At 34.0% G+C, this 144,179-nt stretch overlaps 7 protein-coding genes across 7 annotated transcripts in view; 4 read left to right on the top strand and 3 right to left on the bottom strand.

The window, feature by feature from the left end:
* LOC147066425 (uncharacterized) overlaps positions 1 to 4,009 on the top strand; it is an 11,214-nt gene extending 7,205 nt beyond the window's left edge. Inside the window, exons 8-10 of the mRNA XM_085955307.1 lie at positions 136 to 269; positions 2,391 to 2,546; positions 3,540 to 4,009. Of these exons, the coding sequence (XP_085811433.1) occupies positions 136 to 269; positions 2,391 to 2,546; positions 3,540 to 3,709 (460 nt within the window). The 3' untranslated portion in view covers positions 3,710 to 4,009. The remainder of the gene's footprint in view (positions 1 to 135; positions 270 to 2,390; positions 2,547 to 3,539) is intronic.
* A 36,357-nt stretch (positions 4,010 to 40,366) lies between these two features.
* On the top strand, positions 40,367 to 89,750 carry LOC147066424 (uncharacterized). Its single transcript, XM_085955217.1, has 9 exons — positions 40,367 to 40,880; positions 73,669 to 73,812; positions 76,110 to 76,329; positions 78,341 to 78,610; positions 79,747 to 80,893; positions 81,909 to 82,133; positions 83,223 to 83,524; positions 85,921 to 87,141; positions 87,533 to 89,750. The coding sequence occupies exons 2-9, from the start codon at positions 73,707 to 73,709 to the stop codon at positions 87,933 to 87,935; spliced, it is 3,894 nt and encodes a 1,297-aa protein (XP_085811343.1). The 5' UTR covers positions 40,367 to 40,880; positions 73,669 to 73,706; the 3' UTR covers positions 87,936 to 89,750.
* A 4,873-nt stretch (positions 89,751 to 94,623) lies between these two features.
* LOC147066423 (integral membrane protein 2B) lies at positions 94,624 to 108,123 on the bottom strand. Its single transcript, XM_085955224.1, has 5 exons — positions 107,924 to 108,123; positions 101,641 to 101,853; positions 98,912 to 99,155; positions 96,726 to 96,977; positions 94,624 to 95,528 (listed from the first exon to the last, which is right to left on the bottom strand). The coding sequence occupies exons 1-5, from the start codon at positions 108,002 to 108,004 to the stop codon at positions 95,389 to 95,391; spliced, it is 930 nt and encodes a 309-aa protein (XP_085811350.1). The 5' UTR covers positions 108,005 to 108,123; the 3' UTR covers positions 94,624 to 95,388.
* A 3,594-nt stretch (positions 108,124 to 111,717) lies between these two features.
* On the bottom strand, positions 111,718 to 113,094 carry LOC147066422 (uncharacterized). The gene has a single exon (XM_085956197.1). The coding sequence runs from the start codon at positions 113,092 to 113,094 to the stop codon at positions 111,718 to 111,720; it is 1,377 nt and encodes a 458-aa protein (XP_085812323.1).
* Positions 113,095 to 121,892: 8,798 nt separating this feature from the next.
* Positions 121,893 to 124,874, top strand: LOC147066421 (H/ACA ribonucleoprotein complex subunit 2-like). The gene is made up of 2 exons (XM_085955804.1): positions 121,893 to 122,192; positions 124,557 to 124,874. Exons 1-2 carry the CDS (start codon positions 121,957 to 121,959, stop codon positions 124,786 to 124,788), a joined length of 468 nt encoding a protein of 155 aa, XP_085811930.1. The 5' UTR covers positions 121,893 to 121,956; the 3' UTR covers positions 124,789 to 124,874.
* A 1,593-nt stretch (positions 124,875 to 126,467) lies between these two features.
* LOC147066420 (uncharacterized protein CFAP97D2) lies at positions 126,468 to 129,634 on the bottom strand. Its single transcript, XM_085955805.1, has 2 exons — positions 128,794 to 129,634; positions 126,468 to 126,884 (listed from the first exon to the last, which is right to left on the bottom strand). Exons 1-2 carry the CDS (start codon positions 128,857 to 128,859, stop codon positions 126,657 to 126,659), a joined length of 294 nt encoding a protein of 97 aa, XP_085811931.1. The 5' UTR covers positions 128,860 to 129,634; the 3' UTR covers positions 126,468 to 126,656.
* A 487-nt stretch (positions 129,635 to 130,121) lies between these two features.
* Noc2 (Nucleolar complex protein 2) lies at positions 130,122 to 137,731 on the top strand. Its single transcript, XM_085955803.1, has 6 exons — positions 130,122 to 130,453; positions 133,005 to 133,246; positions 133,740 to 133,923; positions 134,541 to 135,370; positions 135,723 to 135,938; positions 137,082 to 137,731. Exons 1-6 carry the CDS (start codon positions 130,231 to 130,233, stop codon positions 137,601 to 137,603), a joined length of 2,217 nt encoding a protein of 738 aa, XP_085811929.1. The 5' UTR covers positions 130,122 to 130,230; the 3' UTR covers positions 137,604 to 137,731.
* The last annotated feature ends 6,448 nt before the right edge of the window (positions 137,732 to 144,179 follow it).

The raw sequence follows: 144,179 nt of genomic DNA, 5'->3' as shown, positions 1-144,179 counted from the left end.
ATGAATGGGAAGAATGGTTTCAGTATTACCCGTTTGTGAGTCAAATTAAGTAATTAGTCAGAATGAATCATTAAATTTAATTGACACAAAGTTTCTGACTCATTTCGCACAGTTATACTTTTATCTTTTTTGTAGGGGACTACACGTCACGCTCGGATCTCAAGAACGTGGAATGGGAGGATTTATTTTCAATGGACTACCTACTGACCGTCCTTCAAATACACCCACTTCCTTTATCCCGCTCATCATAACAGAACACTACACATGTGGTTAGTACACCAGTGTCTTTAAATTTGGTATAGGTAAATTACCATGTCTGCTCGTAAACAACGTGGGACAACTCAAAGATTGAATTTTATCATAACAGTCTTTTCTATGAGGAATGATTGTCAACCATTCTCCCAGCCCATTGGTTCCTTGCTCTGGACCAAACGGAAAAAACAACATATTAATTTTACTAAATATTGAATTGGACCCGGCAACTGCTTCAGAATTCAATGCTCTATGAATACTATTTAGTTATTTATTTATCACCATGCCATCCATGACATTCTTCTTCTAAGAGACATCTAGCAAAGTTTGTGATGACGACTATTATACTAAATATTTATTATTTCAGAGATTTTCTGTTGGTACATAATTAAGGTAAGGCTATTGGTTCGTTGGGTCACACCCATGATGCCACACACCTTAAGCGATGGCCTATAACATCGTGGGTCCCAGGTTCGAATCCTGGGTCTGGTAGATACACATATCGTCTGTAATTTTCTACAAACACGTATCTCAAAAAACACAACTTCTCAGGAGAGGCAAATAACAACTTTATTCTCTCAGTTTTTAATTTGAAAAAAATTTTCTTCTATGAAATATCCTTTTAGTATAGTTACACATATTTTCATGAAAAAATGTTATGTTTCTTCAATTTATCGCACTATACTTTCGACCGATCAGTCAGTGCTTACAAACACGTAATTCAAGATACGAGTTTATAATATTTATAAAAGTCTTTTATTGTGATACGAGTTTTTGTTATTGCTTAAATCTATTATGTTGTAAAAAATGTTTTGAGATACGTGTTAGTGGAATATGTGCGTATTCAAATTCTGAATTCATTACATCAAACAACTCAAAACTGACAAAAATTGAGATACGTGAGAAAATTAGCGACAATATTGTTTTTCAGTTTATGTTTGAGTCAGGGTATGGACCTAATAGATTGAGCAAGTGGCTGACATATATTTCTCGTAAAAAAAAGTCTCTTAATACAAACCACCACACTATAATATTTAGCACTGCAAATAGAATATTATATTTTTTGTAAACATTAATAAATTATTAATTAAAAAGGCTTATGTTGAAATAAAATAACCTAATATTTATAAAAAATATTAAAAAAACTACGCTTAAAGTTGGTCGAAAAATATAAAAAATGGCGACTGATGAACATAACCAACTTTGCAATCATCCTCTAATTTAATATTATTTTGTTAATAGACGCAAAGAATATACACACAATGGAAAAGTAGGTACTTAGTGAACCACAATCAGGGTTAATATTTAAAAAAATATATATATGGAGACAACCGACTATGTTATAAATATAATATATCGTCGGTGTTTTGTAAAAAGGGCGAATCAACCATTTTGGCGAAATCGAGATTTTAATGAAAAAATAATATGTACCTACCTATCTACCTCACTAGCTTTGTTGTGTAAAAACGGCGAATTTGTATCTCCACAGGAAAGCACTTAAAAACGATAATCGTAAGGACGAATATCCACTTATTACATATTGTGAATAAAAAGCGAATGTGACATATTAGGCCTTTTAAAATATTATATTATAAAGCCTATTATAAGGACAGTATTCTTTCTAAGCTTTATTATAAACTTGTTAGACATTTATAATCATCCACAGGTAGTTAACAAATAAATGTCAAAAGTTAAAAATCCTCCTCCTGTAAAATAGCATTTTGGTTAATTCGCCCTTTTTACAAAACACCGTCGATATACTAAATAGCCTCAGATGTTCTCACGGCTGTATCGTTTTTCCAACACCGTTTGCAAATAATAATAATAATAATAATAATAAATACAATAACTATGTTATCAGTCATCATAATACGAGTTGACTCAAAACTGATAGTAGCTACTGCACTTCTCAGATCTAACATCACACATCAGCTTGAGTCAGCCGTCCCATCACTATCAAAATACAATGCTGTGTAACTTTGGAATTCAAACAAGGAATTGGTTTAATCAATATATTATTACAAAATCTGAAAAATCTAACTCATCAAGTAAAGCCTTATCTCTTACAGTTCTTATTTTGATATATTACCTATGACATTAATTATGATCATCAGTACCGGTATTTTGTATTTTTACAGGTCAACGAGTGGTCTTGAGCTGTGGTGAAATCGTTGGAGCCGCTCAAGTGATTGGAGCTCTTTTAGCAGATGGTCATCCAGCGCCGAAAAGCCTTGCAACTGTCATTGAATATCCCCGTCTTCGCATTTTAAGTGTGGAAAATATAGGCTATGAAAGTAAGTTTGTTAAAATGAACTTTTTAACTTGGGGATTGATTATGATGATGTTGAAATGAAAATGGAGAGCAAAACAATAAGTTTTATATCACATGTGCTCGCCAGACACTCATTTTTGTTTTTTTTATTTAGTATATTAGTTTATTTATTTAGTGTATTATTTAGTATCAATCCAGCAAGCTCTTGTTGCCCATTAGGTATTTTAACACATCAGTAATATTTAATAAAAATCACCAAATTTTGATCACAAATTTAAAATTATTAAACTTTTCAATCACCTGATATTTTCACTCAAATTTTAAACATTTATTGTCACTAATCTACCAATTACAAGAATTACTTTAATAGAATAAAATAAAAACATGAAAGATTTCAAAACACAAGCCCATTCATCAATGTAATGAGAGTTTTAGTATGATTTAAGACCATTTCAGGATATAATTTACGACCATACTAAAAATATATTGCATTAAATGTTTGCCAAATTTTGGCATTCATATAAACACCGAATATATACATTACTTAAGTACTTACCTATATAAAATAATTAAAATATTCTTGTTACATCGCACCCTCGCAACTAAACTGCCACAATCCAAAAAACGTCAAACAGAGAAAATCAGCTTTGAAGTTTTTTGTTTTTTAAATATGTTTAGATATTGAATGAAGTTTTGACTTGAATTTGATGACTTAGAGATATGAAATTTTCGGTACATATACTATTAAGGATAGACAATGAAACATAGTAATTAATTCAAAACATGTAAATTTGGACTTGTTAATATGTACTATTATAAAATTTTACGAAATATGTTTTCTTCGACCATGTCCGACCTATGGGTTCATATGGGCCTTCACAGTGTGGAGTGGAAGAACAGATTTTGTTTTAACGAGAAATGGATGTCAGACACTTGCACAACCTATTAGGTCCATACTCTGACTCATACACAATATAATATGTAAAATAACCATTTTGTTATTTTCCTCGTGTAGAAAGCCATCAGACCCGGTTCCCTGACACTGTGCTAAAGACTCTTCAAAGTCTAGGATCATTGAGGGCTGCTCCAGAACCGTACCCCACTTGCAATGCAGTTCAGCAATTCGGTGACGCTCTTACTTCACATTCTGACAGCAGAGGCGGAGGTCTCGCATCCAGATTCTAAGACTGTCAAAACCAGTCACTGTCTGATAATTTGAAAACTACTTTCTAACATTTTCAAAGCTATACATACATACAATAAATTAAAAGAATATATCTTATTTATTGCACGCAAAATCAAAAAGAAGATTATTTTAAGTAACAATAATTCCTGTGTTGGTAATTACTGGCTTAACAAGGTAACTAGCTTAAATCAACATGATGTCTCATTTGTTCTGATGAGATGAATGCAGGGATATAAAATCCTATTTAGAAACGTAGAAAATCTCAGTATTTTGGGACCACTTTTAGTGTCAAATACATCAAAAAAATTAAACAAAATATGTTTCTTTTGAAAGATAGATATATTTCTCGAATTTTTATTTAGCTTTCAAATGTTCTGTGGATTTTAATAGGCTTGTGAATGAAATATCGAAATCTTGCATCGAAATATCGAACAAATAACAGCGGTACATAATTGTTTGTTTTATTTATATCTACAGTATTATAATAACATATTTTATATATTATTATCTACGAAACTATTTAAGTTTTTTTGACTTTCATAGATATTAAATAGCTGATACATCAATTGTTGCAATTTGCCGAGATTATTAACCATGACGTTTGATGCAAATATTCCTTCACATGCATTTTATCAGATGCTTCAATGATGGTGCACCTAGCTATAAGGCAGGACGCAAACTGTATGTGAAATTTTTTCATTCATTTGATTGTAAATATAATTAAAAACGTGACTAAAAAACTACTATGCTAACTCTCAATAAAGAAAGCATTTTAATAAATATTTCGTCCAGCATTAAAATAATATTAAGAAACTGCAATTCGTAATGAACAAAAAATATTATTTAGCACACTATGTATAATTATTATAATAATGTATAGATCTGCATTGGTGGATTATTACGGATCATTTCCTAACTAGTGGATAGCCTTAACCATCAACAATATAATGGAAAAATATGTATATTTTAGCCAGCTGCTGCCTTAATACAGTTTTTATGGTATAATACAATTATTGCTTTGTGAAACTGGAAGCATTGGTAGTATTATTTATTATGTTCTATATAGAAAAACATACGCAAGTCAGTTTAAATCGACATTTTAAAATGAGAGTACATATTACTAATCATTGTTGTGAATATTACTTTATTTATTGGATGAATGAACCTGATTATAGAAGAAAAGAAGAATAGCATACATATCTATAATCATCACTGTAGAGGGCAAATGCCGTAACCCTCACTTTTCACCAAATTGACATTCTGATGGCAATGAACTTATTGCATACTCTTGCACGAACTGGCCAAGTATCAAAAATCCCAAAAAATGATTTCATATCAAAATAATTCAAAACTATTATTTAAGCCATTTGTAAATTGACAAAAAATATTCCAGCCAAATGCTGTAACCCTCTATAAACGTAAGCTACAGGGTACATACAGAGTTAGCCACTCAATTTGTAATAAAATAATAAATAAATATTACATAAAGTAATAAGTAAATCCAATGCCCACAGTTTTTTTCACTTCCTGAATAATTTGATATTTGATGGTTACGCTACTCGGCCTGTACAGTGACGATATTTAAAGTGTATGAATGTACTTAATGAATCTCACAAATTTATCCAAAAATCTCATTCCTTTTATTTATTTAAATAATTGCTTTTAATTTATTCTTAACTATTTAGTATTTTACTTATGACTACAATAATTTATGCTGTGTTACCTACTAAAATAATTATAAGAGTAATTTATTGATTAATTCTATAAATAAAATATTTTTATATACAAACACTTTATATTTTATACATTTTAACATTAAATAATTTTGACAATTTTTATAATAAATTATATTTATTTTCATATTGATCTGTTTGATGTTATTACTCATTATTCAAAAGATTTGAGTTTCCTTTGTATACATTTTTATTTTATGAAGGTGACTCCCTACCCCTTCTTCTTCTTCTTCGACCATGTCCGATCCTAATAGGATCATATTATGGGCCTCCACAGAGTAGAGGTTTGTATTAACAGATTTTGTTTTTACGAGAAATGGATGTCAGCCACTTGCTCAACCTATTAGGTCCACACCCTGACCCACACACATATTGAAAAACAATATGTGTACTTGCCAGACCCAGGATTCGAACCTGGGACCCACGGCATGATAGTCCAACGCTTATGCCGCGCGGCCACCGTGGGCATAGATACTCCCTACCCCACTATCAATATATTATAATACCCCATTCATATTATTGTGTTTAAACTAATTAGAAATAATTTCAATTTTGCTACTGCACATCCTGCCTAGCAGAGCGGAGGTGCACCTCTGTGAGATATATTTCTATACACAATGTCAACACATCATTTTTTTACCTCCCAATCAGCAGATAAGTATCTACATACATAAAAATAACAATTTTGGCATTTTTCGTAAACGCAGGTATTTATTTATTTCTATAGATCCATCAGTATAAGCTGTCCGTTGAGCGGGACGCCACATGCTAACATTTGACATATCGTTTACAAACCTACAAACTTATCTGTAGAATGGCCAAAAATGGGACTATGAACTACCATAGGACGACATTTTGAAAATTTCATTTGAATGTCAGATTTTGTCCACCTACGAGTCTTGATTGGGTAGTTTTCGACAGTAGCTCCCCCTCCCCATTCTTTAGATAAGTTTGTAGGTCTGTAATACTTTTTATACTCTAATGATCTTAGTTCTAAATTCGAACACCTGACGATTTATTGTGGTACGAGTATAAAGCATTGCATTGTATATTATAAATGTAATGAGTGTTGGTCTATCCATATTGCAATTTCAAAGACAATAAACCTATTTAGTTTAGCATTTACTACAATTGCATTCCACATAAGTTTAATTGTCACAGTCAATTAAAGTCTAAAAAAAATAGAACTCTTTCCATGATGTTCATTTTCTTGGGACCACATGCACTGCCAAGAGGGCAGAAAATATGTAATAACAATGAGGTGTATCCTGAATGACATCAAGACTCAGTGGATTGCATCATTGATTATGAAAATAACTCAATTCAAATAAATTGTTATACCAAGGAGTTTCTGCACCCTTACACGTAAACACGTGACTTACCTGCACCTTAGCGATACAAATCTTCATTGGCTGCAAACCGCTCATTACCAATAGCATGACACCTCATTGGCTAGATACCACAATACCTATTGGTTGGCATATTGACCAATAAATGATTACCTTACAAAATGTCAAAAACTATGTAAACTAAAAACCTATCCCAATGTGCCACAAAATTTAATTCTAAATGCCATAAAATAAAATCGTCCAACAACACCTCCATGACAACGATTCGAAAATATGTATTTATAGTGGAACAATTTACCCATGAATGTATATTAGTTTAACACGATGATCAATCACAGAAACTGGCCACGCTGACGTTTCGAGTGCAGTGCTGTTGTCGACCGATACGAATCATACTTTTTATTATGTCAATACTTAGTATGCCATTGGAGTTTCGCAGACAGTCAAGTATGCCGCTTTAGTTGAAAGATTTAAAAATAATGACCTATCTATGATAAATCAATGATTGATACTATTCATGAAATGCCAGCTAAATACACTTTTTCTAGAATATATATTAAATTTCCATTGCAAACTATCAATCATTTTCATAATATAATAGTGGGATGCAAGTTGGTCTTACAAATTATTATAGTAATAGGGATCTATCCAAAATTCTCATTTTGTCTCTATAACTTTATCATTTATCTATTCAAAGCATAAACAAATACTATTTATTCATAATCCATATCCAAATAATAATATTGAGCTAATTATCAAGGTTTGCTGTTGCATGTATTGTTGTTGCTTGTTATATATAAACTATTAATACCCTTACGGTAAAATAAGTGATTCTCACACGTTATAGTAACCGTCGAAATTTTCTACTGTGGACTTAGTTATAAATTTAACGGTTTAACGTTAAATCCTCAATGCAATGGATTAACATGAAAACGATACAATAGCACTACAATTCGATGTGGGTCTTGACCAGCTCAAACAAAGATCTCTATTGCAACAAGTTCCTGTCACTGCCTTAGCCACAACATCGCCCTAGTATTGGTTTTGTGAAGCTACATTATTGGCAAAATTGACTTTTTAATGCAGTTCATTTTCTTCTTGATCGTAAACTCATGGCTGAGGATCATGCCCACTTTTAAATTCTGTCATCCTTTGAGCGACCAAGACTTTCCATCCTTCTCGATCTTCCGCTTCTCGCAGGGCAGAATGAATGGTGCCCCCAGTCAGCTCTTTTACTTGGTCGCTCCAGCGCGCAGATGCTCTTCCTCTGCTTCGCCTTCCCTAGAGGCCACCCAAAACCACCAGTCTCTCCAGGTTGTCCGGTCCGCGCCATACAATATGTCCAAAACACTGCAGAATTCATCTCAGACATATTCTTGAGAGCCGTTCCTTTATCTGCAATTTCTGGGTGATTGACTGGTTCGTCCTGTGCTCTGTCCAAGAAATACGAAGCATTCGGCGCCAACAACACAACTCAAAGGCATCAATTGCCTTTCTTTCCCATGCCTTCAGGGTCCATGACCCGACTCCGTATTAAAATATATAGAACAATAATGTTTGCACAGGCATAATTTTTGTAGCAATCGAAATTCCCCGATCCTTCCATATAGCGGTAAGACGTGTCATCGCATTTTTTGCAATCTGTGTGCGCCTTCTTATTTCACATCTGCCCTTTCCACTGATGGTCGATCCCAGATATACAAACTCTATATAAACGCATCGAAATCGTTAAAAAATATATTTTTCATTAGGAACAGAGATATTTTTTCAAAAATGACCAAGAAACCATGGTGCAAAACAATCATTCGTTATTGGTTTCTCCAATGTGTGGACCAAGTGGCGCCAAGGGTTGTTATGCGGATACCACCCCCTCTACTATGTGAATGGTCAACGGATCGCTTATCCTTTTCTAATATTAGCGTTGTCTAGCTTTTCTGACTATGTCCTCATTACACATTTGAATACGTTATAATTAGGACCCGGATTTGTATGCAACAAAAAACATGGTTATATGCATGCACGTATGCACTTAAATTCAATAAAATATGCACTAAAACCGAAGAAATATGCAGTTAAAATTGAAATTTTTGTGGGAAAAAATTGTAAATACCCACTTTACCCAATATTACTGACAAAAAATCGAATAACTAGTTAATAATTTTTCAACATAATACGATATCAGAACAAAAAACACAAACAAAGAATATAAAGTTAATCAATTATAATTTTCAAAATAGTTTTTTCACAAGTACCTACAAATAATTGAATAATAAATGCAATGTAAACCAAACATAACTTAAAAAAACAAAAACGACACACTTAACTATTCCTAAATACTATTTTCTGTTTTTTGCCAGAAAAAAATTACATTATTTTTTTCAATATTATGCTCTGGCATTAAATTTTTCCGCATAGGTATCTGTCAGTATTTTGTTTATATGCGGAAAACTACCTCTCAAGTCCACTTGGGCAAACTTTAAATAATGGTGCCCGAGTTGACTTCACTTTTTCCACTGATAAATCCACAGCTCGGAGATGGCATTAAAAATGCAAGTGCATCCAAACTATCTTCCTTCCTAACTTAGTTATATTTCGATAAAATAATTTAAAAAAACTGAAATTATACATTCAAAAGCTCTAAAATATGCATTTATTTATGAAATATGCTCTAACGTCTCAAATATGCATTTATATGCACAATAAAATTTTATTTTTAGATTCTGTGTCTTTCAAAATAGATTTCTGTGCATCTTTCATAGCTGTGCATACACCCTAACAAAACATGCACTAGCACAGGGGGCGGCAAACTTTTTGGATGGAGGGCCAAATTCAAGAATTCGAAATGAGCGGCGGGCCGCAAGTAAAATACCATTTTTAGATATACACTATTTTGAGAATAAAGAATTTTGTTGAGGTTCATGATCGAAAATGTTTGTTCACATATAGATATAGGTAGATCCAAAAATAACGAACTTTTTTTTGCATAATCTTTAAGTTGGTCGAATTTGTCTGAATTAAGGGCATTGTAAAATTTGGAGATTTCTTCACGACGATGCAATTCTCTTAAATCAGTGTCACACTGCAGACAGTGGCGGCCGGTGGTTTCCAAAATTGCTTTCATTGGGGGTGCACTAAAAATTTTCTTACCTTATTTAAAAAGCATATCAATTCACCGTTGTTTCTGTTTAGCGAACACCTCAATCACTTCTCATTAAAAGTCTTGAACTGTTTGTAAAAGTTTTTTCTCAATGCTTAACCTAGGTAGACATGTTAAGTCAGTCCTGATTCATGGTAAGTATTTCTGAAAGACGATTTAATTCTTTTAATGGTTGAAAAACACTTTTCAATTTCCACAGATGTCATCGGACCATCCTTGTTTTATTCTGACTCTTTTTATTATTATTGATAAAGTCTACGTTTACCGACATCATTTTAAAACACATACACTTCACTGATTGAACTATAATTATAAGTATTAAGTATTATAAATCTTTTATTCAAAATTTATCATTTTAAAACACATACACTCATACACTTCACTGATTGAACTATAATTATAAGTATTAAGTATTATAAATCTTTTATTCAAAATTTATCATTTTAAAACACACACACTTCCCTGATTAAACAATAAGTATATATATTGTTATGAATTTATTTTTATGAACAAAACTATCGAAATAACGTGACAAAACACCTAAAAAAGCCGACTATACCGACGACCGCAGAAATCATACTGAATTGTATGTAAGAAATAATATTTGAAGAAACTATTAAAAAAACAAAATGGGTAACTATCGATTGTGTTGAATAGTTAGGTACGTATTTTTCGACTCTCGACAAATCGTCAGTTTTTTCGTCTACAAAAAGCAATAAAACTCCAGCAAAATGCCTGCATTGTTAAAAATATGACATCATGCTAATAATTCACTTCCTTTGAGAAAGAACATGATAACTAAAATTTTAATTTTTTATAAATTATTTGCAAATATAGAACGATTAAAGGATCGATCCAAAATATTTATGTTTGTAATCAATTTTTATTCAATATCAGCCTATTTTCAATGAATTTATATGAGATTTAAATAAAAAAAATCTATTTTTTTATCAATCCTGCTAAATCTCAGTTACTACATTTTTCAGCGTAACTTTTGAGCTGCGTCCCAAGTGGTCATAAAATTTTGTGTATTAATGAGTTATTTATCGTTTTCACGTGTCGGCTTGAACTGTTATTACCCAATGTAATATGAACGGCAAACTAATTCCATATTTGTGCGTTCACGTCGAGCGCACAAATTCGGTGACTGTTTACTGAGTATATGCTTTTGGTATAAATTTACATGGATTAAATTGCGATAAACGAGTGATGACTTATGAATAGCATTGTTGCACATTGAGTGATGTTTAGGAAAAAGCAGTGCAGCGCACATGCATGGTGTTAGAGGAGCCGCCGCTGACTGCAGATCAATAATCTCAAATTGTAGCTCTGTCGGTACACTATCAATATCTATTGAAAATGAATCGCTAAACTTGTCTCAATGTTTCGGAAGTCACCAAATCTTTGTGAAAAATCGTCATTCAGAGCTTTAAGGCCATGCATTAGTTGAGGCACAGTCTAAAAAGATCGTTGCTACGCGATGCGCGGATTGCGGGTCGCGGGTGCAAATGACGCCTGTCAAACGAAATATTATTTGTCATATAAATTCAACATACGTCCATTTTATGTTTTGTTTATTGTTCCATTAGTAACAATAATAATATATTCATTGAAATTTTTTCTTTTTAAAGTAAATGGGTAACGTTTTTAGTCATCTTTACACGATTTTAGAATTAATTGACCCGTCGCCATCACGCAGCAAAGTGACGTGTTTCTGGCTCGACATTCTCTCACTGAATGGCAGCGAGTCCAAAATTTAGTCGCGCCTACAGTTGAAAATTATTTGGCGTTTCACTGATGCGTCACCTTAATAATTTTACCATACTCTTCAAATTTATATTCTGGTATATTCAGCAACTTCAAAGTTGGAAAGTAGTCCATGTTGTTATTCGATATTTGTCGAAGGAATAACTTGTGTTTTAATTGAAATCCATTCAAACTTTTTACCATATCATGGGCATATATTTTTTTTCCTTGCAACGCGGAGTTAAAAGTATTTAAATGTGTCACGATGTTCAACGTAGAAAATAGTGCTTACATAGTGTAAGATGAGACGCAAGGAAGACGTCCTGAGATAATACATTTAGGAAACAACAAATTCTTCAAATTTTAATCTATTGTCAATATTTTTTAAAGAATTATAAAAAAGGTATTCGTAATCAGAAGTACAATTAATGATCGGGGGCCGCAAAAAAATACCCGGCGGGCCACATGCGGCCAGCGGGCCGCAGTTTGCCCTCCCCTGCACTAGCATATAAATCCGGGCCCTAGTTATAATTTTGATATTAACTTTGTGAGAATTCTAAGTGATCGCGGCTAAAGTGCAGTATCTGCTGTTAAATAAATACAAAATCTTCTAAATTAGTAATATCGCTGGATTACTCTTTTAATATTATATTCTAATATAATTTATCTCTCACTATATTGTCAAGCAAATAAATATGAAAGATTTTCAAGCATTGAAATATAAGGTAATGAACTTTGTTTTTCGTTACCTGAACATTATCGCTTTGGACAAACCAATACCTACTAGGACGATGATAAGGATAGGTACTGTGTTTCTTTTAACGGGTTCAATTATGTCAGCTTATGTCTTCTGCTGGTAATGAAGTAGGTAAGGTATGTGCAATATGAATTATTTTGGGCTTTACAATGAGTATCCAAGCCTCACTAGTATAGTCAGGCCATGATATGAAACTGTAAACTCCGATGGTAGTGCTAGTTATTGCTCATACTTCAAATACAATAATATGATAAACTGTTTATAGAAATTGATGATTGTTGCATATTAAAATAAATGGTAATAATTTCAATGAAATGTGCAATCGAATATCTTCATTTAATTCGAACAGGTTGCCGTATTGCATTTGAATATAATCGATAATTAGAATTACCATCGGAATTCAGTGCAACGACCTCAATATAATCGGCCTCGGTGAGTACCCTACAACAGTTTGAGAACTTATCGTTCTCTTAGCAACGCAATCTAAAACTATGGATTAATTTACAATATTTATCTATTTATTATCCAAAGCAAAATTGAGCCATTCAGATAATTTCGAATTGGTATTTACACATTACTTTGTGTATCTCGTCTGACAGGTAGGTACATACTTTTATACCAGATAAATAGTTTCTTTATAAGTTTTTGTCAATAATATTATACCCCCTTTTTTAATAATTATTTATAAATATATTTTTTGAAAATTACGAGATGACTAGATAAAAAATTGGAAGCACAACAAGTGAAGGGCAGAATCACAGTTGTTACTCTCATAGTTCGCCATGTATTTTTTTTTAATAATCACAATCATTATCTTCATAGATTTTTTTCGACCCTGTACCTACTATTTTTTAATGCAAAATACCCAAATGAAAAGCGAAATATAAGAATCTTCGCATCAGCTACTGAATCGATGTGGTGAGGGTAGACGCAAAAGAGCTTCTGGGAGTGCAATACTGAAGAAGTGAAGACTGAATTGGAGAGACAGAGAAAGCAGTTATTTGCTGTGTTGATTGAGGTACTTTACAATAGTTCTAATATAGTTGGTACATTCAGTGATGTCCCGTGGGGGTAGGCAGATTCAGCGTTGTTTGGGGGCGGCAGTTACCCAAAGGGCGGCAAATCGAAGAGAATCATTAGGTATATATAGATAACTGCCTAAACTTAGTAATAACGGAAATATCTTTCCATTAAAAAATTCAGCTCACTGGTTGGAAACAAAATATATTAATTAGGCACCTACTATAAAAGTTTTAACAGGACTTTATTTTTTGTCGAGTTCGCGATGTCTACTTTACTCCCGTTGTCCTTGGACGTCACGTTCTTGGTGAACAGCAATGGCACGTACATACCTAATTTAAAATGTATCCAAATATGTTTGCCAATCACCAAGTTGTCAGGTGTATTTTTAAATGTACTTACCTAAGTATCTGAAACCGTAGACTCGCAATATTGTCTATTGGAACAGAGATAGCATTTAAATTACATGAGTACTTAGATTTAGTAGTATACTTATATCTTATTAGTATTGTATATATACATCACATTTCTTAGATATTTGAGTCATGAAAGGATGATTACTGTATAAAAAAATGTGGCGACATTTTGGCATTTCCTAGGGACGGCATTTTGTCTAGGAACGTCACTGGATACATTCTTAGAAAAAGATCATAATTGCATGTAGGTACTTACGTTAATCGTTACCTGTTTTGTTTACGCTTTTTTCTTATTAGCTATTTTTTAAGATGTACTGTTACACCCCCGAATGGTACCCACATGGGGATGTCTCTGTGTATCTGGAGAGGCCCGAGTCGGTATCAAACCAACAAATAGCAAGGGTTGATTGCGAAAATAATTAAATAATGTTAAATATCTGACCGGCAACATTGTCTGAATGCCGTTATAAAAAAATACGAACGGCAACACCGCATTTGTACCGCTCATAAGCGGCCGTTGTTTTAGCGCGAGAGAAGCATTTTTGACAGCAACGCAGTAAGCAGTGTTAACCTCGCTGTCCGCCAAAATTAAATTGAAAAGAATTTGTATAAAAATGTAACCATTAGATAATATTAAACGTAAATACATCTCGCCGTTTCCAACACAATTCCGGTGTGTTATTTGTCCACCTCCAAGTCCTGAATCCAGACGAAAAACCACAAAGAATTAAAGTGACAGCGTGTTTTCACTTTCTAAAATGGAGGGAGATGACAGTACCTACATATTAGTTCGCTATTGATCAGAAAATATAGTAGATCCAAAATCTCTAGATAGACAGAAGGTAAAAAACTGATATTAGAAAAGTGTAATAATTATTCAGATACCTCTGTCCTCCTTTAATACGGAGCTAGTCAGTTGAGTATTGAGTATTGAGTCCACTCCGATGATTCGGTGTTAATCAACTCAACATTTAATTTGTAACCGTTTTTAGGTTGACATGCGTTGACATCAACACGATTATTAAGTAGGCATTAATAAAATAATAATTTCAGCATTTGCCCTCAAATACAAACAACTTCTCCGTTGAAATGCGACCATTTTCCTTGAAGCGTTATTAATTCGCAGCATAAAAAGTTAAACATTTTTTGTGCAAAACAATCGAGAATAATATTTTTTTTAAACTACAATATGGGCACCTTTACCTCGCTCATTTTTTATTTATATAGGTGCTTTCTATATTCGGCTATTTTTACTAATATTTTATAACTCAGAATACGTACAAAAGAGTTGTACCTACTGCTACTAGGGGTCTTTAGTGACAAAGTACATAAGATGCAATTTGACACATTTTTCTGATAATACATTGTTATATTACATTTTTTAAATTTGTAATATGGGTGTGGTGTGGTCACAAGAGCCAAATCTCGATGCATAATTAAAAAAGAGCATGTTAGGTATATACATTTTCATGTTACCATTTTCATTTCCATGTTTAAGTACCTAATATCGTTTGAGACCACGACGAAGAGCCATAGAGGCCTTCGTTAATACTACTACATATGACGAGGAAAAAGGTCGTGTGACCTTGGTTCCCCATATTACTTCTATATAATTGAATTGAATCATAACATATCTCTTGAGAATGGCCTCTGTAACGAGCCCGAAACGTAGAGAAAAGAAGGACGAAGTAGATAAGTAGATAGAAGATAGTAAGATATTTTATAAATTAAAAATATAGGTACATAAACAACGAATTATTAAGGGGGGACATGCTCAGCGTAGGTCAAAATGGAACTTTTGTTCTATTTTTTACAACTGGGGGATGACAAAAGAAATGGCGTATTTCATAAAAACACTACCTTATTCTTAGGTCAATAATTATTATAAAGCAATCATTATTCGTAGGATGTTTATCACACTTGAATGGTCAAATACATAGCTTATAATAAGTATCTTTAGAATTATCTTCAAATGTGTTAATCTTGCCCATTTATTGAATAATAAAATGCCTACTTCTTGTTAAATTTGGGATCACAGAGATTATCAATATAATTTTTTATCGTAAATATTTTACTAAAATTATCTCGTCATAAATTATACTTACGGTTTTATAAATGCGTTTAAAAATTAATAAATGTAAAAAATCTTAACACCACTGCACAGGTATGTACTGAAATATTACTATATTCTAAAACATTAGAGCGAGAGGTTTAAAAGAATACTATTTTATGTAATAAAAATACTTTATGCAGTCATAAATTGTTTAAAATAAATATAAAGGATAATAAGGCTTCAAAATTATATAAATAGATTATCTACAACGTTTAAGGTATGTCCAGGATCATGCTTTGAAAATAGAAAAAAGCTCCATTTTGACCCAGGCTGAGCACGTCCACCCTTAAGTCTTTTAAAATTATTTGAATAATAATATTAAGTAAGAATAATAATTATAGGAAACAAGTTTAACGAATTCACATTTTATAACGTTTTTTTAATAATAATAATAAATTTATCTTTGACTTTAGATATTTTTAGATACGTATGGATGAATTAAAACACTTTAAATAGTAAGTTATCAATTAATTTTCTCAAATTGATAACTTTCACGTAATAAACATCTTCTGGAGGCGGCCAAGACCCTCGTAGGATTGTTAAACTTTTGAAATTGTATCGAATGTATTGAAAAAGGCCTTCCAAAAGGTCATTCTTACCCCCCACATGAATGTACAAAATTCATGGGTACGATTGCGAAACTAGATACAAATGCCATGCATGAGTTCATAATAATATCTTCAAATACCTATCTGCATACTAGCTCTTTTTATTGGTACCTATCCATAATACGAATCTCAATGCCGAGTGAACGTGATTGAGGAATAAATACCTACTTGATTGATCAAATGGCAAGAAACCTGATGGCCCGTTGTAAAAGCAAATGGCCTGTCACCTGGTTTATAAAATATTATATCCTCTGCTTAGTTTTCAATTGAAAAGGTCAGATACAGGGGTCATGTCGTATAATAACATAACTTATAGTTCATATCAGTGACATTCAGAGATAAAATGCCGCCCCTAAGCAGCGCCAAAATGCCGCCCCATTTTTTATACAGAATTTTTTATCATCTTTCATGACTCCAATATCTAAAAAATGTGTTGTATGGATACATTACTAAAAAAATATATACCACTAAATCTAATTTAAATGCCATACTTCAATTTACAATATTGTGTGTCCACGGTTTCAGATACATTTAAATATTATACACCTGACATCTTTCAAAACTCGCGAATGACTGGCAAAAATATTTGGATAAATTATATTGGTCACTAGGCTATAATTCAAATATTATTCGCAAATATGCACCTGTCATTGCTAGTCATCGAGGATGTGACGTCCAAGGACAACGGAAGTAAGCTAGACATCGCGAACCCGACAAAAAAAATCAGGCCTGTTAAGCCTTTTATGTTAATTAATAGGTACATTTTGTTTGACCAGTGAGGTCAATCTTTTAATGGAAAGATATTTCCGTTATTACTAAGTTTAGTTACCTATTTCTACACCTAATGATTCTCCTCGATTTGCCGCCCTTCAAGTAACCGCCACCCCCAAGCGACGCTCAATCTGCCTATCCCCACGGGACGTCACTGGTTCATATTACTTCGATGTCACATTAATATTATGTAGACTATTATTTTCTGATGTAACGCTCGTACCTACCTAATAAATTTAATGATAAATCAATTACTTGCTTCAGGAAAATCAAAACAGTAATACCTATATTGGATTTAATTTATTTATGAACATTGTTATCACAAATACTATGATAAATAAGGTACCAGTGGCGAAGACTCGAAGGAAAATTATTAATATAGTTTAATATATACGAGCATTTAAAATAATAATGTAACAAAGACGAAAGTCATGTTCAACTGCTTTGCGGGCCAAAAAGAGATCCTCATCAATGGCACTCAGCTCGAACGGGTAAAAAACTACATATATCTGGGACAACAAGTGTCTATAGATGAATCGGGTCTAGGACGATTTGGCACCGGACAACTGGACGCCACGGAATTCGAAAATAAATAGACTTTAGGTACTTATGGGTACTTTAAAAAAAAAATTCAATATTATTATTTATACTTCAATGATTATATTATGATTTAATAGTTGGTAAGAATATAAATATGCAAACGTAAACAATGATTTAATCGTGCATATGCAAATGCAAATTCCAACGAAAAAAGAGTTTTTTATGTTATATAAAGCCTTAGACATGGTAATTCTCAATCGGCGATAAAGAATACATTATGTTAAGAGTAAAATGAATTAAAACTACTAAGTAGTAGATAGAAACTGATTAAAATACCTCGTCTACACGTGTCTACGACAGTGCGGCGTCCAATTGTCCGGAGGCCAGTCGTCCCATTCCCGATGAATCTATAGCACTGCACTCAGAAATCAAGGAATCCCCGGGCGCTATACAAATATTTTCTGTCAAAGGAGTCCAACAAGGTGAAACTACCTCACCTAAACTATTTACAGCTACCCTTGAAGACTTATTCAGGCAACTTGACTAGAATGACAAAGGGATCCCCATAAATGGAGAATACCTGAGTCATCTGCGCTTTGCCGATGACATAGTAATTTTTTCGCAAGACTACAACGATGAGATAATAGAACGCACCAAGCAGCCTGTCATTACACTGAGAGTGAAGAGGCGACGTTAGACCTGGCTCGGCCACTTGCTGCGGATACCAGAAGAAAACCTCAACCTGGCTTGCCTGTTCTTAAGCATCCTGGAAGGCCTCTAGATACTATCTATAGAGTGTATACGGCGGAGCTACAGGATGCTGGTTTGAATTATAACGATGCAATAAGACAGGGATTCTTGAAGGCGCCTCGTGGTGTCCATATGCTCTAACTAAAGGGCGGATATGGCCGAAGAAGAAGAAGAAGTTGATTCTATTGTACATACTCGTAATACCAATAAAATATATTACTGCAAATTAATCAAATATTCTTGTATGTGCATAACAGAAATACCATATATTTAAGTAACTCGATCTGGGCATTAGTTTTTTCATATATTGTTGTTTTTCGGAATTTTGTCAACATAATGATTTCGTGTAATAAAAATACTTCTGCTAATTCTTACTATGGCACAGGTTCATTGTCTTGCCCCCACAGTATTGTCGACCGTAAATATTATATTGTGTGCCAGAGATCACCAATACGTAAAACTATAATGTTTTCTATTGTCTCATCGTCAACCGGAATGATTCCACTGCTAGATGAAGGCCTTTCAAAACTCTTTCCATTCATATATAAGTTTTTTTTCTTTATATTATAAGTAGATGTTGACCTGATAGATTTAAATACCTACCATTAATGAGTATTTCTTTTGGGTAAGTAAAACGATGTAAGTATCATTATTCTATACTTTTTCTTCGGGAAAAAATCATACACGTATCCCACATATTTTCCACTTCATTTGGAATTTATTAGAAATAGCTACCTAAACTTAGTAATAACGAAAATACCTTTCCATTGAATAATTAAGCTCACTGGTTGGAAACAAAATGTATTAATTAACATAAAAGATTTATTAGGGCTGTATTTTTTTGTCGGGTTCGTGATGTCTAGTTTACTTCCGTTGCTTTTCGACGTACTTCGTGACCAGAAACGACAGTGCAGATTTGCGAATAATTACAGTTTGACTTATTAACCAGTGCACATGGAAGTTGCGTTGGCCGTCGAAACTAAAGATATACCCCCCCTCTTATAGAGCATCCAATCTACCGCTCCTGGTCCACGATTTTAGTCTGTATCGAAGAATCGCGCCGTCAAAAATGACAATATGTAAGAAGCCACTGTATCCCCACTTTTAAAAAAATATTTATAAATAAATTTTTGTTAGTAATGTATCCATACAATACATTTCTAAGATATTTTTTATTTTATTTATTAAGGAAAACAAACAGTTACATATTGATTACAGAAATTTTAAAATATAATAATAAAAAGTTATTGCAACCAGCAAAGTTTCCATATATCGTCGGTCTATCTTGTAAACCTCGTAAATCCCGTTTTGGTCAAAAATGAGATTTTGAGCGAATACGTTAGAATGGTTGAATATCTACGAATGTGTTAAACTCTTATATCCATATCTCGTTTAATAATTTCAAAAATCAATCCACAAAAACCTCGTAAATCGCGTCCATACAACAATAAAATTTGCAAACCTCGTAAATACCGTAATCCCGCCATTTCGTATGGAGAACTGTCACAGTGTCTTGAGTATTACATTACCTTCGTCTTGTTTCGTTATACAACTATACTTTGGGTATCATATTACGAGAGGAATTAATTTATATTGATACAATATAGATTAAATATTAAGGTAAGCGTTTTATTTATAATGATTTCCCATAATATACACACAATGTTACATTTACAATACAACGTTTTTTTCAGGTTAGAATTTCATGACATGCATATTTAATGATGTTTGGTTATTTTCAATGGTTTTTAGTTTATTAGCACATCCAATTAGAAAAGTAAACAAATCAAATTACATTCAAGTACCCACTTACTACGTGAATGCAAAATTTACAAAGTTTAATCTGTTTTCAGATGTCATGGGCTCAAAAAATTATGGGCATGCTACAAATAAAAAATAACACAATTGAAACAACTGCTGCTAAGGAAGGAAATAATATAGAAATAATCCCAATGGAATATTATGAGACCATACATATTATTCCATTCTCATCGCCATATGAGGTCATTTCTAGCGATGACAATGTTTTAATGAATGATTCACAACACAAAGCTTCTTACAATATAAGTGTGAGACCCCAACTAGCAAAATTATCAGGAAACAATATAATCGAGACTATTGACAGATCTTCAAACTATGAAAATCTCGTGAAAAAGCCATTATTTAGTTCCTTATTCCAATACTGATGATTCGTTACAGGAAATCAGTACGGACACTTAAAGGAAAAGGAGGAAAAAAAATGAATGCAAGGCAGATAAGTCCGAGTGGAAAAGTGAAAAAAAGAAGGCAAATATAGAAAGAGGTGAGCAATATTTCGGAAGGAAAAAAACAGAACATGCATGGGAGCATGTTCTGTTAAGCATCAAAAAAGTTTTTGCCATCTCTATCGGAAACAGACAGAAGAGAACTAATCCTATATAGCGATGGTTGTACATATCAAAATTGAAATTCGACGATGGAAAATTCACTATTGAATATTGCAATGATGAATGATATTAGGATATTAGAAAAAGGACACACCCAAATGCCAGTTGATTCGATGCATTCTACTATTGAAAGGTACCTGAAAAAAAACAGGATATAAATGTTCCTGCGGAATAAATGCCGTAATGCTCGAAAGAAACCAGAGCCATATTATAGTGAATATCTGTATCACAACGATTTCAACAAATTTGACTTTAAATTTATCAAAAGTGTTCGTCCTGGAAAAAAAGTTGGTAATCCGGTTGTCACTGATATAAGGGCATCATTATATGAACCAAATGGCACTATACAGTATAAATTAAGATTTTCAGATGTTTGGAGTGTATTGCCTCCAATGACATTAATATGGACGAAGCATCTGGGAATAAAAATGACACTCACTTTTTTGTCGGGTGTGCCGAATGGCATAATCTGTTCTAACGCCATTACAATAAAGGTGATATTGCTATAAATTCCTGATGCTTTTTGTCGGGTCTGCCGAATGGTTTGGTTCAAACGGGTTCGCTCAAATGAACATTGACACTAGAAACACTGTTCTAACGCCATTACAATAAAGGTGATATTGCTATCAATTCCCGATGCGTGATATCGCATAATGGAAATTGCGTGACGTCTACCTATACATGTGCGAATGTCGCTGTGCGTGAATTTACTTGCTAGCTACTGTATTGAGTGCGTTGTCCATTAATAATGTCATTGATTGCCTCACAAAAAGGACAAGGACGTCACACCTAAAAAGTTTGCTGACCTTTCACCTCTACATGCCAGTCGTCTTAAAATCAAACCAAGGAAACATCATGATCTGCAAGAACTGAAGACTGTTTTGTCGAAAAATTTTCACGATTACTACGATAATCTACCACATTAAAAAAAAAATAACATGTTCATTTATTATTTTTTTTAAATATACCTATATAAGTAAAATTGTTAATAAGTTTAAACATTACATTTGATATTTTTGTAAACTATACAATGTGTCTTAATTTGCAATTGTCTTAAACAGTACTCGTTTTTATGACTGAAAACCTTCTAAATCCATCAAAAGGCAAAATACACTAAGTATGAAAACCTCATAAATCCAAAAAAGGCTATTTTTAATAAGTATAATGAAAATTTATTAAAAATAATTACTGAATACAGTTGCTGATTTAAAAAGTAACCAAATGGATTTTTGAAATTTCGAAATTCCATTTAAAACCAAAATTAGACAGTTTTTATTGTCTCCTGAACAATTAGTTGATTTGGATTTACGAGGTTTACAAGATAGACCGACGATATACATTATAATATAGTTAAGCCTAACAAGATAGAGAGTACAAATAACATAAATATAAAGAAATTACATAATAAGATTACATGAGAAAAATGAATGTGAAAAATGAATAATTGAATGATATACAAAAGAAAAAAAGAAAAATACAAAAGCAACATAACATCTATTTAAACAAAATTTTGGAGATATGAAACAGTCATGTTGGAGTCATGAATGGATGATAAAAATACTGTATATAAAATGGGGCGGCATTTTGTCTAGGGACGTTAATGGGTGGTGCTAGTGTCACGATGTGACTATAATTGTCATTATATTGGCAGCATGGCCCCCACAAGGGGGGGGGGGGGTGACAGGGCTCTAGCCTAGGGACCCGGGCTCAGGAAGGGCCCGGCGTGACGAGTTGACCGATAAGTGAGATAAACACAGACTACAAATTTGCTCTAATAGTAAAAAAAACTCGCCAATGATTATTAACAATTGAAATATTTGATTGTACGATTCAATTTTTAACTGTCTGCCGATACTCGACAACTCCATAATTCAAATGGATGTACATATTAAAAATACAAAAAATCGCTAAAAATACACCTTAATTTTACTGCGTACACCATGGAAAACGCTACTGTAGCGCGTCACACTGTCTTTACCCTTAGCTATGGGTAGGGGGGCCCGCTTCAGGATGTAGGGGCCATGATTAGCAGCTACTCGTACCCTCTCGCCCCTGTTCTAAAGTCAGCTAGATAGTTGTCGATATCTAGCTGACTTTAATAAAAATACACATCACCATCATCGGTTATAACTCACATCTTGTGAGAGCAACTTCATACAGGTCCGGATTTAAACATTGGGTGACCTTAATGGTTGAAGCTGTAAAAAGAATGAGGCTCGTACACTTTCGCCAAATATTGATACATAATATAAAAAATGCTCCATTTAAGGTACCTACTTAATCATAAAAAGATGACGAGATTTATTTAATAACACGAGAGAGAGCATAATCTTTGACTTGTAGGTACTTACTTCTATTTTTTTCGATTTAAACTAAGTATAATATTAAGTCTATCTAAGGCCTCTCGAAAACCGGTCGCTATCGACAATCTCATACAAGACTTTTGCGATCATTTGTTTATAGAGGACACCCGCTTGCATTTTCTCAATATTAAAGTGGACACGAATGCGAATTTCCAATATACACCCTTATCGGAATGTAAGTAGAGTTATATTTTATGTGATAATATTTAATCAAACACGTTGATAGAATAGAAAAAACAATGATATAAAGACACTAAATTGCGTTTAAAAGCGCTTCAGAGAGTATTGTAAAAACATTAGTTAACTTCGTCGCAATTAGATAGGACACGTATAGCTTAGTGGTCAGAGTACATGGGCGCGAATCCCTGGGGGTGCGGGCAGCTGATCGTCGTATTTTTTTTCAAAATGGTTATATATTATTCTCTCAGTGTTTTCAAAGTATGTATGTATTTTTAATGAAAAAAATGTTACAAGCTTAAATCTTGTGAATTATTCGTTGAATAAAAAGATGATTTATTATATCTAATCACTTCAACTCAACCCTGAAGTACCTACACTCGTGTCTAATAAAAATAACGATTAATCTGAAAAAGGGCTCTATTGTCGTTTTAATGATGCATTCAAAAAAGGGTTTTTTGATTTGTGAATTAAGAAAGAAAAATTCTACATCGAACGGCAATATTAATACAAAACCTTGAAACTTTAATTAATTATTTCCGTATAGAGTAGGGTAATACTGTGTCCATTGGTAAGTCAATGGCTGCAAATGCAATGAGAAAAATAAATGTCGATGTGTGAATTTTCATACTGAAATATTAGTTATAAAAATACGTTTATTAATTTATATCTATATTATCTCTAACTAGTATTCTTTCTCTGTGAATAACAGCTTTATGAAAAATATTCTTTGAAATATAATAATGTGTGTTTATAGTCCGTTGAAAACGAGATGCTGACTGTTTGAAAACTTCTGATCTAAAAACATATCCACCCACAAATTTTAAATAACTACGATGTTGACGTTTTTCGTATATCTACGTTGTTCTCAAGATTGTTCAAAGAAACGTTGATTTTTGTATCGTATACCAACGTATAAAACTTTAATTTAAATCACACAGGATAATATCATTTTACTTATTCTATATAATTTGGCAGTGAAATCGTGTAGCAGACATATCAATTACCTATTATGTATTATTTGAATTCATACATGTATTTTCAAGAATAATTAATTGTAGATGAATAGTCGATGTATGTATAATCACAGCAAGTACTACTTTGTATTTTAATTTAAAGTTCCTCTGTTTGCGAATCACACTAAAGCGGTAGAAGCCGTCTTTACTGGAACTTTAGAAGTTTCTTGTCATATATTATCATATTATCTTTGAGGTAGAACAGATCATGGCACGAAGTAGGCCCCCAGGAAAAGATGTTTGGTGGACCTCCCTACCTATTGCTAAAGTTAAGACCAGTGTTCTCCAAATGGTATTCCGTGGAACCCCAGATTTCCGCCAGGTTAAACTAAGGTTATTTCTAGCGATTTTATGTATTTTTAAATAAATTCAGTTGAATTATTGAGTTACCAGCAGTCGTCATTAATTATTATGAAACACTGATCGCGACCCCATTTTGTGGTTTCTAAGTAACATGCGACCCTTCGGCATATTGGATAAATAACTTTTTTTATTACCCAGGAAACACACTAAAAATAATTATAAAATCAATTTTATGCGACCTTTTTTTAATATTTGACCAAATTTATGCTGTGTATATCTTATTAAATTGCTCGACCCGCCGTGCCGACACCCCAGGCTAGAGCCTTGTCAGCCCCCCCTCTTGTGGGGGTCATGGGGCAGATGCATGATGTAGGATGCTATCATGACCTGATACACAACGCAGCATCTCACCTGAGCTACGCATCTGTCAGATCTGCATCAGCAGCTTACTTGCCAAAAAGTTAAATTTTAATACAATAGTTGGGAGTTAATACAACGTTTGAATCAAAAGGACACTATACAATAAAAAAAGTGGCAAAAATTTGGCGTTCAACAGACAGGTGGTGAGAGTCCAACCCTCATACCTGTAGGTCTATATTGGTTAGGTTGATCTAATACAATATGTCTCATACATCAGGATTTACGATGGGAGACGACAGTAGACCTTAGTTGCTTTTGGAAACCAAAGTAATGTCCTTTTGCTACTACGCCTTTCCATGTTATTTGTTCACAGGTGACATTTTTGTTATTTATTTTACCAGGTAAGCAAGGTTCAAAAATCTATCGACACACTCAAAGAAGTAACCATTGATTCGAAAATCTGGATGATTCTGTGATTGGTTCAACAAAATTCTTAATCGGAACCTACTCCTCGTGTCAAGCCCATCAGGTACCATTAGCGAGGGGTGCAAGACTAGTCAATGCACTCCCCAAATACGTAGACATTTTCGGTGACGTGCTATGTATTTTGCATTCGAAATTTTATTTTTATGTAAAAAATTGTATGTTTTTTGTTTTCAAAGTTTTATTTTTTTTTGTATAAAATTGTACCTTTTTTATAATTATTATTATTTTATATACTTATTCTCTTCTTTTCTCTTGTGAGAGTAATATTTGTTATAATGTAAATCTCATGTTGTGCACGTCTTGAATTTAGATTTGTTATGTTCACAATGTTTTATTTTCTTAAATATAAATAAAATAAACATCTAACTCGTTTTTGTCTCATTGATCTTCAGGCGCATGTTTTTACAGATGCTTTAGTAGAAAAATTAGATCCATAGATACTGCACCTATACAATTTTTCTTTTTTCTTTTCTGGACTCCAACTATTCTTAACCATAATTACTAATTATACCATCTTGGTCCTTGTTAATAATATATACTTTGTATTTATTATTCTGTTTCACCCACGATGGCCGAGTGGCTTAAATGCCGGTCTATGGAGTCGAGGGTCCCAGGTTCGAATCCTGGGTCTGGCAAGTACACATATTGTTTTTCAATTTGTATATGAGTCAGAGTATGGACCTAATAGGTTGAGCAAGTGGCTGACATCCATTTCTCGTAAAAACAAAAATCTGTCAATACAAACCTCCACTCCGTGGAGGCCCATATGATCCTATTAAGATCGGACATGGTCGAAAGAATTTATTATTCTGTATTTTAGTATAAGTATTTATGTAATTCAAATCACAAAAATTAATTCAACAAATAAAAATCCTGAAGAAATTACTTGCACCTTTATTAAAATAATCAAATGCCTTTGTTATAATGCCATTATTTAAATTTAACGTTTGGATCTGAATAAAAAAAAATAAAAATCATTTGAACCAAGGACTACAACTTTGTATCCAAATACCTATATACTTAGCAATAAAATAAAAAATATACCTCGCCTATCAAAAACTACTTAATAATAATAATATATAATATTAGCATAATAATACTCACTAGAAATTCCATAGTTACTTACACATTTTTAAATTATTGTTTTTTAATATATGCGCGTATTTTTTAAACCAGAACAATAAAATATTGGAATTTTTATATCATTAACTACTATTAAAAATAAATAGGTCTATTCTAGATCTGATTGGATACTATTGATACCTATACATATTCATCATGAATAACACCTTTCGTTTTAATATTGTGTTTATTATAATAGAGGCATATTAATATCTAATTTCATGATCAAATATTCAACACACCCAGTCTGAGGTATTTATAATTTTCTAAAAGCAGTTTATCAACTGACTAAATATTACTATGCATAGCTTTCGAAATGTGTGTTCATATTATCTTCCTTCTATATTTTTTTTATTTCAGTTAAATTTATCACAATGATATTACCATTATCTGTATCTTCTTCTTCTTCGGCCATATCCGCCCCTTAGTTGGAACATATGGACACCACGCGGCGCCTCCAAGAATCCCTGTCGTACGCCAATCTTCTTGCATCGTTCCAGCTCAAACCAGCATCCTGTAACCCCTCCGTATACACTATATTATATATAGTATTTAGCGGCCTTCCAAGACGCCAGAATAAGTCAGGTTGAGGTTCTCTTCTAGCATCCGCAGCACGTGGCCGATCCAGGTCCAACGTCGCCTCTTCACTCTCAGTGTAATGAGAGGCTGCTTGGTGCGTTCTCTTATCCCCTCGTTGCTCCTAAAGTCATACCCCCGCACGCCCAGTATCCATCGCAAATATCTGTTTCGAATCTCAGTATACGATTGCTCTGATCCTTCGTACAGTACCATGATTCGCTACCGTAAAGCAGCACCACCAGAATGCAAGCGTCGAATAGGCGATATTTGGTTTTGACCGAGTACAATCGCGGTCAAGTCCCAGACACTCCGCATGGAGTTGAATGTTTCTTCAGTTATTCCCATTCGGATAGCGAGCTGTCTCTGCAAAATGCCATCTCCCGTGATGTGTACCCCCAGGTATTTGAAACTGTCGACGCTCTCGATGTTTTTCCCGACGCTAATCAGAGGGAAATCTGAATCAGGACAGGTACTATTACACAAAACGTTGGTTTCTTCGCGTTGATTTTCAAACCAACGCGAGATAAAGTTGTCACCTGTATAACATAATTATATTATTCACTTTTAGCATTTTTTCATTTAATTTCGATTGTGTGAAAGATGTCACAACCTTACAAGCCGGCATTACAAATTCAATGATAAAAGAAACATCTCTCATTTCGTCATTTATGACGACGATGAACTGACGATATGCCAATATGCCAATAACAGTGTATCATGAGCGTAGTAATTCAATTTAAAATATTTAAACCATAACTTGTTTAAATTAACTATTTTTTATTCAACGAATAAATCACGAGATTTAAGAATGTAACATTCCAATTATTGAACATACTTACATAATTTTGTTACGTTATTAAGTTATATCTACAAATTAAGTTACAAACAAAAAATCTTGGAGTGATCCATGATGTCGGTTAGTAATTAAAGTAATACCCAATTTGATTTAAAATACAAAAGTCGATTGCCAATAGTACCTTGCTCAATTTGGAAAGCACTTCAGTGAGTATTAAAAAGCCAATAGTTAAAAAAAAATGTCCTAATTAAGTATGACTCTTTTAACATAGTGAACTATGTGCGTGGGCGCGATACCCGAGAGATGCAGGCTCGATTCCTACGGGTGCCTTACTTTTTTCAATATGATTTTTTTCTATTGGTTTTTGAAAAAATCAAATGCATGATTTTTTTTCGAAATAAGATATTTATATGATATGAACATATATGACAGAAAAAATACCATTAATATTCTAATCAATCAAAATCATTTTAAAATCATCTGCGTGAAGTTTTCTTGCGAATTTAAGTACCTATTTGTGTTTTCTTGGTTCCATCGCATAAATGATATAAAATTTAATACCAGTAGGTATGTAGGTATGTGGGTGAATGTAAACATATAAAATAAACTTGTTATGTTATCAAGTCCTTCCCACGCAGAACTTTTGAGTAAATGTGTAACATACGGTAGACGTGTTAGTGTAACTAACGACATCTACTGACGACATTACGAAACATGCAATTAAATAAAATACAATGAAGAATAATTTGTTACAACATCATTGTTTGATGATCTACTTTTTATCACCAAGTGGAATATTACTAATTATTCCTGATAATATTAGTTTTCCGATTAATATATAAATGTAGCATTGATATAATTTATAAACTACTAGGTAGGTACTTCTTCACCATAATATGACGCTACAGTATTGTAAGAGCATAGGTAAAGCACAAGGTCCCGCCACTTTCCTCGGTCAATCGTGACATCGCACGCCTTCCACCATGTTTAGGCATAAAGCCCACAAAAAAAGCGTTCGATGCGCTCACTACTGAGTAGGCCCCCTCCCACCCGCGCATTACCCTTCACCTATGTAATAAGGGGCTCAAGGAGCACAAAATAATTATTATTATTAGCGTCTCTCATAACAAAGCAATAAAAATATTATTAAATTTCTCGGGGCTAGTAATTAATATCGGACACGCAATAACTAAATAAAGAGTTCGCTGTTCTAAAATAATGGCTTCTCGCTCGTCTATCGACGACGCTTCGAGGAGCGTGATTTTGCTTGCCGTGTTCAATGAATGGACTACGTTGTATTTTCGTTAATTCGTCCGGCTGAAAAGCCACACAACGGTGACTCATGGGGCAGGCGGGCACAAAGCGTCGTCAAATCTAGTGTGCGCTGGCGTATTTGATTACGTTGTATTTTCGATGATTTACACGCCACTTGTGAAATTTTGCGCGAGAGCCCCACTCGCTCCGTTAAGAGGGTTTTACGCCTTAGACTTTAACAACGGCGAGTGCAAGATGTCGCACTTTCTGGCGGCATACGGAACATAACTCCAATCCATATGAAGCACCTCTTCGTGATTACATTCGTCAACAAGAACTGACATGTCAGGTCATAAACTCGGGTGTTTGTAATGCGGTCGAACCAGTGTACCCATAAGATACAGCGGAGATAACGATTCTTAAAGATCAAACGTCGAGACCTTGTAATTTATAAAACTCTCCCAAAAAACATAGTCGTCACTATACTGAAACTCAAATTTAAAACTTTTTATTGTGTAGATGCCACAAAAAAATATGTTTCTTTTAATACATTACTTTATGTATTTCTAAATTATGGTTAATTTTAAAATATCTTCGGTGCTCATCGCAAGAACCAGTAATCTTCGAGATCGCGGACCAATCAACACTCAATACAAACCACGGTCGCTATTTTATTTATAATGGTAGATTTTCTAAAACAAAAGGACCTAAAAATAGTTCATGAGAATAGCTGACTTTAGAATAGATTGACTCTTGCAAAACAAATTAAATGTTTTTTTTTTCAAATAAAATCTAGCACACAAATGGTGGAGGTATGTTTTTTATACGCATGTTATTACTTGGCTTAGTGCTGCATTATTGCGTGGAATTTGTACATATTTTGACACCGCAGGGCATAGCAATCATATTTCAAAAAATACATTGATTGACACTGGGTACTAGTTTACAAGGAAAAAATGACAGCTGGTATACAATTTACCTACGCGTGTAATGAAAACAAAATGTCGTCGTTTCAAATAGTCTCATTTTTTATCTAAATACGTGCGTAGTTATATTAGTTATACAAAAGGTCATAACAAAATTATGAAACTTACAGAAATAGATCCATTGAAGTACACACGGCTAATACTGTCCAAGGCAAATATGTTATATTATAGTAGTGATAATCAAGCTTTTAGGGAAACCTTTTAATCATTTTATAAAATTTCGGGGAACCCTTACCTGGGAATGGGACAACTGGACGCCAGGACAATTGGACGCCGCACTGTCGTAGACACGTATACAGAACGTAGACGAGGAATTTTAATCAGTTTCCATTTACTACTTAGTAGTTTTAATTCATTTTACTCTTAACATCATTTTTTTATTGCGGATTGAGAATTACTATACCTAAGGCTTTATATAAAATTAAAAAAAAACTCTTTTTTCGTTAGAAGTTAAACATATTCACGATTAAAACATTATTTACGTGTGCATATTTAAATTCTCGCCAACTATTAAATCAAAATATAATAATTTAAATATAAACAATATTATTAAATATTTTTTTTAAGTAGGTACCTATAAGTACCTAACATCTATTTAATTTCGAACTGCATGGCGTCCAGTTGTCCCGGCGCCAAATCGTCCTAGACCCCCCCTTACCGAGCTGAGACATACATAATATTAGGATCGAGAAGGGTAAATTTCAATATAAACCCTATCTAAATTTGTATGTAAATTACTATCCAAAAACGTTTTAGTGTATTTTCTACGTTACTAATTAAATGGCAATATGCAAAAAAAAATCTTAAAAATTGTATGTATAATAATATACAACCATCTTTTGTCATATCCGCCGAATCTACTCTAAAAACTGTGTTATTCGCATACCTTTAATGGACAGGCCAGTAAAGCACACTTAACAATAAAAAATAGTGCAACGTAAGCATGCATATTTATAGCACACAGAAACAAAAGGAACAGTGCATAGTAGGTAACGACTGTTATTATTGACAACTCAATTCTTCAATAATATTTGTACCTTCGTTCATTAAGTAAAACGCATGATAGGCACCATGGCCCCCACATCCTGAAGTGGACCCTCTACCTATCGCTAAGGTTAAAGGCAGTGCGACGATCTACAGTTGCATAATATTCCAAATAGTGTTAGAGGTAAAATTAATGGTGTTTTTAACGATTTTCTGCATTTTTAATATACCCAACCTTATGTTGTTATGCACAATAATTATGGACTTGTTGAATATTGTTAAATAATTAAAAATTGGATCGCACAACCATATACTATTAAATGTTATTATGCTTGAAGTAAAACAGCGCCGCAGGTGACATTTTTTTACTATTAGTGCAATTTTGTGATGTGATTTGTGATCACTTGGTTGGTCGATCTGCCACGCCGGGCCCCCAAGCTAGAGCCCTGTCAGCCCCTCTTGTGGGAGCCATGGTAGGTAATCAACGTACTTACGTCTTATAACTTTGCACTTTTTTTTCACTTGTTACTACACTGATACCCATCTTTGCCTAATTACCTTGCATACGAGTAAATCTAGATTAAATGATATTCACTTGTATTAGTTTGTGTAGTAATAAGAAAATACATAGATACTTAATATATTTAAACAAAAAAACATATGTTTAGAATATATTACCACATTTTCATCCTAGAGCCGGAGTGCAAAGTTATGAAGCGGCAACTCTATTTCAAAGAAGTCCTTCGTTATTTAAAATTATATCATAACAAATCTTTTTTCTACTCTATTAGCAAAATTATAAATTATTAGAATTCTCATAGAATCCAGGACATAATAATATGTCTGTATGTGGCACTTTTACGTGACTGGGACACGTATTCCAGATGCCGCCAAAAAGTGCGGCACTTCGTACCCTTGTGGCACAGCCTCAAGGGTTCCGTCGCCGTGGCCGGCCCTCCCTCACCCTGCAGCGATGCTACAAAAGCGACCTACGTGCTGCAGGTCTGACATGGCGGGAGGCGCAGGAGTTGGCGATAGACCGAGGGAAGTGGTGCCAACTTGTGGTTGCCCTATGCCCCAATGTTGGGACGTGACAGGGTGGACGAAGAAGAATGTAAAATACTTCCACGAGATAATATTTTCGGGAATCTATATTTTGTACAGATGGACTGATGGATGGAATTCCTATATGAAAACGAAGCTGAGAAAATATGACTAACCTAACATTTCCCAATTTTTACTCATTTTTAGCAAACGTGGAAATATTAAAATATAAAAATATATCGATAGCTCCTGGAAAATATTTAAAAAAAAACATTGCGTAATTGGTACAAGCATAAAACAAACAAACTTTTTTTACGATGAACCTTTGTTATTTAGAATAAGTAATTGGATAAACATTCCAAAGATCAGTAACTATGTATTATGTACATTATAACCACATGCAAAAACGTCTTCATCTTGTCTGTAGCCGACATTATTCAATGTGGAAACGTACAGTATATTATTTTTAAGGTTTCGATGATACAAAACAATCAACGTTACACAATAAAAATCGTTTTGGTATCGCCATCGAGTGTTATCAATTATCATATAAAAATTTCACCATACAAATTGTGCCTCTCTGTTTATACTCCAAAGTCAAAGTTTTATTATTGGCTTCAACTAGGGATTGCAATACCGGTATTTCAAAACCGGTATCCCAGTATTTTTCGATACCGAAATATTCGGTATTGAAAGTGGAAACAAAATCTATTAATTAACATAAAAGGCTTAACAGGACTGTATTTTTTATCGGGTTACGCGATGTTTGGTTTACTTCCGCGTTAGTGACCAACAATGATACATGCTGTAAAATATTAATATTTTAAAGAGATTTTTACATATTATATTGTATTTAATTGGTAGATACTTGGTAGAACTCCCTAGGTTCAACGCATAGATAACAGACGTATATATATATATGTTCAACGTCAAATGCCACATTTTGTACGTTAATAATTTGAATAGATAATTATAATATTAGTGTTTCCCAAACTTAGAACATGCTAGTTAGTACCCATAAGTACCCGTTTCAGACGGGACACCGGAGTCGCGTTCGATATAATATAGGAGGCTTTTGTATTCGAATAAATGGGCCTTTGTATTATGTTTATGAACGCTCCAGAGCTAATGAATCAACGCATAATTTTGTGTTATAAATTAGAACATAAAACTGGCTGTGGTAATAAAAACAAGTGCATCGGCGGCTTGAGAATGTACCGGCCGACGGAAAAGTTTACCGGACACGTGTAGACTCATTATTTCTGGGGCGTTCATAAACATAATACAAAGGCCCCTTTATTCGAATACAAAGGCCTCCTATATTATATCGAGCGCGACACCGGTGTCCCGTCTGAAACGGGCCTAACCCCGCTTTCAGACGGGATACCGGTGTCGCGCTCGTATATAATAAGGAGGCCTTTGTATTCGAATAAAGGGGACATTGTATTATGTTTATGAACGCCCAGAGCTAATGAGTCAACGCATAATTTCGCGATATAAATTAGAACATAAAACTGGCTGCGATCATAAAAACAGGTGTACCGCCGGCTTGAGAATGTAGCGGCCGACAGAAAAGTGTACCATACACGCTTTGACTCATTAGCTCGGGGCGTTCATAAACATAATACAAATACCCTTTTGTTCGAATACAAAGACCTCCTTATTATATACGAGCGCGACACCGGTCTCCCGTCTGAAACGGGCCTAAGAGTCCTACATCTTAACGGCGTAACCCAGTTTTTTCAATTTCATTTTTTAATCTACCAATTATCATGTCAATAAAATCTATACACAATGTTTTATATCATATTATATGATATAAAAGATTGTGTATAGATTTTATAAATGAGGTGGGGTACGCGTAGATCATTAAAAATTATAATGAATACAGTTACGTTGTATGTATTCGCATATATATAGTATATATTATAGAATGCGTTGGCTGATTGCTAATATAATTTTAATTATCTATTTATTAACCCGAAAGTAATAATATGATCATAAAATATCTCTACCTATTCCAATAAGTAGATATTTTATTATTCACCGAAGATATTGCGTGTTTTTAGTTGCGCAACGAGTGTTGACACAAATATGCATGTATTCACTTGCAATGATTGTTATTACTCGTCAAAATATAGAACAGGTAAACTATGTCGTCGCTAGACAGACATAAGTGCATTTAAATAGCGCATTGTGTTACCAGACAAGAATTTGACACCCCACTTGAATTTGAGAGGCAATGTCACTCAATGAAAACGTCAGGTAAATTATGCCAATCCACAATATAATTCTATTTTCCTACCGGAAATGGATGAGAATTATATACATTTTTCACGATATTTGACACTTGCGAATTGCAACTGCTTTGATCTGAAGACATCTTCATTTTTTTTGGAATTCATAAAAATATTTTTATTTCTGATATTATAGAAGTATTATTTCATATTTTTAACAACGCCAAATTTTATTTGGCTCGTTATTAATTAACAACTTACTTAATTGTATGTCTTTACCAAAATGTAACAAGAATTTATACAAGATACTTACTTACACAATTTTGTCTTGCGTTAAAAATTAACCATAAAACATAAATAATTTCTGTTAAAAATTCATTGCTAGAACGAAACTTATTGAAGTTATACTTCTTTTGGCGCGTTTGGGAAATCAGATCAGAGTGTATTTTTGGCGTGTCGACGCACTCGATTGGATTCGAACCACCGATTGTTCGGTTATCAGCCGAACGCACTACATTTACGCCACAGTATGATACTGCAATCGTGACGATTACACAGTATAATATTATAGTTTAGAAATAGTGCCGTTGCCTAGGCAGCGAATTTATTATTGTCGGCCATTAGCAATTCCTTACGTAAACAAACGATTAAACGTCAGACGGCGTTCTAATAAGCGGTCCTTTTTCTTGAGTGTGTAATTTAACAAGATAATTACGAGCTCGTCAAAGAATCTAGTTTATCACAATTTTTGTTTTTGTTTGGTTACGCCAAAGAAGTATAACTTCTAACGCGCGTACATAAGTACACACACCGATTTTTTTTTCTTAATAATAACTAATTAAGTAATGCTTCTGATCGATGAATTGAGAGTTCTGATAGAGATAGGTAAATATTTTATAAATAAATCTTCCAAAGAAACTATATTTCTGAGTTTTATATTTTTATATGGTCTGAAATGGAAAAATGTCTCTCCTGTAAAATTTGCGCAATTCAAGATAAGTGTTCTTGCAGTATTGGCGACGTTTTGTGTATTTGCCTGTTTGGGATGAATAAAAAAATAGATCAGTAGGTAGGTACCTAATAATTTTTCAGACAACTTGAAACTAAAAATAGATGGAGACGGCATTCGAAGTCTGCTTAAGGGCTGCACTTTACCTAGGGACGTCACTGCTTCTATTCAATACCAGTATCTATTAATCCTAGTACACTAATAATATCTTAATATTATCTACTACAATATGATAACAACTATGTACATGGGTACTTACAATGTAAATGTTGGTTCCATACATTGTCTACTTCTTGTTAATTAAACTTTTATATTGAATTTAATCTGTCTTCAGATTATGATTAATTCAATTTTAATTATATTAAAATTCATAAACACAAAAATAATTAAGCGGTCAGTACCCTAACTACAAATAATTATAACACCGTAACGAGACCTTAGTAATAAAATAACATTGTGCGACTAAATGAATACCTACCTAATTAAAGCGTGGAAACTAAACTATTTTGCTTACAATGTGTAAGTACAGAGAGTTACAAATTTAATAGCTATGTATTTAATTAGTAAAGGTGTCTATTAAGGGGGAGAGGCACGCCATGCCTCTCCTCCTTAAATGCAGTGACGTCCCTAGACAAAATGCCGACCCATTTTTATAGTATTTTTTATCATCCTTTCATGACTCCAATATCTAAGAAATGTGTTGTATGGACACATTACTAACAAAATATATATGACTAAATAATATAATTTAAATGCCATCTCTACTTCAATATACAATATTGCGAGTCCACGGTTTCAGATACCTACATTTAAGTATTTTTAATAACTTATTAACCTTATTTATTATTAACCTGACAACTTTCAAAACTCGCGAATGACTGGCAAAAATATTAATTGGATACATTAATAAGGTAAGTATATTGTACCTACCTATAATTCGAAAACCTGCACGTGTCATTGCTGGTCATCAAGGACTCGACATCCAGGGACAACGGAAGTAAGCTAGACATCGTGAACCCGACAAAAAATTACAGTCATCTTAAACTTTTTATGTTAATTAATACATTTTGTTTCCAACCAATGAGCTTAATTTTTAATGGAAAGATGAATTTCCGTTATTACTAAGTTTAGGTACATATTTCTATATATATCTAATGACACTCCTCGATTTGCCGCCCTTCAAGCGACGCTCAATCTGCCTACCCCTACGGGAAGTCACTGATTAAATGTACATACATCTTTCTATTGCAGTGATTCCCAACTAAGGTTCTACGGAAACTGGGATTCCACGAGCACTGACAATCCTAACACAAACCAGGATTTACATTTTCCCGACAACAAACAAACATTGTACAAAAACTGTTTAACAATAAATTTGTATCCAGTAACACCACCGACTCACAAAAATATGGCAAATAGACGAAGAAACATAAACAAGGCGAATGGCAGAAGAAAATGCCAGATTTTATCACATTTAAAAAAATAATAAGCAGCTTATAAATATGTCATAGAACTAAAAAATAATGTAGATATGGAATTTTGACATTACGTAAATTTAAACATGTAACATTAATTATTTTATTGGTAAGAAGAAAGGAACAGAACAAAAGAACAGCGTGCTAATTTTATGCAAATATGTTATACGTCAGATGCTAATTTTGCGAGCTAAAAATACGTTACAGCCAAATATATGAATGGAGAATGACAATGGGTTATTGCGGGAGATCATTGCCAGTTGTTAAACTGGACAGAAGATCACAAGATCACAGCCTATCTAAAGTTGGCCATACCTGTGACGCTATTCTACATTATTGATTTTTTATTTTGTTTATTATTACCACGTTTTTCTTAGCTTGTATTCTTGTTTGTCCGGTGGTTGTTTATCCACTACAAATCTTGCAATCGATTTTAACTAACTTCCCGAATAGCTAGACATTTGAAACTTTTAGAATATATCAGAACACGATGCCAGTGCATTCTTTTAATACTTTTAGCCATCTTTCAGTAGAATTGAATTCATTTTCAGTTAATTCTGTTTTCTATGAAAAGTTATTTCGGAAGAAATCCGTAATCCAATCCACTATTAATCGTTGCTAAGGGGGTGGTCCTAGCAACTAAACTATTAATATATAGGTACGTACGTTACTATGGAAATCAAAATGACATTTCAGCATTCTATATTTGTTTGTTTGTTGCAAAATAGCAAAAAAATGATTTGTTGATTGCATTTGATTGCCTTATTTGTCCTAAATTATTAATACTTACATAGAATTGTCAAATTTATATGATTCAACAGAAAATTTAAAAACGTGGTAAGTATATAAAAAGTTCTTTTATCTTGTAATTATTTTAATTTAATTTGCAGGTCGTTTTATTTAGACATGTGATTTCACGGAAGAAAATTAAGAAAAACCTCCAAAACCTTATCATAAATCATCTATCCCCAGGCGCACTGTATTCAGGCCGTGGCACAAAACTGAGAATTTTGATCGTAGTGCTAATTCTTTCTTATACGTGGAGTGCAATATTACCAAATGTGTGTAGAAAATGATTATTGGGAAAAAATGTAAAGCGCCAATTAATATGAATTGCAAACAGGTTACCGCATTACATTATTAACTCAATAACTCGCCATTTAGTGCTGCGACCTGATTATAGACGGCCTTGTGTTTATCCAAAAAGACTTTGTGGGGCATTAGGTATACTAAATTAATTAATTATACTAGACATCGTACATTGGTGAATTAATTATAACTAATTATTGAAATGCTGTATTGTTAAATTATATTATGATGTGCGGAGCCATGCTTCGATCACCTTGTTGCGATGGCACCAAGCCTCGGCCAGTCCAGATTCGACACTGCACTCTGCAGCTATTTATTACCGTACCGATCAGTGTTGCCATATTTTTGTCACCGAATATTATTATAGTACGCAGACATAAAAAATATAGTAGGTATTATACGGAAAAAAATATAGTTTCGTTGAATAACCGATACTTTTCTATTCTATTCTATCTCTATTCTCTCCGATTCTAATTTTTACCGGCAAAGTCAGGTAATTTCGTTTAGAGTGAGGGTCGAGGGCACTGTTTCATCTATTTTTCCAAATTTTCAAAATTATGGTATTTTCAGACTTTTATATCGTACATAGTACGCGGGACAAAATTATAGTACAAATAATACTATAATTATAGTACGGTCGGCAACACTGGTACCGACGATATACAACAGCGACGCAGGCGCGCACGCAGAAAAATCGTACGGGGGGTGTCAATTTCTTTTAAATATTCATAATACAATTATTAATACTGCACACCCTGCATAGCATGCGATGGATGCAACTCGTTACGAAGATCGAAAAGTTCACCGTCTAAGCTTTCTATAGTCAGGGCGCGGATCGAAATTTGAGTTCCGATGGTAGTGCTGGTCATGATTAACTTTGAATACAATGCAGTAAGATATTTGCAGCAAATAAAGATTTTCAATTGCATATTTACTTCATAGGTAGGATTTAAAAAATTCAATATAAAACAATCATTATTTTCTACGTACAGTTTACCATAATATTGAATTCGATGTAGGTACATATTATAAGCAATAACTTGCATTACGATCGAAATTCACATTTTCGTGCTGCGGTCTGACTAAATAGATAACCAACTGATGCAACTGACTTCCACTCGTCGCATCCACTATGGCCCTCGTACTCTCCCGGGTACATTGCATATGACCAGACACTCCGCATTTTAATTATAACAATGAATAACTTTACTGATCTGCAGCTATGCTTTTAAATGGTCACCTACAAGCCACTGCGACCTGTCGTCTGTCCAAGATATTATTGTGTGCACAAGCACAAGTTCACGCCACTTCCCTCGGCCCATCGCCAACTCTAATGCCTCCCCCCATCATAATACAATGGGATTATTATATAATATTATAGAATATTACATAATGGGTAAACATAATATGATAAATCCCACGATGGCCGCGCGGTTTATGCGTCGGCCTATAGCGTCGTGGGTCCCAGGTTCGAATCCTGGGACTGGCAAGTACACATTGTTTTTCGATTTGTGTATGAGTCAGAGTATGCACCTAATAGGTTGAGCAAGTGGCTGACATCCATTTCTCATAAAAACAAAATCTGTTAATACAAACCTGTGGAGGCACATATTATGATCTTATTAGGAACGGACATGGTCGGAAAAAAGAGATTTTGTGACGATGGGGGCAATCAAACAATGCTGATGACATCTTATCATCAGGACCACCTGTATCTGTTTGTATCGTCCGCACCGCGCTATTCCGTCTTTTGGGCATGCCGCAATATGTAAATATTAAAAGAAAATATTTCCATTCAGTAGGTAATATTATTCCACTCCTTAATAATTCATGATCTTTTTCGTTCCTGTAGGGAGGTGCGCACCTGAGAAACCCCCGTTTTATGCGCGCCCGTGGCGATGCATCGGCTTGCATGTTTATCGCTAATTATTTCGCTACGAATGCATCAACACTGCAATGTTATTATAACAAGTTGTGCGTTCAAATGTGTGCCAAACGCAAGACATCTGGCCAGTCGGTATTCGGTAAAAAGCTGGGAACGTTATAATACGCTACCGGCCACATCCAGTCCCGTCCACTTTGATTGTGACGTGATGTAATATTATTATTAGCTCCACGAACTAAACAGTATACTTGTCAACCAGTTATCTGTTTTCCCCCACGGTGTCAAGTGGTGTTGTTTTCCACTGTGGCGGGCATAGTTTGCTTATTTGAAAATATTATATTCTGCGTCAATGGATCAAATAGATTCTCTCTCGGATAAAAAACACTAACTAACTGATTATTCGTGCATTATTATTGTTTGTGTTTTGTTTCTGTGTGTACATGTGATAAGATGGATTATAAATCATTTCAGTGTTGACTTAAAAATAGTTCACTAACCGTGTTGATTCATTTCGTCTGGTTTGTGACGTAGTCCTAATTGACGTTTCTATTTCTAAATGAATGTGTTTACTGTTTATTAAAATTATCTGTCAGATGATCTGAATTTTGTTTTTTTTTATGTAAGTACCTATATATATACACGATTCTTTTTATATTCTTTAAAATACTAACAAATGTATTATTTTAAATTGCCGTTTTATTATCGCATAACAACATAAAACGTTATTTTTCGTTTTTATACATAATTTTGAAAACACTATTATATATTAGTATAATATATAATAGAAAATTTATCATAACCAATAGAAAAAATCTTTTTTTGAACAAAAGTAAGACACCCAGCAGGAATCGACGTGTATCTCTTGGGTTTCGCGCCCATGCACATAGACCACTTGCTATAGGCGCCATACTTAATTGCGACAAATGTTATTACATAATTTGGAAAGCGCTTCAGAGAGTATTAAGAGCCATTAGTTAAAAAGTGTTTTCAAAATTATGTACGTTCAATAATTAGAATGTTACATTCTTAAATCTTGTGAATTAAGTTGAATAAAAAAAATAGTTAATAAAACGTTTTACTTTGTTACCATTCTTATCAATTCAAATAAATATATTCGTTAAAATATACATAAATTTAACTAAAAGTGAAGCCCTTGGTCATATTTTCATGAGTACGTTTAATTTATTTCATATTTATATAAATATGCGAACAGCAGACGAAGATGAATTTACTATAAACCTAGAACCACGCCAAAGGTGACTGCCACCTGGGTGCCAGTCAAAAATTGGGACCCACCCCAACCCCAACCAAAAACCTTTGTTGTGGAAATATGAAAGAGATTAAATAAATAAATTTTCATCAAAATATAGATATTATATAAAAAATTATTGCTTATTAAAACAATTAAATATTTATATAATGTGTAGCGATTTTAAATAACCGAATCGAGCACAATTTACAAAAAAAATGAGATAAAAGATAATTACGCGATAGGCGACTGGTGGAAAATGAAAAAAAGAGTGCCATCAAGGAATTTTTACACACTAAAGGCGCCATGAAACGAAATAGTTTGAAAACCGCTGATAGCTATATTATTTTTATTACATGGTATTGCACCAGCTGTAAAACGGAGCTCAGTATCGTCCAATAAACACAGCGACTATCGATACCTACATCGTCATGTAACATGTTTATATTTTTCTCTCGTGTTGACGAAATGCGTTTTGCGGCCGATCTGTTTCAGGAGTTTCAACCGTGCACAAACTAAATGTGTAAATGTAGAAAAATTGTTATATCATCAGAATTTAACGGTACATAATAAATGTGCTATGATATTTATATATAAACTACTAATTTATATATAAACTTCTGCGTGATAGTGTTGAGGAGGAAGAAGGGTTATAAGTTATAACGTCAGTAGCCTGATGATGAGTACCTCCGCTATACGGAAGTACATTGGAACATGTATATGTCTGAGAGCGATTGAAGACACATATCCACATTCCAATGTACTTCGATGTAGCGGAGGTACTCTGCATTTACCCACTAACCAAATATTTTTTTCAAAATTGATTTTTTTAAAACTTATCTTCTTCTTCTTCATTATACCTTCTTTTATTTATATGGTTCCTATACCATTCATCCGATTGCGATGAAACCTTCGTCAGCTGTTATGGTAACACCCGCAAAGGTTTCTGAATTAGTACAACCATCTTCTTCTTCTGCTTCTTCATTCTATCTTCTTTTATTCGTATGGTTCCTATACCATTCGTCCGATTGCAATGAAACTTTCGTCAGTTGTTGTGCCCACACTTGCGAAGGTTTCTGAATTAGTACAACAATTTTCTTCTTCTTCTTCTTCTATTCTATCTTCTTCTATTCGATTGCGATGAAATTTTGATCAAGTATTGTGTTCAGGCCCGCAAAGGTTTCTAAATTGATACAGCCATCTTCTTCTTCTTCTTCATTCTATCTTCATTTATTCATATAGTTCCTATACCATTCATCCGATTGCAATGAAACTTTCGTCAGCTGTTATGCCCACACCCGCGAAGGTTTCTGAATTAGTACAACAATATTCTTCTTCTTCTTCTATTCTATCTTCTTCTATTCGATTGCGATGAAATTTTGATCAAGTATTGTGCTCACGCTCGCAAAGGTTTCTAAATTGATACAACCGTCGTCTTCATTCTATCTTCATTTATTCATATAGTTCCTATACCATTCATCCGATTGCAATGAAACTTTCGTCAGCTGTTATGCCCACACCCGCGAATGTTTCTGAATTAGTACAACAATTTTCTTCATCTTCTTCTTCTATTCTATCTTCTTCTATTCGATTGCGATGAAATTTTGATCAAGTATTTTGCTCACGCCCGCAAAGGTTTCTAAATTGATACAACCGTCTTCTTCTCCTTCTTCATTCTCTCTTCATTTATTCATATAGTTCCTATACCATTCATCCGATTGCAATGAAACTTTCGTCAGCTGTTATGCCCACACCCGCGAAGGTTTCTGAATTAGTACAACAATATTATTCTTCTATTCTATATTCTTCTATTCGTATGCGTTCCTATTCCATTCATCCGATTCCAATAAAACTTTCGTCAGTAATTGTGCCAACACCCGCAAAGGTTACTGAATTAGTACAACCATCTTCTTCTTCTATTATATCTTCTTCTATTCGTATGCGTTCTTATATCATTCATCAGATTGCGATGAAATTTTGACCAGTTGTAGTGCGCACGCCCGCTAAGGTTTCTGAATTAGTACAATTATTCTGCAGGCACCAAACTAGAAGACTCCAACCTTTGCACTGGATTACCCAGTTCCTCACCGGCCATGGCAACTTCGCCGCCAGACTCCACGAGTTTGGCTTGATAGTAGATGGGCCGAGTTGTACCTGCGGGCATGACCACCAAGAAGTTGAACACATCCTCTGGGATTGCCCGCTTATGGAACTCGAACGAGCGGAGCTGTTTGCCAGGGTCCGTCCTCACACGGGCCCAATTGGTCATGGAGATCTGATAGCAACCGAGGCCAATTTTGCGGCATTCGAGAAATTTGCAGCGTCGTGTGGGGAGCGGGATAGTCCCGACTCATCTGTAGACTCATCCATTTCAATTCGTGATACCCAATATGCGGGTACACAAAGCGCTTAACGTCAGCGGACAGCAGAGCCAGTCCAAAAAACAAAAAAAAATCTTTCTTAACTTTCTTCTTTAAGCACTACGGTGCATGAGTGTAGCATCAGTCCCGTGCGGCTCCGTTTCGGAACGGAATGAGCACTTAAAATCACTTCTTTTAGACACGTTTCAATCGTTATGGAAAGCGGCCGTGCATGTCCACGGCTGTAGATATATGACGGGTGGTGGTGGGAACTTTAACATATCTTCTTCTTCTTCTGTTTGTATGCATTCATATACCATTCATCCGATTGCAATAAAACTTCGGTGAGTTGTCGTGCGCACGCCCGCGAAGATTTCTGACTTAGAAAATCATCTTCTTCTATTCGTATGCGTTCCTATACCATTCATCCGATTGCGATGAACCTTTTGTCAGTTGTTGTTCGCACACCTGCGAACAACAACTGACGTTAGTATTATATAAAATACAAAGTTTGTTGTTTGTTTGTTCCGTCCAATTTTGAATTTTTTACTACATATTAATACTATTAATAACGTTTGCATATTTTGGATTCGATTTTAATTTAGTGTTCTTTTGTTTGACCTTCACTCCTGTTAGAATTACTTTATCATATTGCCATATTGTATTACACAGATATTTTAATATTAAAAAGATTATTTTATTATTATTTTTTAAATATCTAAGATAAATTTATCCACGAAGCGACCCACGATCCTGTGCGAAGCCGGGTATTTCAGCTTGTTAGTAATAAAATAAAATATAAAAATATTTGTCGGAAGTTGGATTCGAACCCACGCCAACAGAACTTCAATTCAATTTGTATACAATTACTGCAGCCTTAGGCATAAAGTCCATTGACGCAGCGAGTGCGGCGCTCGCGCAAAATTTCTACAAGTGGCGCGTAAATCAACGAAAATACAACGTAATCAAATACGCCAGCGCCCACTGGATTTGACGACGCATTTTACGCGCGCGCCGCATGAATCATCGTTTTTTCGCGAATCACCGCTTCTCGGCGATACGAATGAAAGAAAATACAATGGAGTCCATTCATTGAACACAGCGAGTAAAAACAAGCTGCGTGAGGCATCGTCGATCGACGGGCGGAAAGCAATTATTTAATAACAGAGAAGTCATTGTTTTATTTTATTGCGTGTTCAGTTTATCGCTGGTTGAATAATGTCATCGTAAATTTTAATTACAAGCCCCGAAATAATATAATATTTTTATTGCTTTGTTATGAGAGGCGCTGTAATAATATTTATTTTGTGCTGCTTGGGCCGCTTATAACATAGGTGAAGGGTAATGCGCGGGAAGAGACGTGTGATTATGGTTATGAATAAACACTGCATACGCGGACTTCGCGCGCCCGACGCGTCCTGTGGGCATCATCGCTTAGACCCCTTGGCCACCACGCTCTTCGCGATGTTGTGAAAAATTGTAATAAAATGAGTGATCATAGTAACATTTTTCGTTACACTCAAATTTGGTGCACAGATTTTTTTTTAATGTCACGGTGAGCGGTAAAACATACACAATATGTTTAAAAAAAACTAATATTACATTTAAACAGTTAATTTACTATGTACATACATTGCAATCAATTCATCATTACGGTTTAAATTAACTACGTAAGTCGTAAATTGACGTAAATCCTCGATAAGAAAAGGATCGTAGTAACCGCGTAAGTACATAATATTGTTTGCGTCAATTTTACTACAACGACGTCATACTATTATTTCCCACTGTTATTGCAATGTGTGCGTTACTGCCAACCACATAATATTATTGAAAAGTTGATTGTTATCTTTACTGAACCCTTTTGAACCCAATTATTATTTATAAAATAGATTCTAAACTAAACAAAGACACATGTTATGCTAATATCATTATCAAATATTTTTAGAATAAGTATTATACACCGGAAAATTATTGTTCTTATAATAGGTACTAGATTGTTATCTATTCAGTTTAGACTTTAGTAGCAGTGGTCACCAAACCGTAGCATTCTTAGCTCGCCTGCCACGGTGGTTTGCAGACACCATTCTTCTTGCCAGATCAAGCATATTTTATGGCGTTATTAAACCCAGCGTTTTTTGATACCACAAGTAAATTTCTCATATAAAAGATAGAATATTGCACCAGATTTGCTTGAAAATCAACGATTTCGATTCTGCCACCTCGCTTATTTTCTAACTGTGTCTGCCAAACTGTGTGCCGCAAGAAGTCCAAGGGTGTGCCACGAAGGAAGAGCCCTCAAAACTGTTCTTTTTAAATAATGACAATTCATTTAAATTTTCTTCAATTTTAAATAAATTCAACATCTCTACATATTATTCAAATAAATATTTGTCACGTTCGTACTTAGTGGTCCACGCAGGGATGCAGTGACGCTGTATATACGCAGCGTAGTGAGTCAAATGTACCTGTAGGTGTAGGTCATCAATCCATTCGCATGATTCAACGGACAACGGACACACCTGACACTAACACCGGAGGAAATTTTAATAGATCTAAAAAACGTCCATGTGCACAAAGCATTATTTTCTGAGCTAGAGTTGTCAGAATTTTGGATATCGCTTTGAAGTCAGTATCCTCGATTGGCTACAACAGCAATTTAATCTCTGTTGCCGTTTGGATCGTCGTATCTCTGCGAATTTGGTTTTTAAATGCTCGTGGAAATGAAATTTTAAAAAAAAAACAAGATCGGTTACAGATGATAGATGAGGAGTTACGTGTTTGTTTATCTAGTTTAGAGCCGCGTCTTGACAAAATTCTTGGATCAATTGCATCCTTCTCACTAATAAAATTATTACCACCTATGTACATTATTTTTATTATTACTTATATCGCTACCTTTCACCATCCTTATTTTGGCTAACATTGTTCAGATTATTAACAAGCAAAAGTCACCAAACCATAATTAAAGCTACCTTGCCTCCTTCAAAACCTTCCAGATGTTTTAATTAGCATCAAAAAGTAAAAGTACTTTAAAGAAATTATTAAGAAGACATGATAAAATAATGTAATGTAAATAAAACCTTAAAAACATTAAAATCTGATTTTTCCTTCATTTCCAAACTTTCAAATTGCGATATCTCAAAACTATGTTTTTATGGTTGGTGACTTTTGCCTGAACGGTGACGATATTATGTTGATTAAATATATTTTTTTAAATGTTACCAACACTATGATATCCTATGCATTTTTATGTAGTGTGCCGTGAAGTAAAAAAGTTTGGCAGTAACCGTATCTGGCATATTTTTTGAATGATAGTTGACATTGTTGTTTTCGGAAACGTTTTCGGTGACGGACTGATAAACACTTTTTTTAGCCAAGCACAGTTTGTTTGTTTCAGCTCCATTTATCAACATTAATATTGAAAAAGTATCCAGCTGTAAAAGAGAATGACTCTTCACCTGAAACAAAATCATAGTTGTGTAATATATTTCCATCTGAATATGTATGTCCCCCAGTGCTTCACACGACATACTATGTTGTATACCAGAATGTTATACGTTCAATCTTACTTAATCTGGCGTTATAGACCAGACGTGGGCAAATTCGGCTTCCAATATCTCTTGATACACATATAAGCATTTTCTTTCCCTATTATACTTAGTTTTCCTTTCTAAATGTGACTAAGTATGGTGTGGCTCTTTATATATATGAAAATCCACAATGTGGTTCTCATCGACGTAATGTATAAAAACCCCTGCTATAGACCATTCAGCTCCATCGTTGATTACACAATCATCATCCAGGGATCTCTATCCCAAACTCTTTTTCTCCGGTCAGTCACACTCAACCTCTCCATCACTGTTGTCGTTGTCCGCCCATCTCCTCCGGGGGTGGCCCAGGCGCCGAGTGCCTACTGAACTATCTTCATAAACCTCATGGAGAGCCCTCAAGACACCATAATATCCATCAGACTTGAATTGTTCGAAGAGCTGGGTCACCTATGGTTTTCTTCAATCACTCCAAGTATTCGTCGGGGAATTTTATGTTCGAATGCGTGGATAGTCTTTTTTTGAGACACAATATTGATTTCACGGTCACATTGTTGGTATATCTGGAATTTTGCTTTCTTTGTCAGTAGCTTACACATATTATATTATATATATTAATTTCAATGTGTGTACGTACGAGTATAATAGAGACCTGAGATATTTTGTGTTGTGATATTAATATTTTGATGACATTGAAATAATTATTTTAACATTTCTCATTCTTCATTAAAAAACGTTTTTATATTATATTGTGTGGGCAGTCGGTACCCGGGCCGCAACCATCCCAGGTGCGGCCCTGAAGCCAAGCCTTGCCGTTCTATTATTTTTTGTTGCTTGATTAACATTATTTATCTTACTCACCAAAACAATAATACATAAATAGATTTTTAAATATCAAAATAACTGTATCTTGCATACAATATTATGTGAAGAGGAAAATAATTCCGACAGCAGTAAAAGTCTAACAAAAGAACACCAAATTAGAATCGAAACAAAACATACAAACTTTATCTTAATCTGAGAAATTTAAATAACAACCAAATATGCCAGGGTTAGCGAACCTTTTTACGTACGCGTGTTAAAATTTCCCAAATATTATATTTCAACTGTCTGACGTGCCGAGCCGTTATGGGAAAAATATATTTTTTAAAAATTCTATTTAAAAAATTATGATGTACTAGATACCACTCACAGAATACAGCACACATAAAGCTTTATCATTTTTTTCAAATACGCCATACATTTCGGTCCACCAATTTTAAAACTGTTTGCCAGAATTACTACTGCTAACTTCACCAAGTTTTTGTTTCTTATTTGGTGCAGTCATTTTTTATCGGTAGAAATGAAATTGTTTATTAATATTTTAACTTAAACAGTGCTGACGACACGGCTGCCCTGTCGGCATTAGATGGCCATTAGATATAATTAGCATGTTATTTAAATGTGGTAATCAAATATGGTCCGCAGTGAATGAGTTCAGTTTGTTATTTACGCACAAATTGATAACAGAATTACTCTGATCAGTTGAGGCATTCTCTCATTACAGTTGTCTCGAGTATTGTAAATCGATCAAAATTAGAAGTTCGCGTTGTGGCATTTCCCGCCGCCTGATGAGGTCAGTGCACAGTGCACAGTGACACATAAAGTCTAAAGACCGATGCAATTATATATTTACATTAAACGCAGTGCTTATTTTTGAAGAGTATTTGCCTGCTATATTTTATACAATACGTGCTGTCATGTGTATTTTTTTCTCTTCAAAGCGTGCCATGCAAAATCATCTCGCGTGCCGTAGGTTCGCCACCGCTGATATACAATATACACTGACTATTAATATCAATTGAAAAAAAATGAATGGTATGTGGTCGGCCACAATCGACGAACAATATGAGCAACTACCAATGTACACACATAGGAAGTGTTTACATTGTTTACAAGGTAACTGCCTTATTTAGAAATGCTTGTTGACAATATTTTTAATTTGCCATTTTCACTAGATACCTACCCACATTGTTTTGTTAAAATGTTATTCAAGTATGTACATACTTACACATAATTCGTTTATTTCCGATTTCTTATACTTTATAATATATCGCCTTTGATTCATTAATCGCGGAATCGAATCTCGGGGCAGAATCAAATACCTACACAGGGCTCGAAATGGACCAGAGTCTACCGGAGCGCCGTTCCGGTTTGTCAAATCGGAAAAATTATCGCTTCGTCTCGTAGAAAAAATAATTGTACAGTTTGAGCTAGATAGGCCATGTAACAAAAAATCTATCACAATTATTATTCTTATAAAACGCACATCAAATTTTGTTAATATTTTCAGAAAATTAACGAGTGTTCCGGTTTGTAAAATTGTCCATTTCGAGCGCTGTAACCTACGTATGTTTTTCTTTACCACAAATTTTCGTTCTCCATAATTCAGACATCATGGTTCTTTTTCAATATCTGCATATCAATAGATTATCGCACAGTAGGTACTCGATAGGTGTATTATAATTATTATATTGTATTTACTTTTTTTGCAGCACCCAAAACTCATATTATAATTGTTAGTACGTATGTGTAGCAGAAAACCCGGCGAAATAATTTACCACAACATTATGTTATAATAAATAAACTAAAACGGTTGGTCAACGAACGTACATTTTGTAACATTTTTTTATTGTAATTAAACCTTAGAATTATTTTTTTTGTTTTAATTTTCTTACTGTTTTAAACGCGTAATAATTAATTAAAAAACTGTTAAAGTTTTACTTCGTCAAAAATAAACTACTACACTCCCAGTTAACATCATATTAATTCTTAATTATTTCCTGTCTCGAGATATTAACTTGTACAATCACTACAATATCTTAAATGATTTTGTTATACGTATTCGTGGGGATACATGACATGCAAGTCATAATAATAATATAAATATAATAATAATATCAAAATATATACAAATAATCGCACCCGCAGTGGAGTTGCAATCAGAATATTCAACCCTTAATCCGTTAATCCTTAACTACAGTTATATCTGAAAACTGGCCTAATTAGGATAATAACAGCGTATCTACACTAGTATTCATTTAAATTTAAATAATAATCAAAATGTGTAGTACCTACTACTCCACTTCATTTAATAACGACCAGCAGCCCTATGTTGTAACTTGTGACATGAAGTCACCCGACGACATGACGTAATTGTGACGTATGCTCAATACACGCATCGAGACGAGCCGCCCAATGCACACGGCTAACCATAGATATTATTATGCTGAAACACCTATTTGTGTATGGGGTATATGTCAATAGTCTTCGAGAAATTAACGCTACTCTAATACTGGCGTTATTCATTGTCCCCATACACAAATAAGTGTTTCAGCATAATAATAGCTATAGTGAGCCGTGTGCATTGGGCGGCTCGCCTCGATGCGTGTATTGAGCATACGTCACAATTACGTCATGTCGTCGGGTGACTTCATGTCACAAGTTACAACATAGGGCTGCAGGATCGGTTTAGCCTACTTCAATAAAACATTCTCAACTGATACAACTATACACTTTGTCAGCTATTTATAATAATAATCTTAGTATAAATACGGAACCATGGGTCGCAGGCTTAAATCCGCGTCTGGTCATGTTGTTTTTCCAATGTGTATTGATCCAGAACACACAATAAGTTGAGCGAATAAAATAACTTCTACTCTGTGGAGGCCTCAATGCTCTGCTTAGGAGCAAACATGGTAATCGACTAACATTAAAATATATTTCATATACCAATGAGGTTTTTTGTTGACGGGTGACGTATGGTATTTTTATGGTATATTATCTTACTTCTTTACCTAATCATCAATGGAGAAAAACACGGGACTATGCCATTTCCCTCAGTTTAATATTTATCAATAAATATATTAATTAATTTTACAATTGGAAGATATTTTTTCTCAAGTAGTAAGATACTAGTGCGTCAGATAATTTGCGGAAAATGGAAGAAAACTAGACACTGCCTCGATTCGAGAAATAGGTAATTGATAATAGGCATTTCGCCTAATAATTTATTTCGATACTAATTTACACATTCGACAAATCACATTTTATATATTAATTATATAAGATTATGGAATACTATATAATATTTACTTATTAAAAGGGTTTCAATGATGCACATTCTCTCGCCGCATCTATTTAAAAACGCGCCAATTTTAAATTAAATTAAATTAGGTCTGGTTTGAGCAATCAGTCACAAAAACCATAATACATCGATTCACACGTGCTATCAATATATTATTACGTAGGTACAGAAACGCTAACGTGATTCAAAAACACTTGACAGACTCCAGTTTCCTTACAACTGGTTTAATAAATTATGTATACTTACATTATTACTACATAAGCATAAATTAATTATTATTTATAATAGCATTGCGATCTCAGTAAGTAAAGGTCACGCTAGATACTGATCATTGATCAACAAGTATTAAAATGACTGATTAGTGATTAACATTATTATTACTCAATTATTAGAAATGCATAGTATTTTATATAAATTATAGTAGTATCTAATATACAATATTATGATTATATAGGTATATACACAACACCGTGGTTCTAAGAATCGCCAAAACTCACAACCGTGTATGCATTTTCTATGGAAAATTATGAAAATCAAATGTCTAGACTAGTCTAGAGTCTAGACATTACGGAATATAAAATATTGCAATTACTTATTCGATTTTATTATCGCATTTTCATCGGTTTTTGAAACGAAATATATGTTGTGCTTTGAGGACAAAGAAATGAAGTCACTACTAATATTTTGAAGAAAATTAAAGCTCTGGTTTTATTTAATCTCCATGAAAAACATACCAAAGAAAATGTGATTGATATTGCAATCCCATATTATTCTTATTGTGACGCGCTTTAGGCCAGAGCCGAATTAACTCGTCAAAGCATGTATGTAGCGTCAGGCCATGGACGAGTTAACTCGTACGTTATTGTGAACGTCATAACTTTTGAATAAACTCTTTGTGTATATTTCTAAATAATATGTATCATTGTAGTGTGAAAATATTCACGATAAACTCGATAAACATGTTGATTTGGTAAGTTTTCTCAAATATTTATCATTCTGTTCCTATTTCTTATTTTTTAAGGAATTTATTTTATTCCAAAATTTAAAACGTGTCCACCTAGTAAAAATTTACTGCCAGTGAAAAGGAAGCTCAGTCGCGGCCGCGGTCGTGGAGCCGCAGAAAGATGTAGTCTCTATGCTAAATGCTGCCGTAATTGCATATCGAATTATTTCAATATTTTCGATTTTACATCTTTCCTACATCGAAAACATATCTATCCTAATTATTTGAAGCATCTAATCGTCAATAAACATAAAGGAATTGCGGTAATTGTTAATTGTATACATATTTATTATTTTTACACATCGTGCACTATGATTTATGGTATTAGGTATTTATTTTTTTGATTAAATGTCACTTGATTTTCTATGATCACTTCGAACCCAGTGAAGATGCATCTACTCTGTAATTAATCCCAATGGGTAATAAATAATTCATAGTCACTATTGATGTAAAATTGTCCGTTATGAAAAAGATAGCTATTATAAAATTATTATAACCCGTTGGCCTTGACTCACAAATACAATCTGTCTATGTGTCCTATTGATAAACAATACATATTGTTGGTTTTCGTACTGTTGTGTATTGCGTATTACTTTTGTAATAAAGGGTTATCAAATAATATGAGATATATATTTTAGAGATATATCTCAATAAATTGATAGTGTCACAAGCTGTATGGCATGTAGCACCATCTTGTTGGAAATACATATCGTCCACATAAAAAATCATCTAATTCATGCCAGAAAAAAAACAGTACTCATGTTTCTGTAGCGTTCTCCATTGACAGTAACTGCATTGCCATTTTCGTTTTCAAAAAAATACGGTCCAATTATACCTCCAGATAATAAACCACACCTAACTGCTATTTTTTGTGAATGTAAAGTTATTTCAAGAATAACATATGGGTTTGAATTACTCCAAAATGCGACAATTGTGCATATTTACGCAGCCATTATTAACCGAAAATGAGCCTTATCGCTGAAGATGATTTCTTCATGAAATAAAAGATATGTTTCAAATTGCTCTAAAGCCCAATCAACAAAATTTCAATTTAAGTTCTTGTGTTTGACTGTATTTTATACGCCTTCAAATGCAAATTTTAATGCAGAATATTCCATGTATGTAGTGCCACAAGAAAGTCCAAGTTCTTCAAAACGACGTACAATTGATTGTTTTCATCCGCAACATCGATATTTTCAGCAGTACGTTTACGGGTTGGATTTCCAACATCACAGTCATTACAATTTGACTCGACTTTTCCAATAAAATTGCAAACAGTAAGCTCTGTAGGTCGATTATTTTGACCATAAATTTCACGTAATGCCCAAAACGTAGCTCGAATAGATTCATTATCGTTGTAAATAATTTTAACAACTTGTATACGCTGTACGACTGTGTATCTTTTCATGATTATTAAATTTGCCAAATAATACTGAATACAGATGTCAATTTTGGTGGGAACCAGAAAAAATGGCTACCATAACGTTTTAAAAATCTATAGTACAAATTTGATAACCGTTCAGATTTTTGTTTTATCGTTGACTGTTTTAAATCCACTATGATTTTGGCTAGCTTTTGGAACCCAGCAGCTCTGGCATGCGATAGATTTCTCCTTCGAAAAGCCCGTGGAATCATTGAATCAAATGTGAAAGCATCATGACTTGGCATTCGAATCATTACATTCACTCTTCGACGAGAAATCGTCATCATGTTTAAGGTATAGTTAGTACTCAGTACCCCACTTTGTCGCACCTCTTACAATAAAATTGTGACCTTATTTTACCATCGATGACCATTCGACTGCCTACCGGATATTCACTAACATCCGATATAAATATAAGTCGAGTACGACGCTAAGAAAATTTTAAATTAAGATATAATATATGTCATATTTAAAAAAAACTCTGTTGATTTTTTAACATTTTAGGTACGCGCTAGTGAGGACCGCACTGATGCAATGTTTCAGTTCCATCGTCTCAAAAAGGCCAATTTAGATTTTTTAAATTTGCAGCGTCTTACTGGAGACGTGGTTTTATATGTCCGTATTATTTTACCTTTGTTTTTTTTTTTGGTATATACTAAATATTTATTAATTAGATTTTTTTTATTTTTGTTAACTCACCGTGCTCCTCTTTCCCATGGGCACTTTTCATTAAAAACTCTCTGTAAACTCAGTCAAAACACACTTGAGTACGTGGCGACCTCAGTCTTGTGTATCTGCTCCTGAGACATTACCATATTGCGTAAAAAAACTGCTCATATGATTCACACCAAACGTAGGGCCTCGTGATACGCTCGATTAAGACCGAGTGTAGTGCGGGGCGATTTGGTTTAGAAGGGTATATGTTTGTGTTATCTCAAAAAGTAAATCACGACATCAACGTGTTTTACTTTTCCATTTGGAAACCGTCCACGGGGAATTTGTTAGTGAAAGTTTCAAATCGATAACGCCATTAACTAAAAGTTAATTTGTAACAGCATTGTATGGAGGCCCCATGTTTGGAGTATCGGATTGCCCGTAATACTATTTTCCTCTCGATAATTCGTCAAATGATTATTTTCCGACTGCCTTTCTACAAGGCATGCTTACTTTTCACTCTCTTGAATCTCATTGGTCTCTTCTACACTTAAAGCACGTTTGCCTGTTGTCGCGAGGGATAGTTTCCAATCCTGGTGTCCTAATTAATTTGAATTTACATGCGCCTGTCAATTATTTACGTGGTCACAGCCATGATTTATTCTGGATCGGAACCGTTTCCTCGTGTCAAGCCTATCAGGCACCATTAGCGAGGGGTGCAAGACTAGTCAATACGCTCCCCAAAGACGTAGATATTTTCGGTAACGTGTTATGTATTTTGTATTCAAAATTTTATGTTTCTGAAGAAAATTGTATGTTTTTTGTTTTAATTTTTTTTTATTTTTCTGGATAAAATTGTACTTAAGTATGTTTTCATTTTTATCTTTTATTATTATTATTTTATATATTCTCTTCTTCTCTCTTGTCAGGGTAATATTAAATTTGTTATAATGTAAATCTCATGTTGTGTACGTGTTGAATTTAGATTTTTTATGTCAACAATGTTTTGTTTTCTTAAATAAATATGTCACCACATTAAAACATTTCAAGTGTCGGTGAAAATTTAGTGTGACAGAAAAATTAGAGAAAAACCGTTGCTGATATATCCATTAAATTTATGTAGAATTGTAGATAGACTCAAATAAGTCTTACTTACAATATTATAATGATTGATTACTTATTAATCGATAATGTTAATTTTTATTTTGTTTGTTTACATACGGTTATCTAATACCTGTAGTTTAAATTCGTGATATTTTTTTACTATAATTTCGAGCTAGGTACTGTCAAATTGAAGGCCATCATCCTACATATTATTATTGATTGCAACATTCTCTAATCTACATAATAAAATAAATATTTAATATTATCTTCTAAAAAATTGATTCATTCAAAGAACATGCCAACATCTCAGCTCCCCGATTTTGTACAGTAGGTACCTACCAACACTGTATTTTTTATATTTCGCTGTCTGCAAATATGCGTAAACAATAATATTTACACTTTGCAGCGAACGCATTCAAATTAACTATTAAATCTGGCAAAAGAAACTTGTTTTTTTTTATGTTTGGCGATCGTAAAAAAACAAGCTCATGTTTATTGAGTTTCGGATTTAAATTATAATAATAAAAAGTCCATAATATCATTTTGTTGATTTCGATCTTTATAAATTGTATAATAATATTTAAATTCGGATGCTCCTAAAGAGTTTTTATTTTCTAAATCTTCCACGGCGCTACATCCCGGGGTGGGATTTGGCCTCCTCTACAACCGCTCTCCACTCACTCCAGTCTCTCGCCACACTTCTCCAGTTACCGAGTCTTCCTATATGAAGCCAGTCCACTTCTACAGCGTCAGCCCATCTCCTTCTTGGACGGCCTCTGCGTCTCTTCCGTTGGGGTAGCCACTTCGTCATGATCCTTGGCGCTCTAACTTCAGGCATTCTCTCCACATGTCCCGCCCATCGTAGTCTTTAAGACTTACAGTATCTTATGATTGTTTGCTGTTCAATCAGCTCTTCCAACTCGTGGTTTATTTTTATTCTGTAGTTCCCATTTTCCAACGTGGCGTGGGTCCAAAGATTTTTCGGAGTATTTTGCGCTCGAAGACAGCTAATTTGTTTTCCTCGTTTTGAGTTAAGTTAAGTCTCACAGCCATAAGTGTTATTACAGCCGTAAGTTTTATTTTCTAAATACCTTTATGGATACCTCGAATATCGCAATCGAGGTTTCTTTAAAGACATTCGCAGGTAAACTACTCCACAGCATCAATATAGGTACTAACTCAAAAATATGTGCTGGCTGTAATACCTTATTGGTTTCAGTTGTTTATATTCTCCCAAGGTGCAGCACCAACCTGCCTCTGGTAATGCCAATAATTGGGAGGGCGATAACTATGTTCAACCAAATTGCTTCGGGTGTTGATATATTCCACTTGCGTGAGGGTGAGTTTAGGTGGGCGCTGTTTTATGGCCTCCTTAGCAAACTCGGTGTACTTATTTGAACTTTTATAGAAGTATAATTGTATTGTCACTACTTTTGTATGTTTATATTATGTTCTCTTTTTATACTTTCATTTTTATCGCTTTTATTACTTTTTTCTTCTTCTTTATAATAATGTTTCATGTCATATTGTGAAGGTCTTAAACTTATAATTTGTAATGTCCACAGTATGCTAAAAATAAATAAATTGAAAGTGAAAAATTGTATTTCGATTATTTAAAACGCTTGTATTTCGTTCTGACAACTGTTCTCGATTTATGTACACGCTCATTCAATATTAGTATATTTGAAGGTTGCAACGCACAATATTACACGTCTATAATGTGTTCATTCTCGTAGGACACTCACACTCACACATTCAAAATCCTACGTCAAAATGTAGTGTATTGAGGTATAGCCTTTCGGAATTCTATTTATTAATCTGTTCTGTGTATGGCACACATACATAAAAAAAACTTATCAACAATATATAAATGTACCTATAACGATTATTTTTATTGATTGAAGAAATTAACAGAAAAAATAAGTATAGGTAATTAGCTACATATTGTAGATTATACACATATCGTTATGCACTATATTATATAGGTAATGTAGGCACAATCAAATATCAAATAATATTTAAAATTTAACAATAAATACTTATTCATTTTCTCCCTAGTGATGGGTTTGGGTACGTGAAGGCTTCTAGCGCTTTAGACTTTGAGGACCCCCACGAAAAAAATGCTTATGCGATGAACCGGCGCCAAGTATTAAAAATATACGAATTAAATACTTACTTGGTAATATGCTTAAGTTCATACCTTTCGGGATGACGCATGATGTGGCCGAAATATGCCAATTTTCTAGTTTTGACTTATTTGATTATTTCTTTGCACTTTTCATCATCTCGATATTCGTAACGCATTTCTTTCAACATATATGTATTATATTTTTCATGTAAGTCATATTTTTGTCAACGAGAATTAGCAACACTGGTGGAAATTTACAGAATTACAAGACAGATGCAAATACATAGTACAAAGAATTTAAAACAACCGAAAGTTTCTTCTATTAGTTAAAAGGTATGTTTTCAATAGATTTTCTTATCCAGACTAGTAAACGTATTTACAATGAATTCTATTGTATGCATGATGGTTTTACGAACTTGTCATTAATATAACTATAACCACCTTGAAGTGCATCGGTTAACTACCGATAATAATAACTTGTTATTGAGGTTATTCATATATGCATACAAACGATGTTAAGCGATAGCAATAATGTAGCCACATATTTATAAATACATATCATAAGTAGTACATAGATATACTTAATATATTTAGATTTATATTATAGATGTGATATTAATTGTACGGAGTATTCTTGAGTATGGGTCCATTATCTGGAGCCCTTATGAGGTTTCCTATAAGCTTGTTTTAGAGTGTGTTCAGAAGAAATTTCTTCTACATCTTTATTTTAATGTATATAAATATTTTCCTTTTGACAGTTTCTCAAACGAGTATTTTCCGACTAACTTTCTTCAAAGCGTGCTCGCCTTTCATTATCTTGAAGCTTGTAGGTCACTTCTGCTCCTAAATCATTTTTCCCTGCTCTCACGTGCTATTATTTCCAATCCTGATATTCTGGAAAATTTGAATTTTTATACACCCAGCATGTAATTATGCTTGGTCGCAGCCATGTCTTATTTTGGGTGAAAGCTGTTTCCTTATGTCAGGCTCACCAGGCACCAATAGCGAGAGCTGTGCAGCTGGTCAATGCACTCCCTAGAGATGTAGACATTTTTATCGATGCATTATGTATTTTGTTTTTAAAATTCTATTTTATTATTTAATTTGTATTTTTGTTAAATTATTGTTGTTTTTTTTATTTTAATTCTTTTGCTATAAAATTATTTTTTGCTTTATTTTTTTTCTCTACGAAGTTGATTTACCTGTACTTTTTATCCTAAATGACATGTTGTGAACGTCTTGAATTAACTATTTGTTATGTCCTCAATGTGTCTTTTTTAAATAAATAAATATCGTAGAATCAAAAACCGTTGCAAAACTAGAGTTTCCACTTTCATATCTTCTTACTCTTAATATATTTTTAGGAAAACCTTAATCAGCCCCATGCCAAGCGGGGGTGATGGCGATGCACAGCATTCAGGTGGGAGGATTTAGGGGCGGAAAAACAAAAACATACAAATATTATTATTTATTTATTCAATACTGAATTCAATTTTATTTAAGAATGTTAGATTCTTAATAAAATTATAGAAAATAAATGGCAATAGTAAATGGACTGTCGCATCAAGTTATAGTACAAACTTTATCATAAGCTTATTCCATGTAAAAATATGTAAGTATTTAATGTTATTAAAGAACAATTGAATTTTGTAGATGTGGGGAGCGACCAGACAGTTTAAAAAATACCTATCTAGTCATAATGTGTCAATCTTTTATAATAATCTACGCTATTGTTATTCAATACAAGATAAGGTAGTTACTTTGCTAACTTTAGGTACAAGGACCTAAAATGCTGAGATTCGTGTTATTAACTCTCACGTTAACGTTATTATGATGCATTGATTTCGCTGAATTAATAATTATTGTGTTTATTGGCTGTTGGCTTATCTTAAAGGAAAAGTCTTTGTCAGACCGCAGAATATTGACAACCCAGACAACCTGAAACAACGTATTTGGGAGAAAATTGCTGCAACTCCTGAACGAACGTTACAGTAATCTTACAGCGCATAATATGAATTTTGGAAAGCACATTGTAAACGTGTGTGCAGAGCGAAGGAAGACGTTATATGTGATATAATTTTCTACAAATAAAAACAGCATTCAAATTACCGTATAATGGTAATAATTTAATTTTCTTTTTTTATGATTTTACCGAGGCTTTGACTGCGGCTCGCTGTCATATCACCTCTGCTCATCTAGAGGAGAATCCACCGATCAGGTCCTCACTCAAATTCTGTTAAAGAACTTCACAATTTTGCCAAGCTCTTTCGTGTTACCCACCGCTAGGGCACCTTTCAATTCGTCGACATTCTCAAAGGTATCTGCGATTCGTAGCTGTACTATGTGTCGTTCATATTTAGGGCATTGTACTGCTTTATGTACAATTTCCTCAAAAACATCACATTCATCACAATGTTGCGAATCGCTTCTTCCCATGAGGATATAATATATTTTCCCATTGTGTGTCCTCTTCTTAGCCTCAGTATCAGCTTAAGCTCGTTTCTCTTCAAATGAGACTCTACAAACCAGGGTACCAAACGTGGGGATGGTAGAATTTTATTTTCTTTTGTTAATTACTGTTTACATTGTTTACAAGATCGTCAGATCTCTCTGACTAACTCTCGTATTTTAAATCGATTGATTTTATTTCATTTTATAATAGTAATAAATGCCTCCCTTCATTTCTTCCACAATTTTCAATAATTTTCCTATCTTGACGGAGCACATGTGGGCTTTAAGTTTTCCATAATCCAAAAAAACTGCAGTCCATTATTTGTCCCTAGTATACCATGTCCGGCCCAATTCCGCGTATTCAATCAATCCTTTTCAGTACATCGGCAACTCTTTCTGAATTTTTAATTTGCTCATTGGTGATGGATTGAAATCTCTCCAGTTATTTAGGAAACTAGTAATTAGTGTAGTATAGTAGTTTCAGAAACATACTACCCCACTGTTATTAATGGCAGTATGCATTAATTTCATTAAGAAGCTTGTAATACGACTATAAATCTATAAACTTTTCTTATGGTCTCTTAAAAACCATTCACGATTTATATTGCGTTCGTTATGTATTTGTTTTATATCTATCTAGATATCATAGACAGTGTGTTGTCGACACCTCTGCTCATGATATAAATTATAAATGTTCGAAAAGTTAAGTTTATTATTTTCTGAAATATTGGCAGACATAACTGCAAATCTCAATTTCGTGCTATACCTACGTGTATATTTTAAATATATAAGTGACTTGTTTATTCTGTGTTAGTTTATTAATATTATGTTGTGTAGTACCTAATTAAAAATTATTTGATTTCGTGTTAATTATAATGTTATTATGTGAAAAAATTCAGATGTTTATTTTTAATACATTCATTAAACTTTACATATTATTTTATTTTTCTTGAAACGTATACCAGAGCCAGGGCAAATATTATTTAATACTGTTAAAACAACGAATATATGGACATTATTTCTTAACTTAATAAACTTAAATACTTGCTTTAAAATAAATATTATCTTACATAATATAAATGAATAGTAAAAAAGTTAATTACAATATCCGGTTTAATAGACTGAGCATGCCTCATGGTGAAATGTGTATTGAAAGATTTTTACGAAAAATAGATGCTATACCTCAGCTGAGGCATGGTCTAAAAAGATCGTGACTCTGCGATGCGCGGATTGTGCAAATGACGCGAGCCAAACGAAATATAATTTGTCATAAAAATTCAACATGCGTTTTTTTTTAATGTTATGTTTATTATTATATTCGTAATAATAATAGTATATTCATTGTCATGTTTTCTTTTTCAAGTAAAGGAAACTTCCTTAAAGGAAAAGTTCACCTTTCGTGCGGAAGGTTTTTATACATCCTTACACGATTTAAGAATATATTCCTCCGACGCCATCCCAAAACAAATTGACGTGCTCACAGGTCGACTATCGCTCTCAGACTGGCAACTTAGAATCAAACTGTTGAATATTATTTGCCGTTTCACTTATGTACGCTCTTAAGCATTTTCTCAACTCACTGGATCAAGTACACAACAAAAAAACAACATGTATTTATTTTACCAATGACCCAAGGCGTAATATTTACACAAAGACAGCCGCTGTACGTATTAACGTAGGTGGAAATTATAGTGCAAATACTATAAAGTATATAGTTAAATATTTTTACGATTTTACGGGTACCACGTACCACGGTTTGGGAAACTCTGCTTGTGAATCGCGAAAAAACGGCTTCGCTTCACTGAATTCTACCATGATTTTTTTTTTGAATTATAGTAATTAACGATTCGACAAATAAATTATATTATTGATCGTTGATTAGATATTTGATTAATATTGTAAGTCGGATCAGTGCATAAGGCATATTATCACTATTTACACCGCGTTATCAAATTATTAGATACATAATAATATGTATCGCTTATTAAAATAATGTGTATCACAACTTTCACACATCACAATATTTCAATCAACTAACGTCCGATCTGACATTTTCGAATGTTATTTGTTCATAAATTTGAACTTCACATATAAATGCGAGGATTGTTTTTTTTAATATAGTAATTTATTAATTTAGGCAAATGTGAGGAATTTCATTATTAAACAAGTTTGTTGTTACAGCTTGAGATGTGAAATATCAATGTAAAGTCTGAGAACAATAATAACACATTGTAAATAATTCTGTATTTATTTACATAAAAATATCTACGTATTACATAATATTTTCACCTTGCAATAGTAGGTAGACACTTACCTGCATATATGTACCTACCTAATACTTACCACAGACATGAATCCAGTAGCACATTCGTATACATTTCATCATATATATTTTTAAATCAACATAAACAGATAAAATATTTTCTTACAGCATTAAATAAAAAATAGCGATGTATTATATTATTATAATATTACCTCCGATGCATATAAAACCATTCGTGGGCAACTGGTATCCCGCGGATCAGATCTGGCCGATGGCCTGTTTTCATTACTGAACTTGACTCGACTGTGTCAGTCGCAATGAAAAAATGATAAAACAACAAGATACACTTGTAAAATGCGAGATGTTCTGTAGTAGAATCATATAAATTGTGGGAAAATTTTATCTCATTATTTAAGAACATTTTTTGGTACAGTTCGGTTATGAGGAATACAGCGGAAAACACATTTTGAAAATATCCGATATAGTGGATTATTTGTTAGTTTGGGTTAGGTTAGGTTAGGTTAGGTTTGATAAGGTTAACCTAACAAATAATCCAGTATATCGGCTATTTTCAAAATTTGTTTGCCGCTGTATTCCTCATAACCGAAATGTACTCATTTTTTATGTATCTCGTTGGCATCATTGGGAGATGTAGTAGGTACCTACAGAACAATATTGTTCGAGGTAAATAAAAACGGTCAAGTATTTCACTGTTTTGCAAGGCTGTATCAATGAATAAAATTGTTAAAGGATCATCATTCCGATAATAAGTCAAGGAGATTAGATCCTACGTAGTTTTGTTATAATTAACAAAACGTCCAGTAAATTGTTTTACTTAGGTATTATAAAAATAATGAAGATTATAAAATAATGATGAAGTCTTTTTAAGGCGGAGAATACGTTTGAAACAAAAACCTTCAATTGAATACACCCGATCCTCTTACGGCTTTTTTTGCACGGTTTCGAAATAACACGGTTTAAAAAAGTACCGATTATTTTTTATTTACACTGATTTTTTTGCTTTAACACGGATGAAAAAACTAAAAAGAATAAAAATACGTATGTATGTACCTTAGATTATAGATACATCTAGACGCCACCCGTTCGTTGCATTGCTAAGTGCCTTGCGTTTGGTTTGTGGGCGAGCGAATGCATTCGTCTACAAATGTTCGAGACCATAGACCATTTCGCTAGTGCTCGCACAAGACGCTCAAAATTATAATATAATTTTCTATTTTTTACGTTATATAGTATTTTTCAGCGGTCAAAATGCAACCATTAGGTAAAGATATGCATAATTTAAGTTATTTTAAAGAAACACTAGGTCACTGATATTAAAATATATAATAAAATACAAATAAATTATCACGAACATGTATCAACTTACCTATGAAACGTAATACCATCTTCTTGCTTATCAGTACGGCTACCACATATTAAGACAACACACAGAACCATCTTTTCTACTTAATTAACTAAAAATATTTACCATTGACTTTATGTTTAACACAAAAAATATCAATTTTAGCAACTCGAGCTCGCAAGTTATCGACGCTATGTGAAGCGTTTCGCCCCGATTTGATGGCGATACTTTTGGAAACTAGCTCACAGATATGTAGACCTTTTATCTTACTCTAGCGCGTGTCGCAAAGATTGTAAGGGTGCCGAATACTTTCTCACTCGCACTCATGCATCGTTTTTGTTCAGGCCTTGGTATGTACATATTTATCAAAATATTGCGTTGTGATGGTTCGCACGCCACTGATACTGGATGTTGTTACTGGATGCCGCCCAGACATACATGGCGCCACTAGTCAATCACTTCGGGATCGATACGAGAGACGCGCCGCGTGCTTCGGCGTCAGCGTCATTAAATATTTCCAGCGATGAGAGTGATTTTTCGCCATCGAAAAACAGCAGTAAATGGGCACGTTTACTGTCAAGTAGCGACACTGAATGAATATATTTTGCTTTGTTAAATTTAATTTAAATCGAAAACTGTGTATTTTGTGCATAAATTATAAAAAAAATCGATTTATTATTGAGTTCAAGAATTTTAGAAGAAGTTGATTTTAAGTAATGCAACCTATCTACCACTTTTGTATGAGCACCTTATCTTTTTTTACACGGTTTTGTTTTGCACGGTAGTCTTTGGAAAGTATTCCCCGTGCAAAAAGAGGATCGGGTGTACGTATACTAATAACTTTTGTTTCCTTACCTTTAATTTTTGAAATGAAAGATATCAATAAAACAAAACAAATTAAAGTTTTCAAATCCATTAATAATTGTAGTTGCATTACGGCCACTCTAAACTATTCACAGTGTCATACAACTACGACGTATGAACAAATTTATAGATGTATCAGAAGCCACCTTATGACACGCATTAACCGTGGTATTAACTAGGGATTGCAATACCGAATGAAAATATCAATACCGGTTTTTCGGTATTTCTTAACGAATACCGGTATTCGTTAAAACGTAAGTACCTACTTATCAGTAAATAGCTGTTACAATCTGTTTAAAACCATTATTTTATAGAAAAAACCTACCTACCTACAGTATTATTAAGGTGACTTTTAAAACTATGACGTATTAATCACAATATTGTAGAATTGGTGATATTTACAAATAATTTGAATATATTGATAATTTCAACTAAATTCCTCAAAAAGCGTGTAGATGAGCGCGCTGTTGAAAAAGCTTATTCATTTCAACACTTGTACAATCATCAATACTGCTATTATAGAATAATTGAACATTATTGTCAAGGATGTTTTTTTATTTCAAAATAATATCAGTATGTATGTTAATTTATCGAGACAATTTTATAAATGGGAATATTTAATGAATTGCGTTTTATTGTTATTTCACTTATGTTGAATTCAGTCAATATTTTGCATTTTATCAGCACATAACTTATACATTCAACTGAATAGGAAATACAGTACAAACTAATGAAGAAATAGCATTAAATTCATCGTTAAAAACATAAACGAGTGTGATTTCTTAATACCGAAAATTTCGGTATTTTGGATTTTTAAAACCGGTATTTCGGTATTGATAAATACCGGTATTGCAATCCCTAGTATTAACCATGATATCAATGACCAAAACATTAATTTGTAAGTTGTCCTACAGTAAAAATGCTAGAAGACTATTAAAATATTTAACATTTAATAAAATGGCGTTTTAATAAGTTGTCTTTCTGGGGGGGGCACAGCTTATTACCTAACGGCTCCTTCAAGCGTAAGCCCGGCCCTACATATACTGCTGGTGAACGTTTAAAGGTTTTCTCCTTTTAAGAAATCTGGTACTGTACAAATATCTTGAAGGTCAATGCGAGCGTTTTTTTGTTCCACAATCTACAACACCAGCTACAACATTGACCCAAAAACCTATAAATTGGTTAATACTAGAGCTTGTGACCGAGAATTTTCGTGTAATCAAGAAATGTGAATCTTCAATCTCGAGAAATCATCAATGAGAATTTCGTGAATTTGAGAAATTACCACTGAGAAAATATGAATATAATAAATAAGAAGGGAATTTTTATACTTACGGAAAAGAAAACCACGGACTAGAATATATTTAGTAAAAAAGCTATAAATAAAGACTCGACTTTGAATCGAAACGCAATTTTCTAAATTAGTCGGTGGAATTTTAAAAAAATTCAGCCGGGTGTGTTAAAAAAAATAAAGATTTTTCTCGACAAATCAATAAACTGATCTCACGTTCTCGCGAAATAAAATATTCTTGAATTTGAGAATCCTCGAATCTCGAGAAACAATAAAGTCGAGAAAGAAATCGCAAGTTCTAGTTGGTAAATTTTAGAAAATCCATCACTGCCGTGTTTTCTGTCAAATAATTTTTCCGATATTGGAGGACGAATGAATACCCTCAGACATAAATATAAACAAAAGAACATCAACAGCTGCTAATAGCTGATATTATCATCGACAATGCGTTTTGTATGCACAATACTGTTGCAGTATTCCTTAACATTTGTACAAATAGTTACCGTGTATTTAAAAGCGGTCAAATTTACGGCTTTTATTTGCTTTGTCGGTATTTTCACGATAACAAGACGTACGCCATCATCAATATATAATATTATATACGTTATTGACAATAATTAATAGCTACCAATAGCTAAAATATATTTAAATTAAAAAAATCAGCTCACTTGTATGTGTATTAATTATTATCATAAAAGATTTAACAGGCCTACATTTATTTTACATTCTGCATACAATGTAAAAAAATCCCACTTTTGGGGGATAATATTTATAAATTTAATTTTGTACGTTTAGTGGTAAGTATTTTGTTACCATACAACACATTTCTTAGATATTGGAACGGATGAAAAAAAATAATGTATAAAAACTGGAGAGGCATTTTGGCACTAGGGGCGGTATTTTGTCTAGGGACGTCGCTGCTTTTCACAACATAATATATTTACTAAACTTATTACTTACCCCGTTTACACGTGCATGGATTTACTGTTGACAGTAAGTATTATCGCGGCCATAACAAAAAAATGTATTGGTAAACTTGTATTATCCTGCAGTTGGGAAGATTGCATGCATGAATCAAAAAAGCTTGGAAGCTTCTGAATTGTCATGCGACAGTAGGCTTTTTTCGATCTGAGCCTGCGCAGTAGAACGATAGTGGCGAACCTGCCGGCAAATAAACGAACTACGAACGAATTTGTAGGTTGACCGATTTTCACTACCTACCTGTCAAATAGTACAAAATAGTACCATAAAATGACAACATCGCGTCTCGCTCACTCTTAAAGAATGAGATTGGAGAGACAGTCAGCACTTTTACGTGTAAACAGTTATTACCACGATAGTTTAAAATACTCACTATTGCTGCCAGTGAATCCATGTACGTGTACAGGCGCTATGTTATCTGTCTGCGCGGTGTGGTTCGTTTTTTTCGGCAGGTTCACCAGGCGTAGATATCGAACTAAAAATCGCATGAAAATTCAGAAGCTTCCGAACTTTTTTGAGTCATGAATGAAATCTTGCAACTTGCAGGATAATACATGTTTACACGTGCATTTTCTTGTTATGGCCGCAATAATACGTACTGTCAGCAGTAAATCTATGCACGCGTAAACGGGGTATATCACTGCCAGGGCCTGATATGTTCCTATTTTTATCATTTGATTATATCTGCGGATAATGAAAAAAATCATAATAATTCTTATCCCACGCCCGATCTTTATGGACTACTTCAAGAATACAAAGACCGGTAAACGGTTACTCAGAGTAATGAAAATTAAATACAATTGGCTAAAAGCGTAATCTATAGTTACTTACAAATAGGGATTCCAATCCCGGGATCCCGAACTATTTTCGATACCTATGAATCCCAGGATTGGTAAACATAATCCCGAAACTTTCAGGATTGAGTTTTTTTATCAATTTTTATGGAAAATAAAACAAAAACGAAAATATAACAGAAAAATACTTTTAATAACACACAAATACATTAGAAATAAACTGAGTTTGAATCAAGTTTGATTTATTACCCTTTGTTCGTTCGTTCGTTGACCTAAACTAACCTAACGTAATTTTTATTTTTCATTTATTTTTATTTTCATCCATCATACATTATTATGATAGATATTATATAATATTGACATATCAATAATAAAATATCCTAAACGTGTTGCCAATTCATTTTATTTTTCACATAAATTAATAAAAATGAGAAAGATTGGAAAAAACAATGCTTTGCACTTTTAACAAAGTGATTCTATCATGTTTTTAATGCATTTGTCATTTTTTTATTTTAATTGAACTTGTATTTGTTATCTTTTCATGAATAAATAAAACTGTTTTACTTTCACATTATTATTTATACATATAACAATAATTTACTCCATTAAACCTATGTATTTTGGAGATTGAACGTACACAATATTAACAATAAATGTCTTAAATAGTATAAATTATAATAAATTTATTTTTGACCGATTTTATCAACGTTATTTGTATATATAGAAATTGTATATTAACTATTGAAAAAAAATGCCAATCCCGGGATCGTCAAATCGTAATCCCGAAATCCCGGGATCAAGATTTTGGCTCGGGATTGGATTCACTACTTAAAAAGATACGAAATCGATAATAATACTATTATATTTATAACTAATAGTATGTACCTATCAAATATACCATAAATAGAATATATTAGGTATATCTATTATACAGGATATACATTTTTCTAACAGGAAAATAACTGATATATTAAATAAAACCTTATCGAAAAATCCTCTTTACATTTCTGACATGTTTATGATGTGAGATGAGATAATACTGATTAACGTCTGAGTGGAATATTCTAGCACATATTTTTAATTAAAACATTGGTACATTGTAGTATGTATTCCACGGAGGGCCCAACAAAATATAACAATGCCCTACTCACTTATCTCTTCTTCATCATCTTCCTCGTAATGATGGTCGAGGACACTCTATTACACTGCAATTAGGGAATCCAATCCCGAGCCAAAATTCTGATCCCAGGATTTCGGCATTTTTTTCCATTGTTAATATAAAAATTTTATATTTACAAATAACATTGATAAAATCGGTCAAAAATAAATCTAGTATAATTTATACTATTTAAGACATGTATTGTTAATATTGTATATCTACGTTCAAGCTTGAAAATACACAAGTTTAATGGAGTAAATAATATTGTAATATAAATAATAATGTGAATTTAATATGAGATTGCTGTTTCTGATAGTAAAGACTTAAGAATGGATTAGCGAGATTTTAAATAGTAAAGCAAATAATCATGGTGTACTTAAGGCTTTTCCGCTTCATATATCTAATTTCTTCTTTCGACCATGTCCGATCCTAATAGGATCATATGGCCCCCCACAGAGTGGAGGTTTGTATTAACAGATTTTATTTTTACGAGAAATGGATGTCAGCCACTTGCTCAACCTATTAGGTCCATACTCTGACTCATACACAAATTGAAAAACAATATATTGTGTACTTGCCAGACCCAGGATTCGAACCTGGGACCCTCGACACTATAGACCGGCGCTTAAGCCTAATAATATGAAACTGTCGTAAAACGTATGAGATCATAGTGGAATTACTTTGTTAAAAGTGCGAAGCATTGTTTTTTTCCAATCTTTCTCACTTTTATTAATTTATGTGAAAAAATAAAATGAATCGGCAACTTACACATGGGTATAAATCAAACTTCATTCAAACTCAGTTTATTTCTAATGTAGTTAGTTGTTATTAAAAGTATTTTTTTCTGTTATATTTTCGTTTTTATTTTGTTTTCCATAAAAATTGATAAAAAAAATCAACCCCGAAAGTTTCGGGATTATGTTTACCAATCCCGGCATTCATAGGTATCAAAAATAGGTCGAGATCCCGGGATCTCGGGATTGGAAACCCTAACTGCAATGCAATACGTACTGTAAATCAACTTTCTCAATTTTAGTAGGTATCTCTGTTGCCACCCATTGGAGGCAAGATAGATTTTGCAAGATAACTTAAAAAGACACACTTATTATGTACTAAAAATGATATAACTCATATATTATTCATTTAATTCAAATAAATCCTTCAAACATTGGTGGGTATTGAATATTCTTCTTATATATCTAATTATATTATTTGTTTCTATTTTAAGTTAACTTTGTATATCAGTGAAATCATTAAAGAATGTGTTTTTTTTATACAAAATGACAAAGGTAAAAAGTCCATGATACCTATAACTAAATAATAAAAGAAATATAATACTAAAACTAGAGCTACTCGTACCTAAATATAATAATGTTTAAATTTAGAATATGGAGGGCAATTTTATACTTTTTATTCTCTCAAGCATTTCATACCTACCGAACTGATTTTATAAATCATTTTTTTTTCAAAAATATATCGGAATCTACATAAATAATAAATACATTTATTATTAAGTAATTTCAAGTTTAAAAAAATCAAATTATGATAAAAGCTGCTTGATTTACACCATGCCCTGCATCTTGTAACAGCGGCGTCATTGGTTAAGGCGAATATCACCATTTTTTCGGTGATTAATTTTTCCTCTTCACTCCATCTTATTTCCACACGTCTTCTGCCTCATTTCTCTCCCACACTTCTCAGAGTTATGACATTCAAGGCTTTCTGGTCATCGACGAATAGTACGCCAAAATAATCAATAACGTCCTTCGGAGGTAGGCAGGCCGTGCTCTGATTTGGGGCGGAAAATACAGGGATAAAGAATAATACGACATTTGAGAGTAGGTTTCATGGAAAGGAGATTTCTTTCAGGTCCGCCTCGAGGGATTTAGCCGCCCGCCTGTGTGAAATCCAAAAAGCCACCCCTCTCCAGCCCCAGTCAAGAAAACACGTGATCATATTTTTCAAAAAGAAGAATGTCCCCTGATAAAAATAGTAACTTTAAATATGTCGGCAAATAGGTACGCCTGCGCGTTGCAAATAAAATAAATATATTTGTTAATATGGGGTGGCGCAAATATACTGACCTAAGGCCTTTTTAGTTTGCATGTGTAAGGAATGATAAGACCATTTTACTTTCAGTTAATTATTAATATAATAGGTTTCGTGAATTTCTTTATGTAGTGGTTTTATGGAAGTCTTTCTTCGTCTGGAAGAATATCTGTGAACAGCGGCGATCAGTAATTTTATTTTAATACCTACCTTTTTTTACCATGTCCGATCCTAATAGGATCATATGGGCCTCCACAGAGTGGAGGTTTGTATTAACAGATTTTATTTTTACGAGAAATGGATGTCAGCAACTTGCTCAGCCTATTAGGTCCATACTCTGACTCACACACAAATTGAAAAACAATATGTGTAGTTGCCAGACCCAGGATTCGAACCTGGGGCCCTCGAGACTATAGACTGGCACTTAAGCCACGCGGTCATCGTGGGTGTATACCTACCTACAATACCTACCTACTTAACAAAAAATGGAAAGAAAGAATTTTGGCCGCCCCGTAATTTCGGACGCTCTCGTGCAATGCACATTTCACACTTACACGTGGGCGGGCATACATTCGTTAAACTTTAGTAAATGCACGTTCTGACGTTTGAGGTTTTTATTACATTTTCCGTTTAAGCCAATAATAGGTAATCACATACAATTTGGACTGAAAATTTAAGGGGCGGCACCTTGTCTAGGGACATCACTGCAAATAACTGACCAATCTGTCATATTATGGAGACAGAATATTGTATTAAATGTTTAATTCAGTTACCGATCATCTTTCGTTATTTGGTTAACGTCTCGTGCTTTATCCCAATTATAAAACTATAAAATTCTTTATCGATAAGTATAAAACTATCGTCTATTTTATATCATTTATATCAGAGCGAAATAAAATACCTACCTAATAAAACGCTAGTTTGTGATAAAGCTAAGAAAAGTTTCCACGAAAACCTTTTAACAACAAGTCAGTCCTGCCAAAGAATGCGATGATTATTTTCATGTTGCTGCTCGGAATTATTATTTCATTTTGAAAATAACACATTATTACATTGAGAAGTGGGCCGTTTCTACTTTTAGGTTAAGTACTTGCTGGGGTCAGATTTACTTATTTCGGTACTCGCATCAATAACAGTAGTTTATGAAATATCATTGCGTATTTTGATTGATGTGAAAACTGAAAACCCAAAAATAAAACAGATCATCACGGTCACGGATCTGCCCACTCCGGACTAGGGAATCCAATCCCGAGTCAAAATTTTGATCGCGGGATTTCGGCATTACAATCAGACGATCCCGGATTGGCATTTTTTCGATAGTTAGATTTAAGTTTTTATTATACAAATAGCATTGATAAAGTCTATCAAAAATGTCTAGTATAATTTATATTATTTAAGACATTATTGTTAATATTGTTTTCGTTCAGTCTTGGAAAAACATAGGTTTAATGGAATAAATAATATTATAACAGTTTTATTTATTTACAGGGGGTCCTCGTTATCCGAGAGTAATTAGTACCGAAAAATACATCGTAAAACAAATTCGCTTAAAACGAGGACCAAAATTATCGTGCTATAGATGCTTCTACCTACCCTAGTGGAAAAATACGAATTTTGCAATTTGAGATTTTTTTTGATAATTTACAATTTCAAATGTATTAATTAATAATTATGTATCTGAAAACATTAAAAAGAAAAAGAAAAAAGTTTAAGTCAAAGATCAGTTTACCATTGTAAAAAAAATCAGAATTTGTTACATATTTATCTCCCCAGTTACTTTATTATTACATTATATTTTATGGTCATATTTATTATTAAAATGTAGTTTATAAAGTTTACAATTTTTCCTCGTAAAGATTTTTGACTATATCAAAGTTTTAATATATTTTATATTTATTTTAAAAAACATCGATTTTTGTAAAAATATAAATGTATATAACTTGAAATCCTTTTTAATATCCTTAAATTCGTAACTATGGGGACTCGTATAACGAATACTCGGATAACGAGAGCACCTGTATTTAAGAAAAGATAACAAATACAAATGCAACTTCAATTAAATTTAAAAAAATAAGATATTGTGTTGAGAATATAATATGCAATACGCATAATAAAATTCACAAACATTACGAGATTCTAACAATTGATATTCATTCGTGGATGAGTTTGTATTAATTTCAATGAGAAAATTAAAACATACATTCAGCGCAGAAACAAGTGCGTGCCTGCACGTCAGTGGCATCTAACTGGATTTATAAACGGATTTATTATTTTTCTGTAAAAATTGCGTATGGCAGTAAAAAATTATGCATGTGCAGGTATATACACGTCACTAACATAATGATTTTGTAAAAATATCAATTGATTGTGATTGATAAAAAAATCCATCCCGAAAATTTCGGGATTATATTTACTAATCCCGGGATTCATATGTATCGAAAATTGTCCGGGATCCCGGGATTGGATTCCCTACTCCGGACCCACTGTCTCCCCACCACTATTGTCTTCTATGACCACATTTAGAATTATTGAATATGCACAATTTTATGTTTTTCCTACAGTATCTAATAAAGCTATGAATGTATTGATTATTTCAGATAACATGATTGAAAAGTGATTTACGACTTACGTGCCAATGGCAAACATCGCAGCATACAACTTGCTGGCAGCAATTTTCTGCGTCACGTTCATGGGATCTGTTGGACAAATTAATAGCCAAACTTGCCTCACACATCGCCCAGGTAACTTCAATTCAAAATTAATAAGTACGTGTTAATCCTTTATATGTTCCTACCTACCTAACTACCAGTTAGCTGAATGAGTGTAATATGAAGAATGTATCTACTTACGAACTTCGCAAACATCGCAAAATTCAAATTTTTACTCTGATTGCAAAAAGATATTTAATAATTCTTATGTCACTGTAAAATGTCTTATATTATATGCCTACCTAAGAAAGTATCAATAGACAATGAATTAAATATGACATGTTTAATAATACGCCTACGATGGCCGAGAGGAGTTAAGGGAGATCCTTATACCAGCAGAGACACCTAGCGGAAAAATACGAAGCTTGCAATTTGAGACATTTTTTTTATAATTTAACTGTATTAATTAATAAATATATATCTGAAAACATTACAAATCGAGCTTAAATACTGGGACCATACCTAAATAAGATTTCATATAAATAAAAATGATTTCAAGTTATACACATTTATATTTTTATAAAAATCGATGTTTTTTAAAATAAATATAAAAAAATATTAAAAATATGAATAATGTATACTATGAATTGGTCAAAAATCTGCACGAGAAAAAATAGAAAACTTAATAAACTAAAATTTAATAATAAATATGATCATAAAATATAATATAATAATAACATAACTGGGGAGATAAATATGTAACAAATTCTGTTTTTTTTACAATTATTGTTTATCTTTGACTTAAAAAAAAATATTTTTCTTTTTAAGCTGTTTTCAGATACATATTTATTAATAATTAATACAGTTGAAATTGAAAATTACCAAAAAAATGTCTCAAATTGCAAGCTTCGTATTTTTCCACTAGGTGCCTCTGCTGGTATAAGGATCCCCCTTAAGCGGAAAAATACGAAGCTTGCAATTTGAGATTTTTTTTTGATAATTTACAATTTCAACTGTATTAATTAACAAATATGTATCTGAAAACATGGAAAAGATTTTTTATTTTTTTTTTTAATTTGAAGATAAACTTACAATTGTAAAAAAATGTATTAAAATTTGAATTCGTTGCAGGGTCACATCTTATTATTTACATTATATTTTATGGTCATATTTATTATTAAAATTTAGTTTATTAATTTTTCAATTTTTCGCCGTTTAGATTTTTGACTAATTCATCGTTTTAATATTTTTTATATTTGTTTTAAAAAACATCGATTTTTATAAAAATATAAATGTGTATAACTTGAAATCCTTTTTATTTATATCAAATCGAGCTTCAATATTGGGACCATACCTAAAACAAAATTAACATTATTTATTAGGGAATTAACATTCATTTGATAAATTCCATTTTACAAAATGACAATATAATAATTTTATATATTTTATACTATTATCGAATATTGAACAGGTCAGAGTCAGTAAAAATGTTATAAATACAACACGAAATGTGCCAGGTGTCCCGTGTCTCATTCAACAGTTTCAAATTTCTGTAATAGATTTGAATTAATACATTACGTATTGAATTGGACATATTAACTCAGCAGAATTAATAAACACTAAACATTTTTTAAAAGAAAAATTCTCCACCGTATCATGGGCCAATCAGCAATGTCAACATTTGGTGGAGAAGATACAATACTGAGCTCTACTGCCAGTCGATAGATTTCAGTGCAGTTTCATCGATTAACACTGGAAGACTGCGCTGGCTAAGTCACATGTACCGTATGAATGACAATGAACCGGCAAAGGGAATAATGTCAAGCAATCCAAGAAGGAGAAATTTACTGGCACAGTGGAACTACAAATGACTATACTTGGAGTACCCAAACTGGAAAGCGTCCACTATGAATGATAGAGATAGTTGTTATAGGGACCCAGGACCTATTTCAGGTTGTAGCACTCCTAATCTTGACAGCACTCGAAATGGAAAATGTTACGAACCGGAGCGCTAAATAATTTTGCGAATGGTTATCTAATTTTATGTATATTTTAGAAAAATAAGTTTGAAATAAATTCATTATATATTATGTCCTATTTAGCTCAGATGATCAAAATTATTTGTCCACAAGACGGAGCGATAATTTTGGGGATTTAATGAACCGGAACGGTGTTCTGGTGCGCTCTGCTCCATTTCGAGCCCTGAATCTTGATGATGATGATTGTTGACAATAAGCACATAAAATTTTAAACAAAAATATATATTTGTTATTCATCGGCCTACTAGAACCTGTTGTGCCATCCCGCCTTGTCAATTTATCCATGTTTATTACCGTCCATATTTCAATGTATGCTGACGTAATAATAATGTTTTGGTCACTTTATTTCAGAACCCACGCATCGTTATCTTCATTTCATCGGACAGACCTTGAATTTCACCCTACAAACATCAAACCGAATTAGCCAACAGCTAACGACAGAAATACTTAAAATCTTCTTGACAGAGATTGTAGGATATCAAAATGTGCGGCTGGTCAAATATTCCAGCGACATGAATATGACCAAGGTTTTTAAGAACTTCTTCGGTTCGGATCAACAAATGTCTACAAAGTAAGTATTACCTAGTTACCTACAATATTTTATGAACCTAACTTTAATAAGATCTTTGTGAATAAAAATAATAATTAATATAATATAATGTCTTTTACTTGATAGTTTTTCAGTAAATGCTCAAAAATTACATTGGAAAGTTTTAACTTTTAAAAAACCGAAAGCTCATTAGCAATGCTCTCCCATTTCACAAATCATTTCTCTAAAGCCGCGTTGACACGGTCCAAGTACGATCCAAGTACACTTAGACCGAGTGCCATCCAAGCGCACTCGTATGAGACATCTTCATACTAATTATTCCTATCCAAACTAACTTGGATGAGTAGGACGCGGTTCGAGTAGCTTGGATAGGAATAATTAGTATAAAGCTATCGCTATCTATCTAGCTAGCTATCGCGTGGATGTTTAAATGGGTAGGTGGGTAGATAGGAATAGTGAATTTTTAGTAGCTAGGTAATATTTGTTTGTAAAAATAGACGTATCGTATTTATTAAATATAGGTTAGATATATTATATAGTTAGATATATATATATTAAATATAGGTTAGTTAAATATATATATTTAGATTACTTTCAAATTTTACTGTTAAAACTTAATATGCGTATTAGTCCTTGCCTCATTTTTGTGACGTGCAGCACTTTTGTGATAGTAATTATGCTCGCACGTGGACCAGATAGGGTTGCCTATGCCTGATTTGAACAGTGACGTCCCTAGACAAAATGCCGCCCCTGGGCAACACCAAAATAACACCCCATTTTTTTATACAGTATTTTTTATCATCCGTGCACGTGTCGTTTCTGTTCACCATGGACGTCGAAGGGCAACGGAAGTAAACTAGACATCGCGAACCCGACAAAAAAATTACAGTCCTGTTGAAGCTTTTATGTTCATTAATACATTTTGTTTCCAACCAGTGAGCTGAATTTTTTATGGAAAGATATTTTCGTTATTAGGTACTAAGTTTATGTAGCTATTTATATATAAGCCAAATAATTCTCCTTGATTTGCCGCCCTTCGAATAACTGCCGCCCCCAAGCGATGCTCAATCTGCCTACCCCTACGGGACGTCACTGGATCTGAACTCTTTGTTTAGGACCACAGAACAGATTAATAGGATAGAAATGCGAAAGCCGGTCACCATAGACCAAAACTTTGAAGGCAATATTGGTTTATGACTTAATGACAGGCCTTTAAATGCAAGAAATGCAAACCTCCTTGAATGTCCTGAGATATTACCAGTATTACAAAACTTTAATGCATATTATGTATGATACAGATGTAAATATTGAAAATAACATATTCTTTAAGACGTGTTTAAGTTTATCCCATACTTCTCAAAACTCAAGAATCGTGCCTTCTTACAACCACACCCATAAGGTAACCCACTTCCCATATGTTTGTGTTCCCTTTTTAGGGCCTACTAGTTACAATCATTACTACAGTAAATTATAATCAATTAATTTTTAAAACATCTTTGGGGATGAATGAGGTGGTGTAGATATAGTCGTTGTTGCTTAGATGCTGTGAGGAGAGAGATTATTTATCAATACAAGAATAAATAAATACAATGGTAAAGATGACAGTGATATTATAATCGCGGGTACGGATGTGATGAGATTGACGATATTATTGAATTGACTGGCGGTGAACAAAGATATTAATATAACGAAGTGACTGGACTCATGTGGAATGACGGTTGACTGTGTCGAGTGACCGGCCTCGGTGTGAGTAGTGCTCCGAGTGATGGACTCGAGAAGAGTGAGGAATTTATGGATTGTCCTTGCTATTTTTACGAATTCACTTCATACATTACAAGAGACATTGTCGCAATTAACAAATTATAATAAACCCTATCGATCTAGATTGTGATAGAGGAAATGCTGGCAATCGTTTCCGCTACGTTGTTTTGTTTTGACAACAAAACATACATATTAATGTGTATCACCTTTGTAATGCTGAGTGGTATGATTGCTACACATATGATGATAACCTTTTTGTCTGTCTTTTCAGGATTCCTAACATAATGGTGAATTTAGATGTGCTGGTGCCTCCAGACGTTGAATTTTATATATACTTAAAAGTACATTCAGTCATTGAGTTGGGTAGTATCGCCCCTCCAGGAAGATTCGGATGGTTTATTCCTGAAGCACTGTCTAAAAGGTTCCCCAATGCTGACCAATGGAAATACTTCAAAGACCCAACGAATTCAAAGTTCTTTGATGCCAATATAGAGGGGGAAATATTGATTAAAAACAATTCTATCAATCCAATAACTAACAGGTATATTATATAAATAATTAGTAAGAATTTTGCAAATATGTTTTTTTTGTTAGCTAATTCAAAACAATTGAATTGTTATCATAATTTCAACACATTTCTATGAATTCACAATAATTATGTACTCAATGTCGTTTACTGTTTGATAGCATTTTTAAGCATTTACAAAACAATGACCAATCTTTTTTATGGCACTACAACCCTCGACGGGTCTTGGCCTCATTTAAAAACTTCCTCCATCCAGGACGATCCAGTGTCGACACTCTCCAGTCGCTTTGACCGAGCATTTATACCAGGAATATAGAGTCTAAGTTCAGATTCAATATCCTGGGTTGTGTCTTGTAGGTTTCGTAATAATGATATTTACGCGGTGTGGTCATTAGCCCTACGCCCAACCCTTTGATATCGGAGGGCTTTTTATCTTTACTTATAATATAAAAGAGGTTGGACGGTATAATATACATGTAACAAGTAAATAAATGGTGATTATTACAGTACTCTCTCAGTAATCCGCCACCCCAAAAACCAGACAAGTGTCCAATTAGTGAAAGCGGCGGATTATAGTGCATACATACAAAATATGGTAAAAATCAAAACAGGTATTTCGTAAAAATATTTTTTTTGAGAAATTTGTACTAGCAAATTGCGGTTTATTTATAATCAAAATCAAGTATATACTAAATTATACATATTTATAAACTTAAGTTTATTAACTAAATATTAAACAGTAAATCACTTGACACAACCAGTTGTTCAGTGAGGCAGACATTCTTGAATGGCTTAGGATTCCTGGCTTTCTCTATGACCAAAAGCTTAATTTTGTGTGTCCCAGTTGCATTGGAGAACGGCATAATTGTGATACAGTCCTAGGGCACTTTCCTCCCTGGTACATTACTTTCTTCGCGATGAACGTACTTTTTATGAAGGAGACGTTTCCAAAATAATCCCATCTCATCTGGGTTATATATTCACTTGTACGCGGCGGACTACTGAATTTGACAATCGAATACCGGCAAATTATAGAGGTTGATTTTGTGCTTTCAACTAGTAAAAATTACGGCGGATTATAGTAGTTGTCGAATAATCGAACGGCAGATTACTGAGAGTGTACTGTACCTACATAAATATTATAATTTCAGGTTCTTTTGTGATGATGACTTCTGCAAAGAGGGGTTTTATATACCCCAACAATGCAGAGGGTTAAATAACAATCAATCGTGCGCTTTGATGCTCACTTCATATCCTGATAGTACAAGTTTCATAATAGATCATATAAATGAATTAAAACTGTACATAAAAGTAGTTTGGTTGGGAGAGAACTTAAGAGATGTCGTTGAAAAATTAACAAATATTTACAAACTGAGAGACAAAAGTAAATCATTATTATTTATGGAGTGGTCACCGGGTTTTTATACCGTCACTAAAGAGAGGCCAACTCCAATTTCAGTTCCCAATTGTGAATATTTTAAATCTTCGTTAGGCTGTAAATATGAAATGACCAGAAGTGTCAAAGTGGTCTGGTCGGATCTTCAAAGCATCGCACGACCTGCATTGGAAGTTATCCACAAAATGAAATTTGACCGTAATGAATATGAAAACCTTTTGAATTCATACCAACAACATAATAAAAGTGTAACAATTCATGAAACGGCTTGCTCTTGGATGAAGAATAATGAAAAATTATGGTCGAGGTGGATGCCTACGGACCTCATAAAAAAAGAATTATACATTGGAGGAATATTCCCATTATCGGGAGCATCTTATAATGCAATCGGTATTGTTAAAGCGGCAACCATGGCGCAAGACGCAGTTAACTCCAACACAGCTATTCTTAATGATTTTACGTTGAGATTACTCGTGAACGACGGGAAATGTAAAGCTGACATAGTGATGAAATCCTTCATTGATTACATATTCCAAAACGAGTATCAATCTTTGATTGGTGTTTTGGGTCCAGCCTGCTCTGAAACTGTCGAACCTCTCGCAGGGGTATCAAAGCATTATTCAACAGTAGTTATTTCATACAGTGCCGAGGGTTCTAGCTTCTCAGACCGTTCCAAATACCCATACTTCTTCCGGACAATCGGAGAAAACAATCAGTACAAGCAAGTGTATCTGAATTTCTTTAAACAACTCGGTTGGAAGCGAGTGGCTGCATTGACTGAAGACGGGCAGAAATACACTGAATATATATCCAGTATGGGAGATCTACTTCAATCCAACGATATTGCTTTTGTAGCAAATATGAAATTTCCAAGAGATCGCGATGAAATGTCGATGGCAAGGGTAGGTATGTCAAATCCAATAATATAAGTTAAATATCGACAATCGTTACTAAGGCCTGATACAGACACAATCTATTGTGGCTGAGTGTACCTACAAGTGGTTGACACAGGTTACCACTGCAGCCCATGTATTCATCGCTCGCGTTACAGTGAGTGTTGTAGATGCATTAGGTATGTGAATAAGTCATGCGTCATGGTAAAAATCTAACAAATAATATTTTCATATTTTATGTCCAATCTCACACAAATGGTCTATCGTAGTGCCTCTCAAACTTTTTCATACCACGGCCCTCAAAATGTGAAAAAAATAATCCCCGGCCTGCCTCCGCCGAAATATATTTATTTTAGTTACCAAAAGCTTTATTTTTCTTGGAATTAATTATTACAATATATTCATTAATAAATATTTCTAATTCTATCGAATCATTTCACGGCTCCCCGCAGATGCCCTACGGTTCCCCAGGGTACGTGACCCATGAGTTTGGAAAGCACTGATTCTATAGTTTCTAGAACGCACTAAAACGATACGAAAAAATGTTCAAAAACCAAAAGATTTACAGAAACTGATTATTTAAAGTGATGTTCTTACTTAAATAAATAAAGTTTGATTTATCCAATTACATTTTTTATATAATTATTGCAAAAAGGTTCTAATTTGAATATAAAATATGACAATAAAAAAATCTAATATTAAAACTAACCAATTACAGTTGACATACAACCCATTCACCGCTGACGGCACAGCTGTTGTGCCCTCATTAGGGGGCCAGTAGATACAATTAGCATGTTATTTAAATGTGGTAATTAAATAGTAATTAAATGCTTCGCGGCGAAGCGGTTAATGAACCCAAAAATTTATTTAATTAATTTAATAAAATAAGACCCTACACATTCCTTTACTAACTGTTTATAAAAAATCTCCAATACAATTCAAATCGTTATAAGTAAGGGGATAAATATTTTGGAATACTGCACTTAAATCATTCATAATTGTAACAATCCATTTGATATTTCAGTATCTCCAAGATCTGAAAAATATCCAGGCACGCATCATCATAGCCGACATTTACGATGAGGTAGCTCGAATAGTTATGTGTCAAGCTTACAAACAAGACATGACTAACGAACATGGCTACGTCTGGTTTCTTCCACCTTGGCTGTCAACAGGATGGTTCAACACGACACATTTCAACAAATATTTCAATGAGAGTGTCGATTGCACTATCGATATGATGATGTCTGTAAGTTCAACTTCATTCAATAATCGCATTTGGTCCTACCATAGTATGGACACCATGAGGCACATCTAAAAATACATATCACTCTGATGCTAGTGATAATAATTTGAATTTTATTACAAAATATGAACAGGCACATACACAAGAAGGGGGTTTTCAGGTCCGGATCCTTCCCAAAAATTCAAAAATATTAATTATTAAAGTATGTATATTATTAGTCATCCATTGGTATCCAAGAGGTACAAAACGTCCGCAAGGTAGACCCAGAGGCTGCTGGATCGGTGAAATGATAAAGTTCTGCGGAAGTATGTGGCAACGTAACGCACAGGACCGAGAGAAGTGGAACCGGCTTGGAGAGAGAATGATGATGATTATTATAAAATATTACTTTTTCTTCACCAGAACCTCATGACTGAGGATCGTGACTCAGATATTTTGTCTGTCATACAGAATTCTTAACGGGTCGGCCTCACTCCTCTCGGCATTCTACGCCAGTGGAAGACTCGTTGCACTCATAAATCAGTGCAACTATCTGGGGTTTCTAATGTTTACTTTAATATTCTGATCCGGCATATTTAAAAGACAAGACAGCGTGGGCGACACAAACGAACACTAGCAATCTTAATAATTTATTATTACCGTTAAGCCACGCGCATTCGATAACCACTTGTGGATGCAACAGCTCGCAATAACTCATAGATGAACACCCTTAATTATACCTGTAGGTCAAGTGTTTGCCAAGGAAGGAGTGTCTAGGTATGAGGTATGTCCCTGGAAAAGTTCCATATTCTCCACTTAATAGTACCTATAGGGGTGTAAATGTGGAAATCAGTGGCACCTGCTAGATTTTGTTACCCCGCCCCCCAAACTGCCAAAAATCAATTAAAAATTATGGACATTTTTTCAAAATAGATCCATCCCAAAACTATTTTTCTGTATGCACGCCTGCAAATGAATATTCTATGTGAAATGACCTAATTTAATCATTAGTTTTAGCGGTCAATTTTTCAACTCCATTTTCATTTATTTAGAGATGTTGCGGAGAAGGTTTTTTCAACGTTTTTATATACATGACTATCTGATTTTTTTTAGGCAATCAATGGCCACTTCTCGTTGAACTATGCGTACTTTGCGTCAAGCGACACGATAATGCAGGAGAACATTACAGTCGGTGAATGGAAAAGGAATTATTCACAGGAGATGGCCGAATGGTTTCGGTCTAGCAAGACCAAGAGAGTGTTCAATCCATATACAGCTCTGAACAATAATGACTTCACATCAGATTATGCGGGGTACGCTTATGACGCTGTCTGGACATACGCTTTAGCCGTCGATAAGATGTTGAAAATGTATCCTGAATCAATTTCCAATATCCATTCACGAGAACATACAGAGTAAGAGCCTTTCCATATCTTCTTCTTCTTTAATACAACCTGCTGAAACTAAATAGATATAATATATTAAGTGCTGAGGATTGTAGTAATACAAGTTCACTGGTAACCAAGCTGCAGAGGCGAGAGGTGGAGGTAGACTGTTAAGATCCGACATATAGTGCACACTAAACTTTATCAGTCATACTTATTTGTTTTCATTGAACTACGAATACAAATAATTGCAGATGGTACTGGTTAGTTTTTCAAATTCAATTAAACATTATTAAACCCTGTCTAAACAAACCATAATAGCTTAGGTATGCTATGGGTGATTCAACGAAAATAGTGCACACTAATCTTTGTCAGTCATACGTATTTGTTTTCATTGAACTAAGACAACAAATTGTAAATACTATTGAATGGTTTTGTGCCATATGTAAAATAACGGAAAAAATTACCTAAAGGTCTCTCTATTATGTTGGAACCTAATCCTATGATGTTTTTACCACTGACAGCCAATGAAAATATCTTCCATAATATGTAAAAGTATTACTTTCACAATTAATAAATAATGAGGTCATCCTAATGGCCAATAACCAAAATCTAAATAACCGAAAGGTACCCCATTATTTGAAGGAACCACCACAATATATAATATTATGCATGCATAATCTCCTTTGTTCATGCATGCATGCATAATCAATTTTGGAAAACGCATCAATTTGAATACCATTTTGTTGATTTTTAAACTATTTCAATTCATTTTTTAGAGTCCCGAATCTACTTCCATTTGAATTCGACACAATCTGATAAAACTCGACACAATCACAGATAAAATCATTTTTAAATCGCGATTTACATCCGTCACCATTTCACGTCTTGCTGTCCATCTACCGCAAATTAATTATAATGTCGCTTAATACTTTCTATATAATCGATATTTCACAAATTACAAACTAATAGACTAATGATTGTCATTTGTTTTCTTTCGCGAACCGCCTATAACAAGTTCATTTGACGTGCCAGAATTCAAATTTAGAATTTGTGGAGGTAGGGTGGATCCACCATAGAGAGTACATACTAAACTTTGTCAGTTATACGTTTACATTGAATAAGTCTACAATTTACAGATGGTGTTGGTTAGTTTTTAAAATTCAATTAAACCCTGGGAAACCAAACCATAATACACATCTGTCTATAAAATATTTAAAATTATGCCATTAAATCAAACATCATTTGCGATATTTAATAGATAGAATAATATTTTTAACTACTATTGTTTGGTTTAGGCAGGGTTTAATGAATTATAAAAAACTAACCAACAACGTTAGTTCAATGAAAACAAATAAGTATGAATGAAAAAGTGCAATATATTAACATATTAGGTATATTCTATTAAAATGTCAGTGGAAGCAATCGGCGATTGCCAGCTGTTCTGCTAGGCCTATCAGTCTGAAGTGGTGTCAGACGATATTCTGGAGACCAGACTCCAGAATAGACTACGCATATGACCCCAAATTTATATTGGCAGTGACGACTTGCAAATCGTAAAACTGACAAATCAGCGAAATGTCAAACAGTCTTGAGGTGAATGAAAATCCATCCCGAAGGAAAAATGCATACTTCACAATTATATTAATATCCAGCACTGCCAAGCCGTCTGCAAGACCTAGCGAGACAGACTGGCGACCGCCAGCTGGCTTTGCTAGTTTAATGATTATTGTTCAATGCGTATTTTCATTTGTTTTATTCACCTGCTATCTGCTATTACCTTCAAAAAATTTTTTTTAAATTACCATTGTACACGCATACAAACTTATCTGAAGAATAGGATGGGGGAGCCACTGTTGAAAACTACCCAATCAAGACTCGTAAATGGACAAAATCTGACATTCGAGTTCCATTTTTGGCAATTCTACAGATAAATTTGTAGGTTTGTACAGAAGACCCGGATTTTTTGAAAATGTAAAATTATAAGTATACAAGATTAAAAATTATTGGAACTCATTTTAGCATAATTAGAAGAAAATTTATTAAGTATAAATTATAATAAATTTAACTTTTTTTGTGTTTGTAAAGTAAATCATCATTTTCACTCGTAAGTGGAGCATATTAGCCTACACAGAGAATTATATTAATAGACTTTTTACAAGGAATCGTTGCTATCCATTCGCCTGACCCATTGAGTCCTTGCTCTGGATCAAACGCATATCAATAGAAATCATATAATTTTTACAAGACGCGGGATCAAACCCATCCCCTTGACATCAGAGACGGACATTCTACCGTTTATGCCACCGTGGGATGTACCACAATATACTATTTTATGACTATTTTCATCTTCAGGCCTGGTTCACGGTATTCATTAAATTCCGCAAAAGACTTGACATAATTCTCAATTTATTATTTTGTTTTAGGCACCTAGTGAAGTTAATAGGAGAAACTGATTTTACCGGAGTGTCGGGACAAATAAAATTCTACGGAGGACCGTCCCGATTCTCTGTAATAAATATATTCCAATGGTTCAACAACACAGGGAATTTAATTGGGGTGTTTTCTCCGAATATATCTACCGAGAGGCCTGAAGTTATTGGTGGGACACTGGATTTGAACATTTCAGCAATAATATGGTTGACACCCGGCAATATAAAGCCTGATGATGGATCTATCCCACCTGATGAATGCCTGATTGGACCACTGGCCGATTTTTTAAATCTGTCATGTAAAAATGCATTTGTAACATTAAATGTATTCGGATTTGGTGTCGTTGGTATATTATTGATTGTTTCAATTACAATGTTGAAACGAAGATATGAACGAAAGATTAAATTAAACGAAGAATATATGAAATCAATCGGTGCAATGAACATGACTAATCTTGACAAATGGGAAACATCGAGAGAGTGCGTCGTTTTAAACAGAAAACTAGGCGAAGGAGCGTTCGGTACCGTCTATGGCGGTGAAGCTTTGTTCGTCGAAGGCAAGGGCTGGATGGCTGTGGCAGTTAAAACCCTCAAAGTCGGTTCCACTACTGCTGAAAAATTAGATTTTTTATCAGAAGCCGAATCTATGAAGCGTTTTGAACACAAAAATATCGTGAAACTCTTGGGTGTTTGTACAAAAAACGAACCAGTTTATACGATAATAGAATTCATGCTGTACGGTGACTTAAAAACCTATTTACTGGCAAGACGACATCTAGTAAACGACAAGTATATAGATGAGACTGATGAAATATCCAGTAAAAAACTTACCAGCATGGCCCTGGATGTAGCTCGAGCGTTGAGCTATTTAGCTGAGCTGAAATACGTTCACAGGGATGTCGCCTGCCGTAATTGTCTGGTCAATTCCCAGAGAGTCGTCAAACTGGGTGATTTTGGTATGACTCGGCTGATTTTTGAGAACGATTACTACCGATTCAGTAGAAAAGGCATGCTGCCGATAAGATGGATGGCTCCCGAAAGTTTAGGCCTAGGAATATTCACACCGGCGTCGGACGTTTGGTCTTTTGGCGTTTTACTTTATGAAATTATAACATTCGGCAGTTTTCCATTCCAAGGATTGAGTAATAATGAAGTACTCGAACGGGTTAAAATGGGCCACACACTGAACATACCGCCTGGCATCAAACCGCAACTGTGAGTACACATAATTTCTTTACTCCAATTTTTTAATGAATTCCAGACGCATACAGCTGTTCTTTTTATAGATGTCATGTCATGTTATGTCTTAGCAAAGAAAAACATTGTCAGTTCAAAAATAGTAACGTTCTCGAAAATGTGAAAGAACATATTGACATAATATGCTCCAAACTAATTGTACATATTACACCTTTATTTTTTTTTTTGTCAAACCCTTCAAAAATGTGAAATTGATATTTCACAGTAGATATTATATAAGGGTGTTTCTACCTTTGACATGTAAGAGACAACTCATATATAAAATAACTCAAGTTATTTCCTTACGAAAATTATAAAGAATTATGGATATATTTTTGTCAAACTTAACCTTCACTATCTTTGCCAACAGGGAAGGTCTCATTAAGTCTTGTTGGAATAAGGAGTATAAAACTCGGCCTCACGCATCGGAAATTGCAGAATTTTTAGCTACGAGCACCAGACTTCTGTCGCCACACCTCGATGTTCCGCTTTCATCGATACAAATAGAATATTCTGGAGATCTGGACATTCTGCTGCCGGGAATAAAGACCAAACATGCAATAAGCCGTATTCCAAATGGGATACAGCAAAACGTTGAGTGCGACGAAACGAAACCGCCCCAGCTGAATACTTTGCACTTCGACAACCCCAACTATCTATCGGCCGAAATCAATTCTAATGAATGTTCAAATATTGTTACACGTAAACATTCAAATAACATCGATTCTGAAAACATTACAGATGAAGAGATGACACCGTTCGTAAATTTCTAAGTCATTCCAAAATAATTGTTGTTATCTGATGTTTTATAACACGTCATTGTATTTATGTATTTGAAATTTTTGACAACATAGAATTGCCTCGCCATTGAAACTTCAGGGTATACATGCTGTATAAAGGTCTAGGAAAATGGGAATGAATGGACTTTGAGATATCAATTCATTAAACATTTTAAACCATCCAGTAGTGTGTTTAGGGACGTGGAGGCCAGATGAACTTTGAGACCCAATATGATAAAAAATAAAATAAAAACCATAAATCATATTCTTTAACTAAAAATAAGTGTTATTGTTACTAATATTATTATTTTTTTATGTACCTATAAATTCGTATCTGAGTAGTTATGTTATGGACTGTTTCGAGCCAATCTTTTGATGAATCGATTGTGTCATCTGTGTCAAAGAAAATTGTCACTGAAGCCGTCACAAAATACATAATTATGGCAAATACATAACGCAAAATGTCGCAGTTTTCAATTCAATTCAAGTCAATTGAAAACTCTAATAGAAAGTTTCAGTGAATATATTTTTAAGTAAATATCAAGTTAAATGTATAACGTTGTGTTGACAAAACAATAATATGAGAAAATGCTACAACAGATTAGACAGACAGCTGCAATATTTTGAAACAAAATATGTATAGCTTTATTCTCAATTTTAGAACGACAGATGTGATCATATAATATTGACCGCAGGACAAAAAGACAAGGCATCATAATGACATAGTTATACATATTTCTTAAAAAAATCGCTTAACTCTCAAACATAACTCAAATTCTTCATTTTTGACCTTTACACAGCAGGTATGCCCTTAATTCAACTGTTTTTAAAACAAGCGGCATATGAAGACAATTCTATTTTCAAATAATTTATTAATGCCAGGGAACAAAGACTGAAAAAAAGTTGATACATTTATGAAGTGACACATTGTGTCTCAGCAACCTGCCATAAAGTGTAAAATAAATAATTTTAATGTGTCACTAGATAGCGTTACACAATATGACTGATACAAAATAAGTCATACTAATTAATTGAATATATTCTATAATGCCGGATATAGAGTCCAATAATCAAATATCGTGGGGCTACTACCCAAAAGTTGGTAAGTCGATAATTTAGGTAATTACGTGTCTATATACAAAATATGTATGCTAGAAAAAAATTCACGATCATCCAATATATAAAACATGCACATAACTCTCAAAGAAATTATGCCTTATTTTAGAGGACGTCATGTCAAACTTCAAATTACAATTACTCCAAAACATGATATCGAGACTTATCAACTTTTGGCAGTAACCCCACGATATAATATTTGAAGTGCCTAGTTTCTATACTCCCTTATACAGTTTTCGTATAATTTTGAGTTAGGTATGTATTTATGGTTATATGATATACATTTACCGACAAAATCAAAGCAACTCAATGTGGATCGTCTTGTAGATTAATAGATTTTTACGATATTTTATAACGAATTCTGAATTTTAAAATGTAGCAAAAAATTAACCAAACGAAACAAGAAAATTTTTCTGCAGAAGAGAAACATTAAACCGAATGTAGAACAACAAAGTGATTGAGTGAATATTGACAGTTTCTGCATGTTATTTGTCCAGTAATCCAATGGTGTCCCGTCATACTGACCATAGAGTTGATAATAAAATGGCTTATTATATCTTATTTATTAATAGTGTAATAAGTAGGTTTATTAAATTACATCAATGATACAATGCATTTCTACCATGGATTGACAGTTAACGCAATAAATAAAATTACTAAAATTACTTGATTTCACAAACTAAATTTTGACATAAAAAATGAAAATATTGATGTTATACATTTTCTACATATTTTACCAATGATCAGAACCTGTTTCGTTATATTAATATTTTTGAAAAATAATAAGTAGGTACTATCGAACTGATGGAATTTGAATTTAAATAAAATTCTAATGGATTTAAGTTGTGTACTATGTATTTCAATTGATTCAATTTGTGCAACCACCCGGGTTTCGCCTTTCGACATCTTCACGGCACTATGCACACTAATAACAAATAGAGGATGTGATAAAATATAGCTGATTCTCACCATTTACCATGAATTAAGTAAAGAAGAGAGTAAAAAATCCGAAGTGTTGGAAATGCTCAAGAATATAATATAATGTTAAAAAAATTATATAAGTGGTGAGAATTTATATGCAGACCCACTGGTAATACATTCAACAAGCCAATTAAGGCAATGTCTTTACCTACAAGAAGGCACCTAGCAGAAAAATAGGAAGCTTACAATTTTAGACATTTTTTTTGATAATTTACCTTTTCAACTGTATTGTATGTAATTAATAAATATGTATCTGAAAACATTAAAAATAAAAATATTTTTTATTTTAAGTCAAAGATAAACTTACAAATTGTAAAAAAATGTGAATTTGTCAAAGGACCCCATCTTATTATTACATAATATTTTATGGACATATTTATTATTAAAATTAAGTTTATAAGTTTTCTATGCTGTACCTAAGAGATTTTTGACTAATTTATAGTTTTAATATTTTTTATATTTATTTTAAAAAACATCGCTTTTTATAAAAATATAAATGTGTACATATAGCTTGAAATTCTTTTTATTTATATTTTTTAGCAGTTTTTTTTTCAATACACATAATTTCCACAAGTCCGGAAATTTAATAAAATAAATATGACTTTTCTCCATTTATCTCAAAAATATGTAAAATCGTTTTAACAGGCTTTGAAACTTGAATCTAGGCGCTTCATTTCAAGAAATTGCGAAAATACCCACGTATCTAATATAGAAATAAACTGGTGTAAAATGTCCACAATAGTATAATTCGAAGAAAATACATAGTTTTTAATTAGTTGTAAGTTTGTAATGACGTATTCATTGCGTAATAGGTATGTTTTTAATGTCAACATTTATTTTTTAAGTTTGCATTAGAAATTTTTCGGATCATGTATATTTTTATTTAAAAAAATCTAGGTAATTCCATTTTAGAATACATAATATTATAATTATCTGAGTTATTTTAAGACAATCAATTTTAGAGGCTAATTAGTCAGTAAGAAATCTAGATGTTTTAAAATAATATAAGATATTCACAAGTGACTATTTTTTTTCTTTTACCCTGTCCTGACTAAACAAATAAAAATTTGGTTTGCAATTTGAAATGTAGGCAATTTTTTTTTTTCATTATACTGTATTTTGGCTTACTTTTTATATTTAACAAATATTATAGTTATCATTTTTCAACTGAAAATACCCTTGACGTCTGAGTTGGTATGGAGAAAAGTTTTGATCGGTGTAAGTCATAACCGATTTGAACTGCATCCATAATGTATGTGATGAAGTTGTGAAGATTATGAGGTTCAAGTTTGTTATCGTTTGAAGAAAACAGCCACTGAAGCACACGCTTTCATCATTTTTTTAATAACATAAAACTATCAATGCTGGGCATACACTTTGAATACCACTACCGTAGCTAATAACATGAAACTCCATTTTTTCAGATTTATTTGTGTTCCACTCTCTTTTTATTTTTCTTATGTTGTAAGTAAAATATTAAAATATTTTTTAAGTGAATTTGATATTGTGATTATGGGAGTATTCAGTAGATATTTGCATTATGAAGGTACTTCTGGAAATATTCGTGATTCAGGCTTGCATGACATATCACAACATAATACAATATCATAGGGATCCTGCGAAAAGTTGGTAAGTCGATAGTTTACGTATTTAGAGTTAACAACTGATTATGTGTCTATATATCAATGTATGCATGAAAAAAATTTCAAGGCCATCCGATAAGAACATGCACATAAAGCACAAAGAAATTAGCATTATGCCTGATTTTATAGGGCATATCAAACTTTCAAATTCCAATTACTCCCATAACATGATTTCGAGACTTACCAACTTTTGGCAGTAACCTTAGTTATCTACTCTCTTCTTATCATGCCATCCCCTAGCAGATGTCGGCCACAATCAGGGCAATCTTAGCCTTATCATCTGCTACCTGGAATAGTTCAGTGGAACTGCACTCGTACCAATCACGGAGGTTTTTAAGCCACGAAAAGCAGTGTCGTCCTCTGCTACGCTCACTACTGTACTACTACTGTAGTCTCCTGGTTTTGATACTACGCAGAACTTCTCGGTCCTTTCCCATTCGATTGAGAACTTCAACATCTGTCACCCGTTCAATCCAAGGAATTCTATACAGCCAAACGAAAGCTTCAACTCTCCATGGTTTAGCATTCATACTTCCAAACAGAAAAGAATTGAGAGAACATAACAAACCATACGCAGTCTCATACTTAGATTAAAGTCTCGATTTCTAGGGTGGCGTCTCATTCTGAGAAAGGCACTCCATACGATCTCAATTCTAGTTTTAATTTCCTGAGACAGATCCCATTTCTAATTGACCCAAGTTCCTGAATATTTATAATAGGTCACGCGTTCAATTGATTCGGTGTTAATAACATAACTCGTGTTGGCGTTTGGCGTCTCTATTTTTGATAATTTTGTTTTTTTGAGTTTCATTTCTAAACCATAAGAATTGCTAACCTCATTAACCCTTTCTACCAATTGATCCAAACTCTTTAAGCCATCATCAATTAGCAGTGTGTCATCGGTATACCGTATATCGTTAATAGGCTTCCCATTAACCATATTACCTGCCGATTCACTTTGCAAGGCTTCCGTGAAAATAGCTTCAGAGTACATGTTAAATAGCAGAGGTGACAATATATACCCCTGTCGTACACCGCCATGATTTTTTATCTCTCCACTGATTTCGGTTTTCGAATAATGTATTGCAATATTTTTTAAATCATAGATGGGTTTTAAAAGAAGCTCTTCGCCAAAAAATAAAATCAGGTCGAGACCCTGTATTCGCCAATAAATATTAAAACAGTAAATCACACTTCTTATTAACCAGGTGCAGCTATTACTATAATTTGTAAGTATCTATTAAATAAAGTATTTTTTGTGATTGATTTATTTGTTATTGTTGTTTATGTTTTTGATGTGAATATGAATCGGAGGATTAAAAAAAACTCATTTAGAACTTTATACAATTCTGTTTAATACTTCTGTTATATATAACCATACAGAAACAATAATTCAAATTATTTTTTTTACTATGATTTAAAAAAAGGGAAAAAATTATTATAGGAATAACATACTCGACAAACTTACACATACATTTAGGTACTTATACAATAGATTTTTTTTTTCAAATAAGAGTATCCATCTGTTAAAAAGAAAAATTTAATCAAGGTACGAGGTATAAAATTTTGAAAGTGAGATCTAGTGAGATCTAGATGGGAAACTCTCCCGAGTAGAAAAGATTTCGTAGTTTTGAATGATTTGGTAGAAAGCATTACTGTATTGAAATGTGTACCTGACTTGGATATGTTGAATATATATCAGTCAAACAAATGTGACTAAATATTAAAAAAAATTCAAATAAATAATTATTACAAATATACCTATGGCTATTTTCACTGACTTAACTGTCATGGCATTATTTAATTTGTAAAATCAATTTGTCCTAAAAACACTAAATAAGAAACACTGCCCGGTTTAATGAATATTAGGGATAAAAAAAATAGTAAGTGACTTAAGTGAGCACTCTTTAATTTGTTTATTTAAGTCTTCACAATGCATTATTATTAAGAAATATCTATTTGTATCGATCCCATCCAGTCGCAATCGAGCTGATCAAAAACATTCACCTGGCATGTACTCTTTATCTGTGTACTCGCAAATATACAAAAATATCAAATTGAACAGAATAAATTCCATTGCGATTGATTCACTAGAGCTAAGGCCAAGAGATAAGACGCACAAAATTCAGAGTGATAAGATAAATGAAGCGTCACTGAATACACTGTTTAATATTAAAACGTAGAACATTCTCGAACTTGTTAAAATATCAGGTCAATTTATACATTTTAGACTACATGCAAAAAAGGGAATGTTATATTTAAGAGAATAATTAAATTTGAACAACATATAGACATAACATTAGAAGATAATATGCATAGTAAGTGATGTATTTTAAATGAATGCGGCCAGTTACCTATAAACACCTCGACAACTTAAAATTTATATTATACGTACCTCATAACATAAAATCATTTCTTTTGGTAAAATTCAATTAAACTAGAGGTCTTTACATTTATTAATTGAGTTGACCGTTTACTTGGTGGAATTCGATTTTACAAAATGATTAATATAAACTATATTAAATCCCAGAAATAGTGTATTGGTCGAAAGAATCTTTATGAAGAACATCAGTACTGCGTGACAACCGAAATACCTTTCGATCGATAAACCAATCTGTAGAATTTAATATAATTTATAAAATCATTTTAATTGATTTTTATATTATTTGTTAAATAAAAACACTTCCCTTCAATAAATATTACTACTACACTATTCATTGTTAGTCAATAAACTATTGTCGAAAATAAAAGTTAAACTTTCTCGAGATGTTGGCCAGTTGACAGATATAGCTAATCAATATTATAATCCCCCGCAGTAAAATCACATTATACACAAATATAATATTATTCATCCTATAACGAAGTTAAGTTATCTTTGATGTCTATGAAACATACTGTACTTGTAAAGGAACCATATTCAGTCGTGACACCTGGGTATTTTTGAAAATCATTAGATTTTGAAATAAGGGACAAAGTGAGTTTTTAAAAGAAAAATAAATCTACATTTTGTTATTGTTTGAAGAAAACAGACACTTCAATAAATATTACTACTACACTATTCATTGTTAGTCAATAAACTATTGTCGAAAATAAAAGTTAAACTTTCTCGAGATGTTGGCCAGTTGACAGATATAGCTAATCAATATTATAATCCCCCGCAGTAAAATCACATTATACACAAATATAATATTATTCATCCTATAACGAAGTTAAGTTATCTTTGATGTCTATGAAACATACTGTACTTGTAAAGGAACCATATTCAGTCGTGACACCTGGGTATTTTTGAAAATCAGGCAAACGTTCGGCGGGTGAGCGAGGCATGTATGAATGACTAAAATCAGTTTTTCGCATTTGTATGCTACACCCGCACTATAACATATATAATCACCTGTTTTCGAAAACATACATATTGTGCCAGGACTATTGACTGTAATATATTATGTAGCTCCTCTACTGATTTATTCAAAATTATTCAATTATTTATCGGTGGGCAAATTTTTTTTTCTTCTCATAAACGGTACCGAAATGCGCGATACAGTTACATTAATATTTATAAAATTGAAGCACGCACTCCATGTTCAATCTGCTACGTCATATTTACTTACACAAATATATGGAGTAATCAACTTACTTAAATTTATAATTAATGAAAATAAATTTTAATAATTGAAAATAAGTCCACAGACGACGTAACCCGTCTTAAATTAAGCGCTCCGCTTCTTCCTTTCCTTCTCTTCGTGTTGTAAAACTTCATCAAAATTAACAATGTCCAATTCCTGGAGGAACTTTCCGGCGAATTGCGTAAATTTAAACGGCGGACCGCTATCTGTCGACCGTTTGACCACTGGAAAACCAAAAGAAAAATATTATTTAAAAATATCTTTTTCGACATGCATTTGGGTTGTCCAAATGTTCCTTTTTCCCCATCATTTTTCAAAGTATGCCGAGGTCAATCTCAGAAAATAATGCAATAAAGCAGTAGGTTTCAAATTTTCTAGTTTCACAGAGCCCAATTGAAAATTATCCACTAAGAAGACATTCACAATTTCAATTGAAAATTATCCCTCGAGAATCAAGACCTTTTCTAAAGTTATTCAATGTACCAATCGAAATTTCACAGTCTCGATCTATGAACTGCATTATTTCAGTTATAATATTTTAAAAAATCCCGACATTAGATTTTGAAATAAGGGACAAAGTGAGTTTTTAAAAGAAAAATAAATCTACATTTTGTTATTGTTTGAAGAAAACAGACACTGCAGCATATAAATCTAGAGAACATTAGCACATGGAATTAAAATTGTCTGATATTATTGTTTTTTTTTCTGTTCTGCCGGCAGCGCCCCTGGGTATTGCTTCCGGCGCTATTTCACATTTTGAATGTATGGTAAAGGATACTGTCAATTGTATGAATGAGAAATACTTCTCAAAGAAATGTGTATCGAAAAATGTTAGGGTTTGATGACAGAAAACATTGCTGCGAGTAAAGCAAATGCATTGCGTAGAAAAAATGTGGGCATATTGAATGTAAAATTATACAATTGTCAGAAATTTCACTAATATAGGCCATACTTTTGACTCTGACACCAAATATCAGGCCAAATTGTAGCTCTGCTCGTGCTTGGGAAAGGAAGCCATTGAAATAGACCGGAACCACAAGAATTACGGTGATGTTTAAAAACTTCACTTCCCGGAAGCGATGATGTGTCTTTTTCTAAACATTTCATCGACTGCAGTTTCTATTTCTCGAGCCTCTTGGAGTCTGTCTTTCATCCTTGAAACGTTTCACAAGTGTTAATAAAACGGGTATCAATGTCTAATATGTATAGTTTATGCATGTTTGCATTTTATGACACACACATTTCTTTGAGCACTTCATACTTGCATTAATACACCTAACAGTACACTTTACCATTATTATTTCTTAATAAAGGCATCAGCGAAGATATCAAGGAAAGAAAAGAGAAAAAAATCACACGTCTCTAGCAGACATTAAAATTCTTAGCATTGACTAAATAAAACAATCCGTGAAATACGTTACCATCGTGAGTAGTCATTTCTAATCTGTAGGTGGGAATATTTTGGCACTCCCTGGTGATGTAAACACCAATATCCGAAAAGTCTTCGACAGCTGGTAACACCACCCGCATTTTTTGTTTGACAATGTCCATGTTGACATCGTAATGGCCACTCCACATTTTATTGATTAAGTCTAAAAGTGATTTTGGGGGCAGTACAGCAGTTCTGTCCAATGGCATGACGAAGCAACGCCCAGACGTAGGATCTATAATACCTACAATCAAATACACAATATATTTTGTAGACAATAATATCAATGATGACAATAATTATTACCGAATGTATTGAGTATATATATCGTCGGTATTTTGTAAAAAGGGCGAATCAACCATTTTGGCGATATTGAGATTTTAATGAAAAAATAATATGTACCTCACTAACTTTGTGTAAAAACGGCGAATTTGTATCTCCACAGGAAAGTACTTAAAAACGATAATCGTAAGAGCGAATATCCAATTAGTGCTACCGATAAAAAGCGAATGTGACATATTGAGCCTTTTAAAATATTATATTATAAACCCTATTATAAAGAGAGTATTCTTTCTAAGCTTTATTATAAACCTGTTAGACATTTATAATCATCCACAGGTAATTAATAAATAAATGTCAAAAGTTAAAAATCCTCCTGTAGGTAAAATAGCATTTTGGTTAATTCGCCCTTTTTACAAAACACCGATGATAAATATTATCTACTTATATTATTATCCTACAGCTTTTCCCGTTCTGGAAAGCGATTGTGTGCCTTATTTTGTCATGTCCGATAGGTCCAAAAAAAACTTTCCGGTATTAATATATTTTAAGTGATCCTTACATGATAATTTTCTAAGATGAGACAACACAAGGAATCATATTGACATATACATTTTTCCTGCAAAATCCTCGCAAAGATACTGGGCCCTTAAGAATCATACATACAGAAAGAGACAAGAAAATAAGAAAATAAAACTTGATTCTTTTTTCAAAACAGGATTACTGAAAGCAAGCGCATCGACATAGAATACCAACGTCATTCTACAACGGGTATGTGTGTATATATCATCTACTGATATTAAGCACACTTTTCAATGAAACACCACAATAAGATGAAATGACATGTGGTTTTGTAGCATGTGACATACTTTACTTAGGAGTTCTATACATATACTTACAGTATATAAACAAATATAAAGCTACATGCGATCGCGTCTAAATGTAATCAAAATTATCAAGCCCGACCACATATGTTGCATAATAGAAGATGGTGTCTTCTGTGGTGTTTTTCCTATCAAAATCGCTGGAGCATTTCTTTTTACTGCAACCTTCCAAACTTCTGAAACACTCTATTCAGTTTGTAAGAAATTTAGTTGAACGCATTATTTATGCTTCACTTTCATATTATGTTTACGTTTCATCTCTATAGAAAAAGATTTTCTTCATTATCTTCGAGCCAGATCTGCCTTACATTACCTTAAAGGTGAGCAATCTTTGAAGAGCTCTTATAAATAAGAATATTCACATAATGACACAGTGAGCGTAATTTTAGGTACGATTAAAAGTAATACAATACACTCTCAGTAATCCGCCGCTCGTTTTATTCGACAACTACTATAATCCGCCGTTATTTTTACTAGTTGAAAGCAGAAAATCGAACTCTATATTCCGCCGGTATTCGATTGTCAAATTCAGTAGTTCACTGCGTACAAGACAAGTACACAACGCAGATCAGACGGGTTTATTTTGGAAACTTCTTCGTAATACGTACGTTCATCACGAAGTAATTAATGTACCAGTGAGGAAAGTGCCTAAGGACCGCATCACAATCATGCCGTTCTCCAATGCAACCGGGACATACAAACTGAAGCTTTTGGTCATAGGTAAAGCCAGGAATCCTAAGCCATTCAAGTAGGTATATCTGCCCCACTGAGCAACTGGTTGTGTCAAGTGATTTACTGTTTAATATTTAGTTAATAAACATAGTTTATAAATATGTATAATTTAGTAAATACATACCTACTTGATTTTGATTATAAATAAAACCGTAATTCGCTAGTACAAATTTCTCAAAAAAATTATTTGTACGAAATACCTGTTTTGTACATTGTATGTATGTTGTATTTATGCACTATAATCCGCCGCTTTCACTAATTGGAGAGTACTGTATTATGTTACCTGTCCTGTTTGCATTGAAGTCGTGTATAAATCTAGCCGGTCTGCTGTCTTCAAAATCTGGAACATCAATTTTTTCATATCGGTCATCGTCCAGCCCGATTTCAAAGTGTTCTTTGATATAATTTGAAATTTCTTCATCCGGATCATTATTTCTTATTCTCTCATTCTTCATCAAACTGGCGAAAAAGGCTTTGGCAGTCTGCACACCATCATCATACATCTGTTGGTCTGTCATGGGTTTAGCCTGTCAAAAATTTTATGTTTTTAATTTTCTCATGGAAATGGTTGTGTTAAAAATCCATAATGTACAAAGACCAATAAGAATTAGGCATTTTATTATTCAAAAAATGGGCAAGATTACCAATTTGAAGATAAGTCTAAAGATACTGATTATAAGCTATGTCTTTGACCATTCAAATGTGATAAACATTCTACGAATAATGTTTGCTTTATAATAATTATTGACCTAAGAATAAGGTAGTATTTTTTTGAAATACGCCATTTCTATTGGTATTTCCCAGTGGTTAGGCTACAACATACAGCTGTAGCCATAAATTGACAAACTCTAACTGAAGTAGGGAGTAAGATCATGTTAACGCGCGTGTTTGAACATGTACCGAACCGAAAAAAGAAAATGGTTTTTTTTAATTCTCGAGAATTCTCTTCTGGAAATCCCGAATCTCTAGAATTCAAAATTTCATCATTCCGGGAAATCCCGAATCTCGAGATTGAGATTTTCTCGGAAAATACCCAACTCTACATGCGTGTATACTCTTTCAATATTGTCGGCGAAAACACCAATTAGGTAGGTACTTAGACACTTAACTAGTATCTTAAGCGTAATCCGATTCCGGCAGCATCCTGTCTGGTCAGATTTTATTGCTTAGGGTCGAAATGTTTTTAAACAATCGACACATTAACAGTTTTAAGAAAATTTTTGACCATATTTTAGCTCGGTACCTATAACCGATAAGTAGCTCGTTATATAGTTAATAAACATAAATGTATGGAGAAAATGATAAACTAAAATGTCAATGAATGTTTCCTCGTTACATCCGAGATCTATATCCGTGATCGTAATAACCGAGCTCGACTGTACTATATTTTTCTGTCATGTTAACAAAAGATGGCAGCACTGATTCTTTCTCTCATTGACACAATTTCTAAATAGTTGCGGCAAAAAGAGATACTAAAGTTGTAATTATATTGAGATGCATGTCGTATACCCTCACGCTGTCACGGCGACAAATTTAGTTTATGGTTTCGTCATTTTGCAGAATATTTTGAACGATCACCATCCTTGTAAATGTGAGTGCCAACTCTAATACAGTAGTATTTTGAATTATTATTCATTATTCATTCTATTTTTTATTAATTTTACCAGTTTCTAGGTGTGCTTACGTTAAAATTACTTGCGATATTACATCCATGGATAATATTTTGAACAGAACCCAACCTGCAGACCATAGATAATAGAAAACATTCTTATAGAAAATATATAGTACCAACCGCTAAAAACAAAAAAACGCGATTTTGACATGAGTCGAAAATGTATAGGCATGTCGAAAATGATAAAAACGTTCATTGAGTCATGCAGGTGTCAACGCAGTGCGGTACAATGTGAGGTGACCTCATTGTTGTTTTGGTGATTTCGACAGATTTTCCTAACTGACAATGTTCGTTTAAAGGTTTAAAATATGCTACAGGATAGAAGCATCAATGTGGTAACATTTTAAACATCAAGAAAAATGACACTACACACTTTTTTCCCATGGCGGTAGCTTACTGTGACGTCACGTGATAGTACACGATGTGCAGCATAATATAATCACAACTTTATTGTGTTTCACATCCCTTCAAGCTAAAAATGTGAGGACTAAAATAGAATAACGTGATGACATACTTTTTACAAAATTTCTGTGCGCATGGAAACATTTGTGGGGACAAATTTCCCGCACTTATGTGAACATCTCAGTCGCAGACAACTAGATCTGACACTTCTGATGTTTAAAGTTCTTCATTTCACAGAAACCTATTTAAAAAGTTCCTTTCAGAATCAGATCCGAGACCTATTTATTTTTTGAACCGTGTCAAAACACACATTGTAAAATAACATGTGAATTTGCTAGACCTGGATTCAAGCCTGAGAATCAAAACTGAAGAAACGGTCGCTTTACCACTCGGCCATCGCAGGCGCCTTTAGCTATTACTTACTCCTACCTTATTACTATGCATGACTGTCTGTGGTTTTGGTAGATTTTGTTCGTTTTTCAATAGCAGACCGAACGATAGGATTATCGAGGGATATTTATAGATTGGCATATTCATTGGAAAACATATTCAGTTGTGTTCTTGATATAATTTTATCTTATGGCTTTTGTTTTAGTTTTCTGTGGTTGGGTTTTAATTTATACAAAATTATTGTATGTCGTTTTCCTCCCATTCTTTTATTTATTTATCTGTGGTAAGCTGTGTAAGTAATATATATGAGAAATACTATGGTCCAATGGCGTACAACTGATATCGACAGAGGGCTTGCTGTGTAAGGCATACCAAGAATTGTCAACAAGGCAAAATCTGTAATGAAATGTGACAATAGAAGGAAGAAGGGGGGGGTCAAAAAATAACCAAAATCGTGTGACGCCATTGATGGATGGAACCTGACATGTTATGCCATCAATAAACTTGATAAAATAACAGAAAATTATATGTTTAACAATATATATTACCTGAGGTTCCCCATAACGAATCTGACACCAACCATTGTAGCGAGCAGGTTCTCGACCGTACTCATCGTAAAGGTAGAGACCTCCCATGGACCCGAAGACCAGCACGGCCATCGCAGCCGCGAACAGACCCACAGTCCCGCAGAATGAAAAACCGCACAGCCCCTTTGGTTGGATTAAGTCTTCATCTTCAACCGAGGGATCCAATATGTCAACCTGCCAAAAAAATTAAATTAAGTTGACCATTCTGAGATTCCTTTTATTGAATTCTTTCATCTTGTCAGTTCAACAGAATATTTACTTACAAGACTACTCAAAGTGCTCAACTGCATTACCCCGTTTAGATGTGCATGGATTTAGTGCTGACAGTAAGGATTACCGCGGCCATAAAAAGGAAATACATGCGTAAACAAGATTACCGTGTAAGTTGCAAGATTGCATGCATGGATCAAAAAAGTTCAGCCGCTTTTGAATTTACATGCGATTTTTGGAAATTGTGCGATATCTGCGACTGCGCAGTAGAACAATATTGGCAAATCTGCTGGAAAAAATATGAACTAAATTACGTTTAATTTACACACTATTGACCATGCACGTGTACAGGCGCTATAATGCTCTACTAGCAAATTGCATTTAAACCGGTGCATATCAGAGGAGGGGCAATAACTGTAGGCCTTATTATATAAGAGGCTTCAATTTTTAATTCTGTTACATAAATATAAATACATAACTTGTTCTCAGTGCATATAACAGATTTTATTTTGAATGCATTATTTTAATTACCGTGCTTCAAATTCTGTTGAACCATACCTAGGAATGTAGTTGAAAGACTGTACATTTAAATATTTAGAGTACTTAAAGGGATTAAAAACTCGAGTGTGCGATTGAACCGGAAATGTTGAATCTTCCAGCAGGTGGAGTCTTCTACGGTTTCCCTATCAAAATCGCTGAAACAAGTTCCGGACTGTCAAAGTGCTATTTTTTACGCAACAATGAGTAGCTTGATCGCTCCTCAGAATTTGTTTGAAAATTAGTACAGTCCTTTTTTTTGCGTCACCTTCATAACATGTTTAGACTTTATCTATTCTATATAGACAAAGGTTCAATATTATTGCGCATGGTCTCAACAAAATGGTGACGATAAACATCAATTTATTCGCAATTATAGCGTTCGTTAAATATTTTAAATAAACAAATGCTATTGAATACCGTGAATAAAAACTAGCATATTATGATTTCTTCCTCGCAGTTTTGATTTCAAAGCACAGGAGGGCTGAAATATGCCGATTGCAAGACCCTGGTCATAACCCATTTTTTTGAACCTGTAAACTGATTTACAATGCATTACGGAGCCCAACTATCAGTCAGCATGTAAACATTTTATAAGGAATGCTCCACCGAACGTGAACTAGATTTGAATAGTATATAAATAATCCATTTAAAGGGGGATTTGGGCAAATATCGAATTGTCATGACTGTAATATGAACCGAGGATTGTAAGAAATAAAATATTTTTAAAATTGGGGAAGAAAATCTTAAATCACTGTGGAGGAACCAGTACTCACTTTGAAAATTTGAATGTATGAGTGTCCTACGAAAATGAACCACGCATTATAGATGTGCAATAGTGTGTGTAATACACCAATATTAAATGAGCGTCAATGCATAAACTGAGAGCAGTTAGTCAGTATCCGACGTATGACGTATTCTTGACATGTGTTTAAATTTATCCCGTATTCTTCTATTGCTTCTCCTTACCCGTTAGGTATTTCAGTTCATTATATCTGAATTCCCTACATATTCCCTTCTTCTAACACACATTTATCTAATCTTTTCTTGGAACTCAAATATAATGCAGATTTATTAATCAATTGAACCGGCGTGTACAAGGTAGAACTCCATTATAATGGTTTTGAAACGTTCTGTTATATTATATTCGAGACAGTATGGTATGTATTATAATTTTGTTGTAATGTCAGTTTCAAATACCTACACTCTTCTATTAATAGAATTAAAAAAGAGCTGATGATATCCTGTAAGTGATAACAATAAGCGCTGTTGCCAATAATGAATCACAAAATATTACCCACAAAATGTATTCACACACATGTTTTTTATTATCCTGTAATTCATACCACAATACCATCCTAATGAAATAAATTGCAAAAGTCATTTTGCCAATGCATTTATCAGTGAGTGATATGTTATATATTATTATTTATGTCAAACAATGAATGTATTGCAAATATGTTGCTGAGAGTTTCAATTTAAGAAATGGTCTACAGCTATTAGGACATCATATTGTCATAATATTCAGATTAAATCAATAGAAAATGTACCTCTAAATAGCCGAATTTGATGTTCAGATACAAATAACATAATGAGCATTGAAAATAGAGAGCTACTATGATTAATAGTCATCTGCTGTTTATAGACATAAATTGTCGACTAGATTACCTAAACCAGGACTCATCAACCTTTTTATTGCCAGGAAATGAAACAAACGCTTAAAACACAGAAAAACCCCAATTAGTCATGAAGATTTCTTATTCAACAGACAGTTCAGTTGAACAACAAAAATCGCCACAGCATTTGGGTGAATTTCATGAACACGTAACAGACTTCCGATTCAACATGCAATTTTTTTTTACCGTGTTCAATACCTACCAAGAAGATTATAGGGGCCTCCAACGGGTGGACGTTGTACGTTGTATCAACATGTGATTGTTTTTATGAGAAATATATCGTCGGTCCCTATTAAAAAAGTCGGATCTGAAATTTTGTCATTTTCGGATTATTACGTAAAAGTTATTTAAACACTTTAAACATTTATACCACAATCACAGTTTTTTTTGTTTGTTTGAAAAATTCCGAGATACTCAAGTTAAAAATGACGGATCTACCGACAGTGTCCGAATAACAATGTCGGTTCTTACCAACCGACATTGTTGGCTGGGCGTGGGTGAGCAAGATGCGTCGGATCTGACAGTTGCTGCTATGTTCACCGGACAGACGGATGTTTTTATAAACGTTTAGAAAAGTTTCTATAACCCGTATTTTTATTCATTATGGCAAGCAATAGGTCACAAAGGATATTTCATGAAACATCTTTGATTGCTCGTACTGAAAAATAGCATTTTGCAGATCCGACTTTTTTAATAGGGACCGACGATATTTTAGTTAATTATTCAACCTATTAGGTGCATACTATAGGTCCAAAAACACTAAAAAAGATCTTGTGAATTTTCACCAGACCCTGGACACATGATATTATATACTACAACACTGAATAATGGATTATCCAAGATGGCAATTGATTTGAGATTTAAAAAGTTGCAGTTTTACTGATAAGGTTGTTTCTTAAGCCCGAATACGGCCATCGCAGCTGTTATTAACAAAGCCGCATTCTGGACATCCAATTTTGGGCAAGTTTTTAGAGCACAACTGGCCGTAAATCACGAATAACACGGCTGGTTGGCTTCCAAGGCGTCAATTGTGGCTGGTTCATCAGCATAAACCAGTGACTTCACATAGCCCCACAGGAAATAATGCATCTGTGTCAAATCGCACGATCTTGGAGACCAACTAATTGAAAAGCCTATTTCTCGAAATCAACTTATTGCCAAATTTTGATTTAATTTTCATTTCATTACGGTCGCCATATGCCACTTATCCTGTTGAGAAAACAACTAGTCCGGATCAATGTTATCCATATTTAAAAAAAAATCATTGATCGTGGTCCGGAAACGATCTCCATTGACCGTAAAACGAGCTCTGGCCTCATTTTTTAAGAAAAAAGATCAGACGATGCCGCCATCATGTAAACCGTACGAATCGGTGTGTTTTTATGGATGTAATTGAGTATGTAGTCTCTTCTGGATTGGTCAGTATATATGCTGCAATTTTGCTTATTAACAAACCTGTTAAAGCAAAAATAAGCTTCGTCACTGAATGCAATTTTGCAGTAAAAGAACGTCTTTGATTTTCAAAGTAAGTTTGGATAGTTTGGCAGTTCAAGCGTGACTCTAATTATGATGATTTGACAGACAATACTGATCATAAATGTCAAAAAAACTAAAAAAAAACACCCATTATTTATGACTGAAAAATTTAACTACATAATTCCGTTCAGAATCGAAGTCGAGAGCTTTTATTTTTTATCTCTCTCAAGCGAAAATTTTATTCACTTGCGAACACAACATCCAGGATCAAATTCGAAAGCTTTCATTTTAACTCACGGCTAGAAAATTGTTTCTTTGTTAAGATCTGTCAAGAAAATCATTGACTTGTTGGCAACGTTGTTGGTCGACACCATTTTTACCGAGAAATCATATTTTCATGAGAAACTCGTTTTTTCTTTTTAATTTCGGTTGCGGTCGGTAACTTAGCCAATCATATGGACAGCATAATTATGTGAAGAGAACTTCACGCCCGCAGTAAGACGCCGCAAATTTTTTATATGATTATGATGATAATACGTATGATTAGCTTCATTATTTTTGTTATATATACACTAGAATCATTTTTTATTTTTATAATTTCCTTGTGCTCTCTCTCCCCGGCACTTTGCATTAGAAAGTAACTTCTTTAAACTCAGTCAGAGCTCACTTTGAACGTAGCAACATTAGTCCTGGGTATCTTCTCCTAGGGCATTCCCGGCCTAAAACTGAACTAGATGCTTCACATCGCCAATGTAACCTCTAACCATAACCTCTAGTTACATGCATGTCTTGTGTTGTGCAGTGTAGTTCGTATTTTTCTGGCATAATAGTGACGATTGTTCTACGCATGCAGTGTTGCAACTTGCACATCAATAAGTGTTTACATTTGCATTTTATCGTAATATGTACTGCCAGCAGTAAATCCATGCACTGGTAAACAGGTTATAACGCACTAGCATCAAAAAGCCAGTTTTGATAATATGTAAACTATTTGAATATAAATTCATCTCTAGATGGCATTGAGTGGGTCTATTCTATACTTATCGACCGCTAAAGTGATAAATATTATCAAACTTAGGGTAGGTTTGTATCAAAGTATTAGCACTCATTGTTACAATAACAATAAGTTGGTTGTAATTGTTGCAATAAGTGCTATATTTTACCAGCAGCAAGAGAGGTAATGTTAAAATATAGCACATATTGCAACAATTACAACCAACTTATTATAATTGTTACAATAAGTTCTAATACTTTGATAGAAAGCTACCCTAAGTTTGATAATATTTATCACTTTAGCGGTCGATAAGTATAGAATAGACCCACGGAATACCTATCACTACCCACTGTAATAATGAATGATGATGTTCCATGACAGTTTATGAAATTATAAATTCATCGACTATCAAAAATAGCTTTAAAAACATGTTAGAAAAATGGGTAATTTTATAGTCCTCTATATCGTTTTTGTGATCAAGGGCTTTTGAGATGAAAAACCAAACCAAAACCTAACACAACCTACTGAACCCAAAAATAAAATAGATTGAAGATATTAGGTTTTAGTTTAGTTTTTGGTCTCAAAACACGATGACAACAAAATGACGATATGGAGTACTATATTACAAAAAAGCATTTAGAGCAGTGGTAGGAAATACGGGGAAGACTTATTATCATTAGCATTGGATCAATTCTGGTTGATGATCATATTCAATCACATTAGTTGATTATATTATTTTCTGAAATCTGAAGCATTCAACATCCAAAGTCTGATATTTTGTGTAAACGGTGAACATATTGACATAATTTAATTTGTCAAAAACAAAGAATGATGTAAGTACAGATAATATACAGATGTGGGGCAATCCTACTATCAGATAGAAGAAGAATTGAATACAAGCTACATTAGTATATAAATATAATATATTTTTTAAATTATGACACCACCACCCACTTTTTGAAATAAATAATAATAGGTATACAATTGTGCAATAGCAGTCAAAAAATAATTTCGCGAATACTTATCTGCATATAATAATATTATAATCTGTGAAATTATACGTATCGCGATATTATAATCGCACATAGGCGCATTAATTATTTGTTTATTCTATACATACACACATTAATGTCATTATTATCTATTGGTGAATGTAATAAAAAATCTTGTCTCGTATCAGCGTATGAACGATGATGTGATGCTATGAGTACATTAGTACAGATAAAACTATGCTTATTTAACAGAATAGATACTGGACATCTTATCTAAGTTGAGAGTACGAGGGTTTCCAAGGACTGTACAAATTCAGTAGACATGAAAAACAACAAAGACACTGTTCAAAGATACGTACGGAATGTTCATCTTCCGCCACGAGCAAAATCTCCGCCTTGTCAGGTTGTTTCTCCGTAAATTTCTTAGTGATTATCGTCATTTTGTAAAATCCACTGCAGCTATTCTATTCAATAGTCAATACGCATTAAATAGTATCAACCCAAAAACAACAAGAAATACTAAACGACAAACGTAGCAGCAAATTCTGACTTTGACTGCACAGTGTTGCCAGGTAAAATTTTCAAAATGCCGTAGATTAAAAAAAATACGGAAATCAACAACTTTACTTGTGTAATCATTAATTAAATTATGATTTTGCTACAATCTGACAAGTGTATTATAATAAATCATGCAAATATGGTCTTGAACTTGAGTCCGAAATAATTAATTGTTCATCTACTGAATCGACTAAAATTGTAGAGAAGTATGGCAGCACCTATTATAATTTTCAGTGTTGCAAACTGTATTATTTATTTCTTCTAGTTTTCAACACAATTTTATTCTAGAAAATAGAATAGGTAGGTACCTACATAGAATTCGTAGGTAGGTAATCAAACAGTAATCCTAAAGTGTACCGTAGAACGAGGCGAAACTCTGCCATTACACACCTTCCTACATAAAATAAATAGGTAAATTCCTATCCTATCCAAAACCAAATACAAAATTTACAAGCTATCTACCTACCTAGATCGTCATAGCGTTTAACATAAATATTTGAACAAGTTTTTGCTTCTCCTTATTGTATCATTTAAAAAAAGTTTTACGTACAATAACTAAAGGCCCTTTATCAAAGCCTCAAATCACCACCAGACTTGCAGACCCATTAGTCTATGTGCAGACCCAACCAGATTCAACGATCGGCGTGAGCAATCGTCGACTTCGAATAACTTTAGACGTCCATTCAGTCGAGGTTTTCGTTTTGATCCGATCAGTTTTGAAATGACGTTTTATTTAGACAACCAGTTTAGTTGTCCGTTCAGTCAACTAATTACTAAACAATCAAAAAAATGTTCTTTGCTATAAATAATCTATGGTACTTATACAATAATAAATGGGTGGGAATTAATCACACATTGCAATAATCAAAATTCACAAAAAAAAATAACTTTAACATTTAGAAAATAGTTTTCACATATATTAAATGATTTCACAAATAAATAGATGAAATAACATAAAATAATTTGTTTCACAAAACAAAAATCATATATCACTCATTGTAAATATAAATTCACTCAATTTTGACAACTGCACACATTTTTGTAAAATAGTTTTCACCGATAAATAATATATCGCACAAAAAAGGTAGAAATTCACAAATGTCAAACTAATAATTGTAGCGGCAATACAATTTATTAGAAGGCAATCGCAAAAATGATGCTTAGGTGTCAATATAATTATTGTTTAACGCAGTAATATAAATAATAGGTGTAGCTGTAGTATAGTAGCGATCAAATATCTATTGTTTAATATATCAAATTATTCTGCAATAATATATTCCCAGCGAATCAATTTCCAGTAAACAAATCTTAGCTAGATCAGCAAGTTGATTGGCAATATTAGATACGGTATATTATTACATCATATCACAGCACATTATATCATTACGGTGTATTAGCCGAATAATCATTTTTCATGGTATCATATTTTTTTACGACGGTAATAATAAATAATATTTCATAAGCTACTTGATTTAAAACGCTGACTCTATAATTAGTCCAATATTATGATTATGTACCAGAATTTAATGTTAATGTATTAGGTACTTTTTATTGTATAAATAACGAAGAATAATTTATCTAAATGTCACTCGAATCCAAGTACCTAGCTCGTAACTATCTCAGTAGATTATATGTACTATCATTGTATAATATACTATTGTACCGATACGTTGCTAATAAATCTCACCCTGCTACATCGTAGACTTCATTATCATCATCCTCAACCCACACATCGAACACCACAGTAGTGACCCAACATAGGTATATATTCATGCTGCTATCGTTCATATATTATTTGATGTAAATCTACAACCAAATAACACCACCTAGGTATATCTTTTTCGGTTCATCGATATAAATTTTGGTAAATGTGGTGCAGATGCCGTCATGAGATTGTATAACTATCTTTTTTGAACCAAACCTAACCTAACCTAACCTTTTTTTTCCGGCGGGGGGAAATCTTCGTAAGACACCACCAACAGTCAGCGGCGACTGGCTGGTGATAGTGTGGGATTTTTACCCACTAAAACCCCCCTCCTCTTCTCAGCTGCCACCCCGGAATCCGCTGGTAAGCATTATTTCAGGGTGGCAGCTATGTCTTTGTCCTATTTCAGGCCACGTTTAATCCTCGCCGGGATCTTTCGTCCTCTTCTTTTTCGCTCAGCACGCACGATGCAAACTTGGACCATGCTGACCATGCATCGCTACTCCCCAGCATAGAGGAGACCATGTTCGTCGGCGAGAGCTCCTGTTCACCTGTCTTGCATTTCAAGATGGCCCTCAACTCTTGCCATGCTGGGCAGTCAAAAAGCGTGTGATTCGCATCATCCTCGATACATCCGCCGCACTGATGGCACTCACGGGTAGCTTCCTTACCTATTCTGTGTAGGTAAGTTCCGAAGCATCCGTGTCCCGTGAGCATTTGTGTCAGGTGGTAGCTCAACTCGCCGTGTTTTCTCTGGCACCATGCTTTGAGGTCACCGACGATGCGTCCACCTGCCTTTTGCGGATGTATTCCACCTTTCTTGCCACTTATGCATGGTCAGCTCTCTGGCTTCAGCCTTCTGCGTCCCGTTGTACACCGCTTGCATTTCGTGTGCTAGCATGTCAATAGGCGGGATTGCAGTAAGCACCAAGATGGCTTCTTCCGACACCGTGTGGTATGCCGATGCGACTCTCAGTGCACTTCTCCGTTGAACTCTGGCTAGGCTCAGTCGTGTCCTCTTGGTATTTGTTGCCTCTGCCCATATCGGGGCACCGTATAGGAGTATGAAGCGTACGACTTCGCTATAGAGTTTCCTCCTTTTCGGTTTCGGCCCACCTATGTTAGGTATGAGTCTGGCAAGGTCTTCGCCTACTTTCGCCGCTTTTGACGCTGCTTTTTCCGCGTGCTCCGCAAAACGTAGTTTATCGTCGATCTGCACTCCGAGGTACCGTAGAGATCGTGAGAATGGTACCACGAAGCCGTCAACCTCGAGCGTTGGGGAAGCCAGCTTTCTTCGTCTTGTGAAAAAGACAGCTTCAGTATTCTGGACGGCTAGTTCGAGTCCCGCATTCTTCAGCCATTTCTTCACGCTTCGTATGGCTTCTTCTCCAGCTAGGCGAAGCATTGGTACCGTTTTTGCCGTAACAAGGATAGCCACATAGTCAGCAAATGCTGTCATTATGGCTTCTTTGGGCATGGGCACCCTCAGCAGGCCATCGTACATGGCATTCCACAGGGCCGGTCCTAATACTGAACCTTGAGGAACCCCTGCTGTGATGCTTCGCTCACACTTCTTGCCGGCACTGTCATACTCTAGTACCCTATCGGAGAAATAGCTGCTTATTAGTTTTAGCAGATGTCCTTGGGTCCCAATTTCGATCAATGCGTTGAGGGTCCTTTCCCAATTGGCCGTGTTAAAGGCATTTTTAATATCCAGGGCAATCAGTACGCAATGTTTGCAGGCCTTTACGCTTCCGTGCCATGCATCCCGGATCATTGCTACGATCTTTGCTATCGCGTCGATGGTGGATCGACCTGGTCGGAACCCATACTGTTGCGGCGATAGTCCCGTCTCTTCGCCTTCTAGGGATTGCTGGAGTCTTTGTAGGATTAGTCTTTCCAGCAGTTTCCCGACTGCGCCCAGCATGCAGAGTGGTCTATACGAGGAATGCCAGGTATGCCTTGTTTCCCTTTAGAGATGAGCACGAGTCTTTGCTTCTTCCAGGGAGTTGCAAAGATTCCTTCGGACTTGATTGCTGCTTCTATCAGTTCAGCCCGAGAGAGTGGAATAACTACGTCGTCCTGGTCTGTCGCTGTCTGATTTCCTCTCTCAGGATGCCACGGAAAAAGTCCATCTACTACAGACTCCAGATTTTTTGGGTTCTCGAGGTAGGGGTCAACGGTTGTTTTCCGGAGCTTGTTTCGCACTAACTTGTAGGGCATTCCCCATGGGTCGGTGTTAATAGAGTGACACAGTTCTGCCCAGCATTTCGCCTTGCTCTCTTTGATGGCTCTCTGTAATGTTTTTTTGGCATCGCGGTAAGCAAGCCGTTTTTCCTCGTTGTAAGGACTTCGCTGCGCTCGGCGTCGGGATGATAGACACTCACGACGAATCACAGTAATTTCGTCGGTCCACCAATAGACTGGCTTGCATTGAGTGTGTCCGCTGCGCCTTGGCATCGATGCATCGCAGATGTGTCGTAGTGAATCATTGAGCGATCGGACCACGTTTTCAGCCCCCGTCCCGCTATCTATGGCGTTTATTATGTCGACTCGTCTTGCTTCAACCGCCTCGTCGAAGGCTTCCAAGTTGAGTTGTCGGACACCCCAACCAGCAGTTGTCTTTTTTGCTTGTTGTCTAGTGCAATGTTCTTCTACCTCGAAGCTGATATACTGGTGGTCGCTGTTTGAGTAAATATCAAGGACCCGCCAATCTTTTACTCTTCCTGCAATAGGCTCGTCCACAAATGTAATGTCGATGACCGAGCCACTGCTGTCTCGAATAAAAGTATTTCTGCTACCAGTATTTGCTGCGTGCAGGTGCAGGTGGGATGCCATATTCGAGAGCATCACTCCTCGTCTGTCTGTGGTAGCTGAACCCCACTCTGGGGCTTTAGAGTTGAAATCCCCTGCGACGATCACTGGTAAGGTGGACATCTTCACGTCGTCTTCGAGGCGTTGGATATCCTTTGCGAAGGTCTCGAGAGAAGAGTTTGGTGAGAAATAGCAGCTGTATATTCTCAGCTCTGCTGTTTCTGCCCATACCCAGCCACCATCTCTGTCTGTTCCAATACCTGTAATGCGTAGCTGGCCAATCGGTGCGTAGATTGCGGATCTCGAGTTGGTATCCGCATACCACCTGTTGGCTGCGTCGCGGTATTGCTCGGAGATAATCACGAGGTCCGCTCGTCGATCTTCAGCTATCTGTACCATCAGATCTTGGGCAACCTGGCAGCCATTGAGGTTGATTTGGAGGAGTCTTAACATTTTTTCCTTTTTTCCTCTAATGACGCTTTGAAGGTTGCGCAGTTTCTGCTGCCTGTCTGATGGTCACAATTCATTTTTAAGACAGCGCAGGTCGTACAGTTCGGTTTGTTTTGACAAACTGCTGCTTTGTGGCCTTCCTGGCCACACCGGTTGCACTCCTTACTTCGGTCCACCAAGCTACTGCAGTCGGCTGCCACGTGTCTAAATCCACGGCATCTGAAACACCGCGACTGATGGACACGCGGTCTCAGCCTGCAGTTGACCCAGCCAATCCGCACTTTTCCGGCCGTGATGAGTCCGGTAGATGCCCCTCTTGGCAGTCTGGCGATTGCCAGTTGAGTTCCTCCGAAGGCAGGTTTCAATGACAAAATTTTCGCATTCCTTCCTATCTCCGGTGAAACGGCCGATAGCGACTAAAGGAGCTCACCCTCATCTGTTGCGCCGTCAATGTCGCGTATCTCAACGGTGACGCTACGGGTAAGTTTGCTGAGCGTCGTAAGAGCGGCATAAGATAAAGAAGAGCCTTCAGTTTGGATCTGAATTGCTTCATTCCTGGGTCCAGGAGGCGATCGCCGTTTCAATGATTTGACACGTGATTTCGTCCCTTCCGAGACTTCCATTATCTTGGCGGCTAGAGGCAGGTATTTTACAGCCTGATTCGTCTTTTGGGAGGCCTCATGTTTGGTAGGCACTCTTTTGGCTTTTCTTGGCCTCTTAGCGACCTTCTGCCAGTTTTCTTCGGTTGTTTTCTTCTCTTTGTATTCTGTTTGCGTTGTTTTGTCATTTTTGACAACTGTCAGCTCTCCAGAAAGGGCATTTGCGGTATCCTTATGAGCAGCAACGCCGCGAACCAGTCTAGTGATTTCAGCTAGCTCTTCTTGAATTGGGGCGTGTACGTTGGTTTTTTCTTTAATGTAAACCATTAAAGAATTTACCCGCCCATCTAGTATGTCAAATACGAGGGTGGGTCAATAAGTCCTTAGAAAAGCCGACAGGTGGCGCGACTAGTACTGTAAGCGGCTTGTTTTCATGCAGCGGCACTACCGATTCAGTATGCTGCGAAGTTTCAATCAGATTGGTCGGGTTGTTGTGTGTTTCTCGTACATTTAAAAAAAAATTGCTTGTGGAAAATGGAAAAATGGAAAATGGAGAAAATTGAGTTTAGAGCTGTTATTAAACATTTTAATATAAAAGGGTTAACAGCAAAGGAAATAAAAAATGAGTTGGATTTAGTTCACGGCATATCTGCTCCTTCACTTGCAACTATTTATAACTGGTTAAATGTATTTAAACGTGGTCGTACATCAACAAAGGATGAACCACGCTCAAAACGTCCTGTAGAGGTGACTACACCAGAAATGATCAATAAAATCCACGATATGGTGTTAAGTGACCGAAGATTAAAGTTGAGTGAGATAATTGAGGTTACAGGGATCTCAAAAGGTAGCGTCATTTCTATTTTACATGACAAATTGGGCATGAAAAAAGTTTCTGCAAGATGGGTGCCGCGTTTGCTCACAGTCGACAATAAACGCAATAGGGTGGTGGCCTCTAAAGCCCTGTTGTCGCTCATGCAACGCAATCCGGATGAATTTTTTCGTCGCTTTGTGACTGTAGATGAAACATGGATACACCACTATACTCCCGAGACGAAAGAACAGTCAAAGCAGTGGATTGCGAAGGCAAACCATGTCCAAAGAAGGCGAAAACCGTAAAATCAGCTGGTAAGGTTATGGCTACTGTATTTTGGGATGCACGTGAAATTATTTTCGTTGACTATTTGGAAAAAGGAAAAACAATAACAGGGGATTATTATGCATCTTTATTGGACCAGCTAAAAAACAAAATTGAAGAAAACCGGCCTCATTTAAACAGGAAAAAAATCCTCTTTCATCAGGACAATGCCCGTGTTCACACATGTTTACGATCAATGGCTAAAATTGAAGAATTGAAGTTCGAATTGGTCGACCACCCACCGTATTCGCCAGATTTAGCCCCCAGTAACTTTTTCCTTTTCCCAAACTTAAAAAAATGGCTAAGTGGACAACGTTTTTTTTCAAATGAAGAAGTCATCGATCGGACAAATGCTTATTTTGAGGACCTTCCGAAAACTTATTTTTCTGACGGTTTAAAAAAAATGAGAAACGTCTTACCAAGTGTATTGAGCTCCAAGGAGATTATTTTGAGAAATAAAAAAAAATACAAAAATAAAAACTGTTTTAATGCTTTTTTCTAAGGAATTATTGACCCACCCTCGTAGCTTCGACATATCATAGTTTGTTTTAGTTTTTTCCTCCATATTTTATCCCACGAGTAGCTAGGGGGAAAAAAGTCCGTCCGACCAGAGCCCCGGTTAGCTGGATAAGCCAGGATACTCATAGGGGTTGGCAAGTACCTATGAGGGATCGTTTGCGGCCTGTTATTTTGCGTCTACAGACCACTCATCCATCAGCACGATGCCTTCCACTTTATCTTGGATTAAAGACGTTGTCTGTTCTTGGTGACTGCCGGACCGGACGGCAAGGTGACAGACGCAGGGAGGAACCTAACCTAACCTTTTTTTTTTTTTTTTTTCCCGGCGGGGGGAAATCTCCTTAAGACACCACCAGCAGTCAGCGGCGACTGACTGATGGTAGTGTGGGATTCTTACCTACTAACACCCCCCTCCTCTTCTCAGCTGCCCCCCCCCCCCCCCGGAATCCGCTTTTATGCATTACTTCAGGGAGGCAGCTATGTCCTTGCCTTTTGTTAGGCCACTTCTACCTGTTCTCCTCGCCGGGATCTTTCGTCATTCGCATCGTACATAGACTAAAGAAAACCTAACCTAATCTAACCTAACCTAACCTAACCCAACTTAACCTGACCTGATCTAACCTAACCTAACCCAACCTAATCTAACCTAACCTAACCTTCCACAACCTAATATTTACCTAATATAATCTTAGTTTGTGATAATGATGCATCAAAATGTATGAGCATTTCAAATTTTAAATTAACAATTATTGGATCGAAAAATCTATGCGCCGACAGAAAAAGGTATTTATTATAATTATTGTCTACATGAAATAAACTGTTTTCGTAAAAAAAAAAATCATAAAAGCTCATGACGGTATCTGCGGCACAATTACCTAAGTTTTAATTAACGTCACTTTTTAAAAAGGTACTTTTAGTATTCTTTGAATCTGAGAGTAGGTACCTAATAGATACTTATGTTTTGCCAAAACAATTAAATCTAATTTTCTTAGTGGTTGTATTCTTTTAAGATTAATTAGTTACAATAGTATATTGATACGTGAAGACTACTTTTACCTTAGTGCAAATCGATCATTCGAGAGTTGTAGTTATTTGTGAATATCATCCATTTCCGATGTGACGGACATCTTTTTAAATGTTGTCAGCGCTTTGTGAAAACAGTCTATTCAATTGTGCGAATATATTCCCCATAATAAATTATATTTCTTCTTCTTATTGTGCCATCCCCTAGCGGAGGTCGGCCACCATCAAGGCGATCTTATCTTTGTCGTCTGCTACCCGGAACAGTTCGGTGGAGCTGCAATCGTACCAATCACGGAGGTTCTTTAGCCACGAAATGCGGCGCCGTCCTCTGCTACGCTTCCCATTGATCTTTCCTTGAATGACGAGTTGGGGAATGCTGTATTTTTGTCCTCTCATAATGTGGCCGAGGTAGGTATTGTAGTTTCCTGGTTTTGATACAACGTAGAACTTCTCGGTCCTTCCCCATTCGATTGAGAACTTCAACATTTGTCATCCGGTCGGTCCAAGGAATTTTGAGGATGCGTCTATACAGCCACATCTCGAAAGCTTCAAGTCTCCGTGACATCTCTTGGTTTAGCGTCCCTACTTCCATACCATAGAAAATAATTGAGAGAACATAACAACGTACCATACGCAGTCTCAGACCTAGGTTAAGATCTTGATTGCTGCGTCTCATTTTGAGAAAGGCGCTCCTTGCGATCTCAATTCTAGTTTTTATTTCCTGAGACTGGTCCCATTTCTCATTGACCCATGTACCTAAATATTTATAATGGGTCACACGTTCGTTTGGTTCGCTGTTAATGACAAAATTTGTGTTGGTGTCTGGTGTCGCTGTTTTTGATACTAGTAATTGTTTTGTTTTCTTGAGGTTCATTTTTAAACCATAAGAATTACTGACCTCATTAACATTTTCTATCGGTTGATGTAAACTCTTTAACTATCAGCAATCAGCACAGTATCATCGGCATATAGTATATTGTATTATATTTGTCTATGGCCAAACCCATTTTCTGATTTTGTCTATTGGTTGCTACTGTCAATTCTGTCATTTGGAGTATTTTAGTCTATGGTCATCAGTGCTGCCAACCGTACTATAATTATAGTATTTGTACTATAATTTTGGTCCGCGTACTATGTACGATATAAAACAGGTATAGTACGCCCAAAATACTTTAATTTTGAATATCGGAAAAAATATGTAAAAAGTACTAAAATTTCGAGATTTCCGTTCGATAAATTGGTACAAAGTACTACAATTTCGCAATATAAGATTTGAAGAACTTGGAATAAAATTGCTCTAAAAACGTAAAAAATCCTTTGAATTTGGTTTAAAATGAAGTTTCTTGAATTCTACGGTAAGCATTTCTGGTTGGAAGAGGTACCTAAATAAAAAGGGTTTCTCAAATTCATTATTTTTTTTTTCTGAGAAACAAAAAACCTATACATTTTCAACAGCGTCGCTTTATGATTGGTTTGTCGAATATCCATTTTTGTCGAAATCTACCATTTAATGCAGAATGTTTTTTTGTGTCTAAACGGACCCGAACCATTCTTTTCTTTAAGTCGTTTTGTAATGAATACAGCATTCAGATGGTGTAAAAACAACAATTTTAATACCCCATGTATTTAAAATATAAGATAATGATATTTGTTTTTCGTCTCCTGAACATTTGACATTTGGTCTATTCGACAAACCAATCAACAGCGACTAGATGACAACGTGTACTATATTTTTTCCCCAAATACTATAATTTTGGAGGATCTGTACTATAAATCCACTTTTAAAAGATGGCAACACTGTATCAAACAGCGTTGCCATGTCTACTGAAATTTCAGTAGATCTACTGATATTTTTTGCCAATATACTGAATTTTTGATTTTTTTTCGAAATTCATGAAATCTACTGATATTTGGCTATTTCCCATATTTTTAAGTCAACGATGGTGAATTTATTAATAAAGTTGAAAAGATTTACGCACGCCTTTGTTGATTTGGATACACGCTTCTAAATTAACAAAGGATGCATTGTTACGCTACCCAATACCGGCATTTTAACCCACTGACATCATCATTGCTTAGAAAATAATAAATTAATACCTACCTATTATTATTTATTACGTAAAACGTCACACCATAACGTAACATGACTCAATAATCATTATATTTTAATGCTATGCTATGTGTGACCAGCAAAAATAAAATTTAATGGGGATGAACAATTGCATCATTGTTAAGTGATAAGCTGATAAGAAGGAAACCGAAGAACAAGAGACATTATTCAAACATTTCAATCATTGTTAGTACAAAGGGTTTTTGTCCACAAATATTTTTTTTAGAACGCAAAAAAACTTTTTTCTTCTGGTTTCAAATATTTTTCTTATGCACGTAAGTTCGAATGAATGATACTTTTTGGATCCGGCTCAGGTACATAAAGTAAATTTGAACATTTAATTTGGTTAGGTATTAATTACTGAATAGCAATTTTAAATTTTAGGTCAGGTTTATCAAGAACCTTTCAGCAAGTAAAGGTGAATGTACATAATTATATGATATAACAATTTATAAGTCTTCCGATTAGTGAGAGCGCCACATGCTGATTTTGATATATCATTCAATATTTTTTATACTGTGGTGAGCTTAGTACTAAATTCGAAAACCGGACAATTTATGGTGGCATATCTATAACTAAAACTTTCTCATGAAATTTAGAATGAAAATAAAACTGAATAAAACATCGCGAATGGAGAGATTTCCTTTCTATAACTAGGAATTATTTTAATTACACCAAACAATGGGATCTCGAAACTCGAACAAGGAACAACTGGGTACCTACCTAGTACCTACTTTTTATAGTTTTGTTTTCATCAGATTGTTTAGAGTTTAGAGTGTTTAGACAGTCGAAAATGGTTTCTACTGTGCCCTTAATTTTCATCAGTTTTATTCTAGCATTCTCCGATAGCAGCAGTTATAGCAATATTAAAATTATTAATACAAGTTCGTTAATATTGATACCTCGTCGCTATAGGATTTGTTTCCCGAATAGACCAAATGTCAATTTTACAGGAGACGAAAAACAAATTTCATTGTCGTATATTTTAATATCAGTAGATTTATCAATCATTCTTTCTACACTGTATGATTGCAACATTATCTAAGAATAGATTCCAAGAATAATATACTGGTATAAATCATTAAATGCACAGAAAATGCGTTTTATTTACAAGTACTCACTGTGGATATTCGGGAAATTTTTAGCGCTCTCTCAGAATAATGGATATTCGGGACAAAACATGGACGTTCGGGATTTAAAACCGTAGCGTATTGCTGCACGGCCCACAGATTACTGAGTGGTCAAAAAGTACGCGTCTCAAATGTTATATTTATTTACACGATAATTGTTAATAATTACCTCTACTATTTAAATACTTAATGATCGTAATTACCCCAGTTCGTATGTAATAATAACATGCGGCAATCGCTTTTTCGATTTTTTTTGGATTAAGTAATTAAATAGTTTTTAAGTAATTAACTATTTTTTTATTGAACGAATAATTCACAAGATTTAAGAATGTACCATTCTAATAATTGAACATACTTACATAATTTTTTAAAATCACTTCTGAGAAAATATATTATAAGGTATCTACTACTTCAATTACTAACCGACGTCACGGTCATTTCTCCAATATTTTATGATGGTACTTACTCGTACTTGCTAACAATTTTATATTAATACTTTTTCCAAAAAAAAAAAATCTATTTATATATATCTGTAAGATTATTATATCTATATATTTCTATAATTGACAATTAAACTTATTACAAACCACCAAATAAATATTATATATTTACTATTGTAAGGAATAACAACACAAAATAATAGCATGTGTAAATTAATTATCATTGGCTGCTAATATTAGGTAGGTACCAATATCCTAAGTATATAATATCCACCAAATAAATAGTTACTAACATACATATTAAATTAAATTAACTATAAATAATAGCATCGCCTTTATTTTCATAAGAATACCTAGATTAAAATTAGTAAAATAAAGACAAACAATGTTTGATTAAAAATAATTTGAAATAATAATTATTTTTTACGTCATAGTAGTTGCCGGGTCATACTGTAGAATTCATATAACCGTTGGGATTTTGTGTCATTTATCAAAACAAAATGCAGTTATTTAGGTTAAAATACTCACTTCCACAACTCTACTGTAAGTTCAGGGAGAACTAGAGATGTATCAGCTATGAATGATCTCTTCAAATTTGATGAATTCACTATTAAAACAATAGTAACGTTAAAAACAATATCAATAAGACGAAATTTGAAAGAAGTCTCCGGACGGCCAAAAAATATGAAAGTGGGCGTGATTGTTTTAGAGCTAGACAGCGTGAATGTGGGAGCGAGATGCACGGCGTGAGCGCGGTTTGATTGGCTAAAGTCATATTCGGGAAATAAACACTCAGCCAGAGATATATTTCGACCGAAATTAACTTGGATATTCAGGTACGAATAGTTGGACATTCGGGAGGACACCACGGAGTAATTGTAACTTAACTTGGCGTATTCGGGTTTTTTAAAAAAATATCTCTGTTCCTAGATAAAAATATATTATTTTTATAAATGATTTCGGTAGATTTTGATAAAAGAAATTGAACTGCATTAAAATGTCGATTTCGACAAAAATGGATATTCGGGAAACAAATCCTATAGCGACGACCTATTATTTTTGAACTTCTTAAAATATTTTTCCTGATTCATTTGTTATTCAGAAAACATTTTAAATTGTCCTTAGTAGTAATCGTGAAACCAGTGATATAAAAATAACTAGGTGCCTACTTAAGTGTAGTGATAAATCGTATAATAAACTAACATTATTTTGTGTAGAAAACAATAATAACGAAAACAAACAATAAATAAAACAATAAATAGATGGTGATGAATAGTTTTATTATTGTTATTTTATTTCATAATTATTATTACAAGACCATAATATTCTAAAGTAGCATCAAGGTCGTTTGTTATCTGCACAAGGTGAGTTCTTTCCTTATTTTTAAATCATACCTATCTGATATACTTATTGCATTTTCTAAAATCTACTAATATTTGTGTTTTCCATAATATTTGTGAGTAAATTCATGATTATGTTAATAGTAAACTTGACATGATTAATGCACTGAAATGAAATGAAATGCAATGAAAATTTGGAAAATAAATTTGCAATGGAATATTTCTTGAAGCCCTCGCTAATTATTTTTGAACTTTCTGAATTTTTTCTAAAAAAAACGAGACGTTAATTACCTTACGCGGTATTTTTCTCTAAAAAAACGAGACGTTAATTACTTTACGTGTATTTTTTTGAAAATCCAGAAAAGAATTGGTCATTCAATGAGTAGGTATTCACAATCTGAAATCTACTGATATTTTGTCAAATCTACTGAATTTTTTTGTCACATTCTACTGAAATTTTAAATTTTGACTTGGCAACACTGGTATCAAATCCAATCCCGATAATACGGTCACCACGTGTGTTTGTATACACTACAAAACTTCATCAATCAATATTAATCGATAAAATGGGTAAAATTAAAACAGAGCCGGTCGATGCATCGTTGGGAGATATTTCTGTTAAAGAGGAATCTTCATCGTATGAAGATAAACTAAAAAACTGCAGCCTAATAGCCAAGCCGATGGCTCCGAAAAAACTGAGTAAAAAATTCTACAAACTTATCAAGAAAGCATCAAGTCAGAAAAAGTTCTTAAATTGCGGTCTGAAGCTTGTTCAAAAGCAAGTAAGACTGGGACATAAAGGGTATGATTGTTCTACTATAATACTCCATTACGACCATTGTTTACTTTAAATTTAACATGTTTCTTAACCCTACATTATTGGAATCGATAATATGAAATTTTTTCAAGGACACTTATATTATTCTTATGACAGCAGTTTATCATTGATAATATTATAAACATTACAACTGTGATCAAAATCTCACCTGTTGGACTTAACGTAATTGATTGTTGACAAGCCGCTCAGCTGACTCCAGGGGTGGCCGGAGGAAAATCGTGAACTGTCCATGAAAACCACGTTCTTCCGAAGTGAGGCAATGACTGAAAATAATCCTGTTACTGCTGAAACCAGGAGATTTCATACTTACTATTGATCATGGCCACCATTTTTAATCCGCTAACCTACATATTAGCTTTCTTATTACTATTATTTTACAATACAAAGCTCTCGTGGTCCAGTGTGTAGGGCACTGGGCTTTTACCCGGGGGCTCTGGGTTCGTTTCCCGATAAGGTCACAATATTGTGTTTTTCTCAAAGCCTGAGTGTTTATGTGATCATTTCACTTCTACTGCACTACTGTTTCACTACATTACTGGCATTGGCCTCATGGCCTGTTGTAGTGTTAAAAAGAACTCAAATTCATATTATTATATTAGTAAAATATATCTAAACCTATTAAAATACTAACAAATTTATGTCTTTTGTGTGGGCACGAGTAGATTTACTAGATCAGTTTGAAGCGAGGTAAATAAGACAGTATTGACAAGCTTATTGATAATATTCTATGTACACATTAGGCGGCCACAGACGGACAGTTCTCGTAACAGGTTGAACATGGCACAGACAATAACTGTTCAATAACTGTACGTCAGTGGCCACACCACAGATCAGTTTAACTACCCCATTTAAATCTGTCGAACTGTCAACAGACGTGCCCATATACGTACAGTTATTGTCTGTGGCAGAGCAAGTGTCAAAAACTATGGAGGTTAGGTTCGCGGAGATATTACACAGGGGTATTGTTTCAATTAGTTTTAGGTAGAGTATACTTGAACGATATTGATGCACGAATAATTTTACTTTGAATTTATTATGGTTATAATTGTTTTTATTAGAAACAAATTGACATAAAATACACACCTATGACGTTGGTAAAATAAATCATGATTTCGCTAGTGGATTGTGTATTTTATCGATTCACCGAAACAATATTATACACATTCGTGTAAATATAAAATATAATCTTTTCTTTTGAATAAATTATTCCCTTTAATGGACAGTAATAATTTAGTAAGAAAACGGTAATATTTATAAAGGTATTGATTTTATATACAATAAATTTAAACATGCCACAAAATTATATTTACATCAATTATTAGTATAATAATTAATTACTATGATATTATTAAAATATATACTTAAATTTTATTTAGATTTAGCGACATTGTCATTCACAATTAGGTATATTAATTTATATTGTGAACGTCTTAAATTAATAATTTGTAATATTCACTACATACAATAAATAAAATTTGAGTACTGAGTTATTAGTCTATATTTTCACAATAACTTAATATTTATAATGCTCTCTAAAATTTTAACATTTATATTATATTGTATAAAATAATATGTTTACATAAATAACTATAACTTTGTTTTACTCTCGTAAAAATAAATAAAAAATATAATATTTGCGATCTCCGCGTACATAATATTATTATATTTTTAATAATAAATGAATTTGTATTTTATAACAAGCAACACCAGCCGTACTTGTATCGCGCGGTATATTCTACTTTACGTTACCAACATCTAATGTCACTCGAGAACTTTCGGCTAGTTGAAATTCCAACAGTTTTACAAAAACACGAGAATGGGGGGTCGCTGGCAGTTTGAACATGGCACACATCTGACAGGTCGAAAAGTGTCCGTCTATGGGCGTCCGTCACTGTATGGCCGCCATTACGTATTAACTGGCATGTTCAACCTCTTACGAAAACTGTCCGTCTGTGGCCGCCTATTGTATTCAATTCTTCAAACAAAAAAATGTCAAGTTACACTTTGGTAAGTATGTTGTTTAGTATTTATATGGCAGTTTGTTAAAGGGGACCCTAATAGTTTGTTTTTGTATGCAGAAAATCCTGTCATGAAATCATTATGTATTTATGAAAGGAAAAACGGCTACCCTGATCAAAGCCGCCAATAAAAAGCTAGCTATATACAGTTCTATACGTGAATCTCTCTATTTATAGTTAAATATCTTCAGCATAATCTTTCTACCTGACAAACAACAATCCAACCCCTCCATTTAATATATTATTGTGTAACGATTTGTTGAACATTATATCATGTTGGTTGATCAGTTTATTTAATTTTTTTTTACAGAATTGTGGTGTTCGCTGGTGACATATCCCCGATTGAAATCATGTGCCATATGCCTGGCATGTGCGAGGATAAATCTATTCCATATTGCTATGTGCCCAGCCGACAAGACATCGGGACGGCCATGGGAGTGAAACGGGGTTGTCTGATGGTCCTGATTCGAGAACACGAAGATTATAAAGATCTTTATGATGAATGCAAATCGGAATTGAAAAATCTACCGATGCCTCTTTAATATTTTTAATTAGAATAAGATATAATATCCATATTGTTTGCGTAATCTATTATTTTTTGTAATTTGAATAAATTTTAATGTCCCCATTTTTATATTTTTTTTTAATACCTCAGTAATCATGGCAATATGCTTAGAAGAATTTTAATTAAATATTTGAAATAAAATAGTATATTTAGTCGGATTTGATTTTTGCCTATCGGGCCTAAATCAGCCCCTGCATAAAATTCAAGATGAAAGCATTTTCATACTTATGTAACTGATGAATCTGAAATATGATATTTATAACACTTCTCGCAGTCTGGTACATATTAAGTAAATTTTGCATTAAAATAATTTCTTGCAATTTTTTTTAAATTTGGAAACATCAAGTGGTGACCATGATTGAATTTTTCACCAATTCTCCCATGTGTGGTCACCTGGTCTTATTGATCTTAAATTTCCAATGAAATTAAGGTTCTCTGATGAAGGCAAACCCACTACTAAATATTGTCACTGTACAAGCCAAGTAGCGTAACCCTCATATATCAAATCTTCAGGAAGTGAAAAAAACTGTGGGCATTGGATTTACTTATTATTACAAATTGAGTAGCTTACTCTGTACGTACCCTGTGGCTTACGTTTAGAGAGGGTTACAGCATTTGGCTGGAATATTTTTTGTCAAGTTACAAATGGCTTAAAAAATTGGAATTTATGATACTTGGCCAGTTTGTGTAAGAGTATCCAGTAAGTCCATTGGTGAAAAGTGAGGGTCACAGCTATTGGCAACGATATAATAAAACGTCAACTAGATCCTACAGGCTGAGGAAAATAGTCTTGCTGTTACTAACTTCTGGAAGCCCTATTGCCAACTCATTTAGTGCTAACACCGTGACTGGCGCATTTGGAGTACTTGGCCATTAGATATAATTGACGTGTTTTTTAAATGTGGTAATTCAGCAGTGATTGTGTGAGAAGACTGATACGAAAAATTATTTATTTAAGAAAACAAAACATTGTGGACATAACATATCAAAATTCAAGACATTCACATTTGAAGAAAAGAAGGAGGGTGATTACTGTAATCAAAATTTTAATGCAAAGCTCTGGCTGGTTTGAAATATTTAAAAAAAATAATCATAAAAACTCATAGTGTAAAGATACATTCAAATAGAAGCTAAAGCATGTAAAGATTGTGTAGCCCTATTGTTGGGTGGAAATGTTGCCGGTTATAAACTGATTTATTCTAAAAATCCAAGAGCCTTCAAGGGAATCGATAAGTCTACATTATCATTAGAATAAAAATGCATGGATCACACAATGCCTTTTTCAAGACTGGTTAACAACTGTTTCATTCTAGAAATTTAAAGAAATATTGTGATGTAAAAGCCACTGTAGTAGGTACTAAGAGAACTCATTGAACTTGCAGCTTTTAGCCAAATCAATGATGCAGTTCAAAAATTTTATAATATGGATTCAGACACCGATAGCTCGTCGAAGGTATGCCGCCTCATTCAACAAGCACATGCCTATTATAATGAAATTCGACTTGCGACCTTGTGCGAAGTGGCGGAACGGAACCCGTTGTAAGTCGAGAACTTACTGTACTTAATAAGTTTTTTGGATTTTTGATTTTCATACTATCACTGTTAAAAAATAACATTAGCTAATGGAAGTTTTCAAATGATTGCATAATATGATAAAGTACACAAAAAACGTTTATTTAATCAGTACTGTTTTAATGCCACATACAATATAATGATTAAACTCAATGTAGACAACAACATTGATTGCAGTTGAAAGCTGAATACCTAGTAAGATATATATTGGGAAACATTTCACTGCCAATATATTTATTATTGTAAATATCATCCTGAAAATCAGGCAGAGTTTTACATATCGAATACTGCAGGTCGACTGTTATCCCTTTTCCCTTCCACCCAATGGTTGTCTAAGCGGTTAATCTGCATAATGCGGCTCAACTGTTGCAACAATCGAAAGTTTTCTTTTTGAATGTTATCTTTTCTCTCTTCCTCCCATAATTTTTTTTTCAATTTGGAGGTAACATGATTTCTGTCTGACGGCGGTTCGTTGTCGATAGCTGGAGAAGCAAACTTCACCTAAAAACAAGATATACCTACATCATATTATTGTATCTTGTAAATCACATAAATCGAAAACATTTTTTTTTTTGAGGGCTCAAAAACTGTATAATCATTGTTATAAATGGAGTTTCGAAATCCAAAAATTAAAACAAATGAACTAGGTATATAAAATGACAATGATTCCTGGTATTTGCGAGGTTTCCATAATTTTCTGTTGTGTGAACATGATTTAGGTTTTTGTGGATTGATTTTTGAAACGATTAGATGTATGGTAAATAATTTATTAATTTTGCACAGGTACGTAGATATTAGAGAGAGACCAACGATCATCTTTTTGTTGGTCACATCATTATATAAATGTTTTGGAAAAAACCAAACTGCTTACAAGGGTTGGTTGTGGCTCCATACATTAAATTCAGTCACACATTGATTGAAATAGAACAGAATATGATTTAAGCCCAAAGTGGGATCAAAAAGTTCACCGCCTTTCTCAATGTACACTCGATCCTCTTTTTGCACGGGGGATACGTACCAAAGACTACCGTGTAAAAAAAGATAAGGTGCCCATACAAAAATGGTAGATAGGTTCCTGAGATCCCCGGGGTTCCAGCGGCTAGCTCAGGTGTCCATCGAACCCCGGATTCACAAAAAAAAAAAATTAAAACGGTTGGAGTATAAATAAAACACGGTCTTTCGTGCTCGTAACGTGGTCTTCTTATATTTTACATTTTCTTTAAACGTTTACATATTTTGTTTTAACAATAAGTTTCGCAGGTCCTATCCTATCGGAAAGGGGACGCTTACTAATTTTTTTTTTCTTTTTCTCAACTTCGCGTACCCACGCCATTCTACAAAAAGGACTCTCGTGATTGGCCAAATTTTATCGCATGATTTTGGATTTGACGAATCACGAGGACCACCTCGGCGCAGGCGCGCAGAAATTTGGACGTTGCCGACAAGCGCGGCAAAATTTATTATTTTTGAATCCTTATATTTAGTCTTAAAATTATCTCTTTCATCCATCATCATTTTTACTTTTTAAATTAAAAAAAAAAATACTTACGTGGTTGAGCAAGGAATCAGATTAGATGTTTTATGAAGCCGTTTCTAGAGGTCAGGGTTACGTTTCGACTTGAGCTACTAAATGATTATTTTACACCGGGAGAAGCCCGCCTGTAACAGGGGTGTATCATTCCATTACTTATAATTAATTCAAAATACGAAATTCTTGAACTCAAAAATAAATCTAATTTATTTATTATTTAAATATATTATATAGTTTTCGTTTTAAATTAAATTTAGCATAGAGAAATATATTCATTCAGTGTCATTACTTGACAATAAACGTGTACTGCTGTTTTTCGCTAGCGAAAAATCACTCATCGCTGGAAATATTTCGTAACGCTGAAGCCGAAGCACGCGCGTCTTTCGTATCGAACGTGAAGCGACTGACTAGTGGCGCCATGTATATCTGAGCGGCATCCGGTGAAAATATATGTATGCACCAGTGGCGTGCGGTTTTTTGCGGTTTTGCGGCAACGCAATTTTTTGATAAATATATACATACATACGTATTTTTAGTTTTTTATTTAAACCGTGTTAAAGCAAAAAAAACAGTTTAAATAAAAAATTAACAGTACTTTTTTTAAACTGTGTTATTTTGAAGTCGTGCAAAAAGAGGATCGGGTGTATATACAAGTAAACTGCTGATCTTCAAAGCGAGGTATCAATGGTTAACAATTGGATGAGAGGATCTTATTATACCTACTGTTTTTCTAAGACTGCTTCTTGAAATTAATTGTTAAGTTCATGTAAACAAATAAGGGTGAATTTGAATTAAAGCAGTTCGCTTCCGCCATTTACTAATATACTATATTATACTGTTTCCACAAAATGGGATAAGTACAATAAACACAATGCAAACCTTTTTTCGGTGGTCATTATATCTTCGTATTTCAAATGGCCGTACAAATATTTCAATTTTAGACATTTTCAGACTCTCAGCTAACAATTTATTATTATACTAAACTTTGTTAAATCAATTTATTGCCTCATATCGGTTGTCATGGTTATACTCTAATTTATTTCGGTTACGGAGTGGTGGTCGAGGCCAACAATCGTTACGATAAACAGACAGTTCCTTGTTTAATTCCCAACCGAGTCAAAAACTTGAAATTTTGAGAATAAAACCAATTAAGTAACGCAATTTACTATAATAATTACATCTTATTATGTTAAAATATAAGGTAGCTCCATTGTAAAGTATTACAGAGCCTCCACCTCTGACATAGATAATGACACCGACGGTTACGAGTTCGAATAGGTAAGTACCTCATTTGTTAAAAATGTGCATACCATATTTTCAATGTGTTTAAATTTCCAATGCAAGTACCTACCCTATGGATTGGGAAAATAGCTAACAACGCCATTCCTCGTAAAAAAAACCCGTATAGATTAAAGTATACCCACGATGGCCGAGCGGCTTACGCGTCGGCTTGTCCCAGCATCGATTCCTGGGTCAGGCAATACACACATTGTTTTTCAATTTTTGGTGGGTCAGAGTATCGACCTAATATGTCGAGCAAGTGGCTAACATCCATTTCTTATAAAACAAAAATCTCTACTTTGTGGAGGCCTATAATAATTATGAACCTATTGGGATCGGACATGGCCAAATAAAAAGAAATAATTAATGAAAAATAAAAAATTGACGACACTGCGACTAAATTCTATGGGAAAATATTTTTTTAATGTGTCCGAAATGTGAAGTTGTCTGAAGTCAGTGTTGCCATGTCTACTGAAATTTCAGTAGATCTACTGATTTTTTTGCCAATATACTGAATTTATGATTTTTTTCGAAATTCACGAAATCTACTGATATTTGTGTTTCTCCATAATTGTAAGTTTACTGATGATCATTTTAATAATAAACTTGAAATGATTTACGCACGATCTTTTTTGATGTGTTACACTAGAATTGACGAAGAAAGCATTGTAACTCTACCCAAGACCGCCATTTTACCCATTAATATCATCATTGTTTACAATAAATTAATATTATTATTTATTTTTATCCTTATTCGTCTTAAATTATATCTAATGTACTACATTTTCCAAAATCTACTGATATTTTATGAAATCTACTGAATTTTTTCTCAAAATGTACTGAAATTTTAAATTTTGACTTGGCAACACTGTCTGAAGTATAGCAACAATGACAACATGCTCTGCTCAATGCTCATGCTGTCATCCATAACCTAAAATTGTCAAATCTGTGTTGACATCCTTACATGAAATAAGGTTATCTCGATTTCGAGTCACACTAATTGTGCATTGGTAAGAATTAAGATATCAAACAATAATGGCGAAACTGAAGGAGATTATCAAAGCAACTTCTACGTCAAAAGTTAAAACCAAAAAGAAACTTTTGAAGAAATCTGTGAAAGCATTAAAAGAAAAACCTAATGAAGAAGTTGCATTATCTGATGCATTCAACTCATCGGACTCGGAAGAAGATTTTGAAAATGGAGATGATTCTCCGCAGTTAAACGGAAAGTCACCGAAACTGCCGATTGACGATGAGGGTAAGGGTAAATTATTAACTTGTTATTACTCCACTTGTTTTCATTGGTAACTATAATATCATCTTGTATCCCGTAAACAACTACACCACATTATTAGTAAATCAACATAAATCATCAAGCAACATTACTAATGTTGATTGTTTAACATACACTGTTGGCGTGGCGGCTAGAATTTTTGCACGATTTATATTGGCTAAATAAATATATAGGTATGCCACTTTTATTTTGTGGTCCTTCTTTAAGCACTACGGTGTATGGTTACAGCATCAGTCCTATGCGGCTTCCTCTCGGGAATGAGCACTTAAAATTTAGACACATTTATAGCACCATGGAAGGCGGCCGTGCATATCCACGGCTGTACATACATGACTGATGGTAGTGGGAACCTAGGTAGTAGGTACTCCCTATTGTCATTGTGATTCAAATGTTTTAAGACCAAAAACCTGACAACACACTGAAAACAACCGAAAACCTAACACAACCTAATTGTTTTTGGGTTACATTGAGTTGTTTAGACTCAAGGTATAGGGCAAGTGAAGGTTTCATTGTTTGTTTCGGTTCAGCACCATGTCAACTCTGTGGTGTGTAGCATTTACTATAAACATATAGTGAGGATATTTTTTTAACCAAAAACCAACTACTTCCTTGATGCAATTGAATTCAAGTGCCGTCATATGCCTAGTATTATTAATTACTTAGTGAAATGTAAATTTTATGATATTGTAAACAATCCTCGGAAAATCATTACGAAGTACCAGTGGCGAAGGGTGACTTTTGGAAAGAGGTAGGCTGTGGAGATCTGATAAAAAGAACACACTTGTCAGATATACTTACGAGAAATAAGAAGATAATACGATATTACTACTAATGAATAAGTACACACCAATGACAACGACACACTAATTAAATGAAACTTCAAAAACTCACTGACAACATAAAATTAAGTGATGAGCTGTTTAAATTAGGTACGTATTTTTTCAAACACCATAGAAATTATTTTTTTAAATTATCTAATTATTAATTATATAGTTTTAGGCTCTGCAATCGGAGCTTACCTTAGTTCATACAATTCGATAGACTGGGTGGGGCTACGTGACGTAAATTCCATATGAAAAAATTTGAGAATTATTTGAAACATCCAACCTTTATTTACATCAAGACAGATGGCGCGCTGTAGTATATTTTTTAAAACCTTTGCTGATTGTTTTGTAATTTTCTGTGTAATACATCCTACACATACGGCTTCTCTCGTTGGCAAAATAAATTATTTTATAGATTATATCAAGTAATTATATATTTTTTTCCGACCATGTGCGATCCTAATAGGATCATATGGGCCTCCACAGAGTAGAGGTTTGTATTAACAAATTTTGTTTTTTTTACGAGAAATGGATGTCAGCCACTTGCTCAACCTATTAGGTCTATACCCCGACTCACACAAATTGAAAAACAATATGTGTACTTGCCAGACCCAGGATTCGAACCTGGGACCCATGGCATGATAGTCCAATACTTAAGCCACGCGGCCACCGTGGGTTGTTATAATGTATAAATAAGTCAATTTGCAATTAAAAAATATTTTTCTTAAGAAGGTAGGCTTCAAATAATCACCTAGTCTGGAGTCTTCGCCACTGCAAAGTACACTCGCTAGATTGAAATTGCACTCGTCACAACCACATTTGGCGCAGGGAGGGTCTGGAGCACTGCTCGAGGTGCAGGAGACACTTTCTGAAGGCTTTCTGAAATAAAGTGCAGTAAATACTATCGTACATTGATAACTCCCTATGTTCTAGAAGTCATTTGAAATCCCGTGAAAGTGTGATCAACGTAGTAGCGTTGGCAGAGTAATTCACTCGCCGAGAAACTAATGTTATTTGTCCATTTTAACCTGTAGGCCTATTAATTCTAACATATCACTTAACACCCAAAAACAGCTAGTTGTGATAAATATATCACATTTATCACTTTACATAATCTGGCGGTTAATTATGTAATAAAGTTAACCGTCTGAACTGTCAAAAGGTGATATCTTTTAACAGCCCCTCTCTTGGCCGTGCTAACATTGAGAACGAGAGAGAGTATGTCAATTTTACATTTCATGCATGATTCGACTGTTATACTGCAATCACAATGAGATGACTAATAAAATTGTAGGATATGTTGATATGTCTGACGTGTAATACAAAATTCTTGTGTTCGGCTCATTACTGACTAGAGCGCTGGTATGACTTTGTCCGCTTGTGTTTGGTCTTATCCGCTTGGGTTCTTCAGCACGAACATATCCGAATTTGACTGACTGACTGATGTCTCCCAAACTAAATTTTTGCTGTATTACGAATTAGAGATAGCCACCGATAACTGTTTTGTTTATAGAATGCCTTCCGTGTTAATTTGGACCAATAAAAATAACGGAAACGTGTTAAAGTGATTGTAAACGAAACGTGTTAAAGTGAAACCGTTAAGAATAGACCTGCTGATGAGTGGAATTTCCTAGGGTTGATTGAAAATCGTAGTTATTAAATAATTCTCAATGCTGTCAATATACTTACAGATTCTGCAGACGAACTTGATCCGACAGCCCATGCGCATTCTCTTGCTAAACTGAAAGAGACAGATCCTGAATTCTATGCTTTTTTGGAGGAAAATGATCAAAAGCTACTTAACTTCCAAGTTGACTCTGATGGATCTGATAATGAAGACAAAGAGGAAACCGAAAATGCTGATGATGATGATGGTGCCTTGCACAAACCAGATTCTGCTTTGCACGAAGGAAGTGATGACAGTGATTTTGAAGTATGTTGAACTATTTCTATATCGACTTACTACTACAGAATAAATATTATGTACATTGTATATATAGTCTTTTATCCAAGTCGGTATAACCTAATTTCTAAGATACCCAATTTGCTCAAGAATGATTGCCATTCTCCCGAGTGAATGCTGCATTATTTGGCACTGCAATCACATAATTCACCAGTCCTCTGCTCGCCGTCCTTGATTTTCCCCTTTGGCCTTACAAGTTCTCCCACATAGATTTCCCAAACCTGATTGTCTTCGAGGATGTTATTAAATGGATCACTAACCTAACCCAGACCGTGATATATAATGTTAAAGCCTAAAGGTATAATACCGCATGAGATAAATCTTTCAAGTTTATTTTAACTACTCAATCGTATACATGAATAAGCGGATGCTTACGAGGGCTGCATTTTAATGCATCTAGTTACACCATGTTGTAGCAGTATCTGTTTTACAAAATAATATCTGTATTTATGATTTTTTTTAGGATGGTGAACCCCGATCTGGCCGAAAAATTACATTAAAAATGGTGAAAGAATGGCAAAAGGCATTGCAAACACAAGGCAAAATGGAATTGTCCACAATATCTACTGTAGTGAAAGCCTTTCATGCTGCTCTACTTACAGTATGCTCTGTTGAATCAAATGAAGAAACAACATTTAAAGTCGAAGGTTGGCATCTGCCTTTGTAGTATTATATGTACTTGTGGACATTTCTATTGACTTACCACTATTTTTCGAAAATGGAAACTGCCATTTTTGTTTCCAGAGACCTCATCTGTACATACATTTTGATGATTTAAAAACTGGTGCAACATTCACCATGCTTTTTATTGCAGCCCATCAACTAAATCAAATATGTGAAAAAATTCCTAGCATATCCTAATTAGATTTCATTGAATATGGAAGATGTTTTCAACCATTCCTAAGGTTTATTGTGCTGCAATAAAACATAGTGTAGGATTATATTGGCTTCGCGATAGCTCAGTGCGTAGCCGATATTGTGAATGTGTGTCAAATTGTGAGTTCAAGAGATAACAAGTATTTTTCGCTTCCTTGCCACTTCAAAGCTGTCGTACATTTGAAAACAATGAGAGCGTTAATATATCATTATCCATGACACAATTGCCCAATGGGCTCGTGAACAATTAAATAGATAAATTGTTTTAAGTCTATTAATTAAATATACATAGAAACTAAATTTCCTTATTTTATATGTGATATTACCTTTAGGCTTTTGTGTCTTTGAATTCTGGAGGTCTCTTGAATGTAGAAATTATTTTTTTTAGGATCTGGAGTTTTCAATGCCGTGGTCCAAATGTGTGTCTTATATCTGCAGCCCGCTTTGAAAAAGATATTGCGTTTGCAAAAATCTAATAGAGATCCGCAGAAATGCAAGCGATGGGTCAAAGTTAAAGGAATTCTAAAATCGTACTTCATTGACCTTTTCAAACTCCTGGGAGGAATCACATCGACAAATATTCTCACTATTTTATTGAAGCATCTCCATCAAATGTCCGTATTCTTGGGATGTTTTCCAGTACTCGCCAAAGCCTTGTTCAAGCGTTTAACAATTCTTTGGAGTACGTCCGAAGAGACAGTGAGAGTGTTGGCTTTTCTGTGTATTCTCCGCGTGACGAGAAATAACCAATCCATGCTATTGGAGAATGTTCTCAAAATGATGTACATGACATATGTAAAAAACAGTAAATTCGTCAGCCCAGGAACTTGGCCATCGATCAGCTTTATGAGGAGATCATTGGTTGAAATGTTTGCTCTCGATTTGAACGTTTCTTACCAACATGTGTTTCTGTATATCAGGCAATTGGCCATACATTTGAGGAATGCTATTATTCTACACAAGAAGGAAAATATCCAGGCCGTTTATAACTGGCAATTTGTGAATTCGATGCAGCTTTGGGCTGAATTACTTACTCTCACTAAAACAAGACCTCAACTGCAGTCGCTGGTGTACCCATTGGTGATGATTGTCACAAACACAATCAAGTTGATTCCGACTGCTCAGTATTTCCCGTTAAGATTTCATTGCACACAGATTTTGGTAAATCTATCAAAGGATTCAGAAATATTCATTCCGATTTTACCATTCATACTAGAGGTAAGAATTCAATAATGTTATAAAAATTTGAAACCTATATTCTTCTTTCCACATTTTTTTCCTAATATATTATTCATCAGTAGATTCACTGTAGATCTATAATATTTATCAAAGTTAAAAACTTCCATTACATACATATATGTAATGGTTTTTAAACAATGTTATTTTTTTTATTGATTTACATATTTACATTGACAGCTGTTTGGGGTATATAACTCAAATAAGTAGAATTGATAAAAATAACTTTGTTAACATTATGATAAAACTAAATCATTATGCAAAAAATATACTCTCGAGTCTTGACAATACATATTTATGTTATTGGTAATAATTAATTTGTTATATTTTTTAGGTTCTTTCAACATACGACTATGGAAAAAAACATAAGAAAGTTTCTATGAAGCCGATGGCATTTTCATGTATTTTAAGACTTTCAAAATCTCAGCTTAGTGAGAATGGCTTCAAAGATGCAGTCATAGACAATGTTTACGCTCTCTTGTTGGAAACACTCAGCATATATTCACATACAATATCATTTCCAGACATGGTGATCCCATGTTTACTACAAGTGAGTTTTATTTTCATGTAATAACTAAACTATTAGGTACATCTAACCAGATTATTTTATTATCTACTACTATTATTAAAGTAAAATTAGATAGCTTTACCAAAAAAACTTAAAAACGGACTTACTATTATTATGCCTGCAGACGTCCTAGCGGAAATCTGCCAAGACCACAATTCGTCCCTTTAGGGTCAAAGAAACGTATCTCAAATTTTATCAGTTACATAATACAGTAAAACCTCGTTAATACGACTTCCAAGGGACCGAAAATCGAAAAAAAATTCTAATTACGAATTATGAAATGTATGGGGGGAAAATATTAAAATTTTGAAAAAAAATTGTTTACGATCATATTTTTAATGACTGGCTCATGAAATAGTTTACTTTTTTACGATTTATTGAATATTTGTATATGCCAGGACTCTGAAATAATCGAATTAAAGGTATTGTTTTATATAAAAATAATGTTCTAGGGCCTTTTTTTTCGCTATAGTTTCGAAATACGGCGAATTCCGAATTATCCGTGTTCTTATTAACGAGGTTTTACTGTATTATGGTATTGGTCAAAATAACATACCGTTCAGTGATAAAGAGATTTCAATAGATAAAAGATTCAATATGTATCTCATGAAAACACTTTCTTGTTCATATCAGTGGAATGTTGATATTTCCGCGCGGCTTAAGCGTCGACCTATAAGGTTGTGCGTCCCAGGTTCGAATCCTGGGTCTGGCAAGTACACATATTGTTTTTCAATTTGTGTGGAGTCGTGAGTATGGACCTAATAGGTTGAGCAAGTGACTAACATCCATTTCTCATAAAAACAAAATTCTGTTAATACAAAAATCTTCACTGTGTGGAGGCCCATATGATCTTATTAGGATCGGATATGGTCGATATATATATATAGTGAATGTTAGTAGTGAAGAGTTATGATTAGTTTTACTGTAGATACGAGATATTATCGTTTCAAAAGTTTTTTGTAGCTAAATATTTTTTTAATAATTTTAAGAATAAAGTAGGTACTAAAATATATTCAATAATGCAAAAAACTTATTTTATTTACCATTCAAAGTAAAAGATAATTTCATTAATTGGTCGGCATCTGCCTATCTACCTTTTTCAAAATATTTTTTCTTCTTTCATAGATGAAACAATTTCTAAAGAATTGCACTGTAGCCAACTATTGCAGAAAAATTCGGCAGATAGTGGAAAAAATAGAGGAGAACGTTAAATTTATTGAAACGGAAAGGAAGAAAATATCATTCCAACTAAGTGACATCAAACTGATAAACGCGTGGGAGACTACTGTTAAAAACAATGGTACTCCGATGCAAATGTACTATGACAATTGGAACAAATTGAATACGATTCAAAAAAGAAAACGCGCAACCAAGAATGACGATCTATCGGACAAGCTGCCTTCGATTAAGCGAATCAAGAAATACTCCGAAGTGTCCAAGGCTGAAGATGATGGACCTGTTGATCTTTTCCCCTCTGACAGCGAAGACGAACATCAAGGAAAACAACAAGAAACCAAACCCGTCTCTAAGAAGATCAAAAAGAAAGCCAACAAAAAGGAAAAGATTGTTCAAAATACAAGTGACAATGAAGAAACTAATGACACAAATGTTGACGTTGTTGAAGATTTTAATTTATCAGAATGGTAGTGGTGGAATCTGAAAATCTTTAAGACAAGTATGTTTTGTATTGAAAAACCGAGTGCATTTATTTAATAAATATAAAATTTATGTAAAGCATTTGTTTTAAATAAAATATATACAATCATCTTACGTAATATCTTGGTTTCTTTGAAGATGTAACGTTCCATTTCCTTGTAAAAACTTACTAAGACTTACTGCTGTCACGTGAAATGAATAATTTGAACTGAATACTGTGTGAATTACGCAACATGAATTGGCAATTTGACTCACAAGCAGTGGCGGCCGGTGGTTTCCAAAATTGCTTTCATTGGGGTGCACTAAAAATTTTCTTACCTTATTTAAAAAGCATATCAATTCAGCGTTGTTTCTGTTCAGCGAACACCTCAATCACTTCTCATTACAGTCTGGAACTGTTGGTAAAAGTTTTTTCTCAATGCTTAACACAGGTAGACAGTTAAGTCTGTCCTGATTCATGGTAAGTATTTCTTAAAGACGATTTAATTCTTTTAATGGTTGAAAAACACTTTTCACTTTCCACAGATGTCATCGCACCATCCTTTTTTTATTCTGACTTATTATTATTATTGATAAAGTCTACGTTTACCGACATCATTTTAAAACACATACACTTCACTGATTAAACAATAAGTATATGTATTATGAATCTTTTATTCAAAATTTATTTTTATGAACAAAATTATTGAAATAACATGACAAAACACCTAAAAAAGCCGACTATAGATCGCAACGACAGAAACCATACTGAATTGTATTGTAAGTAAATAAATATTTGAAGAAAATATTTAAAAAAAAAAAAAATGTATAACTGTCGATTGTTTTACCTATTGGTAGTGAGATCCCCGGGGTTCCAGCGGCTAGCTCAGGAGTCCATCGAACCCCGGATTCACAAAAAAAGAAATTCAAACGGTTGGAGTGTAAATAAAACACGGTCTTTCGTGCTCGTAACGTGGTCTTCTTATATTTTACATTTTCTTTAAACGTTTACATATTTTGTTTTAACAATAAGTTTCGCAGGTCCTATCCTATCGGAAAGGGGACGCTTACTAATTTTTTTTTTTTTTTTTTCAAACTTCGCGTACCCACGCCATTCCACAAAAAGGACTCTCGTGATTGGCCAAATTTTATCGCGTGATGTTTTTTGATTTCACGAATCACGAGGACCACCCTGGCGCAGGCGCGTCGAAATTTGGACGTTGCCGACAAGCGCGGCAAAATTTATTATTTTTGAATCCTTATATTTAGTCTTAAAATTATCTCTTTCATCCATCATCATTTTTACTTTTTTAAATTAAAAAAAATACTTACGTGGTTGAGCAAGGAATCAGATTAGATGTTTTATGAAGCCGTTTCTAGAGGTCAGGGTTATGTTTCGACTTGAGCTACTAAATGATTATTTTACACCGGGAGAAGCCCGCCTGTAACAGGGGTGTATCATTCGCCCCATCTGGATTAAAGTCGAAAGGTACGCCCTGATCTCATCGGCCACCCATCCAATTCCTTGTTCATCCGTTAAATACATGGCATGATAACAGTTTATATAAAAAAAATTCAACTACAATCTAACTATTCTAACAAAAAAAAAAAAACAACTAACTTTACGTATTGTTTCTATATTTATTTTAATTACTATTTTCCTGCTCAAAGCAATGCTCCTGAATAAGTCAGAGTTTGATTTATTTTCCTTTCTTATTATCATTTGTCATAATTTATTATTATTTTATTTTTCTCCTGTAATGTCGTGCGTTTATTTTGTTTTCGTAATGGTTTTGTTATTCTTCTCGTTCTTTTATACTAGTCAGCGAAGGGGTCGTGGAGCTCAACCACGTAAGTATTTTTTATTCATAAGTAAAGGCCTTCGTCCGGTGTGTGAAGATCACATATTGGGCGGAGGTGCAATTAAGATACATTTAATTTAATTTAAAAAGTATAAATGATGATGGATGAAAGAGATAATTTTAAGACTAAATATAAGTATTCATATAATAAATTTTGCCGCACTTGTCGGCAACGTCCAAATTTCCACGCGCCTGCGCCGGGGTGGTCCTCGTGATTCGTCAAATAAAAAAACATCACGCTTTAAAATTTGGCCAATCACGAGAGTCCTTTTTGTAGAATGGCGTGGGTACGCGAAGTTTGAAAAAGAAAAAAAAGTTAGTGAGCGTCCCTTTTCCAACATGTACGGATCTGCGAAACTTATTGTTAAAACAAAATATGTAAACGTTTAAAGAAAATGTAAAATATAAGAGGACCACGTTACGAGCACGAAAGACCGTGTTTTATTTACACTCCAACCGTTTTATATCTTTTTTTTGTGAATCCGGGGTTCGATGGACACCTGAGCTAGCCGCTGGAACCCCGGGTATCTCAGTATGTATTTTTCGACTCTCGACAAGGTGTCACTTACTTCGTCTACAAAAAGCAATAAAACTCCGCGCCGCATTGTTAAAAATATGACATCTGTTATAATAATTCACTCACTTTGAGAAAGAACATGGTAACTAAGATATTAATTTTTTATAAATTATATTCAAATATTTGCAAATATAGAACGATTTAAGGATCGTATCCATAATCAATTTGTATTCAATATCAGCCTATTTTCAATGAATTTATATGAGATTTAAATAAAAAAAATCTATTTTTTTGTCAATCCTGCTAAATCTCAGTTACTACATTTTTCCGCGTAACTGTTTTTTTTTTCTGTGACGAATTTTGTGCTGCGTCCCAAAAGGCCATAAAATTTTGTGTTTTTATGACTTATCTATGGGTTTCACGTGTCGGGTTGAACTGTTATTACACAGTGTAATATGAATGGCAAACCAAGATCGATATTAGGGCGCTCACCACAGCGCTCGTTTTCGATGACTGTTCAATGGGTGCATGCTTTTGGTAATTTACATGGATTAAATTGCGATAAACGAGTGTTGACTTATGAATAGCATTGTTGCACATAGAGAGATGTCTAGGAAAAAGGAGTGCAGCGCACATGCATGGTGTTAGAGAAGCCGCCGCTGCTCACAAGTAAGGCGGGAACATATTGGGAACATGAAATGAAATGTAATGCGTGTTGACTGACATCAAATCTTGCCATTCTCTATTGTGTTTTATGGAACAGAAACATTAGTAACACCACGCCATGCAAAATGATCAATCCAGTTCAGTGTGTTGACGGTGGTGGGGGAAAACATACTGCCTCACGCATCATGGGCGATGTGTTTCTAGTCAATGCGTGTGTGTTCCCATGCATCAGTTGTCAATGTTGTGTCCTAGGGGTGACAGGTTACATGAAAGTATGGTGAGGCGGGCTGGTAATCAAGTTGCAGCAACATTTCCACGTTAACATTATATGGGTACGTTATAATGACCAAAGTAAATCCTCCATGATTGATGCCCTGATTTTTTTTTTAGCGCGTCGTTATTTCTCGTTAGCTGTCGGCTATTGTTGGCCTGCTTCATTTACTTGTATGATTCCTTACAACTCTTTTTATTTAATACCTCTATGGTTGTGTCAGTCATATCATTAAAATGCGTTAAGGTTCATATAGACTATATGACGATCGGGCACATATATGCTAAGAGCGATTTAGTGTCTATGATCAAATCTATGCAATTCCGACATATTATACATACATATTGTATGACATCGTATTTACACTCTGTGACACCCTGTGACACAGGACGCCAACATAAGAAACGGGTTTTTCAACATATATATGACCGATCGTCATAGAGTGTATTTGAAGCATTATATTCACATATCTCCTCAAACTGCGATTTATTTACTCGAAAATACATCTGAAATCACAAAATATCTTTTGCATGGCTATAAAAAAAACATGAAATTTGGCAAATATATTTATTTTATGAACCCAATGTTGCTTATTCTTTTAACATGTATAAATGTTTTACTGCTGGCCACGATATTAAAATTGTGTGCAGAAATTCAACTGTGATGTTACTATAACTATTTCCACAACATTTTTCGCGTCATCGTTACCGATGTTAAGCAACATCGAGTGCGACTACAACGTGGATGGGTGACCGCTTGGGAACATTTTATTATAATTTTTCACGGTCTAAGATTCAAATTTGTATGGGTTCGAGTCCATCATCTTCCGACAAATATATTGTATTTTAATTTATATTTTAAACGTTAATATTAATATTTAATATACGTTAATAAGTGAATACATATTGTAATATGCAAAATAACATTTTATAAAATATAACCACCGGTATGCATCGGTCGTTCAGTGGTAGAATGCTCGTCTGCCACGCCGATGGCCCGGTTTAATTCCCGGCCAATGCAACTTCGACATATACATGTTTCAATGTACTTTCAATGTACGACGTATACAGCAGCGGCGTAATAATAATAAAAATTAACGTACATTCTAGTATAAAAAGTAAACATACAAATTCAATAAGTAAACTTCAATTAAATAAAATAATAGTAATAGGTATTTTGATGTTAGGTATAGAGGCGATAGGTATATAGATGTTAAGTATAGAATAATCATGTATTGGGCTTTGAATAATAATAACAATGTAATGTAATATGAAATAATGTCAAATGTATTTGCAATGAATAGATAAGTATCAGTGTGTGGAATATAGACGGGCGTTAATGTATAGGATAATAATGATAATCGTAACATAATATTAAAGTAATTTAAGCCATAAGATAAATCTAGTTATAGAGTAGATGTAATTTTTTGTACCCATAGGATTAGCTGAAAATTTATCAGAGTCCGAGCCCCATACAAAATTTCCACGTAAAATTAAAACTTCCTTATTTTCTTCTAATTTGGATAAATTCGTTTTCTGAAGATTTTTCATCTTTTTGTCTGATTTGCATAAGTACCGGTTTTTCATACAAGGAACTCTTATACATGTGGGAGGCAAAAGGGGGAGGGCCCCCGTTCGGCAAGCGGCGGCCGTTCTGAAAGCTGCGTCTCCAGATCGGTGATCCCGCAGTTGTCTCGCTCGCACTTATGGACCCATCTCCCGCCTACGATTACAGAATCCACGAGATTTTCATACAATTAATTCATCGAATAACTCGAGTATCACGCATCCAATCAGATTGAAATTTATAAGGTCTTGACCGTCACTGGATCGCGGATGACCGAGTTACACCGTTCACCGCGTAACTAGAAAGGGTTGCGAGATATCCAACCATATATGGCTCGGGACTAGGATTAATTTTCACACAGTAATTATAAGATAATTAGAGGTAATGAATATCCATGTATTTAGTTAAGATTATCTTATAATTAAATAAATTTAATTTTCATCGCTACCATATATGGTGCGCACGTACGGCCCTCGCGAAGGTTCAAACTTGTGACTCGCGCCGCTCTGCCATGACGATACTTACGTTACGTGGGGTGAACTCATATGCAAGAGTTTTTGAAGACGAAGAGTTTGATACCTCATGTACCCCCGTACGTGAAATTTTCGCGTGATTATTCAAAATACTAGAAAATAGCATAAATTACAAATTGTAATTACTGTTCCGGCAAGTGCCCGATAACGGAGCGACAGCGAGATGCAATGATGGGTTTTGTGTAACTGGCCAGCGTGCCCGCCAGATACAAGAACTTTGAGAGGGTTATGGTCGCGGAATTTTGCGTGACGGTTGAAAAAGCGCGAAATTAATAGCAAAACCGTTATGCAGATTTTTATGACCCTAACGCCGGTCCCAGGGGTTGAATTCACCAGAAACGAATAAAAACCTCGGAATTTTTGCATCATCAAGCAGTTTAATTTCATATATGGCATTGAATTCACGTCGGATTGCGTCGAGATTTCTCCATACAAAATCTCATCTTTTTTCCAATCTTGTGGCGGCTGAGTGGTACATCCACCCCCTTTGGGTTAAATACCTAAAGTCGGACTTAACGATTTCATTCAGGAAATAATTTCAAATACCTAAACTTTGACTTAGCTAAATTCCGAGAACATTTGGAACGCGAAAATTTTAGGTTTGTACATCGGTTCTTCAACAGAGGCCCCGAAATTTTCTAAACTTTTATTTTTTATCGATCATCGGTTTTCAAAGCTCATTCGTGGCGACTCTGCGTGTTCCTTAAGAATAATTGTGTAATTTCAATAATACATTTTATTTTGAATTACGTGAACTTTTGTGAATTTTGAAATTTGTCTTGATGTTGTGTAATAATTAATTCTGTGAACTATAAACATCTTTTCGGACTATAAATATACTAAATTGTGAACCAAGTGTAATGAGAACAATATATGGCCTATTTAAACTTTTTGAAGAATTTTATTTTGATGACCTATATGGTCGCCCCCTTCCATGAGACTATGACCTGCTACTCCTCAATGATGGACCTCCACTTCCAAACTCCAGAGCCAACCGAGAAATTCGGAGACACCTCAGGAGGTACTCAGCATCAGGCTAATGATGTTTTTTAGTAGTTTATTAAAGAACTTCTATCCTTTTTTCTTCCATATAAACACAAAATCAAATCTTATTGAAAATCATCTGAGTGAGATCTTGTAGTTGAGTATATCCACAACACTGATATGGTACGT

The sequence above is a fragment of the Rhyacophila brunnea genome, unplaced genomic scaffold (assembly GCF_057557595.1).
Source record: "Rhyacophila brunnea isolate RB1 unplaced genomic scaffold, BYU_Rbru_1.0 scaffold_5, whole genome shotgun sequence".
NCBI lineage: Eukaryota > Metazoa > Arthropoda > Insecta > Trichoptera > Rhyacophilidae > Rhyacophila > Rhyacophila brunnea.
Note: the sequence above shows the minus strand (reverse complement) of the source record. Positions and strands in the feature narration are given on the sequence as shown.

Excerpts from the sequence above, each read along its gene's own strand:
- LOC147066424 (XM_085955217.1), top strand. The coding sequence starts at position 73,707 with ATGGCAAACATCGCAGCATACAACTTGCTGGCAGCAATTTTCTGCGTC. Across the intron at positions 78,611-79,746 it reads ATCAATCCAATAACTAACAG|GTTCTTTTGTGATGATGACT; the intron begins GTATATTATATA and ends TTATAATTTCAG. Across the intron at positions 83,525-85,920 it reads CATTCACGAGAACATACAGA|GCACCTAGTGAAGTTAATAG; the intron begins GTAAGAGCCTTT and ends ATTTTGTTTTAG.
- LOC147066423 (XM_085955224.1), bottom strand. The coding sequence starts at position 108,004 with ATGACGATAATCACTAAGAAATTTACGGAGAAACAACCTGACAAGGCG. Across the intron at positions 99,156-101,640 it reads TTCGTTATGGGGAACCTCAG|GCTAAACCCATGACAGACCA; the intron begins GTAATATATATT and ends AATTTTTGACAG. Across the intron at positions 96,978-98,911 it reads CTTCAATGCAAACAGGACAG|GTATTATAGATCCTACGTCT; the intron begins GTAACATAATAC and ends ATTTGATTGTAG.
- LOC147066422 (XM_085956197.1), bottom strand. The coding sequence starts at position 113,094 with ATGTTAAGACTCCTCCAAATCAACCTCAATGGCTGCCAGGTTGCCCAA.
- LOC147066421 (XM_085955804.1), top strand. The coding sequence starts at position 121,957 with ATGGGTAAAATTAAAACAGAGCCGGTCGATGCATCGTTGGGAGATATT. Across the intron at positions 122,193-124,556 it reads GTAAGACTGGGACATAAAGG|AATTGTGGTGTTCGCTGGTG; the intron begins GTATGATTGTTC and ends TTTTTTTTACAG.
- LOC147066420 (XM_085955805.1), bottom strand. The coding sequence starts at position 128,859 with ATGTCTAAAATTGAAATATTTGTACGGCCATTTGAAATACGAAGATAT. Across the intron at positions 126,885-128,793 it reads ATAATGACCACCGAAAAAAG|GTGAAGTTTGCTTCTCCAGC; the intron begins GTTTGCATTGTG and ends TCTTGTTTTTAG.
- Noc2 (XM_085955803.1), top strand. The coding sequence starts at position 130,231 with ATGGCGAAACTGAAGGAGATTATCAAAGCAACTTCTACGTCAAAAGTT. Across the intron at positions 133,924-134,540 it reads AACAACATTTAAAGTCGAAG|GATCTGGAGTTTTCAATGCC; the intron begins GTTGGCATCTGC and ends TATTTTTTTTAG. Across the intron at positions 135,371-135,722 it reads TTTTACCATTCATACTAGAG|GTTCTTTCAACATACGACTA; the intron begins GTAAGAATTCAA and ends TATATTTTTTAG.